The sequence below is a fragment of the Capsicum annuum genome, chromosome 4 (assembly GCF_002878395.1).
Source record: "Capsicum annuum cultivar UCD-10X-F1 chromosome 4, UCD10Xv1.1, whole genome shotgun sequence".
NCBI lineage: Eukaryota > Viridiplantae > Streptophyta > Magnoliopsida > Solanales > Solanaceae > Capsicum > Capsicum annuum.
In genome coordinates this window covers 231,031,233-231,168,154 of record NC_061114.1, presented here as the reverse complement: position 1 = coordinate 231,168,154, position 136,922 = coordinate 231,031,233, and the positions used below count along the sequence as shown (strand labels likewise).

Below are 136,922 nucleotides of genomic sequence, written 5' to 3'. Positions count from 1 at the left end.
TAGCAACTGCTGCATTTTTAAAATCCCTAATTAATTTTTGAATTCAACTCTTTCTGCTTAGGGCGTTGATCGAAGCAATTGACCAGTACAAAGGTGAAGACCCTCTTCAGCCATGGATCCAGTGAGTGCTCTCCTTTTCGGAAACAAATATTTTTTGAATTTTTTACCTTCTATTTAATGAGTGAAACTCTGTTTTTGATTCAACTGCTGACATAATTTATCATTATAACTGGGAAGGTGCATCAAATGGGTGCAAGAGGCTTTCCCTCCCGGTGGGGACAGTTCTGGACTTATAGTTATTTATGAACAATGTGTCCGTACCTTTTGGCATGATGAACGATACAAGGATGACCTCCGTTACTTGAAAGTCTGGCTGGAATATGTGCGTCGTTTGTTTTTCTTCACATCCATTCTTTTGCCCCTAAATCTTCTCATCATGCAGTTTGGTACGTGAGTTTGCTTATTCATAGCTCTTTGCAGGCTGAAAATTGTATGGATGCTGAAGTGATTTATAGCTTTTTGGAGGCTAACAAAATTGGGCTGACACATTCGTCATTCTACATAGCCTATGCTTTGCACATGGAATCTCAAAATAAAATCAAAACAGCAAACGAGATCTTCAATCGGGGACTATCTATGTAAGTTGTGTTCCCACTGGGCCTTGGTTTAATCTTTTGCTGGAAAGGTAGGTTCTTGCATAATTAACATTGGGTCTCACTTGACGCTAGGCAAGTGAACATGGCTTGGTTACGGAGATGTAATGCATATATGTTGTCTATGACGTGAGATGCATCATTCAAACGGGTTGTTGAGTCGCTGTCTGATATTTCTGTTTAAGTAGCATGTCATATGTTAAGTCTAATGATTTCTATGGAAGCTGCTTTTGCATTAATTGTATGCTAGTATTGTGTATTGTAGGGGTGGGGGATTTATGTGTTAAGCTTCCCCAAAATCCACATATTCAACAGTTTGCAAATGTTTGAGATGTTAATATCGAGAACGTTGCTCTCTGAAATTTATGCTTAAAATGCTATCAAACATGGTACTAGTTATGCTGATTTTAATACATGAATAATTCACTTTCTAACCCGCAACTAAACGACCCCTTAGGCATTAATTAACTCAACAAGACTGTGCTTATCTTTTTTGAGCTTCCTCCTCGTTTTTCTCTTACCCACTAATGGGTCTTTTCCATTATCTATTTCCAGTCTAAAACTTAAAAGTGTATCGGTATAATTAACGACGAGAGAAGGGAGCCTTGGAGAAACTAGTAAAGTTGCTGCCATGTGACCAGGAGGTTACACGGGGTCAAGCCTTGGAAATAGCCTCTGGCAGAAATGCAAGGTAAAGGTTGCGTACAATAGACCCTTGTGGTCGGGCCCTTCCCCGAACCTTGCGCATAGCCCAGCTTTAGTGCATCGGGCTGCCCTTTTTAGACAATTTTCACGAACATTTCTAAAGATACAGTAAATATGAGTACAAAAAACTGGTCTCACCAAGTGATGTTCCTGCTTGTTCTCATCCATTCGTAAACCACCTGTGTGTACGGACTCTCTCAGCTGGTTTATGGTTAAAATTTCGTTGTCTCCTGTGAATCAGGAATGCAGAACCTGAAGAGAAATTGAAAATATCCTACAGGAAGTTTCTCAGTCGTTCAATGGGGCGACCCAAAGTAACAGAGGTATCGACTGTTCACACTTACCCTCTTCTAAGGCCACTGCCGTTTGCTTTAATTTGAATTTGTGGCAACTTACTTTGTATTTTCAGGAGGAGCTAGCAGAACACCAGCTTCCAATGAGAAGCTTTGGAACACTGTTGGCTAGGGGGGAAGCTCGTAAGTGCATTTCTGTGTCGAAGCTTCAGGGTGTCTGGTGGCTTTGGCTAACATTGTTCTTGCCTTTACAGGAAATCAGATGACGGGAACCTCTGACTTGTCACGGAAGAAAATGAAACAGGATAGGTAAGTGCAAGTCACCACGGTTTCCTCCCAAGTTACTTTCGTGTCCCTGCATTTTTCATAGTAACACTGTGCTTTAAACCAAATCTATGTCCTTATTACTTATTCTTATCATCACATGGTTCAGCTGTGCCATGTCAAGCAAGAGTTCAGATTATGACAAGTATTTGCTTTTAAGTACCTTAAGTCCTTTGCAATATGGAAATGAAATTTTGGGTGTTATTGCTGCATAATCCTTAACTTAAAGGTAAAGGAAAAGGAACGTAAGGTTGCAGGGAGTATTTAACTTATGCATGCTTTGTTCTAATAGAAAAACTGGCTCATTCTTATCCATTTTGCAGAGCTCAGGGGAGCCTAATTTCCATTTACAAAGATTCAAGTGCTGGAATGTCATCAACTCCTCAATCAGAAATACCAAAGCTAGAGAACACATGGCACTGTCTTGGTGCCCGAGCAGATAGGAACAAGGAGAATCAGGCAATCCCTTCGAAATGGACATCTAATAAGGTCCATTTGAGTCCAGAGAGTCTATATACAATACTCAAATTTTAGGTCTGGGCAGATGGGAACAAGAAAACTCATTAACAAAAATGTTTCTTACAGATTCCTCAAAGACATGGGCTTAGACACCGAGCAGCTACTACCACCACTCCATGCCTAGAGATCTTTGTGGACGAGGAATGTGCCAAGTGAGTTACATAGATACAATGCTCTTTTCAGTCTGTGTCTCTACAACACATGGTTAACAGTGTGTAATTGCATCAAGCATACACCACTGATTTACATCAAAGTTTCCAGCTATTGTAGTAGTGTTGGTTTATAAGATTTTCAGCACAATAGAAGGAAATTTTGGATTGACTTTCTTTTTTGCCTCTTCATCTTTGGCAGAACACAGGAGAAGGACTCTGCTGCTGTAAAGGTTTCTAGTCTGCAGCTTAGACGAGGAGATGACAGAGACATAAAAAAGTAAGCAACAACTTGGTTTCATTTTAATTCTTCACTTCAATAGCAATAATGCATCTTTTTGACAATGCACTTGTTTGCAGGGAGACTGAGTTGCTGAGGGAGAATCCACTGCGTTATTTTCCACCGAGCTCATTACCTAGATGATCGGACAGAAGAAAGTTATCATTGTGTGATGAGATTTCTCTATCTCAAAGTATGAGACAATTCCCCAGTGCAAGCGCGTTACAAATGTTCCAAGTATATTGAGTGGAGTGGTCAAAGGAGACATATTGTATCTTTGGTTTTGGCAGGCTTGAGCCAAAAAATCCTAAGGAATGATTTTATATGATTGCAAGAGTTATTGATGTAGTTGACAAATTGTGCTTTATAATAATTTTGCTCTTGGTTGAAGAGTTCTTTCACTTTCCCCTTCTTTTTCCTCTTTCTTATTTTGTTAGTGGATTGAGGGTGTTGTTCAAAGACCAAAAATAGCAAGGCGCGTTCACTGTGGATTACTATTTCCTTCTGTTGAAAGAGTAACTTACTACATTAAGTTATGGACTTCAAAAGCCTGTCTTTAAAACCTTGTTATATTTAAAGCGTGTAATATAAATATACAGTATGTGAATCACATCACATAAATAATAGCTACAAGTTCAAAATGCTAACTAGTTTAAAAATCACATCCAAGTTCTACATGTAACTCTGAAATGAGATCTTAGTCAATTACTATAAGCAGCCGAGACAAGATCACTTAAGCTGAAACTTGAAAGAGGTTTTCATCAAACAATCAAGCGGGTATTCCGGAGAAAATATGTGATGCATAATAATATTGTTTTTTTTTTCCCGTTTTTTTATCCAGTGTCCGATACTCACATTGAAATCCGATTAAATTCGGATTCACGCCGGGAAGTCCCACATTGTGAGTAAAACGTGTCCTAACGACTCTGTACCTAAGGAGACTCGAACCCAAGACTCTGGTTGTTGGTGATATTGCGGGGTGTAATAATATTCGTTTGATCTAACACTACCATTAAAAATATTGGGTTATTTCTCTCAAAAGTAAAGCTTTCAGAGTTAATATAATTTGAAGAGATTAGTTAGGTATGGGAGAAAAAGGTGAGCATTATCCTCTAAGGAGAACCATATAGTAAAAATTTGATATATTAGTAGGGAAAAAAATCGAAATATAAGAGGTATTATTATTATTTTTTCTATTAAAACAAGTGTGCTATCTGTAATTTTATCCTTATTTATATAATATTTTTTTTACATAAATAAGAAATTAGTACCAAAGAATTACTATATCTTTTTTTTAAAGTATTTACTAAGATAAGTTAATAAAATCACATAACTTGTTTTTAGGAAGGAATATTTTTTCTTCGAAAGATATACCCAAATTACAGGAAGTACTTGATAGTTTTTTTTTGAAAAGATAAGGAAAAAAAAGTAGTAGTAATAAAATTAAAATAAGGAGAAGCAAAGTCGAATTGTTATTGGCTGGATGACATAGTAATAGCTTGCAATTAATTACCTTGAAAGTCCTTAACATCTAAGATACCTCACGGTCATTATTAAATTGGCCCCATCCAACGTAACAGGACCCGAAAAAATCTTATTCATTATCCCCCCAAACCTCGACCCAAATCTCCCCCGTCCGTATTGCTGGTCCAACAGGCGATGGTAGATAACATCGATGATATCGTTGCGCACATCAACTGGGACGATGTAGATCACATCTTCCACAACGTTCTACACGATGATCTCTTCACTGTTCATGATCCCGATCCCTCTGCACCCAATTTCCAGGATATCGAGCAGCTTCTCATGAACGACGACGATGTTGAAGATCAAGCTGATACTCAATTTGCGGCCGAATTTCTCTCTGATGTGCTGGTTGATTCACCTGCTCAGTCCCATCAATCTCCCTCTGCTGAAGAAGAAGCCTTTGGATTCCCCGATTCCAAGGTTTCTAGTGGATCCGAGGACGACAAGGACAAGGTCTCTCACTCGCCCTCTGACGCTGACGAACTGAACAACGATGACCCCATAGATAAGAAGCGAAAGAGGTATCCGCTCTAAAGCTTTGACTTTTTCCCTTTGTACTTTATTCTCTTTGTTTACTCATAATACTTCTCCTTGTTCGAAACTCTTCTACTAGCTCATGATTTACACTGTGGCTTCTTTCACTTTTCTTGCTGTATGGTCTCTCTTCTTTGAAATTGGTTGACTTGCTGGAAAAAAATCCTTGTTTTGATATCTTTTTTAGTGCAAATCATGCTTAGTAAATGAAATAAATAGGTCTGATGCGGTTTGAAAATATCGTTGCAGTTGTTCCCCCCCCCCCCCCCCTCCCCCCCCATTTCTTTTTCATTAGTAGTAAGTGTTATGCAAAAGCCAATCCACATTGTGCCTTCTAGCCAATTCGTGAATCACTATTTTTAAACGCGTTCCTCTCTATGACACTGTGATAATTTGACATCGCACGTTGATTGCGTTTATAATTTGATTTGGGCTATGTTTATAACATAATGTTCATTGTCTGTTGATTATGAAACAAAAATATGATTGACACTGTGATAATTTGACATCGCACGTTGATTGCGTTTATAATTTGATTTGTGCTATGTTTATAACATAATGTTCATTGTCTATTGATTATGAAACAAAAATATGATTATTTTTTTCCAAGTTAAATTTGTTAATACTGATTTTGTCAAAGCACATGATGGCTCAACTTTTCCATTAGTTTGTGACCGTGAACTGAGCCAGGATACGCTGCAGCGCCTTCCTGGGCTACTGTGAGTGAAGCTGGGACACACCACCAAGTGGGAAGCTTTGCTGAATAGCAGCTGGTCTGGACTTTTTCTTAGAAGAAAAAACCACGTTCTTAAAAGATTGCACTTTTTTAGTGTGTGATGTATATAGTATATTGAGGAAGAACATGCAGTTCGCCGTGCTTAAAATTGCATATTATCATGTGCATTTTAATACACCCTCTCCTGTTCTCCATCAAGATGATGATGATAGCATTGCATTTATCTAATCTGTTATGTATATAGCAGCTTAAAGAAAATTTTAATCAAAAGCTTAAATTTTTATCTCCAGGCAATTGAGGAACAGAGATGCAGCTGTGAGGTCACGAGAGAGGAGGAAGTTGTATGTTAGGGATCTTGAGTTGAAGAGTAAATACTTCGAATCAGAGTGCAAGAGGCTGGGGTTTGTTCTCCAGTGTTGTCTTGCAGAAAATCAAGCTTTGCGTTTCTCTTTGCAGAATAGCAGTGCTAATGGTGTTTCTATGACCAAGCAGGAGTCTGCCGTGCTCTTGTTGGGTAAGCATAAGAAACATCTTGTCATTTGGCTAAAATGCGTTCTTTATACCACTTTTTGCTGCTAAAATTTCCCGGACTTGGCGTCTGGATAACTTTTGAAGCAAGAAACAGACGGGAATGTCTGACATTTTTCTAGCTTGCCATGGTTATGTTGAATAGGAAGGTTCATTATTTTCTCTAAATGCCTATATTAATAGATGCAATATGAATTTGCAGAATCCCTGCTGTTGGGTTCCCTGCTTTGGTTCCTGGGCATCTCATGCCTGCTCATTCTACCCAGCCAAACCTGGTCAATTCCAGAAGAAAATCAGGGAAGCAGAAACCCCGGGCTTCTGGTTCCAATAAAGAGAGGAAAAAAGACTAGTCGGAGTTTGGCGTTCCTGTCCTTCATGATGGGCAAAAGATGCAAAGCTTCAAGATCGAGGATGAAGTTCAACCCCCATTCTTTGGGAATTGTGATGTGACTCGTTCTGATCAAATCCTTTCCCTTAGGTGGATGTGATGTGACTCTTTCTGATCAAATCCTTTCCCTTAGGTGGATCATGGTTCCTTTTAGTTCTTTAGTTTGTATCAGTGACTCTGTGTATGAGTCTTTCTTTGACATCTGAAGGACATAGTACGCTGTTATTAATTAATGACTTATGAGCTATATTTAGATCTATGCAGCTTTTTAACAGTTCCAGCTGAAATTTGCTCGTCTTCATTTTGCTTTTCTCCATATCCTTTTAGCTCCATAGTGGTAGCTGAGGCTTTGTGGTTTGGGAGCCGTCCTACTAGGACAGCAGATCATCCTGCTTCCTAAATTTCCAGTACTATGAATGGATTAACGTTTAGCATCTTGAAATGTGTTCCAAACTTTGATGGTGGATCGAACCACCTTGTATTATATTTCTCTTATTTCCTTTCTCTGAAGGGCTTGGGCGGTCCAAAAAGTATATTTGACGAGTTGAAGGCTGAGATAATGGGGAAAGAAAAGTGGCAGGGGCAAGCATTCTCCGCAAATGTCTGCACGCCCTCCTTTCTTCTCTCTTTTGCGTGGGCAACATTGGAGAAAGAAGGAAATGTCTTTTGCAATGGGTAAAATATTAAACTGGGGGCGCTGCTGGAAAATTAAGATGGAAAACAGGCTCCTGATGCCATCATAAAGATCAAAGTTGGTTGTCAAATACGAAAATGCTCCTGAGGAAGTTTTGTCCCCATCGACAAGTTAGGTGAGGGTATTCTAGGTGAATATCCACATTGCTCAACCTGCCCGTGGGACTCCGAATTTACGTAACTATCCTCAAGGGCATATTCCTTTGCCGATTCCTACATGAACTTTATTACTCACACCTCTTGGCTAATGATGATCATCGTGTTTTTATAATCCTAATAGTAATATTTGCTTGCAAGTGTCAATACAGTCATTGTGAAAATTTGAGGGAAATCAAGTTTGATGTAGTAATAAATCGAACTATATATGTTTTTCAAACAGTTTTATAATTTGTTAATAACAAATGAGGTAACTAAGAAATAAGATAAAATTGATTTAACATAAAGCGTAGCATCATTTTTCAATGAAGGACAGGGACTATAACTTTTTTGATACTGTGTTCTGAGGATTGTGCAATCAATCGATCTATTTATGCACATTCGTCCTATGAGAATTCAAAACAAATTATGCTCAAATCCTTTTTTTTGGACAACGTTACAATTTGTGCTCACATGTATTAATCCAGATCATTTAAAGTGGATGCCAAATGAGTGATTAACATGTGATGGGAGGTCATATTTGCTTAAACAGCATAAAGGGTGGTTTGGTCATTGCAGAAAAAAGCGAATGGCTGTATGGTGAAATTGTGGGAAAAGCAAGGGCATATATATATAAAGATAGAGCTAGAAAGCCCGGTAACGTAAAACAGGTTGCTGTGTAGTTGTTGGTTGTATCGCCCCAATAGCCCCACTCCTATATAAGCAAACGGAGGGACGGACGGTCTTTTCAGAGTTTAAAGAGACTGACAAACAGAACACATTATTATTACTTATTATTTATTATAGCAAACAGGGAAGTGAGGGAGTGTAGTTAGGTATAATTATAGCAAACAGGGAAGTGAGGGAGTGTAGTTAGGTATAATCAGAATGGATGCAGATTACGGCATACCTCGACAACTCTCTGATTTGCAAAAACTTCGATCTCAGTATCAGCCTGAACTTCCTCCTTGTCTTCAGGTACTGCTTCTATTCAACTCTTACCATGTGCATCATGCAGCGAAAAGTTGGTTTCCGTGCCTTTGGCAGCCGTAACTAGTTTATGGCAGTGTGTTTCTCTCCCTATATATCAGCGTCCTGAAGAATAGATCTAACCTGGCAGATCACACATACAATACTGTTTTCTATTGTCATACTACCATTTTCTTGTGTGTCTTCCCTCGTATTTTATTCATATCACATGTATTCTCCATCAATCTACTTCATCTGAGTTCCTACACTATTTGTTCAACTTACAAGTAATTTCATGGTCTAAAAAATACTAGACAAAGTTGGTACCTTGTGTGTTTACGACTTTTTACATGTATTATGAATAGTATCCTTTTCCATTTTTCTTAAAAGATTTCACTCTGCTCCTCCATATATCCTTTTCCTCTCGCGATCGGGCAGCCGGCCGAAAAGTCGTATCTTTAATTTTTCATCTGATAAAGGTCCCCTCTTTACTTCTACCGAAGTCTTCTGTTGCCCTTTTTGAAACTAATTATCAGAAAAAATGCTGCTAAACTTTACAAAATAATACTTAGAAGTTGCTCGGATGTCTCTTTGGCTGTCCTGAGACATTTATTGGCGTCTAGTTCTTGTAGTTAGATGCATCACCACTTTGTTTGATTTTTTACATTTAGGTTACTCAGTTTGATTTTATGTATGATATTTAAGATCCTTAAGCAATTTTTCCTTTAACGCTATTGCTTTAACATCTTCGATCCTGACTTTATTCCTAATTGCTCTGACTTATACAGGGTACTACTGTCCGGGTGGAGCTGCGTGATGCAACCACTGCAGCAGATCCCTTTGGTGAACACACAATTAAACGGTTCTTCCCACACACTTACGGTCAGCCATTAGCCCATTTTCTGAGGGCAACTGCAAAGGTCCCTGATGCTCAGATAATTACTGAACATCCTGCAATTAGGTATTGCATCTGTCAATTGCTTCATAATTCTGCAGTTTACTCGCAAACTAGATCAGCATTGTGATCATGAGTTGTTTTCTAACAAATTCTATGGTGAATTTATTTAGGTTTATGGATCTACTTTCTCTTTTTGATAACTTTCCTTTTGTTTTGTCTTTGATTGAATTCCTCTTCTATTTACATCCTCAAAATCTTAACCCAAGGGAACTAATAGAAAATATTGGTATATGCATTAAAAGCTAACTCACATATAGGTTACAATAAAACAAGTGTTCTCCTAATCTCTTTGATAGGACTGAAAAATGTGCTCACTGATCCTCTCTTTTGTTAGGGTTGGGGTGGTGTTTTGTGGTAGACAATCTCCTGGAGGACACAATGTGATATGGGGTCTTCATGATGCTCTTAAGGTTCACAACCGCAAAAATATCTTGCTTGGGTTTTTAGGTAAGCATTTCCTTTATGATGGTTCTAGCTATAAGTTCTTTACACATTTTTCATTTGAGAACTTCTTTATGACAATTATTGGGATACTGCAGTAATAGCCGACACAAGTCTCTATTTGCAAATCTACTTCACCGCGATCTCCCTGAGTGTCTCTTTGCATGTGTCATGTGTAATATTTCGACGGTCATGCCCTACTGTCGGACAATTACTTTTCTTGTCATGCTCTAATGGTTTCAGTTGCCTAATGTGTTGAAGCTCTCTTTTCCAAATCTTAACAGGTGGTTCAGAAGGTTTATTTGCACAAAAAACTCTAGAGATCACCGATGATGTTCTTGCTACATATAAGAATCAAGGTAATTCACATCTGAATGAAGATTGCATTTTATATTTTCATTTATATTTTTATTTTCCCTCTCTATCTCTACGAGGTAGAAGTAAGGTATGCCTACAGTCTATCCTCCCCAGAGCCCCCTTGTGGGATTTCACTGGGTATGTTGTTGTTTCTTTTTTGGCTTATTTTTGTTGCCTTTTTCCCTATGAAGGTGGATATGACATGCTGGGACGGACAAAAGATCAAATTAGAACGACTGAGCAAGTAAATGCTGCAATGGATGCATGCAAAACTCTGAAACTGGATGGCCTTGTCATCATTGGAGGTATTCATATTGCTACTTTTATTAATGGTATATGATAGAACTTCAAGGATGCACTATTCCACTTAATATAAATTCTAAAAATATGCATTGGCTTGAAGGAGTGACATCAAACACCGATGCTGCTCACCTGGCAGAAAAATTTGCAGAAACAAAATGCCCTACAAAAGTATGTGTTATTCCCACTATGTCGTGTAAAGCAATGAATAGAGGCAGTATCATACTAAAATTTGTCTTTATCTTCTTTAGGTGGTTGGTGTTCCTGTTACATTAAATGGGGATCTCAAGAATCAGTTTGTGGAAGCAAATGTTGGTTTTGACACAATATGCAAGGTATTAATACAATCACCATCACAGAATTAGCTCATAACTAGCTTTCCTTTTTCCTTTGAAATGCATTGCCCTGGAGAATCTTCTTCTTCATGCTTCCCATCCCTTGATTGAGGGTCGGTTTTTTCGTTTCTAGGTAGGCCGAGGGTTTGATTGGACCTACTGCTTCTATCTTCATCTTCTTTCTTGTTGTTCTTTGTAGTGGAATTTCTGCTGGCATCATTCCTTGCTTGATGGTATATTCCCTTGGGTAGATGTAGGGTTTTGCATTGTTGATTGCACTTCGATGGGCTTTTTGATGGGGAATAGTTCCTCTTTCGCTTTGTGATGTTGTGCATGTTCATTGAGTAGTACAAGCTTCACACTAGCTGAGTTGTGTCTTTTGACTTCTTAATTTCTGGAATTCTATCCAATTGTGAGGTAGATCAGGGAAAAGCTAATTACATGTGGTTCCACCTCAGGTTAACTCCCAACTAATTAGCAATGTATGCACTGATGCACTCTCAGCTGAGAAGGTACCAACTCTATTCATATCCTGCAATGTTTTTCGTTGCTGCTTCTGATGTAGTTGGGTGCTGAAAATACAACATAGAATACTAATCTGGTATAACAAAATTCTGGTGGAGGATTGTTCACATTAGTTGATTATGATTTACAGCACATGTTTCTTGTTACACCTCTATTTTTGTCTTTATATTAACATACTATGGGCATATTTCCTTTTCAGTATTACTATTTTATCAGACTCATGGGGCGGAAGGCATCACATGTTGCATTAGAGTGCACTCTGCAGTCGCATCCTAATATGGTTTGTTTCATCTCTGAACTGATAAGCTGGTGCTGCAGCTTGGACATGGTGCTTCTTATATATTATAAGTGTTCTTGCTTAAGAACTGTTGATCTTTCTTGCAGGTGATTCTTGGAGAGGAGGTAGCTGCATCAAAGCTTACTATTTTTGACATCACACAACAAATTTGTGATGCAGTTCAGGCTAGGGCTGAGCATGGTATGAAACTACTAGGTCATCATTTTTCTGTAAGTCATTTTTGAGTTTTTTGTTCAGCTGACAAAGGTTTTGCAATCAGATAAAAATCACGGTGTTATCCTGTTGCCTGAGGGGCTTATAGAAAGTATTCCCGAAGTATATGCTCTATTGCAGGTAAGAATGCATCTTCCATGTTGAGTTTTTAATGCTAGAAAGCTTTGTTTGGATGTAGATTTGGTTATGACATTGCCTTTTCTGGTTAACTGTATGAATAGGAAATTCATGGTTTACTCAGGCAAGGTGTTTCTTCTGATAAGATTTCCTCTCAACTATCACCATGGGCTTCTGCACTTTTCGATTTTTTACCGCATTTTATCAGAAAACAGGTGCTGTTTCTGTTTGTGTATCAATTGACTGACTCAAGTTTCATTAGGATAGTGCTTACACCCCTAGACTTGTGATTTTGCAGCTTCTCCTGCACCCAGAATCAGATGACTCTGCTCAGCTATCGCAGGTAACTACTGTTGCTGTTTGGATGTGTTGCTTGATGATATATGAGCTATCTGTTGATTTTCTTTAATGCTTCCTTACAGATTGAGACTGAGAAACTTATAGCTCATCTTGTGGAAACAGAAATGAACAAGCGGTTGGTAAGTTAATAAAATTCAATATGGTGCATCTAATGATTCATTGAGATCTCTAACAAGTGATTGGAGAGTAAGAAGTATGATGTCCTGCAAGGATTGAGGATGATATTTGTGCAAACAAAGATATTTTGGAATACCCCGGGACTTCTAGGAAGTTACTCAAATTATCTCTTTCTCCCATTTATGAAAAAAATGTTACTTTTTCTCCATTCTGCTTATTACCTTAAAATGGAATGATGTAGTATCTGCAAGGGCTCAAACATCAGGTGGATAAAATTTCCTCATTGCACAAAATTTTCATCTTCAGCCATTCGTTCGTTTTCCTAGGATGGAATCAGCGTCTGATGATCAATCTTTCTTTTCTCGTTTTGTTTTCTGCAAGATGCTTCTTGTTACTTTCGGCTTAACATGCTATTGGTAGGTGAGAGTTAGAAGGAAAAAGAGTGCAGCTACATACTCTTGAGAGATGCTTGCTCCTGATTTTTAATGTATGACTGTCCTATTTCTTTTGTCACTTTTCAGAAAGAAGGAACTTACAAAGGAAAGAAATTTAATGCTATTTGCCATTTCTTTGGTTACCAAGCACGGGGATCATTGCCATCAAAATTTGATTGTGACTATGCCTATGTAAGTTTTGCTGGAGTTGCTTTATCTTGTTTCTAATTTTGATTTTCAGATACATAATTCCGACAAAACCAAATGCAGGTACTTGGTCACATTTGCTACCATATTTTAGCTGCTCGTCTCAATGGTTACATGGCTACTGTGACCAACCTGAAGAATCCTGCTAACAAGTGGCATTGTGGTGCTGCCCCTATATCTGTAAGCTTCTTTTTCGAACTTCCTCAGAGATGCACCCCCCTAAACTCCCACTTTTTTTGAAGTTGCAAATATTCACTTCCCCAAAAATGGTTTACTCTGACTGTTTTGTAACTGCAGGCAATGATGACTGTTAAGCGTTATGGTCGTGGTGCCGGCCAAGCATCAATTGGAGTACCTGCTTTGCATCCTGCTACTGTGGATTTGAAGGGAAGATCATACGAGTATGTCAATTTCTGACTTGTATATATTTTCAGCTTAAAATGCATGGAGTTGTTGAAGTTCAAAAGGTAGGAAATGGACATCAAAAGAAAAGGAGACGTTTCTTTAGAACTGGAAGTCTGAACATGCTTTTTGCTTGTAAACTGCTGGAACAATACTTATCCTCTTGCCGTGCCTAACTTCTTTCTTCAATTTGGTGCAGGTTGTTGAGTCAAAATGCAACAAAGTTTTTGTTGGATGATGTTTACAGAAATCCAGGCCCCCTCCAGTTTGATGGCCCTGGTGCAGATGCCAAGGCCGTTACCCTTTGTGTTGAAGACCAGGATTATATGGGTCGTATTAAGAAATTGCAGGAGTACCTGGACAAGGTGCTGAATTTTGAAACATCTCTTTTTACCAAATTCTGTTGGCTATTCATTTTGACGTGTCATTTCTGAATCTTTGTGACATGCTTTGTTATTTTATTTTCATTTTCTTTTCAGGTGCGTGCAATTGTGAAGCCTGGATGCTCACAAGACGTCCTGAAGGCTGCATTAAGTGCCATGGCTTCTGTGACTGACATTCTTTCAGTGATATCGTCGCCCTCAAGTGCGAGCACGCCATTTTAGATGAGAACCACCATCTTTTAACATTGAGAAGATTTGGAGGAGCTCCTGCTTTGCACGCCAAAGATGGGCTCTTGGATCTAGGTGCAGAGCAGCTTCTTGATTGTGATTATATAAGTTTCCATCTTTGGCGGCTGTTTGCTTAGTTGTTTTGTGCATTTTTTTTTTGTTTTTTCCTATTTTGTAAAAGCAAAATAATGTTGAGAAGATTATAAAAGAGTGTTTGTTGAGGGATCCAAATATTCCTGTGTGGCAGCTGTTGCATGCATAGTCCTTCAAAACAATTTTCTTGTTGACTAAACAACCTGATTCGATCGAACTTGACATCAAAAATGGTATTTGCGTTTGAACATGAGTTTTATATATGAAGTAGAAGTTGAAATTTGAAAATTTATGAATGCAATTACTATTTCACTTAAAATACTCTTTAACATACGTTTTAATATTTCATCAGTATAAAGGTACTGAAGTTTGTATCACGTATTATTTACAGAGGGCCATTTTATAGTAGTATTATTTATAAATAGACCTTGCATAATCAATAGCGAGGTCCTAACAGTAAATCGTCGTAGCTTGGGACGAGAAATCTTGAAAGAGATATTGTTGAAACATCACCACCCATATTCTTCCTATGCCACATACCATTGAAAAATTTAGTCAAAAGAAGCTTTTTCTATTTCTTTTTTTAAAACAATTAATAAGCCAAACTTGTATGTACTGTGTAAAACTTCAGTTTAGAATCAAGAAAAACTTTCATGGTATATCTATTTACCATGAAAAATGCCGTCAAACCATCTTTGCAAAACCATGCAGACATTGCTAACTTCTATGCAGTCCAACTCCAACTTCTTTGCCGGCGGCATAAGCACGCCACTTCAGTGTCTGCTCTTGTCCGATCAGTCCATGCCAACATGATCACCTCCGGATTCAGACCACGTAGCCACATGCTTAATCGCTTAATCGATATCTATTCCAAATATTCCAGTCTTGTTTATGCAAAGCGCCTGTTCGATAAAATTCCCCAACCAGATGTCGTGGCCAGAACAACTATGATTGCTGCATACTCTGCTTCCGGAGAACCCAAGCTTGCAAGAAGCGTTTTTGACAAAACCCCATTAAGCATCCGTGATACTGTTTGTTACAATGCGATGATTACAGCCTATTCACACAACAATGACGGCCATGCTGCTATAGAATTATTTCTTGATATGAGGTGGAAAAGTTTTCGGCCCGATGAGTATACCTACACCTCCGTACTTGCAGCATTGGCCCTTATAGCTGATCATGAAATGCACTGCCGGCAGCTGCAGTGTGCTGTCGTGAAGTCAGGCATGGCTAACTTTAAGTGTGTTGTCAATGCACTTATATCTGTTTATGTCAGATGTGCTTCGTCACCCCTAGCATCGTCCTTGCTGTTGATGGATGCAGCTAGCAAGCTGTTTTACGAGATGCCAGAGCGGGATGACTTGTCTTGGACTACGATTATCACAGGGTATGTGAAGAATGATGATCTTGATGCTGCTCGAAAGGTGTTTGATGGTATGGATGAGAAGTTGCTTGTGGCATGGAATGCCATGATCTCTGGATATGTGCATAAAGGTCTCTTCTTTGAAGCATTAGACATGTTTAGGAAAATGTATTTAGCAGGGATGAAGCCAGATGAGTTTACCTGCACTAGTATCCTCAGTGCTTGCGCAGATGCGGGATTGTTTCTTCTAGGAAAGCAGGTACATGCTTATGTTAGACGAACAGAAGAGGAAATTCACGTGTCTGTATGCAATGCTTTAATAACATTATATTGGAAATGTGGTAGAGTTGATGATGCAAGAAAAGTTTTTGATAATCTACTCTTTAAGGACCTTGTTTCATGGAATGCAGTTCTATCAGCATATGTGAGTGCAGGACGGATTAACGAAGCTAAGTTATTTTTCAATGAGATGCCAGAGAAGAATTCCCTGGCATGGACAGTAATGATATCAGGATTAGCACAAAATGGACTTGGAGAAGATGCTCTCAAACTGTTCAACCAAATGAGAGTAAAGGGGATCGAGCTGTGTGACTATGCATTTGCAGGAGCTATTACATCTTGTGCAGTGCTTGGAGCGCTAGATACAGGATGCCAGCTCCATGCCCTGCTAATTCAGCGTGGTTATGATTCAAGTCTTTCAGCTGGAAACGCGTTAGTAACATTTTATGGAAGATCTGGGGTCATTGAAGCTGCACGTAATGTGTTTCTCACAATGCCTTGTGTAGATTTGGTGTCCTGGAATGCATTGGTTGCTGCCTTGGGACAGCATGGATATGGTGTTGAAGCGGTTGAACTTTTTGAACAGATGTTACATGAAAATATAACGCCTGATAGGATAAGCTTTCTCACGGTTATATCTGCTTGTAGTCATGCAGGATTGGTTGAAAAAGGACGACACTACTTTAATATAATGCACAGTGTTTATAAAATAAAACCAGGAGAAGATCACTATGCCCGTTTAATCGATTTGTTATCTCGAGTTGGAAGGTTATTAGAAGCAAAAGAAGTGATCCAGAATATGCCTTATAAACCTGGAGCACCTATTTGGGAAGCTCTTCTTGCTGGTTGCCGCACTCATAAGAACGTGGATTTGGGGGTTGAAGCAGCTGAAAAACTCTTTGAGTTGACGCCACAACATGATGGAACATACATACTTCTGGCTAACACATTTGCTGCTGCAGGCCGATGGGATGAGGCTGCTAAGGTGCGAAAACTTATGAGAGATCAAGGGGTAAAAAAAGAGCCTGGATGTAGTTGGATTAAAGTTGAGAATACCGTTCATGTCTTTTTGGTGGGTGATACTGCACATCCTGAAATTCAAGTAGTGTACAACTACCTGGAGGAATTAAGGCTGAAGATGAGGAAAATGGGATATGTTCCAGACACGCAATATGTGTTGCATGATATGGAGACTGAGCAAAAGGAGTATGCGCTATCAACTCATAGTGAAAAGCTGGCGGTTGTATTTGGGATCTTGAAGCTTCCTCGTGGAGCCACAATTAGGGTCTTCAAGAACCTTCGGATTTGTGGTGACTGCCACAGTGCACTCAAGTTCATGTCGAAGGTTGAAGCAAGAGAAATCATCGTCAGAGATGGAAATAGGTTTCATCATTTCAGAGATGGTGAATGCTCATGTGGGAATTACTGGTGAGATATTGGATAACAATTAGTGTCAACTATTGAGTGTCTTGGTTTCAGAGATTTGAAGACGTCGTTCTTGAACCGATTGTGTTGCCAGGGAAAAGTTACAGCACCTTTGGACAGTAAATGTTAAGACTTAAAAGCTAGAATAGGAATAAGCTGCTATCTTGTTTGTCTTTGGCATTTTGAATACAGATCTGCATGGCGAATGTTTCTGGTTTGTGGCTTCCGGTTTAGTGAATGCTCATTGGTACCTTCTACATACTTAAGGTATAATTAATTAATGAAATCAAGATCGCATATACCTTATAGTTATACACAACTGAGTGATTATCAAGGAAAAGGCGTGCAGCTCCAGAATGCTGCCACTTTGTGAATATTTGCCGTGATTTGAGTGTCAAAGGGTGGAGAGACTCTCTGCTTGTTTCGTGGTAGGGGAATGTGCAGTTGCAATTTCTAGAATCCTCAAGCATGAAGGTACTAATATCAGAGAAATATGTTTCCATGAAACAAGTTTCTGTTATAAACCTAGCCATGGTGGAGGATCCATAATTTGCAGGTACTCCTTCGTTGTGCTTAGGAAAAATTCCACTCTAGTTCTGGTTATTCATTTTGATGTCTTTAAGAATTGGCAATTGCTGGTCAAGTCTCAAATTTCTCATTCTGTTGGACCGGAGTATCACGTTGAGATATTTTCCTTTGTGGATAAAGATCAATTGAAACCTTGTGCCATTTGGATGCATAATAAGGTTCTGTCTGTTGTTGGGCTTCGACAAAATGAAGTCAATCCAATGGTGTCTGTAATGAAGTTTGAAAAAGCTCCTTCAGAGTTATATGCTGATTTTGGTGGATTAGACATGCAAAATCAGGAGCTTACAGAAGTTGTTGAGCGTCCTTTGACTCACCCCAAGCTTTCCGAAAACGTTGGCTTTAAGCTTCCTACATGGATCGTTCTTTATGGAAAACTTGAAGTTGGCAAAACAATGTTTGCAAAGGTAGTCGCTCAACCCTGCAAATTTTCCTACCTTCTTGCTACAAAAGCTGCTAAGGATGCTAATTTGATCTTGTCCTTCCATTCCAATTTGAAGCTATTTGCAGCAAGTGCTAGAAAACAAATTACTCCGACGTCATGGGAAAAATTATTTACATTGCTCCAGCTGGTCAATACTCTCCGAAGTTTATTGTTCTTGAGCTCGAGTTTCAAGGTGCCAAAAAGCAATTTACTCTGCTCCAGACTTGGCCAGTGCATACACCTCGGCTTATTTCAGTAAGGTTGGCTGCTGCTACTTTTATTACTGGACAGTGTGTTCTTGAGTGCATTTGGCTTTGGGAAAACCATGGCTAGTCGAGCCCTTTCCCTGTACTCAAATTTAGACTATGCTATCTATGTTGGTTGGGGGGAAAGTGAGAGTGAAATTGCAGAGGAGCTAATGGATTTTCCTCAATTGACAATGACATTGCCCGAGAGACATGAAGAATTTGTCATGAAAAATACCACACTTGTTGCTAATACTTTGGACATGTCAGTGGCTGCTCATGAGGCTTCTGTAGCCGAATATTTTAGATACACAGGCTACAACATCAGCATGATGGCAGATTCTACATGTCATTGGGTCAGAGCTTAAATGTTGCAGGGGGTTATTTCACAAGTTGTAATGTTTGTCATATTAAACTGCTGAACATAACATGAAAGTAACACTTTTAGAGTTGTATAACAATGAGATAACAGATCCTTTTGCTTCAGAAAAATTTTCAAATTTTACATATGACAAATCCGAGAAACCATTGGCTCTTATGGGAAATAGAAAGGGTTCATTAGAGGCTTGGACGAGGGGATGGTATGTTCTGAAAATGGAATAAGTAATATTTTGGAGAGAGCTTCTGTTAGAAGGCGTACGACAGAGACTGAACTTTTAGAAGCAGACCATGTGCTTACATTATTTCCTGAGGTATGTATAAAATGGAGACGTCGTAACTCAGGAAAAGTACTAGTTTCCAAGTTCTTTGAATGGAACAAAAAGGTGTTATGAAACTTGTGAAATGTGATGGAGCTGGTATTTACTTTCATCCTTTAGCTGTTCCACTAACTGAAGCTAAGGTAAAGGACAACATTTATTTTGTTAGCAAAAATAAGGATGACACAAGCTTTGTTGAAATTTTAGGTTGCGAGGGAGTGGGACAATGATGTTGCTATGTTCACTTTCTGGCATCATATTCATTGCTATGAACTAAATTATCTCTGATTCTGGGGAAGTCCACCTTAGTTTTCTTGCCTTAGGATTTGGATTGTTATTTTGTTTTAAGTTGAATGAATTTGATTGAATGGGTTTCTCTTTAGTTTCAACTTTTTATCTTTTTGGACTTCTATGAATTCATTGTTCTGCATTCTCTTTGCGTCTGGTCTTTGATTATAACCACACCCGTTTTAGCTAGAATTTCATTTTATAAATGGTTTATTGCGTTCCGTATCTACATGCTGAAAGTTACCTCATTTGCCTGTTTCCTCCGAAAGATGTGATTCTTTTCTTTTATTGCAGTAGTATAGCTTACCTATGCAAAAAGAGCACCTTTATGTCCTCCACTGAGCACTCTCCACTTGTCCTGATGATTCCATCTGGCAACATCTACCAGATTTAATTGACTATCTTTCGCAATCATTGCTTAAAACAAGCATAGGGCTGAAGGGAGACTTGGTTTGCTGCAATCGTCCTCGGGTTTGCACATTTCTTTCTATAGCAAGTGAACTGCTTTTTCACGTGTCCTTCGGTTTGTGGCCGTTCTGATCAGCTCTATGCTTTTCAAGATGCTCTGTGCAGCAGATATACTTGTATTTCGAGGAGTTTCCCCCTAATATCTGGTGCAGAGTGCTGATCTTTTTGCGTAACTCAACTAGACCAGCCACTCTTTAATAGAGTTCTTTGAAGTGGCTTTATTTAGGCTTTGTCCCAGCCACTGAAAATCATTGTTTTTTGGATCATTGAAGTTTTGCTTGAAGAACAATTGATCTTAGCAAACTCTGAAATCAAGCTCGCATTCGAATTCATTCTTGAGAAGAACCAAAGGATTTGACAGAGGTTGTAGATACTAAAAGTTATACTCCTCACTTTAGTATAGATTCATTTTTCTCGTCTTTTAGGGTTGGACACAAAAGTTTGTTTACATATGTTAAGTTTTACTTAACTACTTACCTCTCTTGGAATCTTACATTTGCACGTGTTGTAATTTGATAATTTTGTTTTAGCATGGTTTTTGCCCCCTTTCATGCTTCTGATTGTTCTTCCATAATTTGACTTCGCATTTATCTACAGGTAATGGAAACAGAGCTGAAGAAAGCAGAATTATCACCTTTTCCATTATGTTGTAGAGTGATATTCCCAAGAAGAATCTCCTTGCAATGTTTGTTTGGCATATTTAATTGGATAAATTACGATTGTTAATATTTTAATAGGAGAATTGAGAAAGTGGGAAGAAGACTTAAACTTTTCACAAAGGTGTGTTGTTTGCTTAAATGGACAACAGATATAACAAATGTCCTGTTGATTACATTTTTCAATTAGAAAGAATGGGACGGCTTCTTACAAGTACAATGTTAAGAAAAAGACACGGACGGTTGCATTTGGTAGAATCGTTTTCACTCACCGAAGTACTAAAAGACAGTTTACATTTCATCTAGAATAGAAGTTTCTTTTGTCTCTAGCGCAATGGATCCATTGCATAGGAAGGCCTACTCGATGTTATCAATGTGACAAGACACAGATTTTCTTGCCGTCCATGTTGATGTCACAGCAAAGATCATAAACAGAAGAAGTCGTGAGTTGTTCAGTCTCTTCTTTCCTTTCTGGCAGTAGTAGATTTTCTGGCAAATTGGTTTGGACAATGGAGCAAGGGAGAGTTGAGAAAGCACATCATATTGTGGTGCTAGCAGATCAGGGACAGGGCCATATTAATCCAATGCTCCAATTCTCAAAACGCTTGGCTTCCAAAGGAATCAAAATCACTGTAGCCACCACACTCTCCAATGCCAAGGCCATGAAAGCTGCTTTTTCCGACTCCATGATCACTTTTGAATCTATCTACGATGATTGCTCCGAAGGTGGGGTGGTAGGACCTGGAGGTTTTAAAGGATTTCTAGACAGATTCCAAGCCAGTGGCTCAACAAACCTCACTAAATTCATCTCGGATCAAGTGCATACTGAACGCCCTGTAAAGTGCCTTGTTTATGATGCTAACATTTCCTGGGCTTCCAATATTACAACCCAATTGGGCATAGCTGGCGCGGCCTTTTTCACTCAGTCATGTGCTACTGCTGCTACCTACTATCCCATGTACTGTGAGGTTTATGAGAAGACTCCTCCTTCCATGCCTAGTTTTCCGGTCATGACAGGATTGCCCAAGCTCAGGTTTCCGAATCTGCCATCTCTTGGCTGTAGCGCTGGTCGTTATCCCCCAATAATCATGCACATACTTGGCCAGTTTGACAACTTTGAAAAGGCAGACTGGGTCCTCTTTAACTCATTCGATAAGTTGGAAGAAGAGGTAGGTACACCATACTCCCTTTGCTCTTTCAATCTCTTCTAGCTAGTCTTGATTATGTATGCTTGCCAAACTTGAGGGCAAGAAGTTAATTACAGTTCAGGCTGCTAAGTATAGTTTTCATGTAGAAGAACTGTAACTTAAGGAACTTACGACGGGTATTTGATTTGTTGTTCTCATGCTTTAAAAGATTATAACAAAAATGTGCATCAAAGTATATAGAAACAGACGAGAAATTTTCTCTATTCCTATAACTTGCTGGAGTTTTTCAGAGCCAAGTTTAACCTGGTGGGACAGGTATACATTTGCTATATGCTTGATTTTGAGGAAGATGAATTGTTTGACTCACTCAGCTAGTTCGTCTGAATTTAGGTTGTCGATTGGATGAAGAAACTTTGGAATGCAGTAACGATAGGTCCAACGTTGCCATCATTTTATCTTGACAAACGAGTTGAAAATGATAACGAGTATGGCTTCAATGTTCATAAGCCAAATTCCAGCAAGTGCATGGAGTGGCTTGACAATAAGAAGACTGGATCGGTCGTCTACGTCTCTTTTGGAAGTGCAGCAAATTTGAGCACAGAACAAATAACAGAAGTAGCTGATGCGCTCAGGCAAAGCAACGTTATGTTCTTATGGGTGGTGAAACCAGATGAACAGAGAAATCTTCCCAGCGATTTCACCAGAAAGACATCAGGTAAGGGATTGGTTGTGACATGGTGCTCACAATTAGCGATACTAGCACATCATGCAATTGGATGCTTCATATCACACTGCGGATGGAACTCAACCTTAGAAGCAATAAGCTTCGGTGTTCCCATAGTTGCAGTGCCTCAAATTTTAGACCAAATAATCAATGCGCATTTTCTAGAGAGAGTTTGGGGCGTGGGATTGATAGCAAAAGCAAATGAGGGCGATAAAGGCGTTACTGCAAGTGAGGAGATATGCAGGTGCATCAAGGAGGTTTTAAGGGGGGAGAGAGGGCAAGAAATTAGAAAGAATATAACTAGCTTGAAAGAATTGGCTAAGGAGGCCATCGACACAAGTGGAAGTTCAGACAAACATATCGATGAGTTCATTGCACAGCTTGATCCTGCCTACTTGAGACAGAGATCAAACTGCAACTGAAATTTTACAATTTATCGGACTTGCATTGTAGGGATTTGAGAGCTCTGATCTCATTACACTATTTTGCTACCTTACATCTCAGTAGAGCTAGAGCTAGTCCCATCCTTCTTCTCCACAATTTTTGGGATACTAGCAAGCCCCACAAACAACTTTACGTGCTTGACCAGATGGGGGAGATCACGTACCTTTGTCACCCACTTGGGCTTCACTTGGGAAAATACTCCAATACTATTACGGTTCGTTTGGTTTGAAAGCAAGTTATGCTGGAATTAGTTATGTTATGATAAGTTATGATGAAATTATTTCTTATTGAGTGTTTGCTTTGTCATATTCAAAATACTCTCCCGTTCCAAATTTTCTAATTTGATTTCTCCTTTTCCTTGTCTTTTTGCATTAATCAAGACAAGATAAATTTTTTTTTCCATTATACCCTTAGTAATTGATTACTCCTTATTAGTAGCATTGAATTATCAAATCTTGGAAAATGTTGCAAAGACTTTAGTAATCCTATAATCCTAATTATCCATGCAAAAAGCGCTTATAATGACTCCATTAATATTAGAACTAACAGCATGACACAATTAATAGAGGTAAAATGGTAAAGTTACATTACTGATCATTGTTTTCTTAATAATTGTATCATCTCAATTTGGGACAGGTAATTTGGAACGAAGGGAGTAATTATCCATTGTATAATTTCTAAGAATGATTGTTTGCGTTTGCTTTATCATGATTTATCATGATTGTGCATGTGCTTTATTGTTTATGTCACTTTATTTAAGCACATATACTATTGTAAAACATTACAATTATCTTTACTTTAATTGATATGTAAGATATAAATTTTCGAGTAACTAACAGACCATTTAATTAAAAATACCTTATTAAGTATCCCTAACTCAACTAATTTATTTTTAGTTAGCAACATACCATCTTTCTAAACATTTGACTACAAAACCTGTCTTCATAATTTCTAATGGTTAGCATTCAGCACTTTAGAAGCAATACAAATACTTACATTTCAATTACCTATTATATCATCATCAACGTTATCATTACTCGTACATTCTCGTCAATACTAGTGGAGTCTAACATTTTAAGAGAAATCAAAATATAAATAAACATAAACATTAGTCAAATAAATTTAATGTATATGCATAAATAAAAATTATATTTATAAAGTGTAATTTTGTAAAAAAAATATATTATCAAAAAAATAACGAGTGGAGTGTAATTTTGTAACAAAAAAATATATTATAAAAAAAATAACGAGTGGCGAAGATTGTGAATGTTATATAAATGACAATAAAAATTATGTGAATATACATGGATGTGAAAGTAATGTTTAAAAAGGACTTATAAGAGCGCTACTTTTGTTATTTCACACATTTTATACCGGGATAAGTTACCCGTTATTACTATTCCACCCATATATTTCACATATTTTATTTCGGAATAAGTTATCCTGATATTACTATTCCACCCACATTGGGATAAACACTCTGTAACCAAACAAAGGATAAGGACAGAGGAGAACCTAGGATTTGAAGTCTGTGGGTGCACCAATGTTGTCAAAGACGCGCATAAGCCTCGAAGTAAGACTCAAAATGTGTTGAACACTCGTCTCAGAGGCGAACCCAGGATTTGAAGTCTGTCGGTGCACTAGTGTTGTCAAAGGCGCGCATAAGCCTCGAAGTAAGACTCAAAATGTGTTGAGCACTCGTCTCGCTTAATGTGCAGATTAGGTTCTAATTTCTAATACATACTTTTTCTAGACGAAGGCTAAACAATTGATATTTCACTTTATAAAAAAAAAAAAAATGTGTTCATATATTTCTCATTCATACTTATATTATTAGTCTTGGACTAGACATATATTTATATTTTTTTCTCCTTTTATGCCTTTTTGGTTAAATCTCACACTTTATTTGTACTTTGTGATTAAACACAATAGACCTTAAAACTTTTTTACGCTTATTGCTTTTGATAATACTGTGGTGCACCAATATTATCTTAAGACGTTAGAAAAACTTTGAGTGTCGATTAAGGGATATTATCATATTCAATTGGTCGCCAAAGACATGAACAACAATGCAAAAATAATTATATCGAACGAATATGAGTTCTAAGATAATAACTTTACCTTCTTATAATATAAAGTTTACTTTTATAACCATCAATTGTTGTAGGTTAGTCGTGAAGGGGTGTTCACCATAGGGATTGGTTGTGAGTTCGAATCCCCATTTCATCAATTTTTGTTACAACTTTGGTAATAAGCCTTTAAATCTGAAGAATTGAAATATGAAGTTTACTTTTATCAATTTTTATCAATCAGTTGTGGTAGGTCAATGGTGAAGGAAATTTGAAAAATTAAAATATGAAGTTTACTTTTATCAATCAGTTGTGGTAGGTAAGTGGTGAAGGAGAGTTCAATTTAGGTACTGATTGCTAGTTCGAATCCCATTTCATCAAGTTTTGTTAATAAGTCTTTAAATCTAAAGAATTGAAAATAAAAGAATCTCATTTCATCAAGTTTTGTTAATAAGCCTTTAAATCTGAAGAATTGAAAATAAAAGAGAAAATGTTAGGAAGTTCTCGGGAATTGACCCTTGGTCGCGTCGGTGGAAGTGCGGGCATCAACCAGCACGCCAAGGTGAACTATGTATACCAAGTTGCACTATATGTCAACTATGGGTGCACTATAGTATATATTCCAATTTATAAGGTATATACACATATACACACAATTTTTTTCAACGTTAACGAGTGCACGTGCATCCCACCGCTACACGTAGGTCCGCCTCTGGATAAGGGTACTAAAAACTTATCCCTTATTATGTATGTATACTCTCAAGGAGTTCTTTTGTTTGCTAATTCTATGTGTCCTTCTACCACTTATGTTTGTTTTGAACCCAATATCACGTTTGTTTTGAAACCAATATCACCGGGAGGAAGGTATTGTACTCTTTATTTTGTTGAGAATTAAAACAATTTTGTCGAGAATTAAAACTTGTTTATGTGAATGTTTGTGTCAGTGTTCAGTATATATATTCAAGACATCAGGGAAGCGTCTCAATAAAATTAGTGGCGTAAAGCCATACTTTAATAAGAGGTGTTAAATATATACACATACATATAAAATAATACTTTAATAATTTAGAGTTGTATTTTATTCTTGCATATTTGTTGTTTTCGGCATAGTATTTTTAAAAGACACATAACTTTTAAGCTTCACATATTAATATGATTATTAATAAAAGTAAGAGTTTATTCTAGTTGACAAGATGTTAGCTATTTATTTTCAGTACAATAACTTAGATATTGTTGTTAAAACTTTATTATTAATATGAAGTTTGAGTTGTTTAATTCAAAGTTCTAAAATATTTTTTATAAAATTAGATAATTTTTCTTTCTTTACTTCTTTTTTTGAATAATTTTTGTAAACATATTTCACAATCTTTATTATTATTCCAAATGAAGTTAAAATCATAAAATTTAGTATAAAAAATTTTGAGGCCACAAAATTTTGGAGGCGTGAAACAAACACTTTACTAGCCTTACTCTTAAGCAACCCCAGCAAAACACCTTCATATGAGTTAGGTTCTTTACGCAAAGAAGCCAGGCGAAAAGCGCATACGAAGATTCTAAATAATATGTGAAAATCGAATGATCGACAATATATTTATCGAAGAGATTTTATTATGGGATACAATCGAAGTAAGGAAATATCGATGGGCTGCAAGTGGACTTGGAGGAAGATCCATTCATCATCCAGTACTAATTTCAACTTGTTGCCATATGACAATAGCACTCCCAACTTTTATTAACGGAGCATTCCATTGGATCATGTACTCTGATTTATCAAAAAAAGGATATAATGGAATGGACAAGGAACAACTCTCTCCTAAGCCTCACCCAGGAAGAGCAACAACATATAATGATGTCTCTGAGTGTATTTTGAAATTGACCAGCAACAACATATCGATGAGTTCATTGCACAGCTTGATCCTGCCTACTTGAGACAGAGATCGAACTGCAACTGAAATTTTACAATTTAAGTTTGATTAAATGGTCCTGGTGTTGCTTCACATTATACTGCGCGCAAAAAAAAAATAATTCCTACACAACTTAACTTATGCTTGTACTCTATTATTAGGAAAACCAATTCCCTAATTAGTATTGATTTCTATGTCCCAAAGATTAGTAGGTGTGCTTGAAGATATGCAAACCTTTCTATGTCAATGTAGGTGGTCACGATTGGATGTTATAGCGAAACGTTGTTATGAAGAACGTACTATATTATAACATGACATGATGAGAGCTCTGATCAAAATATACTAGCACATCAGGTAAGGATGATACTAGCACTTTTGTATCTATTACTTAATTATTACGCCCAATCTCCTGATTTACCCCAACAACAACAACAAACAAAAAAATTAAAAGGCAAGTATATCAGTGAATAGCATAATTTGTGATAGTGTGAGCCTGCGTGATCGCGATCCCTATCCTTTGAAATAAAGAATAAAATATCTAGTACGACCAAATTTGCTATAATACAATTCAACTTTCCGGAGATCCTATTATCCCTGAACTAAATTTTAAAAATATTTGTCATCCTTCCTAAACTAAATTTTAAAAATATTTTGTCATCCTTTCTAGTTGACGCGGAATCCCATTTTAGGTAATAAAAGTATCACGCTAGTATAAAAAGGTTACAAATTGAGTTAAAATAGTACTCGTGTGTGAAATTGAAGTTGAAATGTATCTTAATAACTTTATCCATAATTCGAAGTGGTATTTCTAAAATAAATTAAGAAAAATGAAAAGAAGCATAGTCTCTCTTTAGAAAGAGAGCAACTTTCATTAATTTTGATAAACAGTACTCACTCCGTTTCACAATAAGTGAATTGTTGGAGCAATTTTAATGCTTTAAAATAAGTGAATGGTTCACAATTCAAGACAAATATTAAATTTTTTGTTTTAAATTTATTCTCCGTTAAACATGCATTGGGAGTGATAAATCATATGGTTTTTTTTTTTTTTTTTTTTAAAGATTTTAAAAATAAATTTTTGTTTTTTGTTTTTTTTTTTTTAGGTACGTGTGTCAAAATCTATTGTGGAATGGAGGGATTAACAAATAAAGCTGGGATGAAGGTGGTCGCCATTTTGTAATATTAGTGAAGCTCAGAGCTTGGAGGTTGGAATGCAATGCCGGTGCTGTCCAATTGATCTCTCTGTCATCTGCGGGTCAGTCAATTATTCGTTTTCTGCTTCTTATTATGGAATCTGAACCCTTAAATTTGGCAAACGATGCAATGGAAGACAACGATAGTTCGGGGTTGGATTTAGAACAACAGTGTGAGCTAGAACCCTACGAGGGCATGGAATTTGAATCCGAGCAAGCTGCTAGGATTTTCTACAATTCCTATGCCCGCAGACTTGGATTCGGCACTCGGGTCAGTGCTTATAGACGTTCCCTTCGTGATAACACTATTACTACCCGTCATTTGGTCTGTTCAAAAGAGGGCTTTAACCCTAAGCCTGATAATGCCAAGCGTCGACAGCGAATTGTCTCTAGGGTCGGCTGTAAGGCTCACTTGGCTCTAAAGAAACAGGCTTCTGGTAAGTGGGCTGTCAGTAAGTTCGTCAAAGAACATAATCATGACCTCGTACCCCCTGATCAAGTCCATTTGATTCGATCGCATAGGCATATTTCCGGTCCTGCCCGCAGCTTGATTGATACCCTCCAAGCTGCTGGTTTGGGTGCTACTGGTGTTATGTCTGTCCTAATAAAGCAATCTGGTGGGATTAGTAATGTTGGTTTCACAAAAGCTGATTGCCAGAATTATATGAACCAGAGCAGGCAGAGGACTCTAGGGAGCAGTGCTCAATATATCTTTGACAATTTGAAGCAGAAGCAGGCGGAGGATCCTGATTTCTTTTATGCTGTTCAAGGTGGTTCATCGGGGAACATCTTTTGGGCCGACTCAACCTCCCGAAGGAATTACTCTTATTTTGGAGATACAGTTACATTTGATACCGCTTATAGGACTCACCGATACAGGGTGCCCTTTGCACCATTTATAGGAGTAAACCATCATTGTCAGCCAGTTTTATTTGGTTGTGCTCTGCTTCTAAATGAATCAGAGTCATCATTCATTTGGCTATTCCAAAATTGGCTTGCTGCAATGTCTGGTCGCCATCCTGTTTCAATAACTACAGACCATGATAGGATCATCAGGTCAGCTATTGTAGACGTATTTCCAGGCGCTCGTCACCGCTTCTGCAAATCCAATATTTTTAGAGAAGCACAGGAAAGGCTCTCGCACTCACTCCAGTCATTTCCCACTTTTGAAGCAGAATTCCAGAAATGTGTCAACTTGACTGAGACAATTGAGGAGTATGAGTTATGCTGGGGATCCCTACTTGGAAGATACAACGTCATAGATGATGAATGGCTTCAGTCAATGTACGATGCTCGACAACAATGGGTTCCAGTTTACCTTCAAGATACATTCTTTGGGGAGACATCTATTGCTAAAACCAGTGATAATACAAACTCATACTTCGATGGATTTATAGATGCATCAACTAACATTCACGTCCTGATGAGTCAGTATGAAAAAGCTACTGCAAACAGGCATGAGAAGGAGGTGAAGGCAGAGTATGATACCATAAATATTGCTCCTATTTTGAAGACCCCATCTCCAATGGAAAAGCAAGCAGCTAACATTTATACTAGGGAAATATTTTTGATGTTCCAACAAGAACTAATGGAGACGCTGGCTTATCCTGCAACTGTAATTAAAGATACAGGATCAGATGTAATATATCAAGTGGCAAAGTTTGGAGAGGACCATAAAGTTAACTATGTCCAATATAATGTCTTTGAGAAGAAAGCTAGCTGTAGTTGCCAATTATTTGACTTTTCAGGTATTCTTTGTAGGCACATTTTAGCTGTTTTTAGAGTGAAAAATGTTCTGAGGCTTCCATCTCATTATGTACTGAAACGTTGGACAAGAAAAGCCAAGAGTGATATTGTATTGGATGAAGACAAACTTGGATCGCCAAGTAGTCATAACAACTCCTTCACTGATCGTTTTGAAAAGTTAAACCTAGAAGCAACTAAATATGTCAAAGAAGGAGTGGATTCGAAAAATGTTTACCTTGTTGCTATGGATGCTCTACGTGAAGCTTCCAAGAAGGTTGCTGCTGCTGTGTACGGTACTCCAGCATTACCACTGAATCAAGACATGAACAAAGCAAAGGATTTCAACTTAAATGGAAATCAAACTGGTTGTGATGACTCCAGCTTGCTGGTAATTTTTTTTCTTTGAACCTTCAGCTTCACCCAGAAATTAGTGGAATGTTCTTTCTGCTGGTGTATATCATGCATTCTTTTTACATTAGTTCGTTGAAATTCATTCTTACTTTGTGAGCTGGGGAGGGGGGGAGGCTGTATTTGAGAATGTAAAGAGCTCAAAATGCTAATGAGGGAAACAATGTGTTGGCTCTACATTCTTTCCTTATTATTATGATAGCCAACTTTTGCTATTGCTATACGTAACCATCCAGCTCTCAAGTCTTGGCTCCTCTGAACAGAAGTCATCTGCTTGCTTTGATCTCCAATCTCAAATTTTTTATTGTTTGTGTTATTTATCTGTTTTTTTTTTTTTAAAAGAAAAAAGTAATAAATTCTGCAGTTGCTACTAAGAGATGTTGAATCTGTCACAGCTGCTAAACAAGGAACTCTTAAGTGAATTGTTTCATTTTTGTAAGCCCATACCAAATTATAATGAATTTAGCTTCTTGCACCTTGGCACCTTGTGGATATTCACTGGTCACATCTTCAGATGCATTACTTTATATGGTGTTAATTGACCTTGAGGGTATTATGAAATCTATATTTCGTAGATTGTGAATTAGCCTGCGGAATCAGCATTGTGAGTGTTTCTAGGTCAGATGAAGTTCCCTTGCTATTTCTTTGTCCTCTCGGATATACTATGGTAGAATCTTATCTTCTCATATTTATGCCGGAGGAAGAGAGCTATGTTAGGATGCTTTTCTTGAATAAGTATCTTATGCTGCTAGTGCTCTAATTCTCTCACAAGAAACTACTTTCCCTAAACCCCAAAACTTGCTTTTACTGAAACCAATAGTAGCTGGCTATTACTTTTGTCTGCACATCTGGAAGATGGAACAAGTGAATACAAGTGTCTTATCGCAAATAGCTTATGCTTTTTAAATGAGGCGGTTATCAGAGCCAATATTTGGTCAGTCCGTTCTCACTCTTATACCCGCATTAAAGTCTGAATTACCTTGGGTCTTCAAGCCTTCTAATGCTATCCACCCCTTTCACTTTTCTCCCATATACACTCCTCCCCCCTCCCCTAATGTTAACAATGCCACCCTCTCCTTGCTCACCATGTTTGGTCATATTCATCTTCTTGATCTCTTTTCCAGCTCTTCCATCTTTTCTCAACAAAAACCATTTAGACGGAGGAGCAGATAGAAAGAGGAGATGAAAGAGTTACGTAATTGCAGGCACTTATGGCCCTTTCTTTTTCCTTATTGAGTTTAGATTCTTCTTTTCAAACTTATTCTTATTTATTATAAATGTACTCCAGTCTCTTGTATTACTGCCAAGGATCTAATAAGGTTTGTCTGAAACTAATGCACCGAAGTTTGTCCAGTTATACACCCAAGTTACACCTGTGATTTTACGAGTTGACTAAGAAGATTAAAATTCACATTAGCCTTAGCAATTATAGTACAAGATTTGTGGGGACTGGTCTGAACTATGGTTTTAGAAAGGATATCCTGCAAGCCCTTCACGACAAATCAGAAGCAGTTATATCGTGGGTGTGGCCCATGAATTATCTTGGGGAGATATCTTCTAACTCACAGTCATGGTTGGAAAAAGCTTCATCTTCAGCACCATGGCCTGTTATTGAATAAGTATGTTGAGTCATAAATTCAGTGGTGAAACAAGGAGATTATTTCACTGATAGATCGACATGAGACTCTGGGTAGAATTTTCATTCGAAACTATATTTCCCTAATAAAAGTTCAATAATACTTTCTGATGCTCTTTTTACCATCTATGCACCAATAATTTGAGTATGCAACTGACATGCATCTGTTTTACCTTTTGTAGAGTCAAGATGAGAGAATTCAGGAATTGACGGCTGCTGTGGTAAATGCGTCTGAGATCTGTGAAGCTTATCGAACAAAATTGTTGAGTATTTTGAGAGAACTGGAGGAGCAGAAGCTGAGAATATCTTTGAAGGTACAGAATATGAGGCTTAATCGAATAGCTTGAGCTATAGAAGGCACTTCAAATTCTTTGTATATATAGTGGGTATGTTGTTGTTGTATACACCACCAGTGGAGAAACTTGTGACTCGCAAATATCTGGAGCACTTTTTGCCTCGGGATTGCACGTGTATCGTTCGTCTTGCTATGGAGGAAGGATTCCAATGTATGTATATGGTTGAATTAGATCTGACCCAAGAGCTGTATTTAAGTAAAGGGGTAAATAGGTGTTGTACTTGTTAAGAATTGCTTTTGTATCTGCTAAGCGGCCTTTGTTCTTTGTATGTGAGTTGTCGATTAATGTCGAGGGCTTGTATTATGCATATATATGTCATGATATGTCTGGGCAGCAGCCTGCTTTTTCTGAATCCTTGTGCAAGGAATCACCAAAAATGTTGTGTCAAGAAATATGTGAAGGATTGGTCGAGTAACACCCAAGTTATGCGACAGTGCCATTCTCTTGTGCACTGTCTCTGCTAGTACAAATACGGTTTTTTTTTTTTAATATATAAACATGATAAAACTGGTTGTTAATGTATTCCAAAAATTGATGAATTTGGCCCTAAGCCATATAAACAAAAAATAATTGCTACTTATGTTGCTGAAATAAACTGTGATTTTCTGCATCTTGCTCCATACGCATCACACAACTTACTTAGACTAATCGAAGATATGCTAGGCTTCTATATTTCATTATAACCTTAAAATTGCGATTCTTTTCAAGCCCTGTCCCTGCATCAAAGTCATCCCGTGGCTCTTCCAAGTCAGGACTAGGAATTATGATGTGGGTTTTGAAATCGAATTGAATAATACAAAAAAGTACCTTCATTTTGTAGTTTGTTAGCCCACGTACAACGCAAATGCCAAGGAAGTCTACCACGACCAAACAGATGACTTTTCGAAATACATGAAGGACCATTTTGATCATATTTTCATACATAAGGACCAAATGTAATCAAACTCCATACAACTAAGGGACCATATTGATCATTTTCTCTTACTAGTAACGTGGAAAAGAAAAATTCAAAAGTAGGAGGGAATCCGAAAAATAAAGGGGCAGTTATGGAATTATGGAAATGAGAGTGAACCTGGTTTGAAATTCAAAAAATGGTGCCGTTGCGCAATGTGTAGGCGGTTCAATATATAAATCGGGTCACTGAGACGCTCCGTTTGATAAATCAGAAAACACACACAGCGAGAAAAGAGAAGACAAGAAATGGAGGGTGGTAAAAAGAGTTCATCGGCGATGGAGGCATTCGAGAAGCTGGAGAAGGTTGGGGAAGGTACGTATGGAAAAGTGTACAGAGCGAGAGATAGGGTTACTGGCAAAATTGTTGCACTCAAGAAGACGAGGCTTCATGAGGACGAAGAAGGTGTTCCTCCGACTACTCTCCGTGAGATCTCACTCCTCAGAATGCTCTCTAGGGATCCTCACATTGTCAAGTATCCCCTCATTTCTCTCCACTCTAGGGTTTTATTTCTTGAGATTTCATTTCGATCTGATAATTAGGCGCTCTATCTATTTCAATTAGTTTGTTACTGAAATTCGATATCTGTACTTTTTGATACGACGTTCGTTCCTATAATTGTACAATCAGGCTGATGGATGTTAAACAAGGGCAGAACAAAGAAGGAAAGACGGTTCTTTACTTGGTCTTTGAGTACATGGATACTGATGTTAAGAAATTTATTCGTACTTTCCGCGCTAAAGGAGAAAACATCCCCCCTAATATTGTCAAGGTTTGTTGTCTAAATGCAGTATGCTACTTCTGGCACATTCATTGCTAGTTTAATTATTAACAATCCGTTCCTTGTTGAAATGAAACAGAGCTTGATGTACCAGCTCTGCAAGGGGGTTGCTTTCTGCCATGGTCATGGTGTGCTGCACAGGTAAAACCACAAATTGTGCCTTTTGGTTATTCGAGTGATAAGAAGGTGTGTTTCATTCATGGTTTGTCTTAGTCACTTGTTTAATTTGTTGCTCCAGGGATCTGAAACCACACAATCTTCTGATGGACCGCAAGACGAATGTGCTCAAATTAGCAGATTTTGGACTTGGTAGGGCTTATACTGTGCCAATCAAGAAGTACACGCATGAGGTAATTTTACTATTCTGCTGTAGCATCTATAATCAAAAATCATGCATCTATGCTATCTTTAGATCCCCCGTGTGTGATAATATTCCCTTTCTCTTCAGATATTAACCCTGTGGTATAGAGCCCCTGAGGTTCTTCTTGGAGCTACTCATTACTCCACAGCAGTGGACATGTGGTCTGTTGGTTGTATATTTGGTAAAACACCTATTCATACATCCTCTTCTGAGTGATCTTTATCTCCTTTTAGGTTGTATAATATTATATTATTTATTAAACATGGAGTTATATCTGTTCTTTTGTGATTCATTTTTTAACCTCAGCTGAACTGGTGACAAACCAAGCCCTCTTCCCAGGAGACTCTGAGCTGCAACAACTGCTTCACATTTTCAGGTTTGGAGCTAAAAATCACCTGCTTTTGAGCTTTGTTCCTCACCTGTTCCACCATTTTAATCTTAAGAGAGTTGCGGTGCAGGTTGCTAGGTACTCCTAATGAACAACTCTGGCCCGGGGTGAGCAAATTAGTCAACTGGCACGAGTACCCCCAATGGAAACCACAGGCACTCTCAACTGTTGTACCTGGTCTAGCTGAAGATGGGATTAACCTTCTACAGGTAGGGTTTTTTTTTTTGTGTAAACTTTTTGATGGCTTTGATTAGCCTGTTAGAATGAGATGATTTATGGTTTGTGAACAATTTGTGTTTGCAGGAGATGTTGCATTATGAGCCGTCTAAGAGGATTTCAGCAAAGAAAGCTATGGAGCATCCCTATTTTGATGATCTCAACAAAACTCCGCTCTGAAGTTCCAACTTGATAACTGCAAATTGCTTCTATAATCCTATTGCAAGCTTTTATTGCTTTTCTCAAGCATCTTTTAATAGTAGTATCAATTAGTATGGTGATGTGTTGTGTTTCACCTTTAAACCTTGTCTTTCAATATCAGTTGGATCAATGTAAGCACAACTATGCGCAATGGTACGTTTTGCTATTACATAACTGGAGGTGTTTAGCTGCTTAATAGATTTATCAATATCAGTTGGATCAATGTAAGCACCACCATGTGCAGTGATACATTTTGCTATGATATAACTGGAGGTGTTTTGCTGCTTAATTGTTTCAAAGTTTAAGAATCTCTGTTTCTACTTAAATTTTTCTAGGATTATCATCTCTTACTGCCGTTGTTCAGCTGAACACAACTGCAGACTTAGAGCCAGAGTACAAGATGCCTTCTTCACTTCACCACTCCAAAATATCTCTTGCTTTAGAGCAAGACTACATCTGTGTTTGCACGGGTTTTGTTTAACGACTACATCTAAACAGGGTTAAACTTAATTCGACTTTTTGCGGTTACTGTCAGTCATGTCTGGTTTTGGACAAACATAGAACGCTGGGCATGTCAACTTGTGTGTGTATGATATAAAAATAAAGTTAAGCTACAAGCCACATGAAGAATGTTGTCCACAGAGTAAGCGATATTGAAGCCAATGCATAAGCCCAAAGCATAATCACTGAACACTCGCTCTCGCCAGCTCCAAACAACTGCGTTATGGTACCTGCCAAGTGAAACAAGACATTGTGTCATAGACTTTGTATAGCAACAGTCACATTTGCATTCATGTCACTGAGTGGTGGTTTTATCTCAATGTTTTCATTCCCCTCATCATAAAATTTTAGGTGCAAATGGGTAGAAGGAGAATCACAATAACGGGAAGATTTGAAAAAGAAAATAACCACGAAAAGAAAAGGACAACCAACAGAGGAATCTCTTTAGTTTCTAAAATTGTGGTCAGGTAAAAAAAGAAAAGCGAAAAGAATAGAACAGATAACTAGTTGAATGACATACCAATGTTCATTGCTGGTGGAAGTGCAAATTGAAGTAAAAGCACAAATTGATACAACGGATCATGTTGTACCAAGCCCAAGCGAATAGCTCCTTTGACTGCAACGATACCAATCAGAGGTAGGATAATGTATCTGACAACAATAATGCCAACAAGTAGGGATTTCTGAATCCCTGAACCCGTCAAACCCTTTAAAAGGTTACCTCCCATGATTAGCGTTAGCAGTGGGATGGCTCCATCCCTGCAATCATTTCAACAAGTCAAGATGCTTGATGGATTACATTCAGTGACGAGTATCACAAGTTTTGATATTTTGGTATTATCTCCAGATACTATCTGCAGCTAGAACACATATCATATATGGCTGCATGATGGCAATCTAAATCGATTGCATGTTATGCAGGCACTCTCAAGGTTTAGCAGTTTATTTTTTGATAGATCATCAAAATATGAACCAATTGTTATAGTCTCCTCATACAGACTAGTAGTTGTGTCATACCCTAGTAGAATAGCTGAATTTTCTATCACACGTAGAGGAGCTACATCACCAATCATCAACTTCCTTATCTGAGGTACAAGTCCAACTATAAAACCTGCAATCTGGGGAAAAAACTGACAACTTGTCAGTGCGCTGCTGCAACTTGCGTATTTATTCAGCATGCAGATACTGGTGACTGCTAATGTCTAGAGAATCTATAAAAATCTAACATAAATAGCCTTTTTTATGTCCACAAAAAAGAATTCCTAACCTATGTCATGTGTCTCATTGTTTGTGGAACCACTTATTGATAGATGATATCAATGAACTACTCCAATGCGGAGTATGAGTGTTCATGCTGCTACAGATGTCTATAATAATTAAGGATTTTCAGAATTTAGTACACATTGAAAACCACCCAACAAATTAACAAGGTTCTTATACATTAATGGTTGACAAAAGACAACTCCTCATACAAAGACTACTTTAAGAACAGAAAAAATAAGAAAAATTTTCAGGGTGGATAGTTTAAAATACATCTTGCTATTACTCCTTAAAAAATAGGTTTGAGGTTTTATGTCATTGATTGCTAGAAACTGCATGACCTAAAAGCTTCAACATGTGTTCTTTTTAGACTAGCATATTTGAAGCACTAAAGAAGAATTAGGACAATTGTGCAATACAAACAAGTTCAGAAAAGGAACACAAATAGAACAATACCGCTCCAGTGGTAGAAGGGGCCAATAACGTCTTCAGGTTGATCTTCTTCGAAAGATTTTCCATGTACTGCTTTAGTTTAGTCCCAAGGTGTGCCTGCTACAAAAATTCAAACATCAATATCCAAATTTGATGCATAATTGTGCTTATTATGATGCATAAATAACTTATGGAAAGAAAAATAACAACGCTTAAACAGAGAGCATATTTTGTGAAGATCAGACATTGGAGCAAATTAATTGATGTGAAAACTTCAGCACAAAATAAGTGAAATCCGGTATGGATGGGGGAAAGTGAAATCCTGTTCGAATCGGTTTATTAGAACACTCAACCAATCAAACATCATTTAAACTCAAAACTGAAGTGCACCATCTCAGCCATCTACTATGGCTTAATCTCAGCAGAACTGCAGAACATTAATGTTGCATGTCATTATAAGTCATAGCTCATGTGCTGACTCGTTTACAACAACTTCTGGCTATAAGGTTAACCCTATTTCACCATCTCTATTTAGTCATCTACCAGTCCTAGGCCTCTCTTCATGTTATTCATATGCAAGTTTTCCTATCTAACATCTTTTTCCTAATTTTCCTAATTAGTTTCTTTTCTGTCTGTGAGTAAGGGTGGGGCTGACACTGATTTCTGCATACCCTGGAGTATCCAAGAATGAGATGTGGAGCAATAATTAACCTGAGTTTTGTGATCAAATCTAGTGGAAGGAAGCCCAAGTTGTTCTGGTGGGACCTTCGACGGAAGTAGTGATTCTGTTGATGTCCCAAGTTGTGATATAGAACCTTCTCTTGAAGATCTACTGGCGGGGGGATCATTAATCTCAACTTCCTTTGTGCTCTTACTTGAAGATATTCTCACGATATTATAAACATAAGACCATAGATAAATCGCCCCTACCTGAAGTAGAACAGTCACCGGGAAAGCATTAGATTATACAAGTACTATGCCCATAATTTTAATGTTGGACTTCTAATCATGCAATGAAAAATCCCTGAAATCAACTAAAGTGGTTAAGAGACACATACTGCCATCGAAAGTGAAGCATAGCCCATTCCATATGTGTGACAAATGCCAGGATCCCCAAAAGGGCTCCCTTTCTCTTTACAAACCGCTGGAATGATAATGAGAAGCATATTGCCCAAGTTTCCTGTCCATGCAAAGGAAAATTATTATGTTAGATAACTTGGATACTACAGAAGAAACTCATTGTACGAGAGCATTTTGCATCCTTCTTCATCTTATTTCTACATGAATTACTTGAAATATGCTAGTTGATTTATTCCCATATGTCTAAGCATTAGTGGACAAAGTTACCCGCTACATCCACTACTGTTGGGAGGTAGTGTTAGAGTGGGTAAAAGTCCCACATTGGTTGGGGAATAGACTAGTGGTTTGCTTAAATGGAGTTGGGTAATCCTCACCTCTTGAGCTAGCTTTTGAGGTTGAGTTAGGCCCAAGGTTCATTCTTGACATGGTATTAGAGCCAAGTCCATCCCCGTTTTGGGCTCCCGGTCCATGCGCCAGTGCTAGTTGGGCCTGGGCGTGAGGGGGGTGTTAGAGTGGGTAAAAGTCCCATATTGGTTGGGGAATGGACTAGTGGTTTGCTTATATGGAGTTGGGTAATCCTCACCTCTTGAGCTAGCTTTTGAGGTTGAGTTAGGTGTGAATTAGTTGAGGTGTGCGCAAACGGCACCTTTGTATAAAAAGCAAAAGATAGGCTTTTCTTCCTTAGGCTCAATGTTACATCTTGGATACTGGAAATTTGTTATGCATGTCTCAAAAGTCCATTAAAATCATTTCCCAGACCTCCATGGCTGTTTCTTTTTTTGTTTAATACTCATAATGTGATTTGACCAGAAGAAAGCAGACATGCACCAAAAGGTCAACAGAGTGGTCGGGAACATTTCTCAAGACGTCCAGAGGAATTCTTTTGTTGAATTTTTCTCATTTCCACGACCCAAAATATACTTGTACCTAAAGGAATAAGGTGCCTACTTTAAAGATTGCACAGTAATGAGGTTCGTTACTGTCTCATTCTGAGGTAAAGTTATTTTGCCTAAAGGAAAAAGTATGTGAAACATAATCGATTTGCTTGGCCTTCCATCACCAGCACCTTTATGGTGAAATTTGAATGATCTCACAATTCCTTTCTCTGGTTAATTAAAGTAAAATAGTATCACATCCGGAGTAAATAATTAGGCTATTCACACTCTGTTATATATCTACCTTAACCTTGATGAGGAAATTGATATCAATTGAGTTGATAAGGTGAAAATAGATTCTGATAACGTGGAATGTATTTGAAATCTCAAAATTTTATTTTAGCAGAATATGGAAGGTTAGCTAGTTGGAAACAGCCTCTCTACTTTTTCGGAGGTAGTGGTATGGAGTGCGTACATTTTACCTTCCCCAAACCCCACTAGGTGGGAATTTACTGGGTATGTTGTTGTTGTTGTTGTTGTTGTGGAAGGTTAGTTAGTAAAATAGCCTGTGTCTCCCATTTGGTTCAACCTAACTGAATATACAGAGTCAACAGCAAGCTTATCTGATTACGACATTTCTTGATTTTTCAATTAATTTTAGTCCAAAACTTGGTTGTTACTAGTGTTTTCCACATGGTTTCTGGGTATAAATTCTATTTCAGAACAACTTGTGCTACGCTGGTCTGGAAATTAGTCAGGTTCCTCGTAAACGAAAATAGGTCATATAAAATGTGCAGAGAGTTAGCATCAATAGTATCGTCATAATCACCAGAGTTACAGTTGTCTTCATCACTGAGGTTCTTGCTATTTTTACATACCTGCAGCACAACAGCCAACGACCAGTCCACGTAGATGTTGGGAAGGCCTTGTAATCTGAAGGACTGCCCAACCAAGAATTGAACCAATAATAAAAGTGATGAGGATATTGAAAGGCATGAACCACCTACAATTGCAACTGAGTCAATAGGAGAGACATACACAAAGGTTTAAGTGAATTAAATGGACATGCAAACTCACAATTTTTTCATGCTTTCGTATGTGATTGTTTTGGCTAAGTTGCTGGAGACAAGGGCTGGACTGAATACAAAAAATACAATCTGTTCGCACAAGAAGTATCAGCATTAAACAACAAATTAGTGCAACACCACCTCTTTAAGAAAAGAGAAAAAGAATTAAAAGACGCACATCATCTAGGCTAAGGCTTCACTTAGACAAGGAGAGTCGATTGAGAAACGCTAAAAGGTAGTTTAGATAGTCTATGACTTCATACAGTTGACAAATAACACGAGACACCTTCTAGCTATGAACTTGCAAATATTGATGTAATTGGTGCAATCAGTGAAAATACATTTACAATCTCTGTAACTAAAGCTATAGTTAGTAACTAGGCATTTAAACTTGAGCATGTCGTTTGTCCCATTTCACTTATTATGTGACTATATGAAACAATAGAGTTCTTTTCTTAGTAACATCGGGTCCTTTCAGAGTATATTTTCAAGTCGTAATCACTCCTGGAATTATTTTAGCCAAGGATGAGATGACAAAAATCTCTGGTCTTTTCAAACTTAAGATGTCTTAAGGTTTGTGGCATTGTGTAGTTTGGGATACACCTAGTATTGGTATGGACTCAAAGGGATTGAGGATGAAGCTTCTAATTCAACACCATGAGTGTAAGATCATTTGTCTGACTATCTGAATATCCTAATCAGCTGTCAACTCTTAAAACGATTGTTCTATTAGTTAAACACTGCCAATTCCAAAACTTGTAACCTTCAATGAAGTTTCTGTATCTAAAAGTGTTGCGATACTTCTCCCAATGGAAGTCCTTGGAATCCTCATCAGCATGCCAATTCTACTAGTTTACACTAATCAAAATGATACATTCCGGAGTACTTCTAATCAGGTGCTCTCGATCTGTGTGATGTGGAAAAGGTTATCAGAAGTTAACATGAAGATATCCACCAACAACGTAACGTTATTAACCAACTGCATTTTGAAAGCAGCAACAAATAGCTAAAAGGCTCAGAGGATATGCATGGTGCAACGAGACATGGAAAAGGGAGTAAAGTAAGTTGAAAATGAACTAACTCATATAGTAAAATTCGATTAAACTTGCAATGAAGGAAAATAGAAAGCAAAAAAGGAAAGAATATATGGTCTCACATTATTTAAATGTTTTCTAGCATCGTCTCCCAGTAAGTCAATACGATCGAGAGCAAGTATTAATCCAAGTCCCGTAACCAAAAGCACTTTCAGCACCGGCATTGATGCAGCAACGAAGAGATCCAACAGCCCCATCTCTTGTGCAAATTCTATCACCAGCACACAAATAATTAAAAACGCAAAATTTTACAGAGAATCAGAAAAAGAGAGCACATGCAAGGATGAGAATAGAATAATCTACAGAGATGGCATCGCAACAACAATAAAGTTGCCTATCTTTATAAAAGCAATATATCTAAGGAGATTAATCAAGTCTTCCAGTGAAAAACAAGACCTGGAGGAGAGAATCTATGTCAATTTTGGTGAATCAAAAACACAATTGAGTAGCTTTCAGGTTTGTTTATGTGTTCAATTTTAGGTAAAGGTGGAGAATAAGAGAACAAATTGGCATCACGAAATAAGGATATGGAAGAAGAGGCAAGTGGGAAAGCAGGTGAAGGTACACGTACGACAACTTAATAAGGGGAAAATCAGTTAAAGTGATGATCAAATTAATGCTCAGTAACGCCGCATGCATTAAACATACGCGTATGTATATATATCCATCGATGTGACTAAACTTACAATTGAATCTACTTTTTGGCGAGACCGGTAGTTGATGAATTGACAACAGATTGAATGCATGAGAAATGATGTTAATGTATAGTGGTTTCTGTTTAAGCTTCATTTTGCCAGCTCTATTAATATTGGCATTGCTCCCAAATGACAAATATATGATCGTGCTCTATTTTGCTTCTACCACCTCTCCCTACTTCCCAGGAAACTCACGCTGTGTTCGGTCTCAATGTTTTTTAAAAAATATTTTTTAACGACTTTTAAATTTTATATCATAATTTTGATATATTTAATATTTATTTAATTTATAACAATAAAATTCAAAAGCTTAATTTTTTTTTTCTTTTAAGTTCTATATTAAAAAAGGCAAAGAGAAGCTTAATAAAGTTGTTGTTACGTGATCAGCAGGTCATGAATTTAAGCCTTGAAAATAGTCTCTTTGATAAAGTTATTGTCGTGTGATCAGAAAGTCATGAAAACAATCTTGGACGAAAATATAAGGTAAGACTACAAACAATACACGCTTAGATCCTTTTTTAAATTAAAAGAGGCCATCAAGAAGGACGCCACCAGCAGGAAGGCTCGATAAAATTGCTGTCATGTGATCAGCAGGTCATGAGTTCAAGCGTTGAAAATAGTCTTTTTGATAAAAATTGTTGTCCTATGATCAACAGGTCATGAGTTCAAGTCTTGAAAACAATTTTTTTGATGAAAATTATTGTCATGTGATCAGGAGATCATAAGTTCAAACCTTAAAACAATCTCAAACAAAAATATAAGGTAAAATTACGTATAGTAGACGCTTAAATTCTTTTTTAAATTAAAAGAGACCATCAAGAAGGACGCCACCAGCAGGGACTTTTTCTTTTGGTGGGCTCCTTTGCATGACGCCAGTGCTGTCGTTGGACAATTTGTTTCGTCCACCTTCAACCAGTCATCTATAATGATAGTATAGAGTCGTGTCTCTTTTTTCTTGACAGTTTCATTTTCTGTCCAATAGAAAATAAAGAGGGAAATTTCGAGTTCAAAACAGTACAAATGTTCAAAAGGGCTTTATTCATCATGGAAGGATAAATATCATTATCTTACTGCATGGCTGTCCCCATCTTTTTTATCTTTATTCCCCCTTTATTGGCAGCATGCACCGTATTGGTTCAATAGAGAGTCACATCATTGAAATGCTTATTCTCTTCAAATTGGACCGCAAGAGAAAATATATGAACCTCCGAATAAAAATCAAAAGTTACAAAGTTTAGGACCAAGGACTATGCATACATTAGAATGAATATATGTCCCTCTAATTTAATGGTTTCTCTTCCAAATATTCAAGTCTAGACCATTTGAATAGAAGAAAAAAATCCTTCTTATTTCTTTTATGTGCTAATATAACGAGTTTTTGTAAATAAATTCTGAAATTAAAAATGATTTATAACAATATAACAATAATATAATTCAGTATATTTCACTTTTAAGGAGAGTGGTGGTGCGTATATCGGCTTATTTCTATCTGTAAAGGTAAAATTGAAAAAAAAAAAAACTTAATTCTATCTTGATTTGTAATTTGACAAATAATATTTGAGATAACTATTTTTAGTAAAATGGATACAATATAAGATAGAAAGAGTAGCGAGGACAAAATAATATCTGGTCAATCTCCTCATTTTCTTAAAATTTTATAATCTTTTATAAATAAAGTAATTTATTAAGAATTTGGGAGGCAAAATTCGAAATTCGAATTTAATTTCGTCCCCTTCAGTTGAACCCTAGCGACATTCTTCCAACAGCACCCAATTTGCAGAAGAAAGGCACTCTAAAAATGTCGAGATTTGATTACCCAACGTTGCCCCGACAAGACATCATCGCAGTATTAGCGGAAGCTCAAATAGCCTCCGTCTCCGATGAAGATCTCATCAAACCTACTCCCGACTTTGTCACTAAACTCTACTCCAGCATTCTTCTTCACATCGACACTCTCCAGTACGCTGCTAAAAACTCAACCTTTACTTCTCTCGTTCAATTTTACTTCTGATTTTTGTAATTGTTTTTTGGGTAGGGATGATCATGACCAGGTGGATTTTTCGGCATTGGAGCTCCTTGAGAACCCGGATCTTCATGTCGACTCTTTTCGGACCATTAATTTGTTTCATAAGATAAGGGAGATGTTGGCTGCTTTGGATTGTCCTGAGATATTTACTCTCAGGGATTTGATCAAGCCTGAACCTGATCGCACCAGGTTCTTTGTCGGAGCTATCCTCAATTTTTGTCTTCACAGGTCTATTTCTGCCATTCATTTTTTACAGCATTTTTATGCTGGCTTTACTGTATTATTTCACAATGTATTGTGTTGTATTGGATTGTACTGTATTGTATTGTGTTGTGTTGTGAATTAGATGTTTCAAGGGTGACTAACCGCAAGTCCTATCTTTGCAACCAATATTGATTACAAAGTGATTGAATCATGCATACTGCAAAGCAATTGAGATGAAACACCTATCAAGTACACAGACTTACCAAAAAAATTGCATAGAGGATCACTAGTAACTATGTAATGCAAATTTGCAACTTTGCTTGAAACTGAGATTGCAATAGGAGTATAGTATTCATCCATGTGGATACACCAAAAGTTTTGCTTAATTTTTCTCTTTAATATATCCTTGGCAAATTTAGGGACACTAAATTAAATGCTATACGACCGACTGTGGAAGAGCTGACTCTCATAGATGAACAACGGCTAACTCTGGACGCTAGAATATCTCAGGTATCTGAAGCAAAAAAATTTGACTGGAAGCTTCTTTCTCTAAGTTTCTCTCGAGTAACTTACGTTGTACTTCACAGTTAAATGGAGAGATTGCAGAGCAGAATGAATTAAGAGAAAGGGAGATGCCTCTTGTTCAAGAAATAGATTCTAATGTTAAGGACCTGAGGCAAACAATTTCTGGTCTTAACAATCACCAAATGTCCTTGAAGGCCTCAATAAGAAAACTCAAGGAGAGGGCTAAAGAGATGGATGAAAAGGTTAGTTGTTTGGCTTGTTTCTCCTTCTAGTGTCAGATTTGTTTCATGAATTGCTAATAGCTTAATGCTGGATTATGTCTGATAAAGAATGCTTGCCATATGTTTATAAGAAATTGTGATAGTGTTGGCTAACATTAGGTCCTATGTTTCTAGCGATCTGTTTAGTCAAGTCAAAGATTTGTATGCTAGAGATTTTATGTCAGTAGAGATTATAGAGAACTGTTGGTATGAGCACAATTGGTTGCCGCAACTTGAACTTATTATTACAAAATAAGGACCATCTTCGGTCTTACACTTCTTTACACTTAATCTTTTTCTTTCATTCTCACGCTTGCAACTTTATTTGTTGCTTTCTCTTATTTCTCACGTGCTCCTCACAGATCTCACTTGATGACTCACTTCTCGCTTTCTTGAGCACAAATGCATCTGAAATGACCACCTCTATTTATAGGTGGTGATGTAAGAATTTAGTTGAGTATTTTAGAACAAACCTTTCCACTTAATTCTGGAATTCCCATTCCTTCTAGTCTTTTTTCTCTAGAACCCTCATCCTTGAGCTCTTCTTTTAATCCTATATACAAGTTTTGAATATTCTAGATTTATCTTTGAGATATCTTGAATATTAAGTTGGCAATGACTTTTCAATACTCTCCCTCAACACCAAGTTAATTCGTTCTTTATATCCAATTGATAGATTCTCGAAACCTTGCAATCATCTTGATGTCCAGTAACTTTGTGAATCTCTTTCTCCACTCACTGCACTTTGAAGCTTTTTCAAAGGTAGTTGTCTTGATCTTGACCGCATATGCTAATGCTGCATCTATATACTCAGGGTTTGGATATTTTGGTCGTGTGGACCTCGTGCATCTTGGTTGGTTTTTATCTTGTTCCCTTGTGATTCTTTGAGCTTAGCTTGTAGCTTTCTCAAGTTTATTGAGTAATTGATTAGCCTCTTGACTTGTTGCCTCTGAAAGTAGCTTGTAGAATCTTCCTTGAGTTACTACTTCTATTGATCAACCAAACTCTGATACCAATTGTTGAGCCCAATTGGCTGCTCACAACTTGAACTTTATTGTTCCAAGATAAGGATCAACTTTGGTCTTACACTTCTTTACACTCAATTTTTTCTTTTAACTCACACTCCAGCAACTTTATTTGTTGCTCTTTCTTATTTCTCACTTGCTTTCACACTTCTCACTTGATGTCTCACTTCTTGCTTGATTTCTTGCTTACTTGAGCACACATACATCTCAAATGACCATCTCTATTTGTAGGTGGAGATGGAAGAATATAGTTGAGTTATTATTCTAGATTCATACCTTCCATTTATTTTTAAAATTGCCCTTTCTGGCGTACTTTTTGATTTTTCTCTCTAAAACCCTTATTCTAGAGCTCTTCTTTCGATTTTCTACAATTCTTGGATATTCTAGATTCTTCTTTGAAATATCTTTATATTAAGTTGGTGATGATTTTTCAACGGAAACATTTATACATTTTTTTTAAAAAAAATAATATTGGTTTGACATGAGTTTAAATGGAGCGACATGGTCAATGATGTTTCGTATGACCGATGTCAATTTGCCTAGAATTAAAGTGCAATTGTTGTATAATACTAGAGTTTGTGTGCACACCTTGATTATATTACCAGGTACGTGCTATCTCCCACCAACAAAAGTACTGTGCCTAATAAGGTTTAGACATATGGAAGGAAATCACCCAGTGCTTTGTTGGGATTTGAACTCTGTTGTTTCATGATTTTCACTCACTTTATTGATCGCTAGGCCACACCCTTGGATGTGGTTGCTGTTTATAGCATATTATTCTATACAAGATAGATCATAGTTTCTTTGTGACTGTATTTGAGAATTTTGTAATTTTTCCTCTCATCTACATCTTTCCTCTATGCAATTTGAATTCGATTTAACATTATTTTTTGAATACTCATCTGGGAGTCGTGCCGGTTTCAAAAAGATATTTGTGTTATGAACTAATATGCCATTTGCATTTGGTCTCCTTCCAGATTTCTAATGCAGACTTTGCATTGGTACAAGCTGTTCATGACAATGCCAATTTACGTTCTAAGATTGTCCAATCACCAGATAAGCTTCAGGTATGAGTTATTATTGACCGTTGAGCTGGTTTTAAAAGAGTACGCATCAACTATGTCTTCTGGATAACTTTTGCAAAGATAAGGGTTTTTTATTTGTCAAGGGTGCTATGACACTGAGCACGCTGGTATATGAATATTGAACACAATTGCAAATATGACTGATGTACGTGCTGAAACTAAACTATCTAATCTGAATTTGTTACATCTTATTTACTTTGACAAACCTATGGCATATCTGCCTGTGTTTTTGTTGTTTCCTGCTTGTCTTGATTGATTTTACTGTGTTGACACAAGCTAAGGTTCATGGTTGAGATCATCTGAAAGATCAAGGTTGAAAGTGTTTAAGCAGTAGACTTTGTTTCAGGGTAAAATAAATCAAGTTTTCTTGAATATTTAGTGCTCTAATTTAGTAGCTAAGATTTTTCTAAGAAGTTCTATGATTCTTGATCTTTATTTGCAAAAGCAATATCAATTGGTTCTTGCTGTATGAGGCATGGTTCCAGTTTCCCTAAGTTGATATTCTGTGTTTTAGCTAGACCATTTCAGATTCTGTTGGTGAAGTTAATCTCAATTTTTCTGCACTTGTTCCTCTAATATCAAGTTACTACAGATTTTTCCATGTTCATGTGTTAGTTTTTGGCTATTGAAATTTTTAGAAAGCACTGGAGGAAAAGAAATCAGTTCAAGCTGAGATAAGGAATGCTGAAAGAGCAGCAATGCAGTCTTTTCAAAATAAAACTGCAATTCTTGAGGTTTATACAAAGGTACTTCACAGGGTTCATCCAATACAACTTTTCTACTATATTTTCAACTCATAAATTGCATCTTTACACTTAATTTATGTGGAAATTAACCTTTGACACCAACTCTAGAATATCCTCTTTCTTGACATTCTTGGTGATTTTGGGAAAAATTAATTCATGGCTAAACAATGTTACTAATACTAACATTAATTGAGTATAATCAATTCAAAGCATTGTTAAAAACTCACCTTAGGAGTTACAAATCATCCTTGGCAGAAAAGCCCCTCAAAAGCACTCAAGGTCTTCAAGAAAATGTGCAAATTTTCTCTCCCTGTTGGCTGGCTGGTATTTCTAGACCAGGGCACTGAGCGTGCCTCTCGTGACCCACTCCCTAATCGCATGCTAAGTCCTAGGCCACATCCCCCTTCACTCATGTCACACACCTCACTGCTTGAGTCATGAGCTTGCTTTCCAACCCAGACTGCAATTCATGATTGGGCTTGTAGTGTTCCTTACATTTCTGTTTCTGCCGTTAAAATCCCAGGTCCTTCGATAGTTCTCACAATGCAAGGCATCATGAGCAGCTCTGAAGGCTTGCACACCTCTGATACCCAATTCTTGTCTTCCTTGTTTCTAACTTATGCTCTTTCATGTCTTTAAGCCATTATACCATGTCCATACACTACTGTAGTGTACATATATTTTCAATCATTTGGTGTAATATTTGCAAAATGATCATTGTTAGCATGCAAAACAATGTTTTAGCACTTGATAAACTTTAAATTAACCTTAAATATTTTGAAAAAATTTTGGTGTGCTTATCTTCTATTGTTGAAGTCCATTTAAAAAGTACTTGTTGGTTTAAGGGTATAGTTGGCACTTCAGGTGTATTTAGACGACGCAGCAAGGTCTTCTCTTGTTCATTGAACTCTACGCCTAGTCCAATTAAGACACAAATTGAAATGTCGTAGTAATTATGTAAAAAGAAAACATGCAGAAGATTTATAAAAAGTGGAATGGTGTACTAGCCTTTTATTTTTGTTGCAAAACAATGTTTTAGCACTTGACAAATTCTCAATTAACCTTAAATATTTTGAAAAATTCTTGGGTGTTTTTTCTTCTTTTCTTGAAGTCCATTAAAAAAGTACTTGTTGGTTTAAGGGTATAGTTAGCTCTTCAGGTGTATTTAGATGATGCAATAAAAGTCTTCTCTTGTATATTAGACTCCACACCATCAAATTAAGACACAAAAATGGCTTAGTAATTATGTAAAAGAAAACTTGCAGGAGGTTTATAAAATGTGGAATGGTGTGCCAGTCTTTTATTTTGTAATTTACTCTTTGCACGAGTGACTGTTGAGTCATGGCATGCCCATTTGCACAAATGTGGTACTTGGCCACCAAGAGACATTCTGTTTGATGAAATCACCCTTCTCCACGTTAGCATGAGCAAAAGGCCACGAGTATTTAGTTGTGTGTCCAGTTGAGTGGATAATTATTTATTAGGTGTTAGCAACTTATCAAATGAGGTAAGGATATTTGATTGACATGTGTGGATAGTTTTCTTGAGCCGGGGGTCTATCGAAAACAGCCTCTCTACTTTTTCGGAGGTAGCGGTATGGACTGCGTACATTTCACCCTCCCCAGACCTCACTGTGTGGGAATATACTGGGTTGTTGTTGTTGATGTGTGGATAGTTTGGAGCTGGACTTCTCATAAAGCTATTTCTTGAGAAAGGAAATAGGAAATTATGGAAGAAAGAATTTGAGTGAATCTACCTCCTTCAATCAAATTTTCTCATTCTGAAGAAGAGTTGGCTGGGATGATTAAACTGAAATTTTGTCGAGTATGTTTGCATGTAAAAGCTATTACCTTCACACCGATTGCACTGAAATTGTTAATATGTACAACTTTGAGTGAAAGTGTTTGATAACATTCTCTCTTATTTTGTTTTCCCTTTTTTTTTCTTAATTGTTGTTAAATCTTGTCTCTTTCATTCAGGCTTACAAGAAAATGTCCAAGAACTTCAATCAGATGCAGGCTATACAGGAGCAGGTTATCATGCATATCTTGTTTTGAGATAAAATTTGTCATACGCTTTTCCATTGTACACTTCTTTATTCTCATGATAAATTATTTTACCTGAATGCATTTACTATTGTATTGGGAACAAGTAAAATGGGCAGCCCGGTGCACTAAAGCTCATGCTATGCGTTGGTTCCCTTGAAGGGACAAACCACAAGTGAAAATTAGATTAAGGAAAAGAAATAATTTATGAATAGTTAACATATTTTTTCACTAAGATAACAAGGAACAAAATAATTTATGAATATTTAACATATTTGTTCACTAAGATAACAAGGAACAAAATAATTTAAAAGGGTGTTTGAGTGACTTGATCTGCTGGATGAAGAAACAGTCATTTGAAGTGGAAGGAAAATAAACGTATAGGTCTAACTATGGTGAAAAGCAAGTTAAGAATGTCATTTATATTTGTTAAAAAGTGAGACGGGAGAAACAAGAGGCATGATTGACACAACCACAACTAAATGAAATGTAGCTATGTAAAGAAAGCGGTGATTAGAGATCTTAGAGCAGCATTAGGATCAAAATTGTTACATGATTTTGAAAGAAGTAAATAACATGTCTCTAATGCGACTGGGAAATAGATATGAGCTATTTATATTCAAATCTATGCATAAAGACTTGAACTAAGTCATTGGCATTCTCTTGTAAGATGTTCGTGTGTTCATCTTAAATTTTGTGAAAATATATTCTGAATCTCGGTTGACGACATGGAGCTATCCAAATTTCACATCAACATGTATCACTCAAAAGTGTTCCATAGCAGTTATGAGTAATTCCAATGTTATTCTAATCTATTTTTGGTCGTATATTGGTTTTTCCTTCTTGTCATGAAAAAAAAACGAGTATGAATCATTAAAGTGCACTTACAAGTTGTGAGAAGTCACTTGTTATAGGCCGTGGTTGTCTAGATTCTACACTAATTGTCTCCTGGATACTCGTCATTCTAAGCCAAGCAGTCATGAAGTCCTTTATACAACAACAACAAATCCAGTGTATTCCTTCAAAGTGGGGTCTGGGGAGGGTAAGATGTACACAGACCATACCGCTACCTCCGAAGAAGTAGAGAGGTTGTTTCCGATAAACCCCCGGCTCAAGCTAAAGGATAGTAACAAGTGGATGGATGACATAATAAAATCGGGAATAAGAAATAGTAAATTGGAAATCAGAGAAATACGAACTACGCGAAAATAAGAGCGACACGAAAAAAGAAAATAGGGACTAAGACATAAGACATAGGGCCCCCACCTAGTCGTACCATACACACACAAACCAAGGACACCTATGTACAAGCCTCGGATTACTAACCCGGCTACACCATAACACCCCGAACTGCAAGCTACAACCCACACACTCCCATTAGCCTTCTACTCTTATTCATGAAGTCCTTTATATGTTTTCTAAATTATATGTGTGATACTGGCAGGTTAATTCAACTAAATCTATTGAGAAAGATGTTAAAGTTCTCAAACTAAAGCTGAGTGACGAGGAAGTACTTGAAAAGTCCCTTGAAGCTAAACTAGTTGAAAGGCAAGGAAAAGGTATAACTGTTTTCATTATGTTTATTTGTAGTTTCCTCTTACCTCTGATGCTAATATCATATGTTATAGTGGACCAATTGGAAGAATTAAGAAAGCAATTAGAGAAAGAAAGAGATCTTAGTTATGAGGAGGGTGCCAAAGAATTGAAAAATGTAAAGTTGGAAGTGGAATCAAAGAGACATGGTCTTGAAGCAAGGCAACATGACTTGGAAGGTGTACTTTCAGAGGTACTGTTATCATATCTTGATTTACTAAGTCAGTGCTGTTCGAGTTTTCTCCTTACTAAAAGATCACCTCTTCCATCAGGCGGATGCAATAACTGAAAAAATTAACTCTGTAAGGGAATCTGGAGCATCTAAATGCCAAGAATTGGGCCGTAATTGCGAAGAAGTCATAGCAGAGGTACAACTATCTCGACATTTGTGTTCTACAAATCTATTTTGGTAAGTTGAACTGGGATTCAAACTAAGGAGAGCTAATATAATTGAAGCCTAGTTTGCCAGTGGCTATGTTAATCTTTATTTGCTATTATATTGATCAGTCTATTTCTCTTATTTTTTTCCTCTTGACTCTCTTCCTCTGGGTCAATGATACACACTATTAGCAGATCGCAGGAAGATTAACTATGCAAAAGTGCTTATTTGATTGGAAAGAGTAGGACTATTAACTCCAAGCCTACTTGTCTATGCATACTCATGTACCTTTTTTTCCTTCTTTTCTTTCGTCCAATGTTGTTGGTTTACATTCCTACACTGCAACTTCTCATTGCCTAACTTAAAAAGCAAATATAGAAAGTGTGTTTTTGCCACAATAATAGACATCTAGAAGCAATAGAACCACATTATATCACCTTCTTATTCTTATTTGATTGCTTAAACTTGCTCTTTTTTCAGTTTTATCGCCACTCAAACTCAATCAGAGACTTACTACCGTACATTGAAGTGGATCAGACAGTTGTTGAGAAAAGGAGTTGATCTTTTATTATATTATTATAGTGAACCAGAGCAGTTCTACTGTAACAATTTGAGAAGAGAGGGAAAAACCTTCATGATTCAGATTTAAGACTGCAACATGCGAGGACTGAAGACCCGAAAAGAAATCACATGTACATACTGTATTCGCTTGCCTTGTAGGCATGGGCTGTTTCTCAATCTGTTTTTTGATAGAATCATGTCCACAGTTGTCTATATTTTGCCTAGGTTGGACATTTTAGTGTAGACACATTGTTTTCAAGACATCATTGATTAAACAAATCGCGTGGCGCTTTTTCTCCCCTTTGAACGCACCCGGAGTGCTGACATATTGGTTTGTTCCTTGCATTTTGGAATGGGGTGTTGGTGGTGTTAACTAGGAGGGGGGGGGGGGGGAGTATCAAATGGGTGGATTGGTCAAATTTAGGCAGGTAAAAATAGGTCATGTCAATAGAGGGGTCATAACTAGAATCGTTCAAATTTTGTTCGGGCCTAAAGGATTGAGTTAGAATGGTTGGACTATGGTTCATAACCAGTCAGTCCAAATTAAAATCATACAAGTAGTTAAGTAGTTAACAACTATCTATTTTTCTGCTTGCTTAGTATTCGACCCATGACTTTGGCCCATACTTTCCTCAAGCTTTAAAGATGAATAGGCTTCTTATGCTCATGATGAGTCTAACTTTATATACTCCCTCCGTTTCTAAGTAAATAGTATTCTAATTGTTTGGATTTTATGAATAGTCATCAACTTTCCAGAAAGAGTAGAAGAATGAGACTTATTATGGGATATACAATGCATTACAAATGTATGATCATTACGCTTCAACTGAGTTATTCTATTCCACCTCTTAGAAAGAAAAAAACTTAAATAAAAATACTTAATAGCATGTTGGAGGTACACATCCCTCTTCTCGGTGTGGAATGATATACGAGAAATAAATGCTCAGCCTCCAATGTCCGATAATGACGCTGAAGTAGTGAATCTATCGACACCATATTAGTAGTATACAACTTTGGACCTACTCGATGCATATAATGGAATCAGGTACTATACCTTTTTGAGGCACGCTAAAGACAACATGAAAAGCACCGATATTGTAATAGTAAGAGGAAGGACGCCTAAGCAACTATGCTACTATTGGCGCCCCAAACTAAAGACTACAATTGAAAATTCAACTTTTTAACTTCTAGCTCGTTAGGAATGAGATTCCTAAGACTAAGATGGTAATGTCGTATACTACGATCGGAAAAACAGCTCGATGCACTATCTCCCTTCAACCCTTTTGAGCGAAATGCAGCAAAAGAAAAGGAAGGAAACTTCATGAACCGACTCCATCATCTCCACGCTGTAGGAGCTATGAGATCACTCCAAGGACGCCTTAGGCATTTAGGGGTCACGGATCGATCATAGAACCCTATTCAATAAGTGGAACACGAAACCTGATGTATTTCTAACTTCAACTCGAATAATAAATTATTATTCAATAGAAAACACCATCTAATGAGTTTTATCTCAAGCATAGGTAATATATCAATTCTCTTTCTCGAAAAATATAAAAGAAAGAGGTCTGACACCAATATCCGCCACAAAAGGACCGAGTCACAACAAATGAGAAGCGATATAACTCAACTCCAACTTATGTTTCTAAATAAGTGATGTTTTAGATAATCAAGAAGACATTAATGACGTTCTTTCAATTTTATTGTCCTCGAAACATAAAAAGTCTTACAAAATCAAAAATTCACTAAAGAGTTGTATTGATTTCAAAATATTTATTAAATGTAATTTAGTAAAAATATTCTTTATTTTCTAGAAATTTGTAGTTTTTTTTAAAAGGCATACCCAAATTAAAAGAATCACATACTCTCTCCGTCTCAAATTACTCGTCCCAAATTTCCTAATTTGATTTTTCATTTTACTTGTCTTTTTTCATTAATTAAGAAGAGACAATTTTTTTCCATGTTTTACCCTTTTCTTTAAGTACTTTTTCTTATTAATTATTTTTCTTAATCAATGTACCATCTCAATTTGGGACGGGTAATTTGGGACGAATAATTTGAAATGGAGGGAGTATATAAGAATGAAGTGAGTAACATAGTAGTATTTGACTGAATACTATGTTTAAAACGTCTAATATTAAACTTAAATAATTATAATATACCAAAATGATAATTAAAATTTTATGATCTTTTATATGTCATACTTTTATAAGAGAAAAGGGAAAAAGCATCGTTTCCACCCCAAATTATACCTGAAAAGTCGAAGTCACACCTAAACTATATAAGTGACTCATTACATACCTAAACTATATAAAAGTGATATAATTACCTCCCCGCGACACCCATGCCCAAGTTTAATGAGTGGAGTGCACTCCACTCGCCCTCTTGTGGTGCCACGTGTCTAATTTATTTTTCTTTTTTATTAAAGCTTAATCCGACCCTATTATTCTTTTAACCCATCTTACTATTTAACCCATCTATTTAACCAATCCGATCCGATCCAACCTCATATTATACCCTAACCCGATTAAAACTCTTCATCCAAATGAAAAGTCATTGGATGAGAGCAAAAACGTGGTAGAAGATTCACTTCTCTTTTTTTTTCAATTTTTTATCAAATTTAAACCCGATAGAAGAGATAAACAATAATTTAGCTCTATTTTTTGTTGTTGACAAGTAAAAATTATTTTTTATCTCTTTTCAGATGAAGTTGATTGGGTAGATTTCAACGGAGGTGGTACGATCTAGGATAAACACTTAAGGTTACGATCTTTTATGTAGGAACTACTGATTTTCAGTTCAAAGGTTAGCTTTTTTCTTTCCTAAATATAGTAGATCTAGGATTTATTTTCGTTCCTAAATTAGATCTAGGATTTTTTGAGTTAGGATTTTTTCGTCTTTAATTTGTCCAAATTAATGTTTTATTTTCATTTAGATGCTCAATATGTGATAATATAAACCCTTGACATTTATAATAGTTCAATTTTACTAGAGTTTTGACTAGGGTTTTTAATTAGGGTTTTTGAATTAGGAATTTTTGTTGTCTTTAATTTATCTTGAAAACTGATCTGTTGTAGTTTGTTTATGTGCTTCAATCTGTAACAGTATGAGCTGTGAGGTTCAATATGTGATAAATAACCCCTGATACTTGTAATTGTTGCATAATACTATAATTTTTTTATTTTTGTGTACTATGAGATTTGTATCTTTTTTGTTTATGTGTATTATGAGACTTGTATTTTTATTGTGTTTTTGTGGTCAATGATTTCAGGTTTATAAAATGAGTTTTGAACTGATCACTTTGAGATTTTACCATGGTGGAGAATTTAATATGGGTAAGGTGAAGGGGAAAAAAAGGAAAAAGATATGAGGGTGGATAAGTTACTGATTTTTTAGATGTTGATGTAGATAGGTTGTCTTTATTTGAATTTAGGGATTATGTAAGGTATTTAGGGTATATTCCCAAACAATGCTTACTATATGTTAGACTGCCCAAATGTTCTAAATTAAAAGAGATTAGGTCAGACAAGGACACACTTGACATTTCAAAGAAAATGGGTAATGGGCAAGTTTTGAAAGCTTTTGTGACATGGTTGGTGAACCTGAGGTGGCCCCACTTTTGGAATTTGTAAGTGATGGAGAAGGGCATGTGGAGGGGGAAAATGGTGTGTCATTTAATAAAGACACTAAAAATAACATTGGGAGTGTTGACAGAGCAACTAAAAATAGTGAAGATGCCCCTCCTTTTGACCAACCTATTGCTCATACTTCTTCTCCTCTTACTGTCCAACCTATTTCTCATACTTCTCCTTCTTTTTTCCAACCAACTGATCATATCTCTTCTCTTCCTACTGACCAACCTAATGCTTATGTCTCTTCTCCTCCAACTGACCAACTCACTGCTCATGTCTCTTCTCCTATAGTTGCTGCTCCTAGTAGTTGTACTACTGCTCCTAGTAGTTCTATTGTTGCTCCTACTAATTCTACTGCTGCACCTTTTGAATTTATTGTAGATTCAGATGTAGAATCTATTGATGGAGGTGTAGAAATTGGGAGTAATGTGGATGAATATGTGGATGGAGAGTTAAGAGATTTTAGGAAAGAAAAGAGGAAAAGAAAAAGAAGAAAGAAGGGAGAGAGATCAGTAATTCTTGAACATATTAAATTAGGAACTGAAAGAAAGGGACCAGATATTGGCTATGATGAATCTGCAGGTGGTGATAGAAATTATTTGGAAGGTAAGTTAGTTGGTGATGAACCTTTTTACCCATCTGATGAAGCAGCCAGCTTTGAAACTGATTCAGATGATGTAATAGATGAAGAAGATGAAGTTAAATAGGTTGAACATAGAGATAAAGCTAGAAAGAGGAAAAAAGTTAAGAGAGTTGCATATAGTTCAGACTGTCAGAAAGTTGTGTGGGAGTTAGGACTAGTTTTTGAAAGTGTTATTGAATTTAGAGCTACTGTTACTAAATATGTTGCTGCTGAACATGTTACAATTGAGAAATGTGTTAATGAACCTACAAGGGTAAGGGTTAGGTGTACAACTGGTTATCCATGACTTCTTTATGCTAGCATTGATTCTAGGTCTATGAACTTTATTGTGAAGACCTACAATCCAGTTCATAAGTGTAGTCCTATCAATAGGAACATACTTTGTAATACCAAGTTCTTAGCTAGCCACTTCAATGAAAGGATAAAAGAACAACTAGATATTAGAATTTTTGAGTTTCAGCTGCTTATTAAGAAGAAGCTGGATTTACATGTAGGAAGAACAGTGTGTAGGAGATCAAAAAATAAGGCGATTGCAGAACTGATGGGTGACTATAATCTGGAATTTAAGAGAATTTTAGATTATAGATATGAGTTGTTAAGATCAAATCCAGGTAGTGCATGTATAGTGAAGCTTCATGATGAAACATTTGAAGATGGTAGAAAAATATTTCAAGGTTTCTACATATGTTTTGATGCAATGAAGAAGTCCTTCCTAGCTGGTTGTAGGAAGTGCATTGGTTTGGATGGATGTTTTTTAAAATGAGCGACAAAAGGGCAGTTATTAGTTGTTGTGTGTAAAGATGGTAACAATCAATTGTTGCCACTGGCATGGGCAGTGGTTGAGATTGAAAACAAGACCACTTGGAGTTGGTTTATCAGGATTGTAAAAGAAGATCTTCAGCTGGGAGATGGGACAGATTTGACAGTGATAACAGACATACAAAAGGTAAAGAAATGTTGTTTTTGCTTCTGTTTCTGTTTATGTTTATATTGTAACTATTTCTGTTTCTATTTTTGTTATAGGGATTAGAAATTGCTGTAACTGAATATTTACCAAATGTTGAACATAGAATGTGTGCAAGGCAACATAGAATGTGTGCAAGGCATGTCCTTGCAAACTGGTCAAAAGATGTTTTATGTAGAGGTATTGAGAAGAAAAAATAATTTTGGAGGTGTGCACGATCTACCTTTGAGGCGGAGCTTAGGAACAACATTAGCTATATGAAGATGTTGGGGGAAGAAGAAATACTAGATAAGTTGATGTATTTTAATCTAGAGAGATGAAACAAGGTTTACTTTAGCTTTGGAACAAAGTGTGATGTTGTAGAAGACAACATGACAGAATGTTTTTGGGTTTTAGGAGCTAGGCATAAGACTATAATTACAATGTTAGAGGAGATAAGGGTAAAAATGATGAAAAGAGTGGGACAGATGAGGAATTTTTGTGAAACTTGGATCAGTGACATTTCTCCAATGGTTATGAAAGTGCTAAATGATAATATAACAAGGTCTATGAAGTGCAGCATAGAATGGAATTCTGATACAGGGTATGAGGTGCTTGATAGAGGATATAGGCATATTGTGGATCTTGCTAGATAATATTGCAGTTGTAGAGCATGGATGTTGAAGGGTATACCTTGTCCTCATGCAGTGGCTACTCTTCACCATAAAAAACTGAAACCAATAAACTACATCTCTCACTGGTACAATAGAGAAACTTACACGAACACATACCGTTTCTTCATTCAACCAGTTTTGAATACGAAGATGTGGCCATAATTACAGAATATCTCTGTTATGCCACCTCTTGTTAAGAAGCTGCTAGGTAAGCCCGAAAAGAATAGGAAGAAAGAAGAAGGTGAAACCAAAAAGAAAACTGAAAAGTTGCCCAAGAGGGGGATTGAGATTTCATGTGGCACTTGCCATAGCAAGGGTCACAACAAAAGAAGATGTCCAACAGGTGCACCTGCTACTGGCACTAATGTAAATCCTGGCCCAAGTCCATCTGCTGGTGCAGACCCAAGTGCAGGTTCAAGTGCAGTCCCAAGTGCAGCGCCTACCGTTGGAAAAGGGAGAGATTCAACTGGAAGAGAAAGGGGTAGACCACCAAAGAATTCTACAGAAAAGGTATTTTATTTAATTTGACAATGTTGTAACTAATTATGCTTACCTTATACTAAATATCTTCTTTTCTTTCTTTTTAGTGTGCTGACAGACCAAGAATGATTGGAATGAGATTACTTCACACACAAAGTGGATACACAATTCTTAATGTAAGTTTACTACTACATTTACTGTCTAAATTTTATTTACTACAATTTCATTTACTAAAGTTGACACTTTCTTCATTTGAGCAGCCGGGAATGCCTAGTGAAAGATTCAAAACTGTCAAGTCTTCAGCATTTGTGATTGAAAATCTCGGATATACACCAAAAACTGATGTAAAATGAAAAGAAAAAAAAGCTATGACCTCCAGGCAACTACAGGAAATGGGAGGCAGAAAACAAATGCAAACAAGGTCCAAAGTTGCACACTTGAGTCAAGAAAGCTCCAATATTCAATTTCTATGAGAAGTTGGTGGACTGTATTTAACACTGTATAAAGCTTAGCAGTTGTGATTGCATTTAAGACTATTTTTGATAATTCACTGTTGTTGGTAGCTGGGACTGTATTTAAGACTATTTTTTGGTAGTTCACTGATGTTGGCAGCTGTGATTGCTTTAAGAACAATTTATTAGTGGCAGCTTTGACTGTATTTTGTAACTGTAATTAGTTTAATAGTACTGATCTTTTTGTAAATGTATTTGGCTGCAAGATGTAATTGGCACTCATTTTTGGTTAATGATTATGCAGTTGTAAGTTCATTGTTGCTGAAATTCTTGTTTGTGCTTTTGCAGTAGTTGCGGCTGTATTTATTAATGTTAATTTATATTGTGATGTTGAAATTTATGTTTGTGCTTGTACAACAGCTATGATTGCATTTAGTGTTGTGATTTATACAAATTGCAACACAAAGAACCACTGAAAACAAAGCCAAAACTGTCAAGTTCAACCTTACAATTTCATTACATAACAATTTAATTACAGAAACTGGCAGTTTTGTCAAAGTTAACACCTAATAATTGATACAAATTTCAGCCCCTTAAAACATAGCAAAAAGAGCTTTTTTAAGAACATGAATTGAAATAGAAAACTAACACCCAAAATACATACACAAATGAGAGTAGTCCATAGTTGTTTTTTTCTTTTCTTGGACTTAGCCAACTTGATCTTCCATTTCTTCTCATTTGCCTTCATCATCTTCAAATCATCCTGAAAATTATCCATTTGCAATTTTATTTTGTTCATGTCCATTTTGTTCTCCACAGATTTGGTTGTCCTAGTAGTCTTGTCATCAACTATTTTGTGTTCACAAAATGCACAATTTGCCGAAAATTCAACTCTTTCCTCAAGCTCCCCAATTCTTTCCAATAATTTAGGAATAACAAATTTCGATCGTTCATCAATAGAATCATCCTTCCAAAGCCAAAAATTGCATGATCTAGCATTCTAAAATGAAAGCAATTAGATTCGTATACACTATTCAAGATCAATGTTTGAAGGAAAAATTCACTTACTCCATAACAAGTCCAGTATCGTCTATCCGAATTTCTTGAGGTCTATGAAGTCATCAAAGGCAAAAAATATCCATATTTGCATCGAACCTTGATCAACTCATGATCTTCTTCTTGCTTAGAAAGTTTACTCAAACTTGTCTTAGTCATTAAAGTACCTTGATTAAGAAAACAAGGTTTAAGAGAGGTTGAACAACACTTGAGGAAAGAAAAAATTCTGAAAATGACAACAAAATTAAGACAAAATAATCATCAATATAGCAAGAAATGGAAGGATTAGAAAGATTTAGTTACCAATTCTTCAAATAAATGCTCTTCAGTTTTGATTTTGAGAGACAAAATTGGGAATTAGGGTTTCCTTTTGAGCCCAAAATTGGCTTTAAATAAAAATAGATCCGTTGCAAATTAAAGATGATGTACTTTTAATCGTTTATGTTTGTTATTTAATAGGCTGAATGTATCTAAAACAAGTGTAACATTCGTGCCTAAGAATGGGTGTCGCGGGGAGGTAATAATATCACTTTTATATAGTCTAGATGTGTAATGGGTCACTTATATAGTTTAAGTGTGACTTCAACTTTTCGAGTATAATTTGAAATAGAAACGATGTCTTTTCTCTGAAAGAAAACAATAAAATAGTGGGAAAAAGAGAGATGAAATGTCGATTGTTCTCCAGGTGTTAATCTAGTAAATCGCGACAAGCAAAGCTTACCGTGGGCCTCTCTGTTTCTCTCTCTCTCTCTCGTCACACACAGAGAGAGTCCGGCGCTGTGACGTTATAGAGTTTGAAAGGAGATAAGCATGCAACATTCAAACTAAAATTCACCTCTTCAACTTACTTTCCTTGTTTAAATTTCTATAATTCCTTCTTAAATACATTTATTGTTTTTATTATTCGCATTAATCTTATTATTAACTCTTTTTTCTCTCTTTGGTCCTTCCGTTTTTTTCGCCATACATACATAATACACATTTACCTGAATTAATCTCCGACTGTAACCATACCCTAGGCGCCGATTGACGTACACCTTATCAACCTCTGCCCTTCTTCCAGGTATCTCTCTTCTCCCTCCCCCCCTACATTTTTACACCCTTTTTTCCTGTTTATTTACTCGACGTATGCATTAAAGTTGTGACCTTTCACGTTTCTGTTGATCGGTGGTGCTTGTTTCTTCACGTCTCCCGGTTAATGTGCTGGAAAAAAGCGAGCTAATTCCCTTTTTCGGGGTTCCGTTTTTATTTTCTCCAGCAAATGTTGTTTGACGAAACTAGGGTTCTGTTGGTGAACTCTATGTCCTTCTTTTGAGTTTTTACTTGTTGTTGTGCTTTTTTTTTTTTTTTTTGGTTTCCATTTGCGAAAATTTAAGTTCAGCTCGTCTTTTGAGGTGTATGCTAGAATTTGAATTTTGATACTCGTGCTACGCTGTGTGCGAATTACTTTTCAGAATGGATAAGAGCGACATAGAGATGGAGGATGCCGAAAAGAAAGTCCATGATGTCGATAATTCTGTGGTAGAGTCGGAAAGTAATAAGCTTGATGAAAGTTTGAAACCTGAAGGGGCAGCTGTTGAGGGCCAACAGTCTACTGGGTCAACCGTAAAGTGCCAAGAAAGTGCTAAAACAGAGACAGTAGATCACAATGACCAGTCTGAGAGTGGGGCTAAGAGCCCAATGCTTGCTGAAAATGGGAACGGAGAGAGGAAAAGTAATGTGGTGGAAGGTGAAAGCAATGTTAAGGATGAGAAAATGGACCAGTCTGATTCAAAGAGTGCAGTAGAGGACCAGAGGAATGCTGCAAGTGAGACAGCGAACCAAAGTGAAACTATAGGCCAGCTAGAGACTCAAGGCAATACAGTTGGCGATGACCAAAACAATGCTACAGGTGGAACAGAAGGAGAAACCAAAATTGAGGAAAAGGAAGGGGATATTAAAACTGATGTGGCCGTGAAGAATGAAGAATCTATGGGAAATGTTGCACACCATGATACTGGAGATGTAAATATGCAGGTACAGGAGGAGTTACCTGCTAATGAAGTAGGTGAGAGTGGAAAGGAGGTGAAGGATCAGACTGAGAACTCGATCAATGATGTTCATCACAATGGCAATGATATGATGGTTGATGAACAGAAGAAAGTGGAACTTAAATCTAATGCTGCAAGTGTTATCGCTGATCGTGACGCTAGATCGAATGAGTTGTCAGAGTCAAAAGATGATGTTAAGAATACTGCTATTGCAAAGATGCCTGAGCCAGCCACTCCAAATTTGTCTGTGAAATGTGCCACTCTAAAAGTTGGAGAGCATACTGGGGAGGCATCAAATAAAATCTTTGATGAGTCGAAGGTAACATCTGCTGATACTCGGTTTGCTCTGTAGATTTTTCGGCAATTACTTTGTGTTTCTAAATTGATCAATTATCTGCTCAACTTGTAGATAGCTGATGATGAGGATGAAGATGAGGATTGGAATGATGATGGATCACCAGAGGATCAAGCAGCATTTATGAGAGAAGTTGAAAGTTTTTACAGGGAGAGAGCCATGGAATTTAAACCACCTAAGTTTTATGGTCAACCTCTTAATTGCCTGAAGTAAGTGTCCGATGTTTTCCCATTGCGCAGATCTTTCATTTTGCAGCAGGTACATATAGGATTCTTACCATGAACTTGGCTGATAGGTTGTGGAGATCTGTGATCAGATTGGGAGGCTATGATCGGGTAGGTTCTGTCTTCTTAACCTGTATGTGTCTATTTTATTTGTGATATACTTTGTCTTCTTAACCTGTATGTGTCTATTTTATTTGCGTTATATAAGAGTTTGGTTGAGTGTTAAGTTCAAGTCTCACTGCCCCTACCTATCACAAAATTATTTCAATGTGCTTAGTCATGATACAGAATCAGGATGTGGGGCGGTGCTGTAAACCTAAAATAAATGTACAAAAATCTCTCCTTTCCAGCAGTTTAAGTTTTTACATGAGGTGGTTCACAGAGTCTTAAAGAATACACTGATCATACTTTAGTTGGTTTCAGTGAAAAGGTTGCGGTTGTATATTTTTTCTGCTTCTGCTAGGTTGACTCATTAATGATTTTTGTGCATATCTTGTACTGCTGAGAGATGAATTTTTTGTTATTGGCTCATTGTCATGCTATTTGTGACGGTCTAGTATTAAATTGATTTAATTATTTAGGTCACTGGATCCAAGTTGTGGCGGCAAGTTGGCGAGTCGTTTCACCCCCCTAAGTAAGCATCTAAATCTAATGAATCCTATTTCTTTATAAGCATTATACTTAAAGTATGAATCTTCCACCCGCACAATGATTATTTTTTTTGATAAAGTAAATGTTCCATTAAAGGCATCAAGAAGATGCAAATTAGTTACAAAAGTAAGAGCAAAAGTAGTTGGGTCTGTTAGCTCTGGTACAATTATGCTAGAGCTAGGGCACCCGCACAATGATTATTGCAGCTCTACTTTTTCAATTGTCAAATTCTCTCGTGTATTAATTGGATATATGGCATTGATGATCACAGACATTTTAAGTGTTGAGCATCCAAAATTTAAGGCACTTGGCTGAGGTATAATTCACGAAAGCGACTTTCTTGACCTGATTTCTATGTCCTTGCTAAGAATAATGATTTACAATTTATAAAGAAAAGGTCTTGTAGGCAAAGACGTAGAAATCAGGTCAAGAATTGAGACCAACTCAATACAGAGTAATGCTGGAACAAAGGACCCCTTTGTATGTTTATTTTGGAGAGCAGGGCGGTACAGTTCACTCAGAATTGTGTACAGTCACCGTTGATGCTTCTTTTGTAGTGTCAGTATGGCTGAAGTCCTCTAGCAATTTGTTGAGGGGGCTGAGTTATTCGTTAGGTGTTACTTTAGGTTGCTTTTTTTGTTCGGGCATATTTTATTTTGTTTATTCCCTTTTAACTTAATATACAAGAATTAGGGGTAACAGATTATATAAAATCAGAATGTGTAGATTCTTTTTCTCATAAATAGAACTAGAGTCATCTTTTAAATTATTCGATCTTTATTTTCTTTGATAAGTAGCAATTTTTTTATAATTGGTATAAAGCTCAGTAAGAGCTCTATCAGCCACGGAAGCACTAGAAAATGCCATTAAACCTTCAAAGGAAGCTTCAAATGCTCTAAGAGGGTTTAGAAAGCAGCGGGAATGGGAAACTGTCTCTAGGGGGTTGTGAATCTCATGTGAAGGCGAGATATCCATGGGGGTTTCCTCCCACGAGCGTGTTTCAGTTCCAGGCACCAACCTGTATCTGATGGGAGCTGTTGGGAACGAGTTGGGCAGGCTGGTACAGTCAGTGGTGCTACTTGAAAGGCTCACAAAACAGGTCTAGATATGGATATAAGAGTTGGGAATGATTCTAATTGTTATATAAGGAGGGAGCAAGACTGTTTCGAATTAATCCAGGCTAAAATTACAAGCTGTCTTTTTCTTTTTTCTTTTTGAAAAGGATATATCTTTCTACTTGCCTCGTCTCCCCGCCGCTGCTCACCTAATCGCCTTCTGCTTGCCTTTTTCGCCGCTCTCACCTTGCAGTAGAAAGGTGACCTCGTGACGCCTCGCCTCTACTCTCACCTAATGCACTAAAGCGAGTGCCTTTGATAACACTGATATGGTCCAGTGGCGGATGATCCGGTTGGAGAAGGAACAAAAAATGGGGTTTGGGGTGGTGATGGCTCTTTCTTTAGTGTATTGGGAAATTCCATGTGTTCTTTGCAGGGATTTAAATACTATTAGGGTCCTGGAGGAAAGGATGGAGTGTAGATTGGTGATTGGGGCTCTCTTAGGAAAGTAGTCTTGGAGATTTGGAACAAAGGAGCACGCACTAGGGGTTGGCGTTTGGTTCGGTTCTTCGATTTTCGATTATGGAAAGCATGCACCAAACACCAAACCGAATTAGTTTGTTTTTTCTAAAATGGTTTTTTCAGTATTGACCTGATTAATGGGCCTGATCTTTCCGTGCAAATAGATACACATTTCTCCCTGCCCCTATATTGTGTTCTCTCTTATAATGTGGATCACAAAGTTACAAGACATAACACCCCAATGACTTGGACGAGGGGGAGAAATAATTAAGAAGTCTATTGAAGAGGAGCTCTGCTAAAATGTGAAGTTCTAGGCGCATGGCTTCTCAAAGCCGAGAGGCTAAAGAATAAAGTAAAAGTCAAGTTCAACTGATGAAGAGAAGAAGGAAAAAGCTCTATTTTATTTACGGCCTGAAGGCAAAGCTGCCTATTTTTTAGGGCAATGGGCGCTCCATCCTCTTTAAGTCCTAACTCCTTCTACTTCTTCCAGGGACAGGAACTATGAGTTGACCTTTGGGAAGAAGTCCACGGGAGCCCCTTCCATCTTCTAATAAGAGAGTGAAAGATGCTGCTTTGGTAGTTACAGTTTCTGTCTCGCGTAAGCAAGAGAGTTTAGAGTGCCAGAACAATTGGAATAAATGAACTTTCAACGTTAACGATCTGCTACTTCCATATCCATGTCTTATTAATATTTTCCCTACTCCCATGTTTCATGTATTAGTAATTCACTCTACCTGCATGAATTTCATGGATGCTCTACCATAAGTCTATCTTCATCTTATTTCAATTACTTAACTAGGAGTACAATTTTTTCTTTTTTCAATTTCAGAAGTTTCCTTACCTTATTGAATGAATGTTCAATTTATCAAAAGCTCGTTGATATTATTTTAAGAAGAAAAAAGAGGTGCAAAACAAGCACTTTTACTGATTTAACTAGGAAAATAGTACTCAGTCCCATTAATTTAGGTATTGTTAATCAACAATACTCGTTGTCATCTCTAACTTTAGCATTCTCCAGAAAAATAATCATTGTCATCTCTAAGTCCAGTGGCAGTGGCTGAGTATTATAGTTTCTCGAACCTATGTAATAAAAGTCTGGTTAAAATGAAGAACCGTCCCAAGACTGAGAACTGAACCGAACTTTTAGAAAAAATAGAACCATAACCGAATCGAAGAATAAATTTAAAAAACGAATACTCAGATTTGGTTTTTCGATATTTATGCCTAGCACTAGCAGGGACTATGGAGAAAGGTGACAGGATTGCAGAAACAACATTACTGCTCCTTTTGCTTTGAAGAGGTGTGGGGAATTTAGTGGTAAAAAATTTGGAATATACGAGAAGGAAATGTTCTTTGGGATCTTCAATCGAGGAGAATTCTTCAAGATTGGGTGATGGAGAAATTGCAGTAATTGCTTGACACGCTCTAAAAACAAGCCAGTTTTTTTTTTCTTCCATATGGTTGGCAACTAGAGGAGTGATTTTACTTTGAAGATTATGAGGAAAAGGAGGATCGCACATTTTAGTTGGTGCTTCATGTGCAAAAACTCGGGATAGGATGTTGATCACCTTCTACTACATTGTCAGGTTGCTTCAAGGGTGGATGATTCTGAGATGGTTTGGGCTACTGTAGACTATGCCGGAGACAATACTATTCAGTTGGCATTTTAGAAGACGGACTAGAAGGCGCAGGTCATGGGACATTGCTTCATTAAATTATCTAGTCAGTGTGAGAGAAAGAGATAGGAGACCTTTTGAGGGAATTAAACATGATTTGTACTTTGAAGAATAGTCTCTTGTTTATTTTGGTGCATCCGTGAGGTTTCTATTTGTTCGGATGGATGGGTGTCTACTGTGGAGAACCATTTATTTTTGTAGATTCTCTATTATTAATGAAATTATTCCGTACTTGATTAAGAAAACAGCACTAAGTTTTACTGTCAATCAAGTATTTTCTTATCTTATTGGTATGGCACTTTTCTCCTTAACAAGACAAAAGAACTTTGATTGTTTGTTCCCATACCAAAAAAATATCTTCTCAGTTTATCCATTCGCTTTAGGACTGAAGTTGGGTAGGAAACATAGACATGAGTGGTCCTTCTCTGAAAAATGAATATGGAACCTTTTGAAACATGTATAGACAAGGATGCCACACAAACACACTCTTCCGTTGCAATTTGATTGTCTTGTTTTGATTTGACATGGAGTTTAACAAAGTAAATAAGATTTTTGAATCTTGTGGTCTTAAATTAAAGATATGTAGGATCTACAAAAGTGTCCTTTAATCTTGTGGTCTTAAACATGCCATGTGGAAAGTTGAAACTAGAGAGTTCTCAAAAAAGGAAAGAGACGTTCTTTTTGAAATGGACTAAAAAGGAAAGTAGACAAACAAGTTGATACGGAGGGAGTATATAATAATATCACAAGGGAAAAGCACACAAACACAAAATACAACGACTTGTATGTAAGCATGTATTGGTTCTCAACAATTAGAGATGTTGGGAACTTGGGGTGTTATTATGTAAAAATTCCATGTAGTTAGACTTTGTAAATGACCATAGACACCTGATGTCTCCAAAAAGACGAGTGTGAGGCAATATGGATAAAATGAGAAAGGACAGTGCCCATAGACAAGGCCATGTTGTTGGACCTTGTAAATGACCATAGGCATCTGATGAAAGACGAGTGAGTTGGAAATGACCAGAGCCCGTTTTATACTCGAACAAGGAAGTTACTTGGCTAACTGTTAATTTTAAGAGAGAACAGACCAGAAGCTTCTATCGGTCCTTACTGCAGTATCTTTAATTTTTATTTCATCCCTTTTTTGATAATCACCTTTTCTTTCAGGACTTGCACAACTGTGTCCTGGACATTCCGCATTTTTTATGAGAAGGTAATAACCCAAGACCCCTTTGGTAGATATTAGTATATTTTGCCGTTGTTGCGCATTAAGTGTAGCTTGTAAATTAAGTGATTTTCTGGACCTTAAATAATCTTTCCAATGTGGATTGTTTGTGAAACCTGTGCTTGGTAATATTACACACTGGCAGTAATGATGATTTTTTTTCTGTTGAGGGTCTATAAATGTCACTTCCTCTGTCCAAAGTATTGTTTTGCTTCTCGTGCCTTCTTTAAATGGGAGCCTTTAATATTGACTCATACTATTTTTTTAAATATTGTACTGCTGGAAGAGTTGCATTGAATCTTGTTCCATTCTTATATAATTTCTAACTTATTAAAACTACTGAGAAGGCGCATGCCTATTCAAAGTAATACAGTGAAAATTGAGAAATAATGTGGTACCATTCCTATTTCTATTTTTGTGGTTCCTTCACTTCTTATTTATACGTTCTGATAATCATACATTTATGGTGTGGCATGAGGAGAATGGCTGTGATAAGGAAGCTGAATATACTTTGGCTTTTTTGGAATTTAATCACTAGCTAGCATGACACTATTCTACTTTGCCATTTTTAAACCGAAGTTAGATTTAACAAAACCTTTTCTTGTCTCTGTGTATTTGATTATTTTTCACTTTTTCTTCTTATAATTTTATTATCTGGAATACCTTTTCATTTCTTACTCTCACTTTCTATACTTCTTTGTTATCCAATGCTTTCTGCATTACAGGCTCTTTTAGAATATGAAAGGCATAGGACGCAAAGTGGCAAGCTTCGACTTCCTATTGCTGCTCTTCCTGAAGCAGGTGTTGACAATGAGGTGAGCTTGTGTTTACATTTCAGCTCCTCATTTGTACCAACTGTGTATCTTCTAATTGCTCTACCTTCTAAATGAACACTAGTCAAGTCAATTGGCCATTGACTCTATTGCAAAAGCAGCACCACTTAAGCACTAATCTGTACAAGGCTGAACAACTACAGCTTTCATCTATTGAAAGGACATATGGATCAACCGTGTGTTGAAATAATACGATTGTCAAATTGCACCAGAAAGCCAAAAAATCTAGCCGTTTGAACTTTATACATGAAATGCTGTTTTTCCTTCAATATATCCAGAAAACCGTGTATTTTAAGTTTTGCATATTGGGACCTCTTCCCTTGAAGATTCACGCATGTAACATTTACTGCAGATGGCTAACAGAGCCTCCCCCCTTTCCCCCTCCTCTTTCTACTCTAAAGATAATGTTGTTGATCGCACCCAAGGGTGTGGCCTAGTGGTTCAATGAAGTTGGGATGAGCATCATGAGGTCTCAGGTTCAATTCCCAGCAGAGACAAACACTAGGTGTTTTCTTCCCATCTGTTCTAGCCTTGGTGGACAGAGTTACCTGGTACCTGTTGCTGGTGGGAGGTGGCAGGTATCCCGTGGATTTAGTCGAGGTGCGCGCAAGCTGGCCCAGACACCACGGTTATCAAAAAAATAAATAAATAATGTTGATCTTTTTAACTAATAGCTGAAAATAATAGATTGCAGTATCAAACTGAAATGTATACTTTATTTTATTAAATGTTGTTTTAAATGAACCAAATAGAAATTGCAATATTATGGAATGTGTATAGCTTCAGATATGGGATGATAGATTGTTCGTTCTAGATTATTCAACATATAATTAGTTACAATTTATAAATTATTAAGATATTAATTCCTTTGCTGCAGCTTAAGGTCTAACTCACAAGAAAATTGCGGGACCTCTATGAAAATAAATTTATTTTCTTTTATTATCCTAACTTAAGTATTACTCCCTCGGTCCAATTTTATGTGGCACCTTTTGACTTGGCATGGTGTTTAAGAGAAAAAGGGAAGCTTTTGAAACTTGTCTAAACAATCCTTGTATATTTGTGTGAGTATAGATCATTTCTGTAAGAAAGAGGAATTATTAAAGCCAAATTGTTAAATATATTAAGGTGACATTCTTTTTGGGAGGACTAAAAAGGAAAGGATGCCACATAAAATGATACGAAGGGAGTAATTGTTTTCCAATTTCCTAGAGAGCTCATCTAGCCCAAGCTATTCTTTATTATTCCTAGTGTTTTTCTAGGTTTTACTCTTGGTACAACTATCGACATGTATTTGTGACTGAAGAAGCTTGTACTAATGTCTAGTGTTCTCTATATCTTTTAATGAATTCACTTCACCCCCACCCCACCCCCCAAAAACTCTTTGAACAGATTTGTGTCTGCTTTGATAGAGATAGGTTCATGTAGATTATCTTTCCTTCATTTTATTGATTGGTCAATCAGTTGGCCCACTTAGGCCTATATAGATGTATAATGATCATCTTGAAGTAATTTTGCAGGGAAATGGTAATCAAACTCCTGGATCAGGCAGGGCGCGAAGAGATGCTGCTGCTCGTGCTATGCAAGGGTGGCATGAGCAACGTCTTCTTGGTTCAGGCGAGGTTGGGGAGCCAATTGTAAAGGTCTGCTGAAATTATAGCACTCTAGAAACATTTATTGGCTGTGTCTGCCTTTGACCACGTCTTTTGACATGTGTTATTATTTTTTTTGTGAATCTCTTCATAGGACAAGAATGCCAACAATACGCCAAAGCGTGAGAAGAATCTCAAAAGCATTGGTAAAGTTGTTTCTGGCTTTTATTTACCAACCTTAACCCTTCATATTTATTTAGATATACTCGTTTCTGGTTATGATATCTCAAATTGAAGTATCATATTCAGCAAATCGCTGGCTGGTAGTTGGCCTAGTGGCTATCAAGAACATAATATTACTTGAATCTGTAAGATACAGGGATGATGACAGGACTGATCACTGATGATATCTCTTCTCTTAAGAAGTCGCATAATTCTGATATTGTACGTGCATTCAGGTTCTATAAAACACAAGAGAGCAAATGAAGTGGAACACCCTTCGAAAGTGGCACGAACTGAAACATATAAGCAGTTAAGTTCTAATTTCTGTTGATCCTCTTATGCAACATTCTTCTTTGTCACAATTACTTCATCTTGTTGGAAGTTGCTTGGTTTAAAAGTCTTAGTTCAATATAGCTACTCATATCTGCAAATGTTGGTTTCATCTCCATGCATGGTCTTGTATTATTTTTTTGGTTGTAAAAGATTTCAATTTTCAACTTTGACCTTGCAGCATCCAGATATTTTGATTTGCTGAGTGGTCATATCATTGCACCTGATGTTTTGATTCCACATAATTCCTTTTCTGGACAAAACTAATTATCATAGGCTTCTGAGATTTGATCTTGTAGTTTGAGATATATAAGCCTTTACTGTAACCTTTGGAGACTGGGTTGTAAATATATGTTGCTGTATGATTGAGCAAGTTTTGCTTTGCCATTTCTTTTTGTCTTTCTACTTGCTGAGTCATGAACTAAATTAATTTCATTTGCCAGGTTAGTTACAACAGTTGTTGATTTGGGACCTCCAGCTGATTGGGTAAAAATCAATGTGCGAGAAACAGTAAGTTCCTCTCTGATTCCTAGTATTTCTACTTTTTGTTTGATCGCTCTTCCATTGACTCTTAATGTTTCTTCACAAACAGAAAGATTGCTTTGAGATCTATGCTCTGGTGCCTGGGCTTTTGAGAGAGGAGGTATGTACCTCTTGTGCCACGCGTTATCTTCAAGTCTTCACTCTGTTATGTTTTATTGTATACAAATGTCAGACCTTTCCTTTCCCCCCATTTTGATCTGGTACAAGTGGAAGTGGACAAATGTCATTTTTCCATAGGTTTCTAAAACATATAGATCTCAAAATTAGACTAGATACCGTCTCTTTGATGTAAACCACATATCTTTTGGAACCACTTTAAAGGAATCCCTGCTTTTTAAGAATTGCATACGAGACTTGTGCTTCTGTTACACATTTGTGTTAGACCTTCACCACAAGCTTCATCTAGGTAAAAGGGCAAAGCGACAATAGTTAATTTCTGGAAAATAATGAGGTTCTGCACAAGACGGGTAACCTATGTATTTCGACTCTATGCTACACTAAATGTCAGACATATATGTGACCATATCTTTTCACATCCTCCGCACATCATACTTGAGCCCTTTACACAATGTATCCCATCCGTCTCTTTTTCTTCTTTTTTGGGCATTGTTTTTTTGTACACGAGAATAATGGCTTCGCTTTGTTGCCATTTACGGGCATAGAGCTGTTTCCATTTTATCTGATTTGCTTCGATGGATGGATTAAGTGAAGGAGCAGGAGAGACCTGTGCATATTATTGGTTGATAAAACCCTTACTTTCACGTTTGGCAGTTGTTAAGAAGTGAAAGAAATTAAATAGATATTTTCAAGTTTCGTTGAAGTTGGTGACCTGTCTAGAAGAGAATTTCCATTTTGCACCAGTGGTTTTATAGAATATGATAAATTAAAGAGATGTTTTCTCGGTTCATTGAAGAGAAAGGAGCAGGAGAGACACGTGCATATTATCGGTTCATTAAACCCTTACTTTCACTACTGATTGATCTGAGTCACTATTATTTATAAGCATATTCTTGCAGTAAGTTCTAGTCTATTTATCCATAAGTTTTCATTCCTTATTTCTTGGATGACCAGGTGAGGGTTCAATCTGATCCTGCTGGCCGTCTAGTCATAACTGGTCAACCGGAGCAACTTGACAACCCTTGGGGTATTACCGCCTTCAAGAAGGTAAATTTTGCTGTTTTATTGATCTACTTGAGTAGATGAATTCAATGATCCTCATTCCATGACAATCATGTGTTTGCGTCATCTGTGACTTCAATGGGTGATGTCTAGGATTGATGATATCTAGGAAAAGAGAAACTAGTGTGTGTTTGTGCCATGGTAAGACGGAAATATTTCTTTGTTCAAAGTCCTTCCATTATTATTTCTTGGAATGGAGTCTCAATTTTTTCAGAATAGGAGAGCTATTTATATTTCTCAGAGCTCAATGTGATTCTAATTTATGCACTGAAAACTGGCTTCCCATCTTTCTTACTGATGTGAACGTCATGTCCACTGCAAGAGTAGTCCCCTTTTTTTTAAAGTAATAATCCCTCTTATTGGCATGGTAGGATTATTAAAAGTAGGTATAACCAACCAGCGCCAATGGCTTGTCAGATATATTATCCTTCCAAACCTGTACTCTATTTTGAAGTCCGCCTCTTCTTAAACCTGTATTTCATTTTATCTTTTTAAATGGTTGTCAGATCGCTGGGTGGATAAAGTATTGATTTGTCATTTAGTACCTCTCTTTCCATTTTCTTAACAATGTTATGGTTGTTCAGTTGCTATATGTTTGATCAGGCCAATTAAGGTAATCGCTGTCTTCAGAAATCCAAACTATACATCGAGATGTAAATGCTTCTGTTATCTGTTAATTCTGACTAAACAAGCTCCATTTTGTTACTTGTTTTGGTTTCCTCAGGTAGTAAGCTTGCCTGCTAGAATCGATCCACTTCAGACTTCTGCTGTTGTAAGCCTCCATGGACGGCTCTTTGTTCGTGTACCATTTGCATAGTGAATATTTGACTTGAAAAGGAGGAAGTTTTGGACAATTTAGCTGAACTTGATTGACAAAGCATGGATGCTCGTAGTTGACCAACGTTGATCGTCAGATTGTGAATGCTAGGGCCTTAGATTGTTGGAGCTGTGTATGATTAGTTTGATCAAATTAGTTATTGACGTTCTGTGGGTCAAAATTTGACAGCAAAAGAAGGCATGTCCGGTTACAGGACACATTTTTTTTAATTTTTTTTTTAAACTCTTGGAATTGAGGGATTTATAGCTAGAACCTTTTTGCTCTGATGCTAATATTGATACTAATTTATTTCTAATTAGCATTTCACTATCCATTTTATGTCCAGCTTGATCTGTGGTAACTAAATTTGTCATTTTGCGTGATGCAAGAGAGAGAAGTGTTGATTAATTCAGCTCCTTCGTTGACTAAACAAACTGAAGTCCAAAGCTTGAAAATGAGAGTTCACCTAGCGTTAGTTGGTCATACGTAAAATGAGTTGGTGGTGGAGGGAACAAATTTCCCAATAATATCAAAGGCAAATGTTGTTTCGTTTTGATCTTTGTTTTGCCTCGATATTATCTACTCAAAGGTCCGCCATTCAATGCTATCCCCACATGGAGTGGACTGAATATAAACAAGGACTCGAGTATTATACATTCAACATTTTTCATCGCACATATTGGCAGATTTCAAGATACTATTATTCCACGTAACTCTTGGAACTCCAAACCATCAAACATATCACATACATTAGTACAGCTCGATTAGACAAAAGAAACGATTAATCCTGGAATTTAGTGGTAAGTTAATTTACACGACATGAATCTCCAAAACTACTCATGAAGATATGGAAGTTACTAGTTGTGTTGGTAGCTGACACCTCAATTTTCTGTGCTTGTTTCATAACCAGATGATATATACATACATGCATGCAGTCATTGATGAATCCTCGATGCAGTTTAACTAGGGTCTTCTTAATTTCCTTGTGAACTCAATATGGATCTCAGTTTGAGATCTCATTACTTACTTACTATCACCAGAGTAGATATACTCTTAAGCTTGTCAGCCCTTGGCTTCCAACTTACAATATGATAAGTATTATGATACATATCATAATTAATGCACCTAGCAATGACTAAAATCAATCATACAAAAATTAAGCAAATGCAAGCATAGAGAGGGTGATCATTATCGCAATTAGAATGCAATTATCAATGAAATGGTGCATATACCAACCTCTAGTAACAAAGGAAAAGGGAGGCGGCAAAAACCAAACCACACATATGACGAAGATTGTCTTCAAGAACAAAGAGGTGTGATCTCACATATGATAAAAGTCAGATGAGAAACTCAGTATTTTGATGAAAGAAATTCAGGCCAAAACAAGGGATAGATCAATATGTGAAAACTCTCAAAGCCCTTGTTAATCTTGTAATAGTAATTTGCACCATTGCATACATACCTAATAATTGAAGATTACAGAAAAACACATTCTAATACGCCAAGTGATAATGGATCTGGAAATCAATGGAAAATGGCACAAGATCAAACATTGTATTGCTAGGTGGTAGTACTTGTACAAACACTATGTGCATGAAATGCTAGCTAGCTACTCACCTTTGAGAATTCTTGGATGTATAATACTCCCCAATGCTCAAGTATCATGCATGCTTTCAAGTTTCAATAGAAAGTTAGTGCCCTTGAAATGCCTCTTTCAACTGATCCTTCATTGTTAGACATGAAATTCAAAATTAATCTACTCTTTGTGAACTACAAACTGGCTACGCAATTCAACATTTTCCCATTTCCGCTCGATCAATTCTCCAATCCAACCATTCTGAGATAATCATATGAAAGCTAAGTACTAATTATTAACAATCGTGAAAATCATCTAGTTCTCCCATCATGATCATTCTTTGTAAATGAAATCATCCATATACACTAAAATGGGGGCCTTTCATTTGCAGCATTGCCAGTACCCCATCCAAGCAATTCAGCTGAGAATGAGTAATTGCTATGTGGTGCATTCCCAAAAGCCATACCACCACCTTCGCCTGTTCCACCAGGATGCCCCGTACCATCTCCACCACCGGTTACTCCTGATGACTGTGAGGCAGCGGGCTGTACCTATTGAAAGTCATACTAAAGCTCTTTGGTAAAACATTACTATACGACACAGAGAAAATTATTGAAAAAGAGGGACAAATATAAGCGCAATACTAATTTGCAAAGCTCCAATCTTACAAAACAAGATTGCAAGAGAGGTTCTATATAGGTGCAAAGGATATTCTATGAACAAATTGAAAACATCAAAATGCACCTAGCTAATACTAAAAGATATATACCTTCGTAACAATAAATCCATGCAACTACATATCTTAAAAGCCAACATGATTACATTAAGACTAAACATGCCTAGCAACTACTATATATAAGAGACCGTTTGCTTAGAATAATTAAGTTGTCCCAGTTTAAATTTGGAATTAGATTTATTCAGTGTTTTAGTAATTATGCATATTAGTTAAAATCAGATAAAATTTGAACCGAATTTCTGGGATTCCCCATCCATATATAGAAGATGGACTATCTATCCTGATTATAATTCTCGTTATTTATTAAGACTCTTGGATAACTAAGTTTTGAATCAAATCTTTTCTTTTATTTATACGAAGAATCGGATAGACAACAAGTTAAATAATTAATTTAATAATAATAAAAAACTATTTACAATGTCAGAAATATAAATTATTAAAACCTACAAGCTAGTATAAATTAATTAGTAGTATAATAGTATACAAATTAGCTATTCAGCAATACCTGTTGAGCAGCAGCAGCAGCAACACCAGCAGCAGCAGCACCAGGAGCAACAGTAGCTCCCTCTTCTTCCTCCAATGGAAGCCGTTCAAATACAGCGTTAGCAAACGACGCAGCCATTAACACCACCGGACCTGATGCTATCAAAGGCCCTACGACGGATCCTCCAACAACCTGACCTTGTCCACCTGACAAAAATATAGAGATGCCACTTGACCCAGGCGGTGCAGGCGGAGGAAGCACCGTGCCGGAGAGTGAAAGTATCTCAAAACGGCCGTGAAGTGTGACTACACTTCCAGCAGGGGAAGCAGGCTGACGAATGTTGACGTTAGCAACAGTACCGCTACCACTAAGAATGCAAACACCTCGCCCTCTCCGCCTGGCGTAATTCGAGACACTTTCCATGATATCAGCATCGGCTGAAACTTCAAGCACGTGAGATCGGAGTGCATTAGGTGTATCTCTCGTCACGATTACTGGAGGCTTCGGTTTATTTTTAGATCCAGGCGGTCGGCCTCGAGGCCGGCGATTTGAAGTTCCTGGAGCTCCGCCCCCGGAACTTGCACCAGCATCACTGTCAGATTCACCACGGCTCAGTCCCAAACTATAATTAAAATCCATATGTATATATACTAATGACCCCGTCTCTCAAGTTATTCTGTGAGAAATAACAGTGCAACCACAGAAATGGCACTAAAAATAGTTATACATTGACAGTCTCTGAGCTATATATCGATGAATCGTTATATACACATGAGGCGAAGGTGATCGGATCCAGTAAGTTGCAGTACTCCAGCAATACCTGTGCAGATTTTGTTAATGTTTGGCCGATTCAAAAACCTGTAAATAGTTATACGGATCGGGAAAACAAGCTTTCAACACTTAGATATATAGTCTCGCTAATTCTGCTTGCACGAAGTGAAAAAGCAGGAACCCTAGTGCAATAGAAAATTAGAACACGGAACTGTACATAACTAGCCCACAACTGTAGAAGTATAGCTGCTTAAGAAATCCAATCAGGATTTACCAAAAAAGGAAAAAAAACGAAAACAGCACCTCTAGGACAAGTACCCGTTTAAGACATGCCAGTTGAAAGGGATAAATGTAGATGAGCAAGTTGCAAAAGAAAGGAAAGAAAAGAAACAAAGGAGAGGACACAGTAGCAGGCAAATAGGGCAAGTGGGTATATTGATATTGGTATTGAAATGGGATCTGCAGCCGCAGTCAAATCAGTGGCTTGTCCTTTTGAATAATAACATCCACCTGACCTAAGTCATTAGAGATAGTATTTACTACTGTGGAGAAAGCATCTTCTTTTATTAATTACCACCACTAACTTTCTCTTTTTTCTTCTTCTTCTACCAAAAAATAAAATGTATCATTTGAAATATAAAATGAACGAGCTAGGAAGTATGTAGTAGTATCCATATACTAAACTAATATTTTTTATCATGATTATATAATTAAATTAAGTAAAATATATATTTATTAATTAAAATTAAATAATATAAATTTTAAATTCAAACACATAACATATATATATTAGTTTGATATATACATCGAATAGGTATAAATTTTTTCTTTCACTTAATGAAGGGGATGGCCGATGAGGGCCCCTTATAATTAGCAGCCAAGGATAAAATGTGGACCTGAAATAGAAATGATGCATGCATGGTACAGTGTCCCAGGCCCAGCGCAGATAATAATACAATACAATTTGACATGAAAAGGTGGGGCGCCCTCCATCACCATTTTTAGCTGTCAATGTTGAATACTTCTTCTGTCTACATTTACGAGAAGCAGGTGCGTCGACGAAGAGATAAACTTTCGCTGTGCGCACGATTCGGGGAAGAGTCCCACCATAAGAGTGTATTGTACTGTACGTAGTTTTACCTTACATTTTTGTCAGAAATTGTGATTCACATGACAACAACTTTATCAGTTATTCCAAGGCTCTCCTTCAATAGTAGTAATACATATGCACACAATATATACATAGAAATTGTGGTTCACATGACAACAACTTTATCAGTTATTTCAGGACTCTCCTTCAATAGTAGTAATACATATGTACACAATATATACATACTCCCTTCATTTAAAAAAGAATGACCTACTTTAACTTGACACAAAATTTAACAAAAATAAAAAACTTTTGAATTTTATAGTTTTAAATTAAAGTTATGTCAAAGGTATCAAAATATTCTTTAATCTTATGGACCTAAACATATCATATGAAAAGTTGATATTAAAGTATTGTCAAAAAAAAAAACTAATAAATTAAAAATAAAAAATAGGTTATTCATTTTTAAACGGAGGAGGTACAATAAAAGAAGACAAACAAACACGTACGCCTACTCCAATAGTTCAAACAGCTCAGAAAGACACCTATTCTGATAAGCCGAAGAAAGATATATTCATTAGTTATTGAATATTGATAGCAAGTACACACTTTTATTTATTTTATTATATTTTCAATATGTTTATTCCTGTGTGGATCTAATATTTTCTTTCATTCATGAAAGGATATACTTAATGTTTTTTGAATAACATGGTAAAATCAAACCTAGAACCTCTATTTGGGTTGAAGTGAAAGAAAATTGAAGTTGAAATCACGAAAGCAGCTCCTCATGAAACGAATGTACGGTTTATCTTTTGTTTTATCAGAACAACAAAGGAATATTAATGATAATAATAAAAAGATATGAGGCAGATCGAAGTTAATAACAAGTACATTATTAATGCGTACAAGGACGACAGATAGTCACTATTTTATAGTAATAAAGTATAATAGAATAATGATATATGTCTGGTATTCAGCTTTGATTATTTTTTAAACATAAGTTGGAAGTACAACATGCTTATGTGTATTGGTGCCCCTTTTTTAAAAATACTGACTGAATTTGAGTTCGAAACCGATCACGCCAAACCTACCATTCCCTTTGTTTTTCACTTAATTAAATATACGTACATATATTCCTACAAAGTACAAATAAACTAATGTTACTGATAAGAAATAATGTACGTTAGAACTTCAACAACTATAAAGAGCTAGGTAATCAGAGACTGCCACAATCATACATCTTTCACTCAATATATATAAATATATAGTGATATATAATGTTTAATTATATTACACTATGAAATTCCGTCACTTTTATGTTTTATCCTAAGTTTTTTTTTAAAAAAAACTCGTAATTAGGAGGAAGCCACTAATATACCCTAAGAATATAAAGAGAAAGAGAAAAAAGAAACATCTTCAATTTAATTTTTTAAAGAAAATTAAGAAAGCTCCGCGCAGCTGGTCAACCTTTCAGAAAGATAATTAGCAGTTTATGTTTGGTTAATTAGTTTGTAATTAGCAGTTTTTTGAGATCAAAATTTTATGCATTCAAAAGTGCTGATGAAGAATACTATTTTTTGAGCTTCTTAAACAAAAACTTCCATTATTACTCAAAAGGTCACTATTTTTTGGCCAAATATCGCTAAGTTGAACTTCTAAAAACTTAAATAAACAAACTATAGTTAATTCTCCTCACCAGCAAAAGATAGTGCGTGGCACTATTGGGAACAAAGAATTTCTACAATTGACTACAGTTTGAATAATAGTATGAAATGTTGGAAAACCAAGATGGGAACGAATTAATGATATGATATGACAGCAATATATATAATGGAATTGGGAAGGTGACGTTAGCTAAGAAGAAAAAGAATTAATGTGCCCTTAAACATTCTGAATATAAAATTTAAAAAGGATAAAGCAAGTTGCACTTAGTTTAATAATATTGTGGACGTTAGATGCTCCTGTCCTCTGTATTTATTTTGTTTCCTCTCCTTTTTAACCTTTTTGTTTCCAGCATCATATAATATAAGCCCTATTTTCATTAACATAATACTCAAAAGACTTCCATAATCACTCATTAATTATGTCTTGTGAAAACTTAGTATGTCTAACTCTATTCCTTTCTCTTTTATATATACTTCCCTTGTATGGTTTGTTAGGGAGGATGGGACCATGGAGATATGATAGTGGCACAAGCATTTATTGATGAGAGATGCACAAAAGGTCGAAGTTTAGATAAAATGCTAATCTACTCATTCACTCTCCCCTAACAGCATCATAATTCAAACAGATTTTGAGTGAGATCCAAAATAGGAAACACCAATTCCCACAAATGTAAACAAGGATATCATCTGCTTCTTAACCCTTTTTTCTCACGTGTTGCTTACCTTAATTGTATTTAGGTAATTCCAGATGTCTAATCATCGTCCCAGCACAATCGGGTAGTAATTGTTTACCTATGTAATGTTACTTCTTCACCAACAATGGCTTTGTGCAAAATGTGAGAGGAGCCATGAATAGAACAAACTAAATGAACATACATTAAGCTGAAAAGGCAAGGCATCTATTACCCTGAACTTTCCCAATGTAGCTACTAATCAGAAGCAGTTTTAAGCTCGAGCAGTGAAACACCAAAATATAACAAATAAAGCTCGAAACAAAATTCCAATCTCCATAAACAAAAGGTCAATGTACAATAGGTTTTATTATAGTTTCCAAGAATGTACTTTTGTCCAAAATGGAGAATTGGACCAGATAGAACATTCAAATCCAGTTCTGGCAGAAACTCAAATCATAGTATACTAATCCAACACATCATCAAAAAGAAAGGTCCCGACAGCCCAAATACTAAAGAAAGATTCTAAAGGAAACTATGTCCAACAAATCGGGAAAACACAGAGAGCATGATTTGGCTCAACGACAATTCCCAATCCATCGCCACAATAAACACCATATAAGCATGTTAAATCTATCTTTGGCCTAAGATATCTACTGCAGGATCGCTAAGGAGTTTCCACTGAGAACGGCCAACAAATTATTATCAGCAAAGTGCAGGACCCTGTCCATTATATACCTGTTGCTCTCCGCTAGTGATAAGCTATGTGAAGCAGGCAGGGAGATGGATGCAATTAGGAAAATGACTCAAATTGTCATTACCAGTAAAGTTTAAACAGGCTCTTGCTCTCTGTTGTGTATAGATTTCAAGACTCGATAAAAGCTTTTTGCAATACGGACAAGCTTTATGAAGTAATTCTATGCCAACAGAAATGGAAAACTCCTGATTGATACTAAGAAAGATACACAATTACAAACATTCATACTTCACTTTTCCAATTATTTCTTCAATTAACAAACGAAAGAGAATAAATAAGATTCTCTTAGCTCGTCCGGAAGGATTCATTATGGAAACCCAGACCAATACCTCATCAGTATCACAGTCTATTTTTAGTTTCCTGTTATGGCAGGGAACCCGCAGCCACTACCCTTGGGATGCGCACTGAGTAAACCCCGGTCCTATGCAATAGCTCGCAAACCATACAGGAGAAATAAACCACTAGGCAAGCCCCATGTGACGAGCTCTACCCATTAACTGGCTGAAATCAGATAAGTTTAAGCAAAAAACATAATAATAGCAAGGAAACAGTTAGTAGCAATTGTACGCAGTACTTTCTTCTCCATTGCACATCTTCCTACTTCTTGATTTGTCTTAGAAAGTGTGATTACATCATTGTTTCGACCATTTCTTAAACATCATATTTAATTTACTGCCAATGGCAGAACTAATCAGCTCGGCAGGCATAAACGAACATGTAGCTCTCTTTTCAGACAAGTCTGGCTCCCTCGGTATCTAAAGATTACTCGTCCTCTCTCCCTTCCTTTTACTTGGAGATTCTAAGACATTCGTCTCCATGATTTTCTCATCTTCTTTTTCTGATATTCTAAATGCCAAATTATATGGTTGCAGCAGTATCTTTTATATACTCCAATTTATGCTTCATTTTTAGTTTGTCCAACAAGAGTAACACCTTTCTGTATTCAAAACAAATTAACTTTAGATTTACTATTTTACCCTTAATGAGATAGGTGATTTATAGCCACACAAATGTCTATGGCTTGTTTTAGATCACAAGTTTGGAAAGTGTTTATTTTTTGTTAAACTCCATGCCAGGTCAAACGTCACATGGAGGGATTCTCTGGGTCTATATTTGGAAAAAGAACCTAATCAATTACTGTCAAACCTAGACCAAGTTGATCAATTTTATCCACAATACCGGATTAGGTGATTCTTTTTGGGTGAAGGCAGTATTACTTTACGAAATAGAATCAATGGATATGATTATGCAATTTTTGGTTGAAAGAAACACTGATGCACATAAATCCAATCTTAAGATGATAAATAAAACTTCTTATTAAAAAGTTTGGAAGAAATTTGACTTAACATATATGGCTGAGCACAGCCCCAGGGCCTCGAAGAGAATGACAGATTCATGTTGATGAAACAGCAAAGTGTAAAGTAGAGAACGAAAGGAGTAAATGTAGGCAGGAAAATTCTATGATTAATACATACAGAACCATCCTCACCTCCATTAAAATCACGTAGGAACAAAATAGGTACATATTTTCCAGCATCAAACCAGAACAACGCAAGTTTTGTGTATTTTTGGAAGAGAAGTTCAAAGAGATATTGGTGTGGGCACGAAGCTGTGTTGCTTCAACTCCCCCTTCACAACATTCAGTGAAGATTGGTTTCATCCTCGTTCTCTTTTACCCTTTATTTTTTTAACTTTTAAGACTGTGCTCTTTCTCTTTTACCCTTTATTTCCTTTATTTTTTTTTACTTTTAAAGCATCCAAAATGAACATCTGAAATTACCCCAAAAGTAGTTCATTTCAAATGAGTAAAAAGACGGCCTGTAGTAACAAAGACTATACAAGTTACTATAATCTAGAAACTACACGAGTTATCACAAATTTCGCAAGACTGTTCTTTAGCTTAATTTTCGGTCAAAATGAAGAGTGATCAAGCTCTTAAATCATAACAAAGGTTTAATCACACAGTTCTTCATGAATCTATCATATATAAAAAACTTTGAAATAAATAAGTTGAGATAGTTTCCTAAACTTACCCCAATCAGCCAACCGTCAGATATAGCTTTCACTTTTTACCCATGGTTTTGCCATAATTCAGAAACAAGACAAAATCAAAACCTAAACATCTCAGTACTAACGCAATATCAAGATAAACTAAGAATATTGAGGTCCAAGGTTTACATACCTCCTAGAGGCAAATATTAAAGGTATCCTTTATTGAGGTGTCTGATCGTCTCTCCAAAAGTTTAAATTTTTAGAAAGAGCCCACTTCTATTTACTTAATTATGTCTCAACACACCCCTTCACATGCAGTCTGGTTCTTTTTCATGGGCCAAGCACATGGAATTTCTTTTTGATAATGGGTGATGATGAGATTGAACCTAGGACCTCTACTTGCTTTTGATATCATATCTAAGTGTGTAATCATTCATTTAAAAGTTTAAAATGTCAGTCACAGTACACCATTATTTACTTAATTATTTCCCAAGATCCTTCATAATTTATCTACAGAAGAAGTCAAGTTTTAAGCATATGTAAGGTAGAAGCAGACGGTATACGCTTCTTGCACTAGTCCAATATAATGGACATGAATGCTACTACTAATAACACTTTTAAAACCAATAGAACTTAAATACTTCATTACATTTTTATAGTACGAGTATACGGTACATTATCCATCAAATATTTTGGCTGTTAAAGGGAACTCTTGAAGAGAAAGGCTTTGACTTCACCAAATCTCAACTAAAGCTGGTTTTCTCTCCATTGTCACCAACTGAAATTGGGAATCCAGAATGGCAATATTCTTGAACTTTGATTACCATTAATGCAAAAATCCTTATCAATTAACACAAGTATAAAAGCTAGTCGAACCAATACATATAAACTTTGAACAATTAACAAAAATGTTCATGCGACTCAAACAAAAGGAAATAAAAACATCATGCTGATAAAACAGTAGATATGACGTCATTCAAGAACCTCACCTTGAATACAAAAAAGATGCTACACCATATCAACACAAACATAAAGCTTACACGATCTTCATTTCTAGGTATAGATAATTATTCACCCCCATTAAAGAAAATATTCAAGTTCAGAAGTACAAGTATAAAAACTCCTATACGCCAATGAGCATCAGTAACTCCAAAAGGGATTACAATTCCCTGAGCATTATGCCAGCTATAACTTACAGAAAGACATCGAATCCTCGCAAATCTATTCTTCAGACTGTTTAGTTTTGTTCTTGTTACCGTATATCAGTCCAGTTTCCTGCAAAATACATCAAATGTATAAGACTACTAATATTCAATACAGCACATACAACCGTTGATGGAATGGAAATTAAAAAGGATAAACTACCTGTGGATCAGGAATAGGTTTTCGCTTCTCAACATAACGATAAGCATCAGATGCAGCAGCCAAAGCCGCTTTTTCCTGTCACCCCAACAATTAAAGTAAACAAAATACTTGGTAAATACTCAAATTTGCCCGAATTAAAGTATATACAGCTAGCAAAAGAGGGAAATTGATAAGTGAGAAAAAGGTAGGTACCTGTTGCTGTTTTTTGAGTTCCTGAGAGGGCTTAACCCATAGAAAGTAAGCTAAAGTACCGGCGACAACCCAAGATGCCAAATTGCTTCCGCCTCTTAACCCTCCCGTTAAGTTTCCGATAAACGATCTAACATTTCCCACCGATTTCCTCCAATCACTCGCCATTCCAATTCAGTTTTCTTACTAAAATTCACGCAGAAATTGATCGACTGTTGAAGAAGCAGAGCAGAGACTGTCATTTGGGAACTTGTCCTGGGCTCAGGCCCATCTGTCCATTTCCTTGACCTTAACGAGTCCATCATGATAACAAGTTATATAGTTCAGCCCAAAGTTACGTACAGGTATTTTATTTCGATACTACTAACTAGAGTACTATTTAATTTGTATTCTGTTTTTCCACAAAAGATTGCGCCTAATTTTCAGATAAAACGAATTAAAACTTAGCTAAATGAAACTGCAGACATCAGACTTCTAAATTAATGAAGAATGATGATAAGGATGTTAGTATCTTTTATCTTTAAAAAATAAAAAGTAAGTTTTTTTTTTTTTTTTTGCCATAATAATAGATATTTTAGTGGTCGAACAGAAGTTAGTAGGCTATATTTTCACGTTACTGACTTATCTAATGTCCCTTAAATTAAATAAGGCGGAGGATCAAGGAAAATCAGGATTTGTCATTTGTATGAAAGTATGATGATTGTCTCGCGGTTCGAGAGATTAATGTTAATAATTAAGAGAATTAATTAGGTTTAACAATGACCTACAACAGTTTGGAAGGACATGTAATTGATTAATTGCAATCAATGATGAACTTTGAATTTTAAAGTATACAAAAGGTGTGAGTCACGTTGGCCCCAAAAGGGACAATGATATATTCCAAAGATTTCAAACTTTAACTAGTACTAGCATGTGGTATGTATACGAGTAATCAAGTTTTTAAATAATGATTATTAAGTAGAGCAAGCATATTATTTTATACTTGGTCGGGTTACTCTTGGAAGGATCTAAACTACCATAGTAGATATGGTCGCACCACCTAACTTCAATTTGAAATATATATATATATATGTATATAAAATCTCAATAGCTCTAATTTTAAATCTTAGACACAACATGAACGGTTGGAATTCGTATTAAAAAAAAAAAAAAAGCTTTATGTTCCAACAATGAGTGTTGTTGGCACCAACATTAGGTCCGACACCACATGTTTGTATTATTGTGAAGTACTAGTTGAAAAAGATGACGAACTAACAGGTCGGATAACCTGCCATAGTCCTTGAACTGGGGTTTTCTTCACAAGTCACATTTTGTGCATTAATTTTACATTTTATTAATTCGAGTGGAAGCCAAATATCATACCATGTATAAAGTTTGGACCACTCCTTTTTTTAGTGGGTCAGGCTACCTTAATAGGCATAGCAGTTGGCTCTTTGGTCCCCCAAATGAATCGTAGCCATGTTAATATAATTCCACTTGCCATATCACATACGTGTACCAAATAGCCAACCAAACAAAGCAAAACTTCGTTCCCATTCACACAAAATATGTTTGTAAGTTACCAATTTTCACTTGTGCCTTTTTAAGGCTCTAATTCCATCAATCATCCTTCATTTGATGTGTGTATACTCTTCTGAGGATTAGAATACTACCAATGAATGCTTTGGGATAGTAAGCCTAATGTATTGAACGAAATTGACAAATTCCTTCACTTAGTACTTACACATAACCAAATTGTACAATGAAATAATAATAAATACCAAAACTTGAGAACATCCGACAAACAACAATACACCAATGCTGAAAATTTAGAATAAATACAGATCAAAGGGGGGACAAGCAAGATTGGGTAACAAAATGCAACTTGTCTAATGCTTCAGCGGGGACATTGAAGTAAAGTCGACCATGTGAGTTTTGTCTACTCTGAACTCACATGGCTTGCAAAAAGTTGGCAGCTAATGCAGACCGCAACAGCAGATGTGCACTGCTTGCTCCAGCCCCGCCTTGGTTTCAACTCTAACTTCTAGTCGCTCGCATATCTCTCGAGTTGATTTGCAAGGAACTAGCTAATAATTTCAAGACTTTAGGAGGTAACCGTGCTCATATCCCTGCTGGATCTGTTATATTTCATGTGGCTTTTAACAAGCTGGCCAGATGCGATGGCAGACATCAGTGACAGCTCCCCAGCCAAAACAGAACCGGCTACTATGGCTGCCAGGAGCCTTGCGTTTGATGCAGGGGATTCTCTGCATGCACCCTTAACGCCAAGCAGATTCAGGCAGGCAGATTGAGACGCAAGTTGGGTTCCACCGCCAACGGTACCAACCTAGACAAACCATGCTTGTTTATCAGAAAAACCTTACTTTCCAACTACCAAAAGTTTATACATGGCAAGAGATGCTACTATCAGAAAGAAATTTTTGCACCACACTGCTTTGTCATGTATAAATTGATTTGTCACCAAATAGCTATCAAAGTCAAAGATAAACTATAGAATGAAAATTACCTCAATGCACGGCATGGTGACGGACACATGCAGATCCTTCCCATCATTGGTAGCCTCCATCATCGTAATGCAGTGCGAACTCTCTATATTTTGCGCCGGGTCCTGCCCAGTGGCTATGAAAATGGCGGAGACTATGTTCGCGGCATGGGCATTAAAACCACCAAGAGCTCCGGCAATAGCAGAGCCGGTAAGGTTCTTGATGGTGTTCAGCTCTACAAGGGCGGGTATGGAAGTCTTCAATACTTTCTCGATTACTTCACCAGTAATCGTTGCTTCACATATAACTGACTTTCCACGCCCATTTAGCCAGTTCACAGCCGCAGGCTTCTTATCACAACAGAAATTCCCTGCAACATGAGACAATTAGCAGTCAGTAAGGTATGGAAGCAAGCATGCAATAGAGGATGCAAGAGCTTCATCAATGATTACGACAAATACAAAGTTCTGTCAAAGTTCACCTAGATACATTTAGGAACTTCATTTAGAAGCACTTGTTAAATTTTGGAACCTCAAAGCAATAAATTTGACTTTTTGGATTCGCATTACTGGGAAGAGCACTATGAGTTGAAAAAAAACAGCCAATGAGGAAATCATCAAATCAATAGGGAGTTTTCATGAATTTCCACACAACCAATTGCAAAATAATAGCTTAGTAAGCTTTGTAAGAGATCCCAAGTGATATCAGAGGCCACCACACAATAAGAACTATTAATTGCAGCAAGCTATCTCTGAATAAAAGTTGCAATAACTCACCTGATATACCAACTACTTCCATGTCAGGGAACTCAACCTGCAGATACTCGAGAACGTTCTGAACACCCTTCGATACCATGTTCATTCCCATGGCATCCCCCGTTTCACAGGTGAACCTGATGTAAAGGTTTCTCCCTGCAGGAGTGGGCTGAATCTTCTGGAGCCTGGCAAATCTGCTTGATCTACATCCAAATAGGAAAAATTTGGAAAGTTAACTATCTAAAAAGATGACCAACCTTGTAGTGATCTGCATATGAATCATCATTAACCAGTTTGCTACATTTAGACTCATTTCATTTCAAAATTAAATAGTTTTGGGGGTTCTCTAACACTTGAGGTAGTCTACATTGTTTAGAGACATACAAATCTTTGAACGTACTAAAACTCCTAGATACTGAATCTAATCCAAGTATACTCACCAGGCTAAGTCTTGACCCTTTTTAAATATTAAAATGGACAATGTCTTGATCCCTTCTAGTTGGCATTGCTCGGAGTCTCTTGCTTTCGTTGTATTCTATTTTTTGCCAAGTTTGGCATCTGTTCTAATGCGGTAAACTACTTATTGAGCAGCGAAGATCTAAATAATCAAGTTCATTATGCCTGAATGCAACACAAAGCTGAAACATATTAAATTGGCAAGATGCATAATAAAGAAATGAATAAATTAACTGAATAGTGTATACCTAAAACCAGAGGCGGAGCCAGCCTTCTGTTTTGGGGTTCGACCGAACCCCTTCGACGGAAAAATATACTATTTATACATGATTAAAATTATTTTTTATGTGGTTATAGTAGGTGTTGATCCCCCTTCGACTAAGTTTTCTTTGAATATGGAACCCCCTAAGTTGAAATCCTAAGTTTTCTTTGAATATGGAACTCCCTTCGTTGAAATCCTGGCTCCGCCTCGGCCTAAACCCAGTATCTCATTTATGAATCAAAAAGTCACCCTGATGTTGATTTAACACCCAAAAAAAAATCAAATTTTATGAAGATTGTATTTTTCAACAGCAACAATTGCCAAGAATCTGAAGTGAATAGTTTAAAGACTGCTCTTTTCAGACGAAAACAGCAAAAATACAACATTTTTAGTGACAGCATAAATTTAAAAGCTGATACAGAAAGGAACATCAGAGAAATTAAAATATTACTGCGGAAAAGGACTTACTTGTTGAAAACCATAGCTAAGGCATCAAAATTAGCAGGTTCCTCCAAGTAGAAGAGTAATTGCGACGCCCTTGTAGCCGTCTCGAACTTCACAACGGGGGCCCTGCTCATCCCGTCCTTGTAAAGAATGCTAGTAGCTCCCCCGGAGGCATAGATAGCTTTGCAACCTCTATTCGTACTGGCAACCAAACAGCCCTCCGTAGTTGCCATGGGGACAGAATATTCACACCCGTTAAGCAGCAAGGGCCCTGCAATGCCCACTGGGATTTGCACGTACCCAATAGGCATTTCGCAGCACTGCCCTAAAATCGACTGGTAATCAAATCCATCAAGAGGCAAACCATCTAGAGACCTCCCAGTTAACCTCTGAACCGCCTCACGCCGAATCGAAGCAGCTCGGTAACAATCCCCAAGCCGAGATTCAAGCGAATAAGAAGGAATCTCACCGGAAACAACGGATTTCACAAGGTCTTCTTCTTCTTGAGAGGGAAGAGGCGCAGGAGGATCCATAAACCTGGAAACAGGAGCAGAAATGGATGAACCAATGGCAGCAGGAGATCGACGATCCTCCTCAATAATAAAACGGCTTTCCACTTCGTCCTCCATATCCCAAGCGTCGTGAGACGCACGTGAAATAAACGACTGAACAAAATCAATCCCAAAGAAACCAAGAAGATAAATGAAAGAAGCAATGAGAGAAAGAATGGCGGCAAGTTCAGAGAGCGTAACAACGTGTAGAGGAGTAGAGCTACGGATCTTGTCACGCCAACGATGAAGAAGGTAATAAGCAACAGAGAAGAAAAGGGTAAAGAAAATGCCGTTAGTTAGATATAAAGGAAGAGGGAGAGCATCGGAAGCTTTAGGGGGATGGAGGTTGGGGTCGGAGGTAGATGTCTGATGGTAGTGAGAAGGCTGCTTGGGAGGTCTCCGACGGACATCCATTCCGGCAGAGAAGAGAAAGAGCAGAGAGAAGAAAAAAAAAGTATGGAAAGAGAGGAACGGAGGAGCGAAGGATTCGGGGAAATTGGAGAGAAGTTATAGTAACGAATAGTAGGGACAGCTAACAGCTGATTTCATTGTATTGTATGTACCTGCATGCCACCATTTGCTGATACTTAGGGTGTGTTTGGTATGATAGGAAAATGTTTTTTGAAAATTATTTTCCATTGTAATAAAATGTTTGGAAAATATTTTTCACAACAACTCATTTTTCTCAATTTGAGAAAAAAATAACTTCCCTCGTGGGCTAAGGAAAGTCATTTTTCAGAAAATAATAAATGTAACTTATGACCTCACCCCCATCCTCTTTCCCCACCCCAACAACACTCATATTCACATGACTCAAAAAATTCACATTTCTCAAAAATTTACATTATTTGAAAATATTTTTCATTGTGCTTTGCTTCAATTTTTCACTGTTTAAAATAAAAAATAGCGAAACCCGATTTTTTTCCATTTCTAATATTCGTTGAATGTATTATTATTTTCATATGCATGGAGGAAGACTTACTTACGTTGCTTTTGCTAATTGCATATTTCATTTTGTCATCAATGTAACTTGTTTCACGAGGTTGAATAAGCTTATCATTCCGTTATATTTTTATTAATTGTAGTATCTTGAGATTGTCCTGACAAAATATTGAAAAGTGTCTCTTATAATTACTAATTAATAGTTGTTTCAATTTAGTGATTGTAATATTTTAGTATTCGATATTGATATTATTTGTTATGCTTAAATTAATTTTAACAAATTGTTGAGTTGCTAGAGGCACTGATATACTAGTTAATAGTTAGTAGTATTTTCTAAAAATATATTTTTCACCCATCACTCAAACAATAAAAAATATTTTTCTAAAAAATAATCTCTACTCACCAACCAAACACCATAAAATATTTTCCACTCACCAACCAAACATGAAAAAATAAGTAGAAAACCAACTTATTTTTCAGGAAAATATTTTCCACGAAAACATTTTCCATCATACTAAACACACCCTTAGTCGGGCGCTTTTCTCTAGTCTAATTTCCATTTTCGACACATTTCATTTTATATAAATAATTAAGAAACTATAAATTAAAAAAAAAATTATCTTATTAATTCATTTCTTAAAAAACTTTTTGATGTGTGAGCACTTTTATAAAAAAATTAATTAAAATAATATATATAAAAAAAATTAGTTGATGTTTTTTCGATTTAGTAAGTTACCAATTAATATGAAACTGCTATGAAATATAAAGTAGAGAATAAAAAAAATGAAGAGAAAAGAGAGAATAATTCTTATTTCTCTTGACGAGTTTTAAAGGGGTAAAGAATAGAGCAAATTGTCATCTTTCAAATTTAGTGGGCATTTGGTTATGAAAACTAAAATTTTTAAAGTTGGAGTTGTGTTTGTCCAAAAATATAATTAGAGTTGTTTTTGAATTTTTGTGAGCGGAGAATATGGAAAAAAGTGAAAACAACATTTTCTTGTTTTTCACTTTTTCAAATACAACTTCGAATTGTATTTGAAATTCTCATGGCCAGACATCAATTTGGAGTTGAATTTGACATAAAGTGAAAATTATTTTCGAAAAAGTAAAAAAGATTTTATAACCAAACGAGTCTTATCATACATTGTTACCACTTCACTTCATGAAGTGAAGCATATCTCGTGGGACTAGTTTAACAACTTTTTATAAAAAAAATATTATTTCACATTATCGACCTATTAATATGATGCATTGGGATTCAAACTCAATATTTTATCCATATAAAGGCGTGTTTGACATAAATCAATAAAATTTCAACCTAATATCCGAGACTCTAACCCAATATCTTATCTTTTTAGTGCCATAAAATTTGAATCCATTATCTTACCATCAACCAATGACATAATATGTCAAAAGAGATCGAAATTGATCATTCTAGAGCCACTCAATGCTCGCCAGTTGAATCTTATTTACATTCATAAAAATTTCAGCACCACCTCAATGAAATAATTAGTACACGCAAATTGAATAAAATAAATCATGAGAATATCACATAAAAATTCTCTTCTCGTAACTTGATTTTAAAAGAAAAATAACTCTGAGTCATTACATCACAGTCTACTACAAATAACTGAAAAACAATGACTAGTTGAAATTATGTACTGTCTTTGTTTTTCAAATGAAAAGGAAGAATCTACTATATACACTTTGTAAAAAGTGATGGTATAATCCATGCATAATTTGTTGTCTCTCATTTAAATTACGCAATTGAAAAAATTAGAATTCTAAAAAAATAATTACCTGATAAGTTAATTAGCCTTTAATTTTTGATCCAATATCACCAAAAAAAACCTTTTTTTTTTTTAATATGGTTTTGTAAGAAGTGCAACTTAATGTTGAAGTAGAGAGTTTATGTTGATAATGTGTTGTGAAATAAAAGTAGAGAAGAAGAAGAATAGAGAGAGACAGAGATAGTAATTCTTATTTTTCTTGAGAGATGTCTTGGTGGATCGATAACAATGAAGGAAAACCTTTATTTATAGGGAAAAATTTTGCCTCAAGGTTTATAACTTTTCTATAAATATACATTCACTATATATGGTTATGAATTTAAAACATAAACTAATATTTTCAGAAAGATAATCAACTAATATGAGACGGATAAAGTAATGATAAAATTTTGATTAATTTGAATTTATGTCCAATTAAAGAAGCCTTCCTTAATAGAACTAATTTCACAATTTTTTTAATTAGGACCGCAAAGAACGTAAGTATTAATCGAATATCTGTTTAGGACCCAAAAAAATATCCCATTACACTCTTTTTGATCCTTTGTTTAATGTTGTGGTCTGTGACTCGTGAGTTAAGTGAATTAATAACATAAATGAAGTGCTACTTTGATTCGTTAACAGTTGATGATCAACCAATTAGACATCATGAGATGTTTAATCTTAAGCGAGTGAGTTGTTTGGTGGGACACGAGTTATTTCGAGTTAATTAATATTAAAAAAATAATTATCACGCAATTGATATTTAGATTAAATAGCTAACTTTGATTTGTATGTTTCGGGAGTTGCATACAAACCCTTAATTTCTGAGGAGGGGGGTTTGGTGGTGGTGGTGGGGGGGGGGGGGCTCTCTCTAATTCTGGCATATATATATAAAGCAAATTTGTATATGTATATACAATCTTTAGGTTTGTATATTTAGTACGACTGCATTAATTAGAAAAGGTTAGCTATGATGTCTCATTTTTTGTTATAAATTTACATTCACAATATATTGTTATAAATTTGTAACATAAACTATTATTTTTAATAAGATAATCAACTAATATGAGATGAAGAAAATAATGATAAATTTGATTAATTTGAATTTATGTCCATTTAAAGAAGTCTTCCTTAATAGAACTATTTTTACAAAATTTCTAAATAGGACCTCAAAGAGCGTAAGTATTAATCGGACATCCACAAAAATATATCTTATTACACTCTTATTGATCCTTTTTTTAATGTCATGATCCGTGACTCGTGAGTTGAGTGAATTAATAACATAAATGAACTGTTAACAGTTGTGATGATCAATCAATTAGACATCATAGATGTTTGTTCTAAAGAGGGTTGTTTTGTGGGACACGAATTATTTCGAGATAACTAATATTGAGAAATAATTATCACACACAATTGATATTTAGATTGAGTAGCTAACATTGATTTATATATTTCGGGAGTTACAAATCCTTAATTTTGAGGGGAGGGGGAAGGGACTCTGTAATTCTGGTCTCATGTATGTTTGTATTTATATACAAAATGAACTTCGAGGATCATATACATATCTATAAAGCGAATTTGTATTTGTATATATGATCTCTAAGTTTGCATATTTAGTACGACTACATTAATTAGCAAATTTTAGCTATGATGCCTCATTTTATACCTAAATATTAGCTATTTCTATAATTTTGCTACTAAACTTATTTCATGTTTTAAAACTCTAAAATTAATTCCTACTTTACATAATTCTTTAATATTAAAGGTAGTATGAGAAAAAAATTGTTACAACGCCAACATACTCAGTAAAAATTGACAGGAGACGTGTGGAGAGTGTAAAATGTCCGAAGATCTTATCACTATCTTGAAAAGGTAGAGAGATTATTTCGAAAGACCCCCGACTTAAGTGCAAATCCAGTTATAAAGAAGAGAAAAATAATGAATGAAATATAACAACTAACAAATAATAATGTAAAATCTGTGAGAAAAACAATACAACAATAACAAATCCAGTGTATTCCCACATAGTGAGGTCTGAGGAGGGTAAGATGTACGCAGTCCATACCACCTTGTTGCATGATTTATTGCGAATTTGTTTATTATTCATTGTGAGAAAAACAACAATCAACCATAAAACAGCATGATAATCAAAATAAAATAAATAATATTAATGATAGATAGCATAAGTAGGGATCGGCTCCACCTAAACATCTATGGCTAAATCCTAAGCTATCATATTACGGCTGGTGTACGATCACACTCCTACCCAACTAACTTTTTATTCTAATTTGTGTCATCCACATTTTCCTTTCTTATGTCATGCTCTCATAACCTGAATATGCGCCATGTCGAATTTAATTATCTCTTCCCAATACTTCTTCGACCTACTTCTACCCTTCTTCATACTAACTATATCTAATCCCTCACACCTCATCGTTGGAGTATTGACCCCTCGCTTCACCACATGTTCAAATCATCTCAATCTCACTTTCCTCGTCTTGTTCACCACGGATCTCACCTTATCTCGAATAACCTCAATCCCGATCCTATCATACCTAGTATGCCCACACTTCTACCTTAATATTCTCATCTTTACAACATACATCTTCTAACACATGAGAGTCGCCTCATACAATAGTATGATCTAACCACAATTACATAAATTTACATTTAGGTTTCGATGGTAATTAAGTTTGCTAATATGGTCAATTAAAATAAAATATCTAATTTTGATATAGAAATAAGTAAAATAAAACGAAGCAAATAATTTTATTCCTTTTTATCCATTTATCAAAAACAGAAAGGCAAGAGAAAATATTTATAGGACGTGTAAATATGGAAAACGAAATAAATGGTACTCCACTAGGAACTCAACGTTTGTCCTCCCCCCCCCCCCCCCCCCCAAAAAAAAAATAAAAAAAAATGAAGAAGATAATTTTACTCCATAAATTACGTGGGTTATCCAGATAAAAACAACATCCATAATAAGTGAATTACTAAGATAAAATATATTTATTAAAAATTGAAAATTAAGAAATAAATTAGATATTACTTTATATTTTTACCATTTATAATCAGACATAAACTATTTTTTAAAACCTAAAATATTGATCATATAACTACTTTAAGAAAATAATTCAAAATAATAAGTAAATTGAAACAATTAAGTTTCTCAACATTTATCCCCCCAAAAAAAGAAAATAATTTTACTCCATTAATTACATGGGTTCTTCGGATAAATACAACATCCATTTTAAGTAAATTACTGAGATAAAACACATCTACTAAGAAAAGAAAATTAAGAAATAAATTAGATATTACTTTTTATATTTATCATTTATAATCAGACGTAAATTATTTTTGAAAATGTAAAATATTGATCATATAACTACTTCAAGAAAATAATAAATAAATAACAATTAAGTTTTTTTTTTTTAACTCATCTAAAGGTAAGAATTTAAGTTTTGTTGCAGATTATCTATTTAATTTTTACGTAAATAATTGATAAATATGCAATAGCAAATATTTTGGGCACAGTAAATGTCAATGGAGGGTAATAAGAACATTTCCAACATTATTCTTGATTTCGTCAACGATTCAGATGATGATGATGTATTAAACTATTGTGCAAAGTGTGAATGGTCCGGATGCTTTTTTTACATTGAGCTGTTTCTAGTAAAAAAGAGACGTGTGGTGTGTCGTCAAGCAACAACTCCTTTCAAAGGCGTGTTTAATTAATCTTCTTTGGATTGCAGTTGCATAGGCATGGCGTTGATGGCGGAGAAATGCAGAGTTTGTGTAACTGGTGCAGGTGGATATGTGGCGTCATCCCTACTGAAGCTTCTCCTTTCCAAAGACTACATTGTTCATGGCACCGTTAGAGATCCTTGTAAGTTTTTCCACTCTTTGCTCTTCTTCTTCGTTGTTTTCAAATGAGGGATGTGGTGATAGGCCAGATTCAAATGGAGATTAAAGGAAAGAATTGACCAACCAAAGTGTATAAAAAGGGCTGGTAGATGTAGACAACTGATGTAGTAACATTTAGGATGTAAATGTTAGGCAGTAACTGCTTTCACATTTATGTATATAGCTTTGTCTGACTTGTAGGTGCCTAGACTGATTGTGTGCTCCTTAGGTGTATTGGATTTGGTTGGTATGGTAATATTTCACAGTTAAGCCTCAATTCCAAATTAGTAGTTGGATCGCATCAGTTATAACTATTTCAATCTATTTGAGATGAGGAGTTTTTAGAAACTATCATAAGGCAGAATATAGCAACTCAACACTTACAATCACAATCTGCATCTCTTTTTGCAATTAAAACATCTCCTTTTTTACTATCTGATGAATTTTCAATTGACTTATAGTAATAAACTGAGAAATGAATTGAGCATGGATATAAATTGCCGTTTGTTTTATTGGTGAATACCTAGATTTTTGAATTATTTTATAGCTGATTCATCCTTGACGGATCTAGGATTTCTTAGAACATGGGTGAACCACTAAGGAAAGAAGGAAAAAAATGTATTTAAAGGGAATGGATCCGTTCTCCTTTGGATAAATAACTCAGCATTCAGCCAAGTGCATCATTCAACCCTTTTGGAGTAGGAGTGCCAACAGATCATTTTGGCTCAATTCTAGAAAATATGTACATGAAATTTCTATTTTAGCGGAGAGACCACGGGTTCACGTGTACCACAATTTCTATACTAAATTCGCCCTTGTTTATCCTCCTTTTTGTTGAAAACTGTGAAGGAATGCCAAAAATCTTGTTCCTTGAGCGCCAAGAAACCAAAAGTAGCATATTTCGCATACAGCAAATGTGCCCGAATGGGAAAATTTTTGTTCTAGGTTACTTACATGGTATAATAATTAAATTGAAAGTTTTGTTTTAGTTTGTGTTTAAAGTTTTTGAAGAGGCCTCTTGTAAATTAATTTGCAGCTAGTGACAAGTATGCTCATTTGAAGAACCTTGACAAAGCTGCTGAGAACCTTAAACTCTTCAAGGCAGACTTGCTGGATCCCGACTCGCTTGCTGCAGCCATCAAAGGATGCAATGGAGTATTTCATGTTGCTAGTCCAGTTCCTCCAGGATCTGTACCAAATCCCGAGGTATGAATCTGCTATGACCTATTAAATTGTTTCCTGTGACCATATCGAGAGAGCAAGGTTCTCTAAAGATCTTAAACAAAGTAAACTAATAAACCAACAGGCCTATGAATTCAAGGGTGTGACATTTTGTTTAGTGGTCAATGAAATGAATGCAAACCTTGAACCAGGGTTCAAATCTCAACAACAACAACAAACCCAGTGTAATCCCACCAAGTGGGGTCTGGGGAGGGTAAAATGTACGCAGTCCATACCGCTACTTCCGAAGAAGTAGAGAGGCTGTTTCCGAGGGTTCAAATCTCAGTAGGTACAAAAAAGTACCTGGTGATTTTGTCCATATGGTTAAACCTTGGTGCAAAGTTACCTGGTATGGGTGCTAGTGGGAGGTGGCACGTATCAGGTTGAATAGTCGAGGAGTGCACAAGTTGGTCCAGACACCATGGTTCTTTAAAAAAAATAATCGGCCAATGAACAGTTTCTATACATGTCCACATATTTAGATATACCAGCTTATTCACTTTGTTGGTATTAATCACATCCTGTGGTTTCAGTTTGTAAATCTTTAGACGCCAGTGGAATCTTTATGAGCAGTCTAGGATAGTGATCTTTAGCACATGGTATTAGATGTCAGCAAAAAGAAAGTAAAACTCTTCATATGTTCAATGTCTTGATTGCAGGTTGAACTTGTTGAGCCTGCAGTAAAAGGCACACTTAATGTTCTGAAGGCATGCTCTGAAGAAAACATTAAGAGAGTTGTGTTTGTATCTTCGGTTGCTGCTTCTGTCTTGGACCCCAACTGGCCGAAGGGCAAACCGATGGACGAGACTTGTTGGTCTGACAGTGAATTCTGCAAAGCAACTAATGTAGAGTTTGTGAATTTGACTTCTGTGTATATTTAAGATTATTAGTCATGTTTCTTACATACGATACATAATGTTGGTAAAGTAATATATGATCTGTATCTTGGTTACTTAATTACTTGAGCAGTGTGCTGTCTGATTGACTTAGTTTTTATAATATAAATTCGGATTTGACTCTTGAGTGCTTATTTTGCTAGAGCAGCTTCCTATCTGATTGCGTTTTGTGGTTCCAAATGCATGCAGAACTGGTACTGTTATTCTAAAACGATGGCTGAGAAAGAAGCTTGGTCATATGCAAAGAAAAGTGGACTAGATATGGTAACTGTGCTCCCAACACTTGTTATAGGGCCAATGTTGCAGAAGACAACAAATGCCAGTAGTTTGGTTCTCATTAAGCTACTGAAAGGTACCAAGAAACCATAGTTATACTTCACTGTTTTAGTGTTTCTGCATCATTTCTTCTACTTCTACATTTCTGCTTGCATGAGTTGCTTTGGGAATAATCAGAATTCACTTTTCCCCACAAGCTTCTTAATTGTTTTTTCCTTGTGAGCATGCAGATTGTGTTTTGTTAAATTCTTTGTTAATGCCTGAAGCTGAAAGTATCAGAATGATATATATGTATAACTTAACAAGTCTCATATATGATTTTTGGTTATACAAATTACTTGGTGGTTGACTATAAAGCAAAAGATCATTGAAAGTAAAAACAGTGATGTCCACTTATCTTTGAAGCATATTAGCTAAGCTGCAAGTGGAAATTTCTAGAATATTATTTGTCCATGTAGATCGACTAACTTGAATCCTGAACTGTTGTGCAGCTTTGTGATACATACATATTACTGTGGTATTTATGAGACCCTATTTTAGGTTTCTTGTAGTTTTTCATGCTTAATATATTGGTTAGCGGTAGCTAGGACCTTTCGTCCATTACAATTAGATAAATTATTATTTCAAATTCGACTAGTTAAGAGTTCTTCCTTTTGTATACATTCACTTTATACCTCAGATGCTTTGGACAACTGCCTGAAACCCCTCTAGCTTGAAGAATTACTTGGCACAATCATTTGATATGACAGAGAGACAGTATCAGTTCCCCATTTCCCTTTCACGTAAATCACTGAAGTTGACTTCCTTATTATATGTAGTATAAAAAAACAAAAAATATAAGAGAAAGAATTTAAGTTATGTGCTGTATAGGTCGATTAATGTGCTGCTGTATAGGTCATTTGATAAAGTTTAGCAGGCCTGTATGTCATGGTTCTGTCAGAAGCATTGCTCAGGTGCTTTTTTGTCATCCTTCTACTATAGTGTTTCCAGCATTGCTTTTGCTATGGATTCTCAAGTGTATTGCCTCGTTATATAAAGAACTCTGGCTACTGTGCACCGACAGCTACTGAGCTTTGTGTTTGATGGTAGTAAAACAAGTTGACCTATTACTATTAGTTATGGATATTATAAATAACTGGTTCAGAGTCTAGGAATATAAGAACGTTAGCTGAAATAAATAAAGTTTCACCTAAAGAGCTATACTCCACTCCTCCATACCCATTTTTCTATTTCAGTACGAACAAGGTGTTTGCTGTTTCTCCATTCACCTTGAAATTTATTACCTAAAAGGAGCACAAGAACTTAAATATTATATCAGCTTATTTTTGTATCGTCTTAGTTGCTTTGTATTTTTTGTTTGCTAAAGGCTTCATCTGTTGTTTCTGTGCTTTCATGTATATGGATCCATTGTCATTGTTTTTCCTTTTTTCGCTTGAAGTGATTGATGTTCCTTCCTTCTCTCTTTGTGTTGCTGATACAGAAGGATATGAAGAGCTGGAAAACAAGAGCCGGTTTACGGTAGACGTACGTGATTTAGCTGAAGCTTTGCTGCTAGTATATGAGAAACCTGAAGCTGAAGGTAGATACTTGTGCGCGGCTCATACAGTGAAATCAGAAGATTTAGTTGCCATGCTGAAGAAACACTACCCCATCTACAACTATCCTAAACGGTGAAGTTCTCTGCTTTCCATTTTATGCTTCTTTAGTGGGAATCTAATGTCCAATTTCTTGTGTCTGGTTTAAGAGTTACAGAAAGCTGTTTAGTAAACTTGGTCCAATTGATTAGATGTATTGATAAGTATTAGAGTGACAACCTTGCCCAGTAGTGATACTGAGTCTTTTGGGCCTAAGACTACATGGCTTTAAAATGTGTTACCCAAAGATATGCTTGGATAAATCCATAGAACCTACAGCCCTAGGCTCAAATCGGACAATTATCACTCGTGGGTTGTACTCGATCTTACACATAGAAGTTCCTCGTTTATCTAAAATCTGCTGTCTTAATGTACGTTATACATTGCAGTTTTACCGATGTGACGGAGGATACAAGTTTTTCTTCAGAGAAGCTGCAGAAGTTGGGTTGGCAATATAGGCCACTGGAGGAAACTCTAATTGATGCAGTTGAAAGTTACAAACAAGGGGGCTTGCTGGATTGAAGAAAAGGAGACATGTCAAGTTGACCTTATTCCCTATTTGTAATACTTTGTGGTAAATAATTGCTCTGTATGTCTTCCGAGTTCATACTCTTGCAAACTAGGATCTGTAATACGGCCTGGCACTCTGGAATAAGGTTATACTATACTATACTATACCCCCTTTTGTTGTGTTATTGCTCTCGGTTGGAGTACACCGTACATACTGCTCTCAATTTGTGTTCAAGTTCGACCTTGTATCTTTATGAGAATGTAGCTTTGCTAGCGCGTTTTTAGTGAAGGTGCTTGGCAAATTTGTCTAATGTTGGTGAGCTTTTGGACATTTCAATGTGAACAAAGTATTTAAGCTGAGAATTCGTATGCTTATAACGTTCACAAGCTAATTGTCAAGAAAATGAAAACCAAGACAAATTCAAGAAACTTCCCTAGACAAATCAAGACAAGTAAATACTGAAGTTGTGGAATAAACATTACTACACTATTAAACAACTGTTCATCCAAGTGATATTACAAGTTGAAATGTAAAAGGATTCAAGTTGTAAGTTGCTATAGTTGGCAAATACTATATAAGAAGGGGGCCAGGTGGGGAAGTGTTGGAATGAAAATCACAAATAATAGGGGCTAATATAAAGTGAAAATTGATAAAGAATGACAAATAGGGGAATGCTAAAATATGATGAACACAGAGTAGGACCATCAAACAGCCATCAGAGAGTGAAATGATAAAAACCTCTTATCCTTAATTAAATATCAAGTATTTTGAGCATGAAAACGAACTCTCCTACAATAGGGGTCAAGTTGGAGTTATAATTTCGCCAACTCATTCAACATACCCAATAGCTTTAGCTCATATTCTACTGTTAGTAAACATATTAATTTTTTATTATTTACAATCAAAATATTTCAGCTCGTTAAACACTTCGACTTATATAAATCATATACCACCTTCAAAACTTATACTCCATGTCGCGTTAAAAATAAGTTAAGAGTGTTTACTTACCGATTGAAATACTTACTTGCCCAGCTGGCCAAAGATACCTGCCACTGCCATGCTAGATAAAAAGAGAGTATAAAGCCGTTAACGAAATGTAGTATTTTGAGTGTGTAATTAAAAAAGGATGATGATTGAATCACTTGCTTCTTCTCCTCTTCTACTACTCTGTTTTTCTCTCTCTCCATCATTTCTCCCCAATTCCAATACTAATTCTTCTTCAAAATCAATTCAAAAATCCCTTCTTTTTTCACTATTTCACTTCTTAGGATCCACCATGAATTCTCATTAGCCTTTCTCAACTTTTTCACTCTCTCTCTCTCTTTTTTTTTGCTCTTCTTGTGTCATGATGACCCAGTTTCTTCACCTTTTTACCCCACCCACCACCCCTTCTTCTGCTCTCTTGTACAGCTGATCCACCCCTTCAAAACCCCACCTTGACCCCCCCCTCCTTCTACCTTTTGACCTACTCTTCTCTTCTTTTTTTTTTTTCACCTTCAGTTCTAGGGTTTCCTTTTCTTTTCTTGATCCTTTGTGTTCCGCCCTTCTTCTTCCTGCTCTAGCTCTTTTCTCGAACACCCTTTTATTCTTTTGTATATACCGTTAGATTCTCACCATCTTTTCTGCCATTTCTTTAGGGGTTTTGCTGGGGTTTTCAGTGGATCAGCTTTAGTATAACGTGAATAGCTTCTGTTTCTGGTCCCCCCTTAGTTCTCTCCTGTAGCTTGTTAATCAAATTGGGTAGTGGGTTATGGCGTATCAGCAGCAGCCACCACCAGTTCAGGGTTCAGGTTCTTCTGCTGCTGCTGGTGGTGGGGTTCCATTCTTTAATTCTCCTTTTGGGGACACCACCTTCACTAAGGTCTTTGTTGGAGGTCTTGCTTGGGAAACTCAAAGTGACACCCTCAGACGATACTTTGAGCAGTTTGGTGAAATCCTCGAGGCTGTTGTCATCACTGATAAAAATACTGGCCGATCCAAAGGCTATGGCTTTGTGAGTACCACTTGTTTACTCAATTTGAAAAGAATACAGCTGTTGTTTTCTTTTTCCTTTTACTGATAAAAAAAATTGCTTCCTTTTTGAAGTTCCGTCTTTGTCTATATAATAATCTCACATATCTTTTACAGCTAGGTGATATAACATCCCTTATTTAAATTGCCTGCCTTTTGTTAGTTGCTAAGCTGCATCTAAGAATTTGGATAACTGAATGACATAATTTCCGCATGGTATTTCTATGGAGGGTTTAGGTGACTTTCCGGGACCCTGAGTCCACCAGGAGGGCGTGTGCTGATCCTGCTCCAATTATCGATGGGAGACGGGCAAATTGTAATTTGGCTTCGTTAGGGCGACCTCGGCCTTCTGTGCAATTTGGTATTGTAGCTTATTTTGGTTGAATGCTCTACTCTATATTATATGAAGTGTTACTGGATGGCTTGTTTTTCCATCACTTTCAATTCTATTTAGCTTGTAGATTGTTTTTCTATTTGTGCACATTTGCATGCACTCCCAGCTAACACAAGACAATGTGTGATCCATCTTAAGCGATCATGTGGTGAAGATACTATTGAGGTGGTGAAATGGAAAATTGAGGGAGAAAGGTGAGAAAGTGCATTTATATTGTTACAAGTAAAACAATTTGAGAAGGTAAGCCTTAGGATAGATACACAGTGGTGGAATGACGATGGTTGGAGGAGTAATAAGATGCTAGGATCTGGAAAATAGAGTTGAAGTTCTGTATTGTGATAATGTGTCATTAAACTGAAGTAGAAAATGCATCAGACATGTCTGCTTTTTGGGGATTTTGTATAATTTAATTTTAAAGAGACTGTGGTATATGGTTTAAAATGAGAAATAGGTCTGCTTGATCAGACGACTGAACATCCTGAAGTGCACGTGCTCAATAACTCTGCTTCAGGATGCTTTTTAGTCTTGTTTCCTGAACTTACAAGAATTCATCCCTCATCTCGAAGTGACACAATGATCTTTGACCCTTCAACAACTTCCTTGTTTGGTGAAAGGAAATGGCTACTTTTCTTGTAACGTACCATGTGTTGTATGTTTTGTGGCTTGGCCCTATGCTGTCTACCTTCGTGGTGGAAGGCGGAGATTTTTCTTCTACTTTTCCAAATTGATTGTGTAGAAAAGAATACGTTGCTGCACGCTTATCAATTGCTTATGTGACCTTTTGCATAATCGATGTGGAGAGCTATTTCCTTGGCTTCTCTCTAACACATTGATAATCTTCGATATGAATAGCTGCAAAGTTCCTTCATGGGCCTTTTATATGAAAAATTGTAAAACTGCCTGAGAATTGTTGTAAAAACATCTGTAAGGATCACCTCTTTATTGAAGGTTCCTGTGAATGACGATTCTTAGCTGGTGTTGTGTTTGGGAGAGATCTCAGATGAGAACCTGTTAAATTTAAAATAATGACACCTAGCCGTTTGATAACTTTTTGGGGCACGTCCTACCCTGCAAAAGGGAAAGAACCGATAATAGAAAGGATGCTCATTCTTTGAAGGGCATTAGCTTACTTTCACTTTATTTGGTACAGGACGTCTGAGGTCATCGACACCATTTCCACCAGGTCTTCCAGTTGCTCGGGGTGCTTATGCCGGAAGCTTTGGCTACCAGCAACCAGTTTCTTATGGCTACCAACAAGGCTTGATGTATTCTCCCTATGGGTAAGCTGTGTGTCGCAGGCATGCTTACTCTCCACAGTTGCATATATTCGGATGGAAAATGACTTTTTGTAGACTATGCAAGCGTTGATTCTCTTATGGTTTATAGTAGAATCATCGATCATAGAGGAAACATGCAGATAATTGGCGGTTATCCCCCAAAAAATAAATAATCCAGATAACTGGCATAAGGTGACAGGAAGGTTCAGTTAATTAAATTAGATGCACACTGCCTCGTAATTTTTTGCTATCAATTCTTGAAATGTCATTGCATTCAGGATTATAATTAGTTTGTGTGGAAAGGGCCAAGTTTGATTCCGTTCACTCTTTAGTTTCTTATTTGCATGCAGAACTAGTAGCTTCTCCCTTTTTACTGATAAATAGCAAAAAGTTTCATCCTATTCACTGAGAGAAAACCATGTTACTTCAATTTGCTGACTTTAATTTAAAAATAGTTAATATAATATTTTAATTGACAGACCTATGGACTTCATGTCAATCAGTCATTTGTTAGTACATTTTATCACATGGAGTATTTGTATGTACTGCATTTAAAAGCACAACTTTTAGAAGGTACAGTTACCTCTATATTACTAATGCAGGTATGCAACATATGGTGCGGATTACGTTTATTCTCAGGTTAGTAGCACTGCATATATGGAGACATTACGATATATCCCTTTCTTTTTGCTGCAGTAAAAAAGTTCAAGTGGCCTTTTTTCTCTTGACTATGAGACTCAATTTTGATGCATACTGTAATTTTATCCTATAGGGTGTTTACAATCCTTATGGTGGTCAACAGTACCTACCTGTATATGGTGTACCTGGAACTGTTAACACAACAATGTATCCTTACGGCCAGCTAAGTCAGGCTGTTCCTGGAAGTCACGGTTATACGACTTTGCAGGGTTATGCAGTGCCAGGACATCAGATTCTTCAGTTTGGTGGGCCTGGTGTCAATGCAATGACAGCTTCATCCATTCCAACTATTCAAGCACCATACCAAACAGGCAGATCTCTCTTTTATTTGTGTCTTATATATGCATGCATGGTAGCCTTGCTCATCATATTATCATTGACATTAATCTGCATTCCAACTTTATCAAGACGTCTGACGTCTAGAAGAACAGCCTCTCTACTCCACAAATCTAGGGGTAAGGTTTTGCGTATTCCCCACCTTCCCCAGACCCCATTTGTGGGATCACACTGGGTATGTTGTTGTTGTCTGGCATCTAGTGGGACATCTATATCTGTAGCCTCAACTCCAGTTCTTGCACAAGATTGCAAGTATAAAGTTGGCAGTATCATAAAGCAACTATTTTTTATTTTTAGGTGTCGGAGCGCCTGTTACACCACAGCCACAGTTCATACTACCTACTCATTCTCCTCAATTTATGCAAGGTAGCGGTTCTGACCAAAATGCAGGGTGAGATTTTATCAAGGTAAGTGGTAATTCAGACCTGACGGATGAAATAGCCGCGACGTATTTGCTTCTGCAAGCTGTTGATGTCTGTGTTCTACTTATATTAGGTACTAGATTGCAGCAGGACTAACAGCAGCAATATTGCTACTTGAGAGGCGGGCTTTTAATCTAGCCTTGCAAATTGTTCGTTTTGCATTCTAGAGGTACTAGATTTGGCTTTATTTCCTTTGAGTTGGTCCATGCTCCCCCTCCCACCCACCCACCCACCCCCACCACACACACACACAACCACAAACACTCCCTCCTGCCTCTTTATCGTTTTTCCTTGTGTGTGTTTGCGGGAATGGGGGTTGCTCAATTGCATTTAGGAGGTAATGTGAGGACCAAAACAGAAAGCAGGTCCCTAAAAAAAAAAAAAAGAAAGCATCATTGTAGTGCTTCTTTCTTGGTGGACCGTCTTTGCCTGATTAAGAATGCTGGGTTTGTGCTAACATGTTACCTTTTGTCTGTACAAGAACTCCCAAGATGGTTTTCAATTTTCATTAAATGCTTGATGACGGTGTTTCTCAAAAAATGCTTTTTGCAGCCTACTGTGCCTGGCTGGTTTAGTTACACAACACATCGGATGGAGTTGACAGATATTTGTTAGTTCTTTCTCGTTGTTGTGTTCATCTTGCTTCGTGCATATTGGATTTTTGAAATGGTTAATAGTAGTGAATGTCGTATCCTCTTATCATATTGATTTTAACAATCTTTTATGGCATTCAAGGAAGGTAGTCTCTTTCATGATAGTTCAATGTACTACTATTTTTCATTTGGTGCCAGCTTATATTTGCATTAAGCATTTGAATACATTTAAAGGTCCTTTCTGTGGTAAGCAGTCCTGTTTCAGTGCCATTTGCATGTCATCAATATGAATTGAAGCTGCTGGAGAATCAATGGAACTCTGAAATTAATCCTACTAATTTGATATGCAGCCATTTTTAAAACAAAGAAAAAGAAACTAATAGTAAGTAGTGAATGTAGATTAGGGAAGATATTTGGACTGCAGCAAGGTTATCCTTCTCCTAGATATCGCATTTAAAAAGCTACAAGCCTTTTCTACTATCTCTGTTCTTAACGTCATTTGCCTTGATGCAGGTTATAAAAAGTCGTACTCACCATGAGAGCTCAATGTCTGAGTCGCTCCTGATGATTGAGTGAGAAACATGGAAGTCGCGGATTGCACTTCCTTCAACATCATGTACCTAGGGCCCCCTTGCATTCTGCTGGTGTCGGGATAACTGGCAGAGAGTCGGTGTCGTCATGCATTGGAGAGATGCTGGAATAGGTTTCCGGCTCCCTCCCCGTAGCAATAAACTTTGTAAAAAAATTCATATCAGAATCAATCTATGATTCTTTTATAGTCAAAAACTCCCGGAATACGATTCTGGGGGTGTGTAGATAAGTCATCACTGCGTTGCGTGCTGGTGCATCAAGCACCGTGTTTAAAAGGATTCTCAAGTCTTGTGCATAAAACAAACAATCTTTAGTCTTAAAATTTCAGTTTCATTCTGTAATTTGAATGTTTTATTGATGATTCTTGAAGCAAGAAGCTTCGGGTTCATACCAAGGTTGGTGACATACATGACCATTTTGGGTGCAAAGCAATCTTGCCATCCTTCATTTGTCTTCATCTTGTTGGTACAAGAAGAAACTTGGTGCAGATTTTGCAACTGAACACTAAGTTTTTCCATCCATGCCAATGTCTCAGATGTTCGTACTTGTGTAACAAAATGAATTTGTTTCGACTTTTTTTTCTTCTTATTTTAAGTGTGTGTGTATGTGTTATTTTCACAAGGACCGCAAATACACCTAGATCTTCTCTAGAATTAACGGTTGGTTTGATGGCCAGAATTATTAGTGATGTGTTGTTAGTCACTCCTAGTTCTTTTTCTTTCTACATAAAATGATGGTTATGAAATTTTTTAAATTGCAAAAAATAAAAAATAAAAAATTTCATTACGTGGTTAAATAATTAGTAGGTTTAAGCACTAATTGAATGTTGTAAAAATATACAAGTATGCTTAAAGTAGTAGTAAACGTGTTCAATTACAATTTACATGGATGTTGTTAATATAATCTAAGTAGTAAATGTATTCAATTGTAGAAGGCAGAAGCAAATTTGTTTTTATTTTAAAACACTATTCTCTGAACGAACAAAATTACTTAATTAATAAAACGTGAAAGTCATTTAGTGGATTTAATTTAGATGCAATAAAGTCAGGTCAGACATGACGATTATAAACGTCCTCGAAATAAAAATTATAGCTGGAGCTTAGTATAATACCCATAATTCCTGGGAAATATAATAAATAAAACAAACCTTATAATTTCCCAAATTAAGATGCAGGGAGAATATTGGTGACACTTGTCCAAATTCTGTTAACTTTGAACATGGCCGAATCCGGCGAAATCAACCCACCGGCACCTAAACCCAACCCTGAAACTACCTCTCCGCCACCGGCACCGCCGCAGACAGAGCCACAGACACCATTACTGCCGCCGCCGCCGCCGCCACCACCGCAACCGGGATCCTCCCAAGCAAAGCGTCCCCAGCAACCGGAATCCTCCCCAAACCCGACGACCCCTTCCGCCACCGAATCCAAAGACAAAGACGTCACTCCCACCACAGCCATATCCTCCCGCCTTGCTGAACCTGAATTCGTCTATATTCCCAGCTATTCCCGTAAGTCCCCATCTACTTTTCACCTCACATTTCTGTATTTTAGGGCGGAATTGATATAGGTGGATTCATGTAAATTGATTAATTGGATGTTTGGGTGTTGTTCTTTTAGGTTGGTTTTCATGGAATAGCATTCATGAATGTGAGGTTCGCTTTCTTCCTGAATTCTTCGACGGAAGGTCACCTTCTAAGAACCCTAAGACATACAAATACTGTAGGAATACAATTATTCGTAGATTCAGAGATAACCCCACTAAAAAGATCACCTTTACTGAGGTTCGCAAGACCATTGTTGGAGATGTGGGTTCAATTCGTAAAGTTTTCGATTTCTTGGAGACATGGGGTTTGATTAATTACACTGCTAACACTTCCAAGTCTCTCATCAAATGGGAAGAAAAAGAGTCAAAATCAGCATCTGCATCAGCTTCGCATAATGCTGACGCTAATGGAACTTCCACTGATTTTACTGTCCCCAAGAAAAGGGTGTGCAGTTCCTGCAAAACTATTTGCAGGATTGCTTGTTTCGCTTCTGATAAGGTGATTGCAACAGTCTTCCACTTTGCAGTGTTTGGTTTATCTTGTTTTTATAAGTTAGAAGGATTATTTGGTATCTAACTACCTTTTGAATCAAGTTTGGATCTTTTAACTTCTCCTCAGTTGATCATGCTTACGCTAGCTCCCTAAATGGCAGTTTATTTGAAGTGTTGCTAGGACTTGTTTGCTATTGTCGAATATAAGTTTTCCTCAATTTTGTCTGTTTAAATGCAGTATGATTTGACTCTTTGTGCAAGATGCTATGTTAGTGGTGATAATAGAGTCGGTGTGAATAATTCAGACTTTCGGCGAGTTGAGATTAGTGAAGAAGCTAAGACAGATTGGACGGACAAAGAGACTTTGCTCCTTTTAGAAGCTCTTCTGCATTATGGTGATGATTGGAAGAAGGTTGCTGCGCATGTTGGTGGCAGAAGCACGAAGGAATGTGTGGCTAGATTTGTGAAGCTTCCTTTTGGTGAGCAGTTTATGGGCCCTCTTGAATCTACAGAAGTGGATAGTGAACCCAAGTCTGAAACTATGCATCCTCAGTCCAAGAGAATGCGCCTCACTCCCCTTGCCGATGCAAGCAACCCAATAATGGCTCAGGTACTGAGTCGAATTTCATAGTAAATGGAAGTTTTAGGACGCTAGATATACATGTTCTATGTAGTACTGTGGACCATGAATATCAAACGGAAACTGGACATCAGTTGAGTGCTTGTGCATTAAATTTGTACTTGGATACTTTGCAAGTTCAGTCGGTACTCTGCAAGTTCAATGTAGTTGCTGAAGCAATTCCAATTTCTACACGATCAAGGAAACTTCGCTTCTCATCTGTCTTTGAATTTTTTATGTAGATCTAGGCCATTTTGCGTCCTTATTGATCAAGAGTCTTTTGGGCTGCTGATTTCTTGAAGTGGACAAATTTATTAATTAGGTCTTGAGTATTAGTCAAATCAGACCTCAATTGATTCTTCTTGTTTTTGAATCTTGCCACAGGCTGCTTTCCTCTCTGCTCTTGCAGGAAAAGAGGTTGCAGAATTAGCAGCACATGCCGCTGTTACAGCTTTGTCTGAGATTGGAGCGGGAATAACCAAAGGGAATCTAGGATCTCTACTCGGTGGTGCAGAGGGGCAAGGTATCAGTCACCACTTATTATTTATTTTGCTTTCAACAGAGAAATCATTAGTACTGCAAACTGTTAGAAAATTAAGTTGTCAGCTTCTTAAGAAAGGAGTTTGTTTAAAGTGAAATCTGATACGATTCTTGTCTCTTGGTTTGTGCTATAGTATTAGTGCATTTGCAACATTAACTAATGTGTCTTCTTGGTGCATTGTGGGCTACTTCCTATCTGGGAGTGTGACATTAACTGTTGGAGTGTAAAATGATAAGGTCCATGTTAACTAACATCCTCGTTTTGCCACTTCCGTATACAAGTATGTTTTCTGAAATTATTATCTAGCCTCTGTGTTCCAATAGGATTGGCGGATATTAATACACAAGTAATTTAGAATGATTAACCTACATGAGAACTTCATCGATAAGAGGCTTCTGCTTTTCCAATATTGATAATTTGAGTGTTCTATTTCTTGTGTTTCTGAATACCAAAAACGACTTGATCCTTTCTAGATGCTGAAGAGTTTGGACTAAGGGAACTTTGGAAAATTAGGGGAACATAAAATGAGCATCGCCACAGCACCCTTGATTACCATTTTCTTTTCCTTTTTGGTTTGGTACTCCTCCCTAAAACAGTACCTACCAAAATCCCCTTCCCACTCTGGGAGCAGAACTGGTTTCTTGATTTTTCACTGTTCGTACTTGTATCTTCAATGAACTTTTGGTAGACTCTCTCTACTTGCAAAGCCAATAATCTCCCTTGTAGCAGAATTGTTGGCAAATGAGGCAGATCTTCCAGAAACTACGATAAAATAAAATAGTGAGACGGAAGATGAGAAAAAAAAATTCTTTTCCAACTTAATAACAGTGAAATCATGCTTTAAATGACATGGTCTTATACGATGTAGAATCGGATGGCACTTCCAATAGGTATGGCAAGGATATCGAAAGAGCTATTGTTGAAGCAAGGCCTCAGCTTGAGAAGGAGGCACTGGACCTGGAGAGAGCCGTCTCCGATGTGGCAATTGAGGTATACTCCCACATGAAATTCAGTGCTAAATATTCCCAAGTTCTATTGACGAGTTCAATCAATTTTCTGAATGTTTTACATGTTTGCTTTCGCGTTGTACAGACCAAGGAGGTTGAGGAAAGAATTGCTCATTTTGAGGAATGTGATTTACAGATGGAAAAGGAGTGGCAACAGCTGATGCAGCTTAAGAACCTGATCTTCATTGATCAACTTACTTTGCTGCTGAATAAAGCTAGTGCTCCAAAAACTGGAGAAACTATTGGGGAGGAGGTGATAGATGTTAAGGCAGAATGACAAATCCCTTTAGCATAATATGGTCTCTCTTAGTTGCTTACCAATGTAGTGGGATTTAGTATTTGTTAAATATTAGGCAGTAGCAAATTCAGAGGAATCATATTGCAGAATTAATTTGTTTGGCTGCTAACCCCATATTTCCTTCCTTACATGTTGTATTTCCCTTGGTAGAACTTGTAATTTACATTTTTTGTTGTGTTCTCTTTAGTAGTGTAAACCGATAATGAAAAATTCTCCCAGTTGGCTAATAATAAGCTCTTCGTGCTGTTCTCTACTCTTTCATTGTGACATGAGAATCCTTCAATATGCTTTTGGTCTCCTTACACCTACAACAATCTATGCCTCAATCCTAATAACAATAGTTCTCATTGACCACGTTGGTCCATTTAAGCTCGTTTCAATCGAATATTATATTATACAAATAGTTTTCTGAGACCAAAAGCAACTGCAAAGTTGTTATTAAGTCTCAACTTGATATGATTGCAATTACATGCTTCACAGTCACACAAGAAATATGGTAATCCTACTTTTTAGCTCTCTTCAGCAGTAATCGTAGGGAAATCCTACTTTTTAGGTTTCTTCAGCAGCAATCGTAGGGAAAAAAAACCCAAAGCAAACGTCTGCCAAAACCACCCTCTTGCATTTGCTGGATCAATTGTTTTTGCAAGATTCCATGCATATATACCTTCACCTACATGTGTAGCAGTCGCTAGAACAAACGTCACTTTCAATGCCCATATAGAGGGAAAGAAGAAGAGGTGAACTGCTCTAATAAAAGGAATGGGTCCATAATCGGGCAGATATGCAGCAGCAAACAACGACAACATTCCAATCATACAAAACAGCCATGGCCATATTGTAGGTCCATCCAAACTCCTCCTTTTCCTTTCTTGCCAATATGCAATGGTTGCAGCCATGCCCTCCTTGGAACTCACCATTGGGACGTACCCAAGTTCCTCCTTCGCTTTTAGGAAAGAGAAGTAATGAGTGACACCAACCTAGCACATGCAGAAAACCAAGTATCAACTAGAATTCTACCTCTTATACAATTGTAGAGAAAAATGTTGTGTCGATGACCAGAGAGAGTTTACTATTGCTGGACAAAATTGAACATCTGGTGTCAATACGGGATAGGAAAAAGCACTCACACATTCATTCTCTAAGAATAGCGAGCCATCATTTCTCTTCTTTTTTATTTGGTAAAATATGTTCTGTTAGTATCACTTAACAGAACTTTTCCATGAATATATAGCAAAGCAACAAAAGAAAATCTATTACATAATGTCTAGAATTTGGACTAGCAGAATATAAAATGACTAATTTGGTGTTAACACACACCATATCAGCCATAATAGCTGGCTAATCATTTCTCTTCAGAATAATTGCCATAACAAAAGAAGGTTTATCCCTAACTAATTTTGAGACAGTTTCCCAGAAAAGCCAGTGAAGCCTATTCAAGGCCTTTTTTTTTTTTTGGATAACCGTGGTGTCCAGACCAGCTTGCCACCTCCCACCAATAAAAGAAGAAATAATGGATTCAAAGATGAAGCACTAACCTTATAGACTTCAGCAGGAAGGATCAGAGGTTGAGGAAGCCACCTACTATTTAACCAAGGATACAGGAAGGAGTATAAAGCCCAGAAAAATTTTCCCAGAAGAAGAGCATGAGAGGCAGCTAGTGATGCCTTTGGTAGATCATAATCCAGGCTTTTCAGTAAAGGGCGAAGGAACTCGAAACTGTTGATGGGAGAACCTGCAATAGAAGATCACTGATGAAGGAAGGAGATACAGCAAGTAACAATTAGCAATTGCAAGCTAATAAAGTCTTTGGAGAATTCTAAAAACATATTAATCAGAAATAACACCTCTACTTGGTCCAAAACAAGATTCCATAATCCTACAAATAAATATAAGCCAAGGAGTAGTTACCATCTGATATAAAATAAGGTTGACCAGCAGCAATTGGATGCCCTTCTCTGCCAGGGATGTCATCCAAAAGTCCCATGCTAGCCAATAAAAGCGCCAATACAAGGTTGTCCACGTACACCCAATCTGATTTCACATTTGGTGAACCGATTTTGAAGGGAAGCAGACCTAGCTTTGCAAGAGTTATGATCCTCGGCAGGTGCCTTTCTTCACCTGGGCCATATATAGCAGCTGGACGAATTGCGCAGGTGTAAAGGCATTTGCCATTCTTCTCTCTGCGCAATGGACATACATGCAGAGAAAAGAGAGAACAACCATAAATATTATGTCAATACAACATCAAGTAGCAGTTCTTGATGTGAACAATCATAGATATACGTATAAACACACATTATACACACCTATAGACAGAGGTGAAGGGGTTTTGGTATGAAAATAACGTATTCCGTTTCTTTAGAAGTTGGTTGTATCCAATAGGAATTAAAGATAAGAGGAATTAATCTCAAAGTGCTTTTAATAAGTAAAAGAACACCTTTTGGAGCATATAAAAGAGCACCTTTTGGAGCATATTGCACTTTTTTTGATCCATCTTACCAAAACATTGCAGTGCAAAGAAAGAAAAAAAATTGTACAAGTAGGAAACCGTCATGTTTTGATTCAACATCCAGAAAACAGAGCTGAAAAGGCCAAACAGCTATTGAGAGTTGCTAGAATCACTATCAAGGATTTTGGCAGCTTTATGCCAAACGTGTTTGCCGTGGGAGAAACTGATTAAAATTGTTTGCACTGGCAGAGGAAAAGCTGATGAGATTTTGCCCATTTTGCTTTTCTTTTCAATCCAAAGGAAACTTATCTTCCAGTTAAAAAACAATCGTGTAAATGCAACTATCTAGCAAAGATATCAGCTATCTTCGATAATATGTAGCATATGGTTCAACAGGATAGGTCACTGCAGTCAATTCTGAAGGAAATAGAAGAAAAGCGTGAAAACTCATAATGCATCTAAGGAAAAGGAATGACTTATATGTCTGGATTCTATTACATTGTATATAGAGAGTGAAGCTCTATAACATATGTGTGCAGTAAATATTACGGTGGATTGTGATTTATGTCCCTGTAAAGATTACTTACTTGAAGGGACGACCGCTGCTCTTCAGGACTAGTTGCTCAGCAATAGATTTGCTGCGTCCATATGGATCAGCATGGTCATCTATGGGGAAATAAGGCAGGCTTTCATTCCCATTAACAATTTCCTTACCGCCATAAACAACGTTAGGTGTGCTCACATAAACAAGCCTCTTAATCTGATGGTCAAGGCAAGCATCAATAATGTGGCAAGTTCCATTAATATTAACCTCATCAACACGGCTATATTGGAGCATTTCTTTCCCTGACATGCCATAGGAAGCAAGATGGAAAACACAATCTGACCCTTGCAGTGCTTTCTGCACATCTTGTTTGTTTGTTATATCCCCTGAAATTGAAAACCAAGCAAATTGAACAGCTGCAGAAAACGCTACAAGACTCGGTGTAATAGTGAAAACTGTATCATCCGTTTCAGCAACCTTAACAAGAGGATTATAAACTAGTCCTCAATTTCTAAATGTACATAAGTTCCTTATAGCCGAGGGTCTATCCGAAACAGCGTCTCTACCCCACAAGGGTAGGTGGGTAAGGTCCAAGTACATCCTACCCCCCCAGACCCCACTTGTGGAATAACACTGGGCATGTAGTTGTTGTTTGTAGAAAAGTTCCTTATCATCAATCAATCAACTACTTCTCACCAAATAAATTTGGGAAAGATCAACTACTGTATCAGCTCTGATCTATTTTTTTTTTTAATAACATTGGTGTCTGGTCCAGCTTTCGCACACCTCGACTAAATCTACAGGCCACCTCCCACCAAGGCTAGGACACGTTCTGCTTAATTTAGATCCATTTCACTTCAATACCCCTTAAAGCTGGCATCTTTTCACTAACTCATCTCTTTTCATGATCCTTTTCATATACATTGACCGGAAATTGGGAATTTAGTCACCCAAATGAGACCAATCTTGAACTATTGTACCAACTTCTTTTGTTCCATATACACAACATGTCTGAGCAAGAATCAGATCAACAAACCGCAATCTTCACAAGATCAATAACCCAAAAACAAGAAAGAAAGTTGACTTTATTATAGCATGCGAGAATGGAAAAGGGGTAGTTAGTAGTTACCTTGGATGAGATGAACCCGATTTTGAATTAGTTTGGAGGACCAAGGAGAATGGGTTCGAAGATCAAATGCTTTAACAACACGAGCACCCCTTCGCACCAGCTCAACACAAAGTGCGGAACCTATGAATCCCAGTCCACCTGTAACCACAAAACTATTGTTCTCAATCCCTTCATTCTCGCTCACATGCATTTTCTCCTCCAAATGAATGTTGAATCTTTCTCTTTCGGCGGCTTGCCTCCCGTGCCTCGCCTCTATTTTCTATACAATTTTAATCTAAAGTGATGCTAATCTACAATTAATATAAAATTCCAAATTGGACAAGTTATAAAATTCCAATATAAATATACAATTTATATTAAATAGCACGTTTTATTGTTAAAGACATCTTTCTTGCGTCACCAATTGACCCTTACTCGATTTCATTTACTATTCACGTTTTTTCTAATTATATATTTTTATATTTTTGTAATAACGAAAAATAGTAGTAATTAGGATAAACAATTCTCTTATCATGGATAAGTTTGACTATATATGCCACGTCTAAATATAATGACTCTTACCCATTGTTATTTCATCATCAAATACCCTTAATTCTAAATTAAATTATTTACATTTAACAATAGGAAAAGGAAAAATGTATAATGGGCTTAGAAGTTGCTTAAAAGTATTTTTTTATTTATTGGGTGTTTTACAAACAATAAAAGTGTTAAAAATAAGTATTTTTACTTTCTCTATCCTAATTTATTCTTTCGTTCCTTGCTCTTTATCATAGTTTACGTTTTTCTTTTCCTATGTATATTGTAATGTTATAATTTTACTATTCAAAGATTGTATTAATTAAAAAAAATATCAAATATTATTTGAAAAGATCTGTGGGTGGAGGTATAGCAGGTTCCTCTTCCATCACAAGGAATGTCACTTTGATTTAAATTTTTTCGTGACAAAAAAGATTGACAAGAAAATTCTTTTTATTCTTGTTGTAATTAGTAATTTTACATTGCAGTGAAAATTAATGTTTTTTGCTATTTTTTCAGTTTCATACAATGATTTCAATAAATAATATGAAATTATTAGAAAATAATTTTTTCTATTTAATTTGAAATATAAAATAACTTGAGATATAAATTAACTTATATTTTAATCAATTGGAATTAAACATTTTGCAAGGATCGATCTTACGAACTTTCACCGTTAAGGATATTTATGTCATTTTAATACAAAAAAATTGTTTAGCGTTTTTTACCAAATACATCAGCTACTTATTTTAAGCTAATTCAAACGGGCTCTTAAGACTAGTTGTACTATATTAATTAACTTATAGAATTTGATTGTGAACTGTAATATAGTCTCAATTTGACGCATAGTCAAAGTTAACTTAATCCCTATTTTATTTCAATATTACTTATACCCGACACCAAATGATGACTTAAAATCTTACATAAATTACTCGAAAGCTGATCGTTCATACGTGATGGAGACAATAATGTAACAAACGAAATCCCAAAATAAAACTCTTCCATCATTTCATTCTGTGTGTATACAGTGCTAAAAAGAACAGATTTGGTATTCAACTAAAGAGCAGAATTGAAAGATGGTAGCTAGAAGAAGGAGAAGTTGAATTTGAAAGAAGAAGAAGAAGAAGAAGCAGCAGCAGCATAAGCTTGAAGGAGTTCATTTTGAGGAGACCAAAAATCAGCTTTAAGACCACTTCTTCTTATGGCTTTTAGTATTCTGTTTCTGTGTGCGTACCCTCTGACCACCACTTTCTCACTCTTCCCTTCCACTTCCACTTTCTCTATCCCTGTTCTCAGAATCAATTTACTATTTATTACCAGTGGAAAAAAAGGACAACCTGAGACGCGTCCGCATAATGATTACCTTTTAGTTTAGACAGGCATTTTCGCAGTCTTTTCTCATGTATTCCCACCATCTCTACCTTCAATTCAACTGTCTGTCATAAACAAAAAAAAAGTACGTAGTGATTAGTTGTTGCTACTGTTATGAAGGTATAGGAATAAACAATACCGCAAGCAAAAGAAGAACCCACAGATTTACGTGAAAGAGGAGGAGAATTTTCACTATAATGGAGAGGAGTACAATGATGAGATCAAAGTCTCAATGACGTATATTTATTACGTTCAAAACCAACTCACTAAATACAGTTATATAATACTCTCTTCGTTCCAAATTAAGAAAAATAATTAATAATATGACTAGTTTACCATAGTACCCCTATTAAATGATGTTTACCTTTTAATTTGAACAAAAAATAATTAATGCAAAGAGTAAAACATGAAAAAAAAATTATCTAATGTAAAAAGACAAATAAAATAAAAAATTAAATTAGAAAATTTGGGACGGAGGGAGTACGTGCCTACAAATAAATCCTAAATTCAAAAACATACAAGTCAGCCCGATCCCCCACAAAAAATCACAAACATGAATCGAGGCTGGATCCACAGAAATTAGGTCACAAAGCTACTAATGAAGAACTAGCTTAGCTCAATTATTTGTATGAGAACAATTTATGATCATAAACAAACAGCAGGAAATCTAAAACATTCGCCCTAATCAGAAAGTGTATCCTACTACTGATGACAGTTTCAAAGTGTGTAATGTCTCAGGTATTAAAAACATGAACACATCAAATTTAAATCTTGGATCGTTCTTTGATATATATTATAGGGGAACGGCCAGAAATTAGAAAGGAGATAAAAATTAGTGTACAAACCTCCATGTTCATGATGATGTATGGATTAAGTGACTAGCTAAGCAAAACAAAGAGAAACAAGATGGATGATACAGTGAGGAAGCGTATATATGATGGGTAAATGGCACAAGGAAGAACAATGGATAAAAGCGAGGCAACTTATATATATATATATATGTGGACAAAAGAAGGTAGGGGGAATAAACAGCAAAGTGAATCTTGGTGATGGGAATGAACTGCTTTATTTTTTGAAGGTCATGATAATATTGATTTGCTTTATTAAAAGGATCAGTAGATTGCAAGGCAAAAAAATTAAAGGAATTCAACTAGGAAAACCAATAAACAAGAAACGTCCTCTCATCGAGATCCAAATCAATTTCTCTTTCTACTATACTACTTGTACGCGAAATACAAATGGCAAGCTACATTACTAAAAGAAAATATAAGTTAGCGAAGGATAAATTTTATTAATTATGAGCAATTTAGCAACGAATTAACCATGAAATTATCAGTAGAAAGGTGAAAGCAGCTCTAGGTTCAAAGGTCCCCTCCCTATGTGTTTTTCCCTAAAAGCAATGTGGGCGTTGGTTGGGAAGCATTCCCAATGACTGGCCTTTGACGAGTCCAACTTTGCTTTTTTCTTTATGTTTACAAAACTTGCTATGTAATTCATCCTTTTTAATTATTGTTTGGTACCCGACTAATTCAAATTTAAGAGGGACAAGTTCTGTTACCTAGCAGAGGTGTTTCTCTTTAAACAGTAAAGGGTCGTTTAGTTGTTGGTAAGAAAGAGAGTTACTCGTTTATTAAAACTAATATAACTAATATCATAACAAATTAATCCAAATTAACGACCACAGATATGTACAACAGATTAATTTAAATTCAAAACATGGGATTGCTCCACCTTAAAACAATTTGATTCTGAAAAGACATGTCAAACTGGTGATGATGTTCAAAGACATGGGAACAAGACAAAAGCCATATATATATATATATGTGTGTGTGCAGGAAGACAGAAGATCCTATTGTGTCTTTCCATGCATCTCAAGGAGCTATATGTGGGGATACTCCACAGTAGCATTATATACTTTTTGAATCCATTTTCACTAGTTCAATATTGATTCGATCTTTGAAAAAAAATACATTGAGAAATAATTATATAAGTAGTTAATAACAAAGATAAATTAAAAATTAAGTAATAATCAATCTTTTGATGTTCTAAACTGAACAAGTAGAAATAAACACCTATTTTGAGATATTATGAACAAGTAAAAATGAACAACGGATTTGCGTTGGAATCTAACGTGGATCTCTTGACAACTTCTTTTGGTCAAGTTGTTTCTACTTTTTTAATTTCTTGATCACTAATTCCGTTTCAGCATTTGCTTTGTTCAAGTATGAAACACTAATCTTTCAATCTCATTTTCATTCGAAGATTTAATTCATTTGAAGTGAGAAGGAGAAGAAAAAGAGGAGGAAAGAGATTAATTCGAATATTTTTTATTTCCAAATAAAAGTTTGACATAAATAAATTTTAAATAAAAAGAATTGATTTGGCTTTATTTGTTGCAAGACTTGATTTTCTAATTATTATTACTAATAAAAATAAAGTAGTCAATGGGTTCTGGGGCGCACTGACCTTTCTAAAAAAAAAAAATTGCTGGTGAGTTTCTCTAACAGACACGTACTCCTGTCTGTCACTATTCCAATGTCATAACTTTGGCTCCAGATTAATGAACATCAAAGATTAAGAAAAAACTAATGCAAGAAAAGGGACAAACGGTAAAGCCCCCACTTTCTGAAGATTGAATAGGACTTTGATTCTTGCTTGGTACATTCTTTCTGTATTCCCATTTTGTCTTTTGGTATACTATACTTACTCTTCTAATTACTTGATCAGTCTGAAATTAGGAGAGCCCATTTGGCCATTGCATGAAACAGACTGTTGCAACATAAAGTTTGAATCCTTTCTGCTTGGTGTTAGAGGAATAGAGCGCTGCACAATTCTTTATGTGTGTAGTTTATTTAGTGAGTTAGAGTATTGTTTAATTGGTAACATGCAATTTATGTTCTTTCTCGTTTTGGGAATTCTAAGAAGAGATATATAGATATTCAGTCATGAAGTTAAAGACTTATTTGAAAAGCTACTGAAGCTTTTCCAAGTATATATCCAGGTTGACATAAAGCTCTAAGAATCTAAATTGATCTTTGTTGGAAGCATAAACTTAAGTTTTCTCCAAATATATAGGAGTATCAGTTTGCATTTGTACTTGGGTTGTTAATTTAAACACCTTCAAGTTTGTTTAGGCTATGTTGTTCTTGCTAATATCATTCCTTCATTCGGAAAAAGAAAAAAAGAGAGAAGCTAAAGTAACTAAATATGTTCATCATTCATTCATCCATGTAATGCTAGTTCAAGAATGAAATTTGCGGTTGATCGTTTACCAACTGAATTAGTTATGCCAGCAATCAAGTAAAGGAACTATAACTAATAGTACTACTTGATTTGATGAGAAGAACGAACGAAAGTCTTTGCTTTTTTATATACAATATATTGGTGAAACATATTAATGCATTAGTTTTCTTAAGCTGAATGTGGACCTTCGGATGCCCTTGAGAAGTTGGTTGATTATTGGGAAATTTGAACATATCTTCCAAAAGTGACCCATGTTTTGCAGCATTAGGTAGTCGATGGAAGCTGTTTTTGTTAAACGTCACAATTGGATGATGTAACCGGATTATCCGGTTCTCTATGTCACACTAGACCTGTTTTTGACCTAGGTGGCTTTTGTCCCACACAGGCTGGACTCCGGAGGTGTTTCCAGTTTTCCATTTGGATTATACAGATAACCGGTTTCCTTATGGTATTATTGACAGTACACTTATATGGCTGTTAAAACGTCATGAGCTTACCTAGTTCTCCAGTTCTTCTAGTTTTATGTTATCACCTGCTAGTAAGGTAGATATCAGCTTGGGAGTTAATTTTTTCTATCGAATCCCTTCTCTCCAAATATGCCGGTGACATGTGCGTCAACCAGGGATCAATGGGTTGTAGAACATCTTTTGATCTTGGAGGTTCGGTTAATGCTTTTTACTGTGTAACTTGCTTACATTCAGGTTCAGCTCCTGTGAAGCGTGTCACTAAACTCTCTTCATCTCTCTTTTCTTTATTTTATCTACCTCATAACAGTGGGTATTACCATACTAGCATGTAGATACTAAAAGAACTTCTCCTAGGTATTTGCACATTCGGTAATAGACTTGTCTATAGATTATATGAAGTACTATAACTTGCATATTACAGTGTTTCTCTGATCTTTTTCATGCCCTAGTGTTCTTTTCTTTTTCCCATTTTTTAGTTGTCCTTTTTGACCTTTTCCCTACCTGAGTTCTTCTTGCTCTTTATTGGTGGCAGAATTAGTTTGGTAGTTGGATAACTGTTGAATGCTTACAGTATGTTTCTGATGAAAGAAATGGTGAACATTAAAAGTCAGTGAATGTCAAACATGGAATGCTTACATCCTGAAAAGAAGGTTAAGAGAATAATTTGGAAGCGGTCCAAGGAGAAACCGGATGGGGAAGATTCTGCTGAAAACTGTACGTCATTGATGAAGATGGAAGGCAACGTTAAAAAGAGGCCTTATTCTGATTTAATGACCAATGATTTTGACGGGCCTTGCATGATGTCCCTTCTCCCACTTCCGAATTTGGAAAAATGTTACTCTGGGGCCCCTGTTGTCTTGACTGGAACAGCATGCAAAGGGCCAACTGGACCACCTGTTGGAGTTGTTGATATTGGTGTTAGCAGATCTGCTTACTATTTTCGTATTGCTCTACCTGGAGTCAAGAAAGATCCTGGTTTGTTACTTTACCTTTTACGTGTTGCCTTTCTGTTATCTGTTTGAACGTGGTAATCTGCTTTAAGCTCTTAGTATACAGAGATCCTGGAAATTATTTTACGTGAATCAGATATTACAGAATTGATATTACAAAGTAGTTCATGAAGCTTGTGCTTTGACCAATCCAGTATGGTTGCCCTTTGATTTATTTTGCTCTATTATATTAAATGAATAAGGCCTTGTAAATCAATTGTGCCACAGATATTCATGGCAGTAGCGCTACATCTTTATGTTGCTGAACTTTTTCTGCCATTGATCATCAGCCAAGGAACTTATCATATTTCATAAAATGGAATACACATCCTGTCTCATATATAAAAGTCCTTTTCAAAATGAGGAAACTTTTCAAAACGAGGAAACTTTGCCTGGAAGATATAGAGTTTGAAGCATGCAGAATATGAGGAATTTGGTTCGAGTAGGGAATTTCATTATTCTGCACGTCGCTGCTTGCAGCTATGGGATGTGGATGAGTCTGTTATGAATGAAATGTTGTGCATTTAATGTTTTCAAGGGCAAAGTTGTTTCATTGATGATAAGATACCATTTCGACAGAAATTAAAACCAGTAGATGGGAATTGCTATGTGTTACTTGTTCATTTTCCTAATGCACATTCAACTAGGATTGGTTCATGGATAAATCCATTACAGACAAAAAGGTTAATCTATCAATCATGTTCCTGTATTAAGTTTTGTAATGTTACCTCGTGATGTCTATTTGAGAAAGAAATATTTAGGTAATCATTAGGTGAAGATGCTTCTGAATTTATTCTCTCGGTATTGGCCTTCTAAGGTCCTTATATAGTTCTTTTTTCGACATCTAGCAATCACGTTATCATAGAAGAAACTGTTATCCTGATAGTATTCTTGTATGTCAGACTTCTCTCCCCAACAGTCAGAAAACGAGATTATTGGCTGATGCCCTATCCATTGGTGCAAACACTTTCACAAACTTCCCTGATTGTGGTGGTGTCTTATCATATTTACAAAGTGAACTCTTTAACCCTTGATGCAGGAGATTTCAACTGTGAGATTGAGAAAGATGGAAAGGTCCTTATTCGAGGGGTGACATCAACTGGTGGAAGAACTGTCTCAAGATATTCTCGGGTCTTTGAAATGAAAATTCAGCAACAATGTCCATCTGGAGCTTTCACCGTCTCCTTTAATTTGCCTGGGCCTGTCGATCCGAGGATGTTTTCGCCAAATTTCAGATCTGATGGCATTTTTGAAGCTGTTGTAGTGAAGTACGAACCATAGCTGGTCGGTCATGTAAACAACCATTTAAGCCAGAACCTACCACACCACATAAAGCTGTTTGCACTGAAGTGTTGTTGATATGGATTAGTGGTGGCTAATGTGCTGTGTGTACTGAACTTGTAGATTTTGTATGGTTCAGACAATGACATGTTTTTGCAATGTAAATAGCACAAAAGTACAGTTCAATTGATCCACTGTTTCATTTTGGTTCACCAAAACAGCATATTACTGCATTAGCAATAAAAACTGAGCATTGTAAAGAAATAATCCACTTGCAGGGATTTCCCCCTCATGATTGGAACCTAGTTTTCTGAAGAAAATCAGCTAAAAGGGAATTTTATATTGTCCAACATTGCTTCTTGATTTACTCTAAGGAGGCTGTCTTCTTCAGAAAAATTACACATTGACACTCCCAGCAGAATGAATACCAAACCCATATGAAGTTTTACTATGAGCGGTTTGTATCCATTGAGCAAATATAGGTTCAATCAAGATTTGCTTCTAGGTTCAATCAAGATTTGCTTCTCCGGAGTGCCATGAGTCAAAACTTCGGATTCCCTAGACAAGAAAAACTTTCAAGTAAGTTATGGCTTACCAAGTCTAACCTTCCCCACAATTGGCTTATCCGCATCAAGAGCTCAGTTTATTCTTTAAAGGACCACTTCGCCATCATTTTCACTTTGGCCGGACATACTGATCCCAAGTTTTTAACTGACAAGTTAAGCTCAAATGGTGTTTTGGAAGGAGCTGTGCTTAAACATTGGATTGCTAGGTTTCGTAATGATTAATTGGACATGGTTAGCTTGTAACCCTAATAAAACCAACTTCCTATTCTGGAAAATCTCTAGTTATTATGTTACTGAAACTCTTATCTGTAGCTTCCTTGCATAAATTCAGCTTTCACAGCTCAGACTACCAGATATTGCAACAGCTCCCTTTATTTCTTTTGCATTTTGTCTAGTGTAACTTAGTACTAAACTTTTTATGTGAAGTTAGTTACTTATGGACCATTCAATGGAATTCTTGTATCAGTTTGTAGGTCATATTGCTTCTACTTGCTCAACCAGACTTATTTTTCTTGGGTCTTTGATATGAAAATTTAGCAATGATGTCCATCTGAAGCTTTCACCGTCTCCTTTAGTTTGTTCAGGCCTGTCGATCCAAGGCTGTTTTTTCACCAAATTTCAGATCTGATGGCATTTTCCAAGCTGGTGTGATGAAGTACGAACCATAGCCGGTAGGTCATGTAGACAACCATATCAGCCAGAACCCACCACAGAAATCTGCTCGCACTGAACTGTTGTTTATATGGATTAGTGGTGGTGTGTGTACTAACTTGTAGATTTTGTATGGTTCAGACAATGAAATGTATTTGCCATGTAAATAGAGCAAGCGTAAAGTTCGAATCATCCTTGGGCATGGTTAGCTTGTATAGTCATGATTAAACCAACTTCCTATTCTGGAAATCTCAAGTTATTATCTTACTAAAACTCTATTTGTATCTTCCTTTCTTGCATAAATTCAGCTTTCAAAACTGAGACAACCTGATATTGCAACATTTTTCCTTTATTCAGCCAGTTTCTGTTGCATTTTATGTAGTGTAACTTAGTACCAAACTTGTTTCGTTATTTTAGTTACTTCTATGAGTTTGTTGGTCATATTGCTTCTGCCTGCACAACTAGGTATAGTTTTATTCAATCATGAAACTAAATGACTGGAAGCCAAAAGCATGTTGCGTGTTTTTCTTTTTCTGGACTATCTTCTTTCTATAAGCAAGATCCCTTCGCCATGCAATCCTTGTCTTGATCGCGTTCTGGGATTAGACAACAATGGAAAGTATTGCTCGAAAGCTCAATAAAAGCTGATCTTTCTTCAACTGCTTCCTGACGAATGACAGATAGAAAAAGATTATCCAGCCTTCCCTGCATCCTATCGACTCATACCTCCCCCGTATTTATTTGACCATAAACCGCGATCAAACATGTTTTAGCACAACCTCTCATTTGATAACTACTAAGGAAAAAAATAGAGGTTTGTTTTAGATGCTAAAAATGGTAAATGCAAATCTTATAAAAGGTCGTCGTGTCACGCCCTATTTTTGCTCATCCATAATCTATTCCCTCAGGCCTAACGGACCCCAGGCTGATTGCCACTAGTGGCGGAGCCAGGATTTTCATTGAGGATGGTCAGAAGTTGTGGAGTTAATGCTCCTTAGAGCATTTGTATAATGCAATGAATAAAGAAAAAAAACAAATAAAACATACGTTTCAGGATTTGAAAACATCTACGTAATAAAGAAAGTGAACATATCTCCTTTAGAACATAAATTCTATAACATAAAGTAATGGCTTTTTAATGCCATTAATACTCACCATTAATTCCTTCAAAGTTCACCCTCTTTGTCACTTTCAAATCCTATATATAGAGCTCCTACGGAAAAAAGAAATATACAACAAATAGAAAGGAAAGGAAAAGAAAAGAGTCTTCCTCGTTTTCTCTTCTTGAATTATTTTGGGCAATTGGTTTAGGCAACCTCCAAACTTCCAGCCACGAGTGCACGTGTTTGGAAGTAGCTGTGGAACCTTGGGGAGTGACCGACTAGAAGAATTTGCACCGGCGTCGGGCCGAAATCGCTTTCAAGACAGTGGCTTGCCACGACACAGTGTTTGTGACAACTCTCTTACTATCGTTAATTCCTATCCAATATCAATATTGTAGTAATTTTTCCCAACAGAAGTATATATGCGAACTAGTCGAAGGGGATTCAACATCTACTATACATCATAAAAAATATTTTTAATCATGTAAAAATAGTATGAAAACAATATAATTTTCGGTCAAAAGAGGTTTGAATGAACCCCCGAGAGCAAAGGTGGCTCTGCCACTAAGTGCCACTCATTCGTCCTTGATTGATCTATGTTTTTCTTCCTTTTTAGGTCACTTTCTACCATAAACTCCACTCATCTCACTTAAGAGGACATATTAATTTTCAGAAACTACCACCATGCTTCAAAAAATAACACTTGTTTTAGCCTTGTCTGGCATAAGTTTAGAGAACTTTTGCCTCGTTCAGTAAACGATTTGGAGAGAACTTTAGGCATAACTTTGTGAATTCTGAACTTAAGACATATTTCGGTAAGAAATAAGTTATGTTTTGATACGCATAATTTGTGTGTTATGAGCTAAACATATACCTCTAACAACATAAGTTCTATAGAAATTATAAGGCATAACTTATGTGCATATTATGAAAAAACAAAAAATAAAAGTGATTTTGCAAGGCATAGTGTCTATTTTCAATTCTGTCGGGATATTTTCGATCACTTTTTTATTATTTAAAGTGCTGAAAATAAAAAATCATCAGCTTGAGTCACATAAATTAAAGAATGCTACAAAGTAGGCATTCGATGACCCTCAATAACCATAAAGAATAATTAGATTCTACTTGATTTAAGACGAGCCAATCTGTGTAATTTGCATAACTAGTACTACTCCCTCCTCTCGAGAATAATCATCACGTTTCATTCCTCGAGAATTAATTTGATTAATTTTAAAAGCTAAATTAGATTAGAGTAATTCAATATTTTAAAATCAAAATTTGAATTTTCAAAAACTAGACATAAAGTACTATAAATTGCATTTTTTTCTCAAATAAATATGATGGAAAAATATATCTTAAAGTGATGCTCAAAATTCATATTGTGACTCTACAAATGAAATTCATTTTACTCAAAATTCATATTGTTTGACTCGAAAAAAGAAATCACTTTACGAAAAACTCACACTATCTGACTGAAAAATAAAATTTGTATTTGAATCAAACTGTTTGACTCTAAAAAATATATTGTGTATTTGGAATATTGAGTCAAATTGTTTGAATCTAAAAAAAGAATTCATTTTACTCAAAATTCAAATTATTTGGCTCTAAAAAAGAAATTCACTTTACTCAAAATGTTATCCTCTATTTTTTAGGGATTGCATTGAGTGATATTCCTAATTTAAAATTACAAGGTGCTATAGAATTAAATATTTTATAGGTCATAACTGACAATCAATTAATGCTGTCATATATGTTATTTTTTGTGTCATTTAATTTCAAACAAGCAAAAATCCAAAACCTATTACAAAAAGGTCATTTCAGAAAGTTTAATTTGTTTTGTTTAATACACAAAAAAGACAGCAAACCTATTCACTGAGGAAAGTCATCTCTTTCATTTTTTTTGTTCGCAGATTGTGTTACACTCAAAACTCATATTATTGACTGAAAAAGGAATTTTGTATTTGAATCAAACTATTTGACTCTAAAAAGAATTTACTTTACTCAAAATTTAAATTATTTGGCTCTAAAAAAGAAATTCACTTTACTCAAAATGTTATTCTCTATTTCTTAGGGATTACATTTAGTGATATTCCTAATTTAAAGTTAGAATGTGCTATAAAAGTAAATATTTTATAGGTCATAACTAATAATCAATTAATGTTGCCATATATACTATTTTTTTTCTCATTTAATTTCAAACAAACAAATATCTAAAACCTATCATAAAAAGGTCACTTCAGAAAGCTCACTTCGCTTTGTTTAATCCCCACACAAAAAAGACGGCAAACCTATTCACTTAGGCAAGTTATCTCTTTCATTTTTTTTTTGTTCGCAAATCATGCTATCAAACACTTTATAGATAACTTTTCTTTAGTGTAAATAAATCAACAAAATAATAAATTTATTGCATCTTCTTGGCTATCTATATATGTAAATATGAATTTACCGATTGATGTTACATATAAAAATTAAATTTATGAATTGATGTTATATGTAAACCCTAGATCTATCGACTGATATTATATGTAAACCTAGATCTATTAATTGATGTTATATGTAAATATCGATCTATCAATTGATGAGTTACCGATCGATGTTATATATAAATCTGGATCTATCGATCGATGTTATATATAAACCTAGATCTACCGATCGATGTTATATGTAAATCTGAATCAACCGGTCGATGTTATGTGTAGATCTGGATCTACTGATAGATATTATATGTAAAGCTGAATTTATTGATCGATGTTATATGTAAACATGAATTTATCAAATGATGTTATATGTAAAATTAAATTTAATGATTGATGTTATATGTAATGTTGTCTGTAAACCTAGATCTATCGATTGATGTTAGATGTAAACCTAGATCTGTCGATCGATGTTATATATAAATCTAGATCTACCGATCAATGTTATATGTAAATTTGAATCTACCAATCGATGTTATATATAAATCTAAATCTATTTGTCGATGTTATAGGTAAATCTAAATTTATTGATCGATTTTATATGTAAACATGAATCTATCGAATGATGTTATATGTAAAATTAAATTTAACAATTGATGTTATATGTAAATCTAGATTTATTGTTTGATATTATATGTAAGATGTTACATGTAACCCTAGATCTATCAATTGATATTGTACATAAATCTAGATCTATCTATAGATGTTGTATGTAAATCTAGATCTATTGATCGATGTTCTATGTAAACCTAGATCTATTTATCAGTTTTATATATAAATCTAGATCTACCGATCGATGTTATATATAAACCTGGATCTACCGATCGATGTTATATGTAAATCTAAATCTATTGGTTGATGTTATAAGTAAATTTAAATTTATTGATCGATGTTATATGTAAACATGAATCTATCAAATGATGTTGTATGTAAAACTAAATTTATCGATTAATGTTATATGTAAGCATGAATTTATCAATTAATGTTTTATGTAAACCTAAATTTACCGATTGATATTATAGGTAAAGGACCCTGGAGTTTGTTTCACTGCTGATTTCTTTCAGGAGTTAGATGAATGTGAAATAGTTGTAGATGGTGAGGATAGGGCACTGCAATTTTTTGTAGTACACTTCATTAAATTTCATTTGATGTCTGTCACGAGTATTTAGTTTAATTAGAAATTATGTCAATATAAGCATGAAATCTAAAGAACTTTGAATCTTACTATTACTTTTTTTTTTTATTAAAACAAGATATTTAGCAGTGAAGTAAAAGAATATAGTGAAACTTATACATAGGATTCAACAAACTTGCCCCAACTATCTTACTATTACTAATTTTTTATTAAAGCAAGATATTTAGCAGCGGAATGAAACAAGCTTTAATAGAGTGAAACTTATACATAGGATTCAACAAACTAGCCCCAACTACTTTTGGATTTGAAACATATCTGATTGATTGATTGAATTTGATGATAAATACATGTTTTATGTGCACTGAAACTTAATTTGATATAAATTTTGTGTTAGAAAAAAATATCGTGATGGAAAGATTTAGTGTATGCTATTTCTTTTTGTTATATAGCCTGCAGAAAATCATTTTGCTTGGCACATATGTAAGCAGGAATTTTAAAAAAATCTGCGGAGTCACCTCACACTTTTCACCCAGAAGTTAAAATCATTATCTTATAATCTGCAGGGAGACAACTTGTTTGGCACAACTATAAATCATGAATTTTAAAAAATATGCAAAATCTCAAGTAAAACCAGATATTACTCTGCGTGAGACTGTTGAAAAATGTGCAAGTGGACCACCACTTGGTTTGTTGACATAGGCAGCAATAAAACAGCGTATCTTTTTCGCATTGCGCTTCCTGGTGTAAGAGGTAATTGTAAGCATTTTTTTAATGAATTTTTTTTTCTTCTTCTTTTTTGATTGTTGTTACGATTGTCTATTTATGCATACACGTACTTAATAATCTCATCATGAAGCTGAAACTATTTTAGGACCTTCATAGTTAAGCGTTTGCATAAATATATGAGATCAAATTGTTTTGTCACAATATGATGACTTTGAAATGAGTTATTCCTAGAAATTTGGATATAAGGGCGCGTTACAAACACTTGCTATGCAATGTAATGTTAGAGATGGCCCAATAAATGATCCACGAGGCCCAATTGATGATCCACAGTCATCCAGATCCGAAAATCCCACATGAATATATTTTCATACATTGTATTTTATTTTTCTCATTGTATTGTGTAAATATAAATAGAGGAGACTATTCTAGAAACATTTAGTTTTACAATGAAATGAAATATTTTTCTCTCTCTTCGTCTTCACAACTTCTAGGGTTTTCATTTTACATTTCAATGGCGATTCTGAGCTGTGAAGCTCTAACATGGTATCAGAGTCAGGTCCATCCCTGTTTTGGGCTTCCGGTCCACACGCTAGGCGCCAGTTGGGCCCTGGGCATGAGGGGGGTGTTAGAGTAGGTAAAAAGTTCCACATTGGTTGGGACTTGGACTGGTAGTTTGCTTTTATGGACTTAGGTAATCCTCACCTCTTGATCTGACTTTTGAGATTGAGTTAGGCCCAAGATCCATTCTTTACATGTAAAGAATAGATCTAAGGCCTAACTCAACCTCAAAAGCTAGCTCTTAAGAGAAGGATTACCCAAGTCCATATAAGGATACCAATTACCCATCCCTTTTCCAATGTAGGATACTTAATACTCCCTCACACGCCCAGGCTTCATTAACTAGATCATGGATAATATAATATGAGGGCCCAAAATCAGTGAACAAAGATTTGGGATAAGCCTGACTCTGATACCATGTTAGAGCTTCAGAGCTCAGAATTGCTATTGAAATGTAAAATGAAAACCCTAGAAATTGTGAAGACGAAGAGAGAGAAAAATATTTTATTTCCTTGTAAAACTAAATGCTTCTAGAATAGTCTCCACTATTTATATTTACATAATAAAATGAGAAAAATAAAAATACAATGTATGAAAATATATTCATGTGGGATTTTCGAATCTGGATGACTGTGGATCATCAATTGAGCCTCGTGGATCATTTATTGGGAAGCTATAGGGTGTGCGTGCACCCTGCTTGCAAAGAAGATGATGATTGAGTGGGCCACTTAGAGCTTTAGTTATAATGTCAACCAGCTGATCAGCGGAAGGAACATGATGTAGAGAAATAAGTTGAGCAATAAGGCAGTCACGAACATAATATCAATCGATCTCAATGTGCTTAGTTCATTCGTGAAAAATGGGATTCTTGGCAATGTGTAATGCAGCCTGTCTATCACAAAAAAAGAGGGACAAGAGTAGAAATAGTTAGACCCATGTTAGCAAACAAGCGAATCAACTAAACAACTTCAGCAACAACTTTGCATAAGGCACGATACTCAGCCTTAGCAAAAGAGAGAGCAATAGTGGGTTGTTTCTTGCTTTTTCAAGATTAAGGACAACCACCAAACACCACAAAGAAATCAGTGACTGACTTTCTTGAAAGAGGGCAGGCAGCCTAATCAGAATCAAAATAGGTAGACAATAAGAAAGAGGGAGTAGCACATAAAAAAAATGCCCTGATCTGGAGCATTCAACAGATATCTGAGAACATGTATACCGGTTTTCATATGATCAACACAATAAAACTGTAAGAACTGACTCAGGTGTTGTACAACAAAGGATATATTAGGTTTGGTAGGTTGAAGAAAATTGAATTTACCAACAAGGCGCTTGAAAATAGATGGTTCAGGTAGTGGACCACCCATATCTGGAACCAGATTCACGTATGTTTCCAAAGGAGAAGCAACAAGAGTGAAATTGGAACAAAGAAACTTATCCAGCAAATCAGAAGTATACTTATGCTGATGCATAAGATAACCATCATCATGAGAAATAATCTCCAAGCCCAAAAAATAATGAACCAGCCCCAAATCTTTGATCTTGAATTGGTGATTAAGAAAAGACTTGAGGTTATTCATTTCAGTAAAATTGGAACCAACCAGCAGAATATCATCAACATAAACCACTAAAATAACCAAGGAATCACTAGAAGACTTAATGAAGAAAGAATAATTATTTTTGCTAGAAATGTAGTGTAACACCCCATATTCAAGTACGTGTATTGGCATATTCAAGTACGTGTATTGGTCTTATTTATATGAAATTAATTTTTTTATTTTATTTATACCGAAATTTGCCCGTCGATGGTTCCATGTGAATATTATTGAATAAGCTTTCCAACGATATAAAGATTTCCAAAAATGGATAGGTTTCGGATATAATCGAGTACGTTTGAAACTATAAAACGGTGGCCGAGATATTTGGAAATAGTAAATGTGCAGGAAAATTTCCTGCATACAAACTACAAAGGCCAGCCAAATTTTTGGGTCAACTTCGAACGATCATAACTCCCTTAATATAATGAACTGGGAGAGCTGCAACCTATGAAAAGAAATATCTTTGAGTCTTCTTTCCAATGCAATTGATTTCATACAAATCCATTGTCTGAGTAAGGAGTTATACTCGTTTTACTTCAGCCTATCAAAACAGATTTTTAGGGTCAACTTCAAACGACCATAACTCCTTGTACAGGACGAAATGGGTGGCCTAATTTATATGAAATAACATACCTTTGAATTATCCTTCCAACGATACCAATTTTACCCAAATCCGATACCGGAGCAAAGAGTTATGGTCGATCTACTTTAGCTTATCAAAACAGTCCACCAAAGGATAGATTTGACATTATTTAAATTTTAAAGGCATTTTGGTCATTTCTATTATATTATGGACGGGAATATGTGTATATATACATGTATATGAGTTCAAAAACTCATTTTCATCATCAATCATTGAGAAAGAACAAACCCCAGCCAAATTTGACCTTTAAATTACTTTTGATTCAACCGTAGAAATTCCACAGTAATCTGATAACTGCGTTTGTCATCTCGAGAGCTTCGAACGGCACCTATTATTTGTGCAAATAGGATTGCATAAGCAAGAGGTGAATTCTAAGGTATGAATATTATTTGCCTTTGTTCTTTTCCATATGTATATGTGTGATAGAGGATTATATGTATTGGTTGTTATTGAAAGGTGATGAAAATAGGGTTATGGACTATTTTGCATGGTTTGGTTGTATTGAATTGTGGAAGGTGGATATGGTAATTGAGTTGTGGAAGGTGGATATGGTGATATACTATTGAATTGCTGATTATTTATGTCTATGGCTCAATTTGGTTCAATGGATTGGTTGGAAGGATAAATGAATCCAAACTTGATATTGGAGGATGTTGTATGAATATGCATGGCATGTGAATATAATTGGCGTATAAGAGGGTTAAATTGACACCCTTTATGGTGTAATTAAGGCTTACTACTTAACCACTAGTTTGGTGAATTCAAATAATTGAATTGTGACGTTTAGTCGCTAATACTAGATTGCTATATATGTTCATTGTAGAAAAGTAATCCGAAAAGACGGAAAGTCCATTTGGGACTAGTATTGAAGGTTGACAGTCAGGTATGTAAAGCATACTCTATACCATATCTTTGGCATGAAAGTGAACAATTGTTCTATTAAGAAACTTTCCAAAGTTATTCAATAACATGTGATCCATAATGGTTTTGTATGATGTCCTACGTTACCAATGAACTTGTTTCCACCCTACAAGATGTCAAGATATTCCAATACTTACTTGTTTTCCAAATCTTACATGTTTATTGCACTAATGAATGTTAGAAGGTATCCGATTACTCAAACAAGATCCATGTGATATTAATGACTCCAAAACGTTTCATTGATATACCAATAAGTTCCTACTTCATTGTTATGGCATTGATGACTCCAAAACACTTCATTGATGTGCCAATGAGTTCTTACCTCATTGTTATTGCATTGATGGTCTATTTATATGTCTCTTATTGATGTATCATTGTTTCAAAGTATCAAAAATGTGGTGGCAGCCGAAATAACAATCTCAAAGATTAATTGAACTAAGTGATGGAAGTTCTCTCTTATCGGGTGGTATCCCAGGGGCATAAGCCTATTATGGGTCGATCCCTATTTATGTGTTTATGGGTGGTATCCCAGGGGCATAAGCCTATCATGGGTCGATTCTAGTTGATATGTACTGGAGGCAGCCTAATGGTCACAGTACAATACAGTAATTATTACAAAGATGATAAGAACGAAGGTAAAGTGATTGAATAAATACAATGTACAGTTTGTCACAAGTTCTAGTAATTGTGGTCTACTCTTATTATGATTTATTCACTTGTTTCTGATTTATATTGAGCTCATATATCATATGTAATTATCTACAGCTTTACATACTCAGTACATATTTCGTACTGACGTCCCCCACGGGGGACCTGCATTTCATGCTGCAGGCACAGGTACCTCAGCTCATACACCGCACAAGTAGGAGCCAGGATATCCAGCTACTTTTGGTGAGCTCTAGTTTGCTTCGGGGCTTTCCTTGTCATATCCAGTCACTTTTGGTATTGTATAGAAGTTAGTTATATGGCGGGCTATGTCCCGACCTTAGTTAAACTCTGTGTATTGTCTAGAGGCTTTGTAGACCTAATATACAGTCAAGGTGGTGTTTTGTTAATAGACGTGATGGCTCCAACGGCCAAGTATTGTATATACATATATATGTGTGCTCAAGCTTATGCAGGTGATTATTTCCTTTTATATGCGACATGATGTCGTCCGAATTTCGGGTTGTCATAGAGGTATGCATGGGAAGTTTAAGATTATGAGCTGGTTCTCCCGGGCCTCCTCGGTTACGGGTGCCAGTCCGCCCCAATAGGATTTGAGGCGTGACATGTAGACTCGAGATAACAAGGCTTCAGATAGTTTAGAGAACCACTGTCTGGATGCCTATTTGAGGCCATATAAAGACTTTATGAGTTTGCAAACCAAAGGAGTTGCACAAGAAGAAGAAGCTGAAATATCAAGGTTAGGGGGTACTTTCATGTATACATCCTCATGAACGCCACCATGAAGGAAAGCATTGTTGACATCCAACTGAAAAACAATCCAGTGATGTTTTAAAGCAAGAGATAAGAGACATTTAACAGTGGTTAACTTGACCACAGGAGAGAAAGTCTCATGATAATCAATGTCTTTCTTTTGGGTATCACCCCTAATGACAAGCCTAGATTTATACCTCTCAACAGTACCATCAGACCTTTGTTTGATCTTGTACACCCATTTATAAGGGATAACCTTCTTATTAGAATGAAGGGGAACAATATCCCATGTATGGTTATCCTCAAGAGCCTTAAATTCCGGCAGCATGGCCTCCTGCCAAGCAGGTCTAGAAGCAGCTTGCTGGTAAAATAAAGGCTCATGCATATATAGGTCAACACTAGAAACCTTGAAATTGATCTGGATAGGAGCATATGGGGGAAGGATAGAAGAACATATATAATTAGCAAGATGTCAACAATGCTTTCCTTCATGAGGATGTATACATAAAAATACCCCCTAACCTTGATATTTCAGCTTCTTCTTCATGCGCAACTCCTTTAGTTTGCAAACTCAGGAAGTCTTTATATGGCCTCTAACAGGTATCCAGACAGTGATTCTCTAAACTGTCTGAAGCCTTGTTATCTCGAGGCTACATTATATTGCTAGCAAAAATGATTATTCTCTCTTCACTAAGTCTTCTGGTGATTCCTTGGTTATTTTAGTGGTTTATGTGGATGATATTCTACTGGCTGGTTCAATATTACTGAAATGAACAGCCTCAAGTCTTTTCTTGATCACCAATTCAAGATCAAAGATTTGGGGTTAGTTCATTATTTTTTGGGCTTGGAGATTATTTCTCATGATGATGGTTATATTATGCATTAGCATAAGTATACTTCTGATTTGCTGGATAAGTTTCTTTGTTCTAATTTCACTCATGTTGCTTCTTCTTTGGAACCATTTGGAAGCTTGTTCCAGATATTGGTGATCCACTACCTGAACCATTTATTTTCGGGCGCCTTTTGGTAAACTCAATTTTCTTCAACATACCAAACCTGATATATCCTTTGTTGTACAACACCTGAGTCAGTTCTTACAGTCTCCTTGTGTTGATCATATGAAAGCTGGTATACATGTTCTCATGTATCTGTTGAATGCTCCAGA

At 36.3% G+C, this 136,922-nt stretch overlaps 19 protein-coding genes across 39 annotated transcripts in view; 13 read left to right on the top strand and 6 right to left on the bottom strand.

Annotated features, from left to right (window-relative positions):
- LOC107866747 (mitotic spindle checkpoint protein BUBR1) overlaps positions 1–3,324 on the top strand; it is a 4,102-nt gene extending 778 nt beyond the window's left edge. The window contains exons 2-11 of the mRNA XM_016712704.2: positions 62–121; positions 238–382; positions 481–638; positions 1,600–1,681; positions 1,768–1,834; positions 1,906–1,960; positions 2,299–2,464; positions 2,561–2,646; positions 2,846–2,923; positions 3,004–3,324. Coding sequence (XP_016568190.1) covers positions 62–121; positions 238–382; positions 481–638; positions 1,600–1,681; positions 1,768–1,834; positions 1,906–1,960; positions 2,299–2,464; positions 2,561–2,646; positions 2,846–2,923; positions 3,004–3,067 — 961 coding nt within the window. The 3' untranslated portion in view covers positions 3,068–3,324. The remainder of the gene's footprint in view (positions 1–61; positions 122–237; positions 383–480; positions 639–1,599; positions 1,682–1,767; positions 1,835–1,905; positions 1,961–2,298; positions 2,465–2,560; positions 2,647–2,845; positions 2,924–3,003) is intronic.
- A 1,245-nt stretch (positions 3,325–4,569) lies between these two features.
- On the top strand, positions 4,570–6,888 carry LOC107866748 (bZIP transcription factor 60). Its single transcript, NM_001324919.1, is given in 3 exon segments — positions 4,570–4,971; positions 6,011–6,234; positions 6,451–6,888. Coding segments are annotated over 3 exon segments (861 nt in total). The 5' UTR covers positions 4,570–4,582; the 3' UTR covers positions 6,699–6,888.
- Positions 6,889–8,124: 1,236 nt separating this feature from the next.
- Positions 8,125–14,339, top strand: LOC107866750 (pyrophosphate--fructose 6-phosphate 1-phosphotransferase subunit alpha). Its single transcript, XM_016712707.2, has 19 exons — positions 8,125–8,442; positions 9,222–9,394; positions 9,726–9,838; positions 10,117–10,191; positions 10,381–10,494; positions 10,593–10,660; positions 10,741–10,824; positions 11,283–11,336; positions 11,549–11,629; positions 11,734–11,827; positions 11,907–11,980; positions 12,082–12,192; positions 12,276–12,320; positions 12,400–12,456; positions 12,976–13,080; positions 13,159–13,275; positions 13,393–13,496; positions 13,697–13,862; positions 13,977–14,339. The coding sequence occupies exons 1-19, from the start codon at positions 8,353–8,355 to the stop codon at positions 14,100–14,102; spliced, it is 1,851 nt and encodes a 616-aa protein (XP_016568193.1). The 5' UTR covers positions 8,125–8,352; the 3' UTR covers positions 14,103–14,339.
- A 4-nt stretch (positions 14,340–14,343) lies between these two features.
- On the top strand, positions 14,344–17,598 carry LOC107866749 (pentatricopeptide repeat-containing protein At1g25360). The gene has a single exon (XM_016712706.2). It carries the CDS (start codon positions 14,855–14,857, stop codon positions 17,276–17,278), a length of 2,424 nt encoding a protein of 807 aa, XP_016568192.1. The 5' UTR covers positions 14,344–14,854; the 3' UTR covers positions 17,279–17,598.
- A 3,437-nt stretch (positions 17,599–21,035) lies between these two features.
- On the top strand, positions 21,036–23,242 carry LOC107866752 (mogroside IE synthase). The gene is made up of 2 exons (XM_016712709.2): positions 21,036–21,804; positions 22,174–23,242. Exons 1-2 carry the CDS (start codon positions 21,145–21,147, stop codon positions 22,927–22,929), a joined length of 1,416 nt encoding a protein of 471 aa, XP_016568195.1. The 5' UTR covers positions 21,036–21,144; the 3' UTR covers positions 22,930–23,242.
- Positions 23,243–28,004: 4,762 nt separating this feature from the next.
- LOC107866753 (protein FAR1-RELATED SEQUENCE 5) lies at positions 28,005–32,554 on the top strand. The gene is made up of 2 exons (XM_016712710.2): positions 28,005–30,251; positions 32,090–32,554. The coding sequence occupies exons 1-2, from the start codon at positions 28,212–28,214 to the stop codon at positions 32,252–32,254; spliced, it is 2,205 nt and encodes a 734-aa protein (XP_016568196.1). The 5' UTR covers positions 28,005–28,211; the 3' UTR covers positions 32,255–32,554.
- A 619-nt stretch (positions 32,555–33,173) lies between these two features.
- LOC107866755 (cell division control protein 2 homolog D) lies at positions 33,174–35,451 on the top strand. Its single transcript, XM_016712716.2, has 8 exons — positions 33,174–33,690; positions 33,846–33,987; positions 34,076–34,137; positions 34,235–34,346; positions 34,445–34,538; positions 34,664–34,733; positions 34,816–34,954; positions 35,049–35,451. The coding sequence occupies exons 1-8, from the start codon at positions 33,464–33,466 to the stop codon at positions 35,139–35,141; spliced, it is 939 nt and encodes a 312-aa protein (XP_016568202.1). The 5' UTR covers positions 33,174–33,463; the 3' UTR covers positions 35,142–35,451.
- A 277-nt stretch (positions 35,452–35,728) lies between these two features.
- Positions 35,729–42,374, bottom strand: LOC107866754 (protein PIN-LIKES 1). 14 transcript variants are annotated; one of them, XM_047411408.1, is made up of 11 exons: positions 42,158–42,359; positions 41,534–41,682; positions 40,388–40,467; positions 40,189–40,313; positions 38,414–38,535; positions 38,067–38,285; positions 37,380–37,475; positions 36,681–36,781; positions 36,385–36,422; positions 36,184–36,279; positions 35,729–35,893 (listed from the first exon to the last, which is right to left on the bottom strand). In XM_047411408.1, the coding sequence occupies exons 2-11, from the start codon at positions 41,666–41,668 to the stop codon at positions 35,769–35,771; spliced, it is 1,137 nt and encodes a 378-aa protein (XP_047267364.1). In that variant the 5' UTR covers positions 41,669–41,682; positions 42,158–42,359; the 3' UTR covers positions 35,729–35,768. The 14 variants fall into 14 exon arrangements, with proteins under 14 accessions (XP_047267364.1, XP_047267366.1, XP_047267365.1 ...); XM_047411410.1 differs by having other exon boundaries at positions 37,380–37,472; positions 42,158–42,358; XM_047411409.1 differs by lacking the exon at positions 42,158–42,359 and adding an exon at positions 41,868–42,106.
- A 1,260-nt stretch (positions 42,375–43,634) lies between these two features.
- On the top strand, positions 43,635–52,922 carry LOC107866756 (kinetochore protein NUF2 homolog). 5 transcript variants are annotated; one of them, XR_001673012.2, is made up of 12 exons: positions 43,637–44,125; positions 44,202–44,420; positions 44,816–44,906; positions 44,984–45,163; positions 47,184–47,273; positions 47,930–48,037; positions 50,017–50,070; positions 51,527–51,641; positions 51,711–51,868; positions 51,948–52,084; positions 52,246–52,338; positions 52,535–52,673. XR_001673012.2 is itself a non-coding variant. In XM_016712719.2 (12 exons), the coding sequence occupies exons 1-11, from the start codon at positions 43,965–43,967 to the stop codon at positions 52,297–52,299; spliced, it is 1,323 nt and encodes a 440-aa protein (XP_016568205.1). In that variant the 5' UTR covers positions 43,637–43,964; the 3' UTR covers positions 52,300–52,338; positions 52,535–52,673. The 5 variants fall into 5 exon arrangements, 3 of the variants coding, with proteins under 3 accessions (XP_016568203.1, XP_016568205.1, XP_016568204.1); XM_016712719.2 differs by having other exon boundaries at positions 51,948–52,043; positions 52,249–52,338; XR_007054800.1 differs by having other exon boundaries at positions 43,638–44,125; positions 52,249–52,338.
- An 8,174-nt stretch (positions 52,923–61,096) lies between these two features.
- Positions 61,097–74,094, top strand: LOC107866757 (AT-rich interactive domain-containing protein 5). Its single transcript, XM_016712720.2, has 14 exons — positions 61,097–61,558; positions 61,950–62,844; positions 62,935–63,089; positions 63,176–63,215; positions 63,686–63,738; positions 68,179–68,224; positions 68,962–69,051; positions 70,587–70,709; positions 70,813–70,864; positions 71,117–71,189; positions 71,654–71,720; positions 71,803–71,853; positions 72,825–72,917; positions 73,657–74,094. The coding sequence occupies exons 2-14, from the start codon at positions 61,951–61,953 to the stop codon at positions 73,747–73,749; spliced, it is 1,830 nt and encodes a 609-aa protein (XP_016568206.1). The 5' UTR covers positions 61,097–61,558; position 61,950; the 3' UTR covers positions 73,750–74,094.
- Positions 74,095–75,150: 1,056 nt separating this feature from the next.
- Positions 75,151–77,979, bottom strand: LOC107866759 (AT-hook motif nuclear-localized protein 27). 2 transcript variants are annotated; one of them, XR_001673013.2, is made up of 3 exons: positions 76,567–77,949; positions 75,367–75,876; positions 75,151–75,266 (listed from the first exon to the last, which is right to left on the bottom strand). XR_001673013.2 is itself a non-coding variant. In XM_016712721.2 (2 exons), the coding sequence occupies exons 1-2, from the start codon at positions 77,182–77,184 to the stop codon at positions 75,691–75,693; spliced, it is 804 nt and encodes a 267-aa protein (XP_016568207.1). In that variant the 5' UTR covers positions 77,185–77,979; the 3' UTR covers positions 75,151–75,690. The 2 variants fall into 2 exon arrangements, 1 of the variants encoding a protein (XP_016568207.1); XM_016712721.2 differs by having other exon boundaries at positions 75,151–75,876; positions 76,567–77,979.
- A 6,443-nt stretch (positions 77,980–84,422) lies between these two features.
- LOC107869371 lies at positions 84,423–85,488 on the bottom strand. Its single transcript, XM_016715905.2, has 3 exons — positions 85,048–85,488; positions 84,856–84,930; positions 84,423–84,765 (listed from the first exon to the last, which is right to left on the bottom strand). The coding sequence occupies exons 1-3, from the start codon at positions 85,210–85,212 to the stop codon at positions 84,712–84,714; spliced, it is 294 nt and encodes a 97-aa protein (XP_016571391.1). The 5' UTR covers positions 85,213–85,488; the 3' UTR covers positions 84,423–84,711.
- Positions 85,489–86,706: 1,218 nt separating this feature from the next.
- LOC107866760 (3-hydroxy-3-methylglutaryl coenzyme A reductase 1) lies at positions 86,707–90,708 on the bottom strand. The gene is made up of 4 exons (XM_016712722.2): positions 89,469–90,708; positions 88,304–88,485; positions 87,551–87,897; positions 86,707–87,370 (listed from the first exon to the last, which is right to left on the bottom strand). Exons 1-4 carry the CDS (start codon positions 90,407–90,409, stop codon positions 87,128–87,130), a joined length of 1,713 nt encoding a protein of 570 aa, XP_016568208.1. The 5' UTR covers positions 90,410–90,708; the 3' UTR covers positions 86,707–87,127.
- A 5,556-nt stretch (positions 90,709–96,264) lies between these two features.
- Positions 96,265–101,334, top strand: LOC107866761 (cinnamoyl-CoA reductase 1). Its single transcript, XM_016712724.2, has 6 exons — positions 96,265–96,595; positions 97,649–97,818; positions 98,493–98,678; positions 98,919–99,081; positions 100,486–100,675; positions 101,029–101,334. Exons 1-6 carry the CDS (start codon positions 96,472–96,474, stop codon positions 101,159–101,161), a joined length of 966 nt encoding a protein of 321 aa, XP_016568210.1. The 5' UTR covers positions 96,265–96,471; the 3' UTR covers positions 101,162–101,334.
- An 802-nt stretch (positions 101,335–102,136) lies between these two features.
- On the top strand, positions 102,137–107,900 carry LOC107866763 (RNA-binding protein 24-B). Of its 2 annotated transcripts, XR_001673014.2 has the most exons (8): positions 102,137–103,143; positions 103,398–103,521; positions 104,705–104,834; positions 105,434–105,470; positions 105,604–105,841; positions 106,164–106,273; positions 106,362–106,457; positions 107,395–107,900. XR_001673014.2 is itself a non-coding variant. In XM_016712726.2 (7 exons), the coding sequence occupies exons 1-6, from the start codon at positions 102,901–102,903 to the stop codon at positions 106,259–106,261; spliced, it is 870 nt and encodes a 289-aa protein (XP_016568212.1). In that variant the 5' UTR covers positions 102,249–102,900; the 3' UTR covers positions 106,262–106,273; positions 106,362–106,460. The 2 variants fall into 2 exon arrangements, 1 of the variants encoding a protein (XP_016568212.1); XM_016712726.2 differs by lacking the exon at positions 107,395–107,900 and having other exon boundaries at positions 102,249–103,143; positions 106,362–106,460.
- Positions 107,901–108,490: 590 nt separating this feature from the next.
- On the top strand, positions 108,491–112,227 carry LOC107866762 (SWI/SNF complex subunit SWI3B). Its single transcript, XM_016712725.2, has 6 exons — positions 108,491–108,982; positions 109,092–109,516; positions 109,748–110,119; positions 110,513–110,651; positions 111,538–111,659; positions 111,762–112,227. The coding sequence occupies exons 1-6, from the start codon at positions 108,691–108,693 to the stop codon at positions 111,951–111,953; spliced, it is 1,542 nt and encodes a 513-aa protein (XP_016568211.1). The 5' UTR covers positions 108,491–108,690; the 3' UTR covers positions 111,954–112,227.
- A 69-nt stretch (positions 112,228–112,296) lies between these two features.
- LOC107866764 (short-chain dehydrogenase/reductase family 42E member 1) lies at positions 112,297–116,441 on the bottom strand. The gene is made up of 5 exons (XM_047411405.1): positions 116,097–116,441; positions 115,011–115,353; positions 113,883–114,154; positions 113,510–113,706; positions 112,297–112,951 (listed from the first exon to the last, which is right to left on the bottom strand). Exons 1-5 carry the CDS (start codon positions 116,284–116,286, stop codon positions 112,517–112,519), a joined length of 1,437 nt encoding a protein of 478 aa, XP_047267361.1. The 5' UTR covers positions 116,287–116,441; the 3' UTR covers positions 112,297–112,516.
- A 1,078-nt stretch (positions 116,442–117,519) lies between these two features.
- Positions 117,520–119,196, bottom strand: LOC107869372 (heavy metal-associated isoprenylated plant protein 44). The gene is made up of 3 exons (XM_016715906.2): positions 118,829–119,196; positions 117,976–118,048; positions 117,520–117,898 (listed from the first exon to the last, which is right to left on the bottom strand). The coding sequence occupies exons 1-3, from the start codon at positions 118,838–118,840 to the stop codon at positions 117,696–117,698; spliced, it is 288 nt and encodes a 95-aa protein (XP_016571392.1). The 5' UTR covers positions 118,841–119,196; the 3' UTR covers positions 117,520–117,695.
- Positions 119,197–120,473: 1,277 nt separating this feature from the next.
- On the top strand, positions 120,474–124,197 carry LOC107869373 (increased DNA methylation 3). Of its 2 annotated transcripts, none has more exons than XM_016715908.2 (3): positions 120,474–120,592; positions 122,226–122,668; positions 123,722–124,197. In XM_016715908.2, the coding sequence occupies exons 2-3, from the start codon at positions 122,308–122,310 to the stop codon at positions 123,961–123,963; spliced, it is 603 nt and encodes a 200-aa protein (XP_016571394.1). In that variant the 5' UTR covers positions 120,474–120,592; positions 122,226–122,307; the 3' UTR covers positions 123,964–124,197. The 2 variants fall into 2 exon arrangements, with proteins under 2 accessions (XP_016571394.1, XP_016571393.1); XM_016715907.2 differs by having other exon boundaries at positions 120,523–120,641.
- Positions 124,198–136,922: the final 12,725 nt, after the last annotated feature.

What these genes read in the sequence shown, in the direction of transcription:
- LOC107866750 (XM_016712707.2), top strand. Translation starts at nt 8,353, where the DNA reads ATGGATGCAGATTACGGCATACCTCGACAACTCTCTGATTTGCAAAAA. An exon ending in CAGAAATGAACAAGCGGTTG is followed by an intron (nt 12,457 to 12,975) that starts GTAAGTTAATAA and finishes GTCACTTTTCAG; the next exon opens with AAAGAAGGAACTTACAAAGG. An exon ending in TGCAGGAGTACCTGGACAAG is followed by an intron (nt 13,863 to 13,976) that starts GTGCTGAATTTT and finishes TTTTCTTTTCAG; the next exon opens with GTGCGTGCAATTGTGAAGCC.
- LOC107866762 (XM_016712725.2), top strand. Translation starts at nt 108,691, where the DNA reads ATGGCCGAATCCGGCGAAATCAACCCACCGGCACCTAAACCCAACCCT. An exon ending in CTATATTCCCAGCTATTCCC is followed by an intron (nt 108,983 to 109,091) that starts GTAAGTCCCCAT and finishes TTGTTCTTTTAG; the next exon opens with GTTGGTTTTCATGGAATAGC. An exon ending in CGGTGGTGCAGAGGGGCAAG is followed by an intron (nt 110,652 to 111,537) that starts GTATCAGTCACC and finishes TATACGATGTAG; the next exon opens with AATCGGATGGCACTTCCAAT.
- LOC107866756 (XM_016712717.2), top strand. Translation starts at nt 43,965, where the DNA reads ATGTCGAGATTTGATTACCCAACGTTGCCCCGACAAGACATCATCGCA. An exon ending in AATCACCAGATAAGCTTCAG is followed by an intron (nt 47,274 to 47,929) that starts GTATGAGTTATT and finishes TGAAATTTTTAG; the next exon opens with AAAGCACTGGAGGAAAAGAA. An exon ending in TGTTCTACAAATCTATTTTG is followed by an intron (nt 52,085 to 52,534) that starts GTAAGTTGAACT and finishes CTCTTTTTTCAG; the next exon opens with TTTTATCGCCACTCAAACTC.
- LOC107869373 (XM_016715908.2), top strand. Translation starts at nt 122,308, where the DNA reads ATGTCAAACATGGAATGCTTACATCCTGAAAAGAAGGTTAAGAGAATA. An exon ending in TGGAGTCAAGAAAGATCCTG is followed by an intron (nt 122,669 to 123,721) that starts GTTTGTTACTTT and finishes CCCTTGATGCAG; the next exon opens with GAGATTTCAACTGTGAGATT.
- LOC107866755 (XM_016712716.2), top strand. Translation starts at nt 33,464, where the DNA reads ATGGAGGGTGGTAAAAAGAGTTCATCGGCGATGGAGGCATTCGAGAAG. An exon ending in CAACTGCTTCACATTTTCAG is followed by an intron (nt 34,734 to 34,815) that starts GTTTGGAGCTAA and finishes GTTGCGGTGCAG; the next exon opens with GTTGCTAGGTACTCCTAATG. An exon ending in ATGGGATTAACCTTCTACAG is followed by an intron (nt 34,955 to 35,048) that starts GTAGGGTTTTTT and finishes TTGTGTTTGCAG; the next exon opens with GAGATGTTGCATTATGAGCC.
- LOC107866763 (XM_016712726.2), top strand. Translation starts at nt 102,901, where the DNA reads ATGGCGTATCAGCAGCAGCCACCACCAGTTCAGGGTTCAGGTTCTTCT. An exon ending in CGGATTACGTTTATTCTCAG is followed by an intron (nt 105,471 to 105,603) that starts GTTAGTAGCACT and finishes TTTATCCTATAG; the next exon opens with GGTGTTTACAATCCTTATGG. An exon ending in TCAAGCACCATACCAAACAG is followed by an intron (nt 105,842 to 106,163) that starts GCAGATCTCTCT and finishes TTTTATTTTTAG; the next exon opens with GTGTCGGAGCGCCTGTTACA.
- LOC107866754 (XM_016712713.2), bottom strand. Translation starts at nt 41,668, where the DNA reads ATGGGGCTGTTGGATCTCTTCGTTGCTGCATCAATGCCGGTGCTGAAA. An exon ending in CGTTGGCTGTTGTGCTGCAG is followed by an intron (nt 38,536 to 40,188) that starts GTATGTAAAAAT and finishes TTGCATGGACAG; the next exon opens with GAAACTTGGGCAATATGCTT. An exon ending in CCCCTTCTACCACTGGAGCG is followed by an intron (nt 36,782 to 37,379) that starts GTATTGTTCTAT and finishes TTTTTTCCCCAG; the next exon opens with ATTGCAGGTTTTATAGTTGG.
- LOC107866757 (XM_016712720.2), top strand. Translation starts at nt 61,951, where the DNA reads ATGGATAAGAGCGACATAGAGATGGAGGATGCCGAAAAGAAAGTCCAT. An exon ending in TCCGCATTTTTTATGAGAAG is followed by an intron (nt 68,225 to 68,961) that starts GTAATAACCCAA and finishes TCTGCATTACAG; the next exon opens with GCTCTTTTAGAATATGAAAG. An exon ending in CTGGGCTTTTGAGAGAGGAG is followed by an intron (nt 71,854 to 72,824) that starts GTATGTACCTCT and finishes TTGGATGACCAG; the next exon opens with GTGAGGGTTCAATCTGATCC.
- LOC107869372 (XM_016715906.2), bottom strand. An exon ending in ATGCCTGTCTAAACTAAAAG is followed by an intron (nt 117,899 to 117,975) that starts GTAATCATTATG and finishes TTCTGAGAACAG; the next exon opens with GGATAGAGAAAGTGGAAGTG.
- LOC107866753 (XM_016712710.2), top strand. Translation starts at nt 28,212, where the DNA reads ATGGAATCTGAACCCTTAAATTTGGCAAACGATGCAATGGAAGACAAC. An exon ending in GTGATGACTCCAGCTTGCTG is followed by an intron (nt 30,252 to 32,089) that starts GTAATTTTTTTT and finishes TACCTTTTGTAG; the next exon opens with AGTCAAGATGAGAGAATTCA.
- LOC107866752 (XM_016712709.2), top strand. Translation starts at nt 21,145, where the DNA reads ATGGAGCAAGGGAGAGTTGAGAAAGCACATCATATTGTGGTGCTAGCA. An exon ending in TCGATAAGTTGGAAGAAGAG is followed by an intron (nt 21,805 to 22,173) that starts GTAGGTACACCA and finishes GTCTGAATTTAG; the next exon opens with GTTGTCGATTGGATGAAGAA.
- LOC107866760 (XM_016712722.2), bottom strand. Translation starts at nt 90,409, where the DNA reads ATGGATGTCCGTCGGAGACCTCCCAAGCAGCCTTCTCACTACCATCAG. An exon ending in GGAAGTAGTTGGTATATCAG is followed by an intron (nt 87,898 to 88,303) that starts GTGAGTTATTGC and finishes CTCATGTTGCAG; the next exon opens with GGAATTTCTGTTGTGATAAG. An exon ending in TCACCATGCCGTGCATTGAG is followed by an intron (nt 87,371 to 87,550) that starts GTAATTTTCATT and finishes TGGTTTGTCTAG; the next exon opens with GTTGGTACCGTTGGCGGTGG.
- LOC107866761 (XM_016712724.2), top strand. Translation starts at nt 96,472, where the DNA reads ATGGCGTTGATGGCGGAGAAATGCAGAGTTTGTGTAACTGGTGCAGGT. An exon ending in TGGCACCGTTAGAGATCCTT is followed by an intron (nt 96,596 to 97,648) that starts GTAAGTTTTTCC and finishes ATTAATTTGCAG; the next exon opens with CTAGTGACAAGTATGCTCAT. An exon ending in ATCTACAACTATCCTAAACG is followed by an intron (nt 100,676 to 101,028) that starts GTGAAGTTCTCT and finishes TATACATTGCAG; the next exon opens with TTTTACCGATGTGACGGAGG.
- LOC107866759 (XM_016712721.2), bottom strand. Translation starts at nt 77,184, where the DNA reads ATGGATTTTAATTATAGTTTGGGACTGAGCCGTGGTGAATCTGACAGT. An exon ending in CTGCTGCTGCTGCTCAACAG is followed by an intron (nt 75,877 to 76,566) that starts GTATTGCTGAAT and finishes GACTTTCAATAG; the next exon opens with GTACAGCCCGCTGCCTCACA.
- LOC107869371 (XM_016715905.2), bottom strand. Translation starts at nt 85,212, where the DNA reads ATGGCGAGTGATTGGAGGAAATCGGTGGGAAATGTTAGATCGTTTATC. An exon ending in AACTCAAAAAACAGCAACAG is followed by an intron (nt 84,931 to 85,047) that starts GTACCTACCTTT and finishes TTGGGGTGACAG; the next exon opens with GAAAAAGCGGCTTTGGCTGC. An exon ending in AACCTATTCCTGATCCACAG is followed by an intron (nt 84,766 to 84,855) that starts GTAGTTTATCCT and finishes TGTATTTTGCAG; the next exon opens with GAAACTGGACTGATATACGG.
- LOC107866749 (XM_016712706.2), top strand. Translation starts at nt 14,855, where the DNA reads ATGGTATATCTATTTACCATGAAAAATGCCGTCAAACCATCTTTGCAA.
- LOC107866764 (XM_047411405.1), bottom strand. Translation starts at nt 116,286, where the DNA reads ATGCATGTGAGCGAGAATGAAGGGATTGAGAACAATAGTTTTGTGGTT. An exon ending in TCGGGTTCATCTCATCCAAG is followed by an intron (nt 115,354 to 116,096) that starts GTAACTACTAAC and finishes TTTCAATTTCAG; the next exon opens with GGGATATAACAAACAAACAA. An exon ending in AGCAGCGGTCGTCCCTTCAA is followed by an intron (nt 114,155 to 115,010) that starts GTAAGTAATCTT and finishes TCCATTGCGCAG; the next exon opens with AGAGAAGAATGGCAAATGCC.